Here is a 103,194-nt window from a genome sequence, read left to right as displayed (position 1 = left end):
CTGATACTGCTTCCAAGAGTGAACTAACCTTCTGTTTGGACTCTCCGTGTGTTCCTCGCCCCGGTGGACTTGGTGCCCCTCGCTGGTTTCTAGGGTTTACTGTGCTCCTTCCCAATAGGTGCTTACCTGCTGAGGGAGCACATCTGCACAGCCAGCCGACCGGGATCGGGTCTGCGGCTTCTTCTGTAAGCGACGTCCTGTGGACAGTGGAACGTGCCCTTCGAAAATGTCGCACAGGTCAGTCGGCCCAACGTGGCAGGAGGGCACGTCGGTTATTGCAAAGTCCCTTTCCTTTAGGGGCTGACATTCCTGGTTAAGATTCCATCACCGGGAGAGCTGAACCTGTAATTCAGTGGTGGTTTGCTGACATGGGACTTAGCATAAGCGACTGTTTTGGGCCTCTTGTCTGGTTTCTGATAATTCCCACTTGATGAGACTCTCAGCCTTGAGAGATGTGATCAAAATATAAGGCATTAGTGCTTCTCTCTATCACTCTGAGGTTCTTGCAGTTTTTGCCAAATCTCTGTAGCGTTTCGCAGATCATGGTGTTGGGTTCACAGTCTTTAAGCTGGCCATTCTCTGTCCCTTTTCTCCTGTTCTATCTTAAGGAGTTTGCGTGGTGCTTAGTGGCTGCAGACACACAGTTAAAGCTTTTGAGAGATTCCGCGCACCGTGGAGCTACTGTGATCGTAAGCAGGATAATGCTGAGCGCACTTATCCGGAGTGCACTTCGGAGCCCTTGTTCCCAAGACCCAAGTCAGTGAACAAAGATTTCCCTGTCGAAGGAGTCACGTAAGGGCCGCCTGGGTGGCTCATTCGGTCAAACGGCCGACTCTTGATCTCCGCTCAGGTCACGATCTCATGGTTTGTGGGTTCGAGCCCCGCATTGGGCTCTGTACTGACACGTGGAGCCTGCTTGGGATTCTCTCTCTCCCCACCCCCGCCCCCCTCTCTCTCAGAAAAAATAAAAATTTAAAAAATTTTTGTTTTGAAGGAGTCACTTAAGCCAGTTGGCTTGTACACAGACCTCATGTAGCTGGAGTGTCAACCTCCACATAAGTGTCGATCCAAGTGCAGGGAGCACAGACACCTCCTTGCTCAGCTGCCGGATAACAGACGGCTTTCCTATCATGGAGCCCATCTTTGGCGAGAGAGCTGAGGGTTTTTTGTTGTCACTGGGCAGCTAATTGCTTTAGCAGCAGATTCTTCAGTATCTTCGGAGTTCAGGAGAGGTTCCTGATCATAGCTTCATTTGCACTTAGCCCGGTGAGTAGGGGAATCTGTTGAAGGAAGTGAATTTGGAATCGATTACGCCTCCTGGAAATTCTGGTTTGAGTCTGTGGCTTGGGACTGGACAGCTGACAGCCATGAAGGCCAGTCTAATTTCCGGATCTGTAGGCTGCTCAGGTGGTTTTGTTCTAGTCAACATCTTGTGTCTGTTTCTTTGTCCGGAGCCTGGAGGCAAGGTCCCCCGGGTTTGGGGTTAACTGGAGACAGGGAGATGGAGCCTGAGGGTTAGGGAGCCTGACAGGATTGAGGGGGCTGAGCTTGTTCCAGAGAAACTGAGGCATCGGGAATCAGAGAGACATTTGTGATGGACAGAACTATAGGCTCACCAGCATCGTGGCAAATCCCACGGTTGTTTGGATGCGATTACCCGCTTGAGAGAATTTTCTGGGCCAGAGGCAAGGCAAAAAAGGCCGAAGAAAAGAATCCTAAAGACCTTCATGATGTAAGAATTGGGAAAAGGATGGCCAGAGAGGGAAGGGGGAGTAGAAGGAAACACTCTTGGCCCTGTGTCTTGGGATGATGTTGGCTCGATGTCGGCTACTTGCCTTCCTGGTCAGTTTTATCTTGAGGTCTCCAGCATTTGCACAGGACCGGATGTCAGGTGGGGCCATCTTGTGAAATAAACACCCAGGGTTCAACGCCTTGCAGTTTGGCAGCACAGAGTACCTGGCGGGGCCTGTCCACGAATCTCACTGTTACAGAAGCATCGGAGTAGAGCAACCGTTTGTAAATGACAGAAGACTTCAACGGGCCCGTGCTTAAGGAGCCGACGGGTTCACCGGAGAAGGAAGTGGAGTTACTTCTGTGGCATACGATCATTTAGGGTAATAACTGGACACTGAGAGCTTTGACAGATCTCTAGAAACTTCGGTTTTCTGGTACATCCACACACATATAACCTGAGGTTTACTGTACACACAAAACCAAAGCATTTGACGGCGCTTCCCACATATTTGAACATATTAAATTAATGAGAGACAGCCTTTGAAGTCTTCCGGGAGCCCTCTGGGATAAATCTCAAGCTAGTTTAAAGTTAAAAAGACTATTGAGAATTTTAAGAAAATGTTAAAAGATTTGAACATTTGATTAAACAGGATAACAGGTAATTATGAAATAATTGTATAACAAAAGTGGCAATAGAAGACGTTAAGGTAGGGGAGCCTGGGTGGCTCAGTCAGTGGAGCATCCGACTTTGGCTGAGGTTCGAGACCCACGTCGGATCCTGTGCTGACAGCTCAGCCTGGAGCTGTCTTTGGATTCTGTGTCTCCCTCTCTCTGCTCCTCCCCTGCTTATGCTGTCTCTCAAAAAATAAAACTTTATAATTAAAAAAGAATGTTACAGTAAATATAGAAAATTAAGGTAAATACAGGTGAACAAAAGTTAGCTTTCTCAGTATGACAAAGACTGGATTTTCTTAAGTAATCAAACACCTGATATAAGACTGTAGACAGCACAGTAAGTTATTTGGGAAAGAAAAAAAATCTTTGCTATCCAAAGGTTAAAAAAAGAACAACCACAAAACAACCTTTGCAGCAGTTGCTTAGGTTCTTAGTAGCAGACCAATAATCTAAGAAAACTTTGTCCTTTTAACGGAGAGAAAACCAAATTCTAATTTTGTACCAGTGTACTTTTGATATTAAAACTCATTTTTTAAAAAACTTTAATAAATCTATTCCAATCTTAGCCAGCTTGACCACATGTAAAATCCTGCCAAGATTCTCTTTCCACAAACCTTCTACAACTTTTTTCTATCCATTCAGATTTGGTCCTAGGTTTTCTCTTTTAATTCTGGAAAATTCAACCAATCATTTTACATTCCTTACCTATTTTCCATACACAGATGTTTCCTTCCGCCCTTATAATTTCTAAGTAGCTTTCATTACACACATTGAAAAGAACTTGGAAGCCTTAGATCTTTCGTTCCTAGTGAAAACTAAGAAGTAAGCAAATGTGGACCGTAAAGCCTGCATGCTGGGGACTGGCAAATTTATAAATACATTTTCAAAGTTGCTAAAAGCATATTCTTTCTCTTGGTAAAATTTCCAATGCAGCACAAAAACGGGTTTACTGGTAGATCCGAATGTCTTCACCTCCTCTGTAAAAGGAAGCCAAAGTGGTTAAAACCTTTGTTGAGTCAATGTTTTGGTATTTTTATCTTATTTGGAAAGTGATCTAGATACTCCATGAATATGCATTATCTGTCTCAGTATAACTTTAAGGCTTCAAGTTACCAAAAAAGATTTTGAAAACTACTTTTAAGTAGACATACCAAAAAGCACAATTGTTGTTGTAAAGTTCATTTATAAAGTTTTATCTTGCATCTATTTTAATTCACTTGCCCTTAACAATTTAGACCGGTCATTGAAATTTTCCTGCAATTAAGCAGCTAACCACCATCTTATCTTTCTTGCTGACAAAATCTGTAACAGACATAATGTGAGCCTATTTGATTTTTAAGTAACCTAAGGTAGAATAAAAGTTATATGTACACATTATATTTAATGTTAGTAACTCTAAAGACATGCCTGTTTTAGTTAAACCAACAAACTTAAACTAGCTTTTATGTACTGAAGATTATCCTAGATCACATGAACTAGAAAATCTTTTGGGTTAGTTCCTGTATTTCTGAGAGGATACTTGATTTACATAATACTTGTCTGTCTTTAAGCCAATTAAATAGGGCTCTTTACAAATTAATTTTGGCAACACCTTTTGGAGCTAAAAAAGAAATCACGTTTATAACATACATACATTGACATACATAAAGCTACAGATGCAAACAGATCTTGTAGCTTTCATTTTAAGATTTTAGCCGCAAGATAGCTAAATAATACAAAACTCACTAGTTTACAAAAGAACCAAATTTTGTTTCTGGCAGAATGGAGTAAGTTAAGGTTACCTGCTCAGATGGCTTAAGCTTTTCACTAATATCTGTGCAGAAGATGTTAAAATAGTTTTCTTTCCTGACAAGCATTACATCGGGGAGACCAGGTAGAGGACTCTTCCATCTCAAAGGCACAGAGAACGAATGCAGGTTCCGCTGAGAAGGACTTTTGTTCCCTAAGTCCACATCTTTCACAATACCTGCAGGCCTTCTGAGGTGAAGGGGGGCGGTTTTAGGGTTCATGAAAATGACAGGTGAGCTTTAGACTGTTTCAGAGCCACATTTCTAGTCTTGTGAAGGCTCAATCTGTAAGGCAAACATGTTTTTATTTATTTTTTAAAGTTTGGTTTTAGCAATCTCTACACCCAGTGTGGGGCTTGAACCCATGACGCTGAGTTTGAGCCGCTCACTCTTCTGAGCCAGGCAGGCACCAGAAGTACGGTTGTTTTGAATTCCTTAAAGAATTGGGTTGCAATCAGAATGATACCAAGAGGCTGCCCCACCCATCCAACTACATTATCTTAAAAAAAATTTGTTTTTAGAGTGGGAGTGGCGGGTGGGACGGGGTGGGGGCAGAGAGAGAGGATTCCAAGCAGGCTCCATGATCAGCCAGAGAGCCTGATTCACGGCTTGCTCCCACGACCCTGGGATGTGACCTGAGCTGAAATCAAGTGTTGGATGTTCGACTGAGCCACCCAGGTGCCCCCAACTATATTATCTTCAATTTGCCTTTTTTTTTTTTCTTTCCTTAGAGACAGAGACTACAAGTGGGGAGAGGGACAGAGGGAGACAGAATCTTAAGCAGTCTCCATGCTCAGCACGTGGGGCTTGATCCCACAACCCTGATACCATGACCTGAGCCAAAATCTAAAGCCAGACACTCAAAATGACTGAGCCACCTGGGTGCCTGCAATTTTCTCCTTTTACATCAGGGAGAAGATCTTCAATTAAGATGGAAATCAAGATTCTTACTTCCTAGTTTTAGAGCTCTGTGTCTTTGGAATGTTTTAGTAAATACTTCCACAAAGACTTCAGAATATGTTTCTTTCCTTCAGGACCTATAGTTTCAGGTTAACTTTGGGGAGAAGGCCTAAAAAAGTTCCTATCAGGCTCTGAATATCAGCTTCCAGTTTGGCCAACTTCTGGCCATTTAGCTAATTTAAAAAATTCTTTCAAATAGCTTGTCGGGCTTTAGCTGAGACAATAGATACTCCTGTCAGTATTGAACAACCCCATGGACACAAGAGGTATCCCCAAAGAAGGTGCATAAGATACTACTGTCTGATTATCCTAAAGACAGCCAGAAGAGACAATTCCCCTGAGAGTTGGCAACAGAGGTTTGGACCCTAGCCCCAAAGGGAGAGTGTAACCCACATTTTTGTCCAGCCATACTTTTGGGGTCCCCATCCTGAAAGTCGACAAGCTAAGTTCTGTGGATACAAAATGAGACAATGAGGCAACATAACTGTCCATGGGAGAGAAAGGATCGATAACCAATGGGTAGTGGAAAGCAAATTCCAAGTAACAGTTCAAAGATCTAATTTTTTTTTAATGTTTGAGAGAGAAAACACAAGCAGGGGAGGGGTGGAGAGAGGGGGTGGGGGGAAAGGACAGAACCCCAAACAGACTCTGTGCTGTCAGCATGGAGCCTGACGTGGGGCTCGATCTCATGAACTGTGAGATCGTGACCTGAGCAGAAATCGAGAGTCAGATGCTTAACCAATTGAGCCACCCAGGCGCCCCAGGAAGGTCTAATTCTTACAAATGCTTCTTGCCTGCCAGTCTGAATTTGGGAAGGAAGGGAGGGAGGGACACAGTAACATTTTACCTTCCTCTCTGGACCAGGCACCACAGAGACACAGGAGCGCTGACTACTAAGAATTCTCACAGCTCGCTGGCTTCTGCCAGTTTCCCCAGGATCCTGGCTGCAGTAAGTGCGTTGTTCCACCAGGTCTCTTCCTGCTCACCAGAAACCGTAGACGAGGAAAAATAATTTTCCTCTACTTTTAATGGTGAGCGCTTGGCTGAGACCCATTTTTCTCTAGGCATGCCATAAATGGATAAGCTTAGCTAGGTTAAAAGTTGTCCACTGTGGCCACTATGTAACTCGAGATTATCCTTGGTAAGGTAAACCTGCTTGTTCAGCCTCACAGCAGATTTTATTCATCTGAGGCCTCACACGACCCAGTCCCGCCCGCTAAATTAGACTGAGTCCGACCCCAGACCCAGTCCAGTTTCCAACTTGGACCTAGTCTGACCTTGGATACAATCCAGTTTTCAGGCTGGACCTAGTGAAATCTGGATCCATTCTGGTTAAGTCAAACCCAATCTGGGTGGGGGGGATGGGGGGGGGGGGAGAGGCTCAAAGCCTGAAAGCTCACAACGCAAAAGCTCCAAGGGCCGGAGCTAAGAAGGACTTACCCACCATCTCCAAGGCAACCAGAAAGCAGCAAGCTCAGCCATAGATGGGCACCTATGCCTGGTTCCTCACTGGTCCTGGGGGCTGATGGGTGTCTCCTTCAGATCCCACATCTGACACCAGAACGGTTACAAACTGAGGCTTGTTAAAAAATTTTGGGGGGCAAAAACTGATTTGAATCAGGCAATACCCCGTCTAGTAGACAGAAGGGAGTTTAAGGAACTGTACGAAGTGAGATTTTATAGGCTGCAGCGAGCAGGGACAAAGAAGTTGTAACGGGCCAAAAAAGCAGGTCAGTTACTGCAAAGTTGTCTTCCCAGGATGGCCTGGGTCCACTACCTTACAATTCCGTTTCTGGGAGAAGCTGAAACTTTAAGCCGAGTCTCGGTTTGGTGATGTGGGGGTTAACGTAAGAGACTCCACAGCATGCGTGTGCTGTCACCACACACCCTTGAGAGGGAATGAAGTAGCCTCTGTGAAGGCATCCTGGGCCCAGTTCCGATGGCCTCAAAACAGACCCGGGGGAGGGAGAGACGGGCTCAATTCTCTGGAGTGCCCAGCTCCCACAGGCCGGAAACTGCTGAGGATTCCAATTAGAGCAAGCAAGACCTGCCTCTTCAGGAGCATGTCTGTAGCCTCGGGATAAAAGCCGCACCGAAAATTCTACCATTTGCTGCTGTTAAGATGGTCTCGGTGACATCTGCTGTCTGCTTCCCTTAGCAGGGAGCAGCAGCACGGAAAGGAGTGGCGAGTTCTCTGGAATGAAACGTGAACTGGCAGGCGGGGCCACCCAGGCACGTCTGTCCGTCTGTCCGAGAGCAGCTCCTCGGGCGGAAGAGCCCCCTGAGGAGTGATGCCGTCTCGCTCCCGGGCCTCTGGTCTTTTGACTTAGGCTGACCTTCTGGTGAGGTTGCCCTTGAAGTGCAGATGTCCTGGTTCCGTTTTACTTTCATATCAGCAGTGACAGATATTTGAATAAGGGTGCTTTTCTCTCCTCTCCTGTATTTTTATCTTTTGTCTGGTCAGCCCACCTCAGTGCGCTAACTAGCGACGGGGCTGCTCACGCCTGAGACCCTGAGTGCTGCACAGGCCAGGGCCGTTCTTGCTTGAGGGGAACAGAGGGGCCTCGGTGTACTGAAGAAACGCAGAGAAAATGCGGGAAGTGCTGACGCTACCAAGTAGGTGGAACTGGGGAGGGAAGGACGCATTTAGGACTGACCACGTTTGGCTCTTTGCCTTCAATGTAAGATAGCGGGGAGCCCCGCCGAGCAAGCTCACGGTCTGATCACCAGGGGGCGGACTTATGTACGAAGGAGGCAGCAGATGGGAAGACGGTGGGTGAGGCGAGCGGAACAGTCTGGGGCCACTGGAGGACACAGCACCCCCCCCCCCCCCGCCCCGTCCCGCCATCCTGCACCTGGCTGACCCTCGCCGATCCCGGTCACCTGCAGGAGGGCTGGCTCTTCCCGGGCTTCAGGCTCGCCTACCAGCCGTGTCTGGTGCTGCCGTTGCAGCCACTGTGGCCGTGACACCTGCCTGATGGCACTGCCACACACATGAATGCACTGGTTGGCAACTGAGGAAACCGACTATAAGTATCAAATACTCAACCCTTTTCTTTTTAATGTTTGAAGGCGGAAGGCGGTGGGGGGGGGGGGTGGCGGGGAGGGGAAGGGCAGAGAGGGAGACAGAGATTCCCAAGCAGGCTCCATGCTCCATGCAGAGCTCGACGTGGGGCTCGATCCCACAAACCGTGAAATCACGACCTGAGCCAGAGTCGGACTTGAACCAACCGGGCCACCCAGGCGCCCCTACCAGCCATATTTAGAAGCCAGAACCAAACAAAACCGCCAGAAAAACCTCAGAATAAATGGCTGTCCAAAACAAGCCAGCTGGCGGCCTTACGATGCACACACACGGACCACACCTCACTGAGAATTTTCCCGCGAGGGGGAGGGTGGGTGTCCCGCCGAGGGGGCAAATCCCTGCTGTGGCGGCACCAGAGGTTAAATGGCAGCAGGCACGGCCTCCCTGGAACGGAGAAGAGCGAGCCAAGTGAGACTGTCTGTGCCCCGGGAGAAGCTGGCCCGCTTTCCTCCTGTCCGTGCCTGAGTAGGTAACGTTCCTGTCCTCCGATACTTTCCTTCCCAAACTCGTACCTTCCCAGGGCACTGGGCTACCGGCGAGCTCCAGGCTCCGCCATCTCTCAGGGACAGGAGCGGTGACAGTTTCCTCGGCCACCCGACGAGAACCGCTCACGGCTTCCTCACGGAACACCGACAGACACGACCCAATACGTGCATTGTATCCAGTCAATAACTGCTGGCACCGTGACACGAAGTACAGCTGGTCAGGCTGAGAGATTCAGAGGCTACACTCTGACTAGAAACTCCAAGTATTCGATCTTGCCACGTTTAGATCGGGAAAATTTGACTTAAATAAGCCTTGGAAATAAACCTGTGACAGCGGTGTAAAACGCTGCATGGAATAAAATCTGATCCCTGAACGGGACGCTCGCCGTCCGACTTTCTAAGAAAAGGATGCTTAAGGGAAACAGTTTCTGTAAGATTAAAACTAGTTTCTTCTCTATAGAAAACAGATGAAAGAATTCATTTGGCCTTGATGCAGTTCACTGCAGAAATTCCTTCACCAAAACGGATCACTGTTCGAATTTTTGTGTTCACGAACGGGCACATGTTCTCAAGGTCAACACCTCCCCTGGGTCAAAACATCCATTCGCATTCAAAGGATCACACGGCCTCAGATTTGGGGTTTCTGGTGGGAGAATCGGGCTTCTTTCCCCTACCCTACCCTCACCTAAACCACCACCTGGTTTCCTAGTGAGCAGCAGGTACGCGAACTCTCCCGGCTCGGACTCATCCAGGTCACGTAACCGTCAGGAACACCAAGAGGGAAGGGCCTGGCCTCCATCCACGCAGGGTCCCCACCCTGCTGGCCGCAGGTCCCAGTGCCGGGTGCAGCCGGGCCCCCTTCCTTCCTGGCCATCCTCCTCCAGCGACCGACCCCTCCAGGTGGCCCTGCTCTTGACCTTCTCCACCTGGTATGAGGACTTTAGAAAGGCTCAAGAGGGAATTCACAAATACAACAGAACCACAGAGTCCTGCTTACTCACATGATTTCCAGACTCACCTTCTTTTCCTCTGGTTTGAGTCAGAAGATTATTCATCGTAAAGAGGCCGCTTGCATGGTTTCAAGTTGCTGGGAGTTTCTTTTTCTCCCATCACTCATTCCTTCTGCCTCCTGGAATCTTGCACGGAAACATTACCATACAAGGAAACAATCACGTGCGTCCCAGAGCCTGAGCCGCGCTTTTTCCTATAGATGGTCACTTTCAAACCCCGCCGCCCCCTCTCGAAACTCCCTCCTTGGAGCTGTGTCTGTGAAGTATTGCTCCCTGAGGCTTCCCAAATATGCCACACCTGCCGTTTCAGACACCCGTGTTCCCCTGACGCCGGAAGAGGGCAGATTCTCGACTTGCTTCCTTGGGCGTATTCAGCTGCCAGTCTGCCAGGAAACAGATTCACCCAATGTGAAGTGGGGCGCGGACCCGACAGGCGTGGGAAGGATCAGTAACACACCGTGCACCCGACTGCCTGCCCGGCAAACTAAGAATCGCCTGGACGGACGTTCCGTGACAGGGTGCCGGCAGCTTGGGCAGCTCATAGGACATGTGCGTGGTAAATGATCTCAGGAACTCAGCACTTGCCAACTCAGCTAGAGGGTTCCAGAAAAATGAGCGGTCTGGCATCACAGAAATACCTCCAAGACCTAAGGACAAAGATCACAGCCAAAATTCCACTACGCAAATGAGTCTGGTGACCTGGGGGCCGGGTAAAGGGATGCCCTGAAAACTCACAGAAGCTCGCCCACTGATTTCTCCCAGACGAGGGGCGGGGCAGCCAAGGTCAGGTGCGGCACCATGACGCTGAGCGCCAGGCAGAGGCTGAAGAAGGGGGTGCTGCACGCTCCCAGCCTGCCTGGTGGGGGAGGCGAGGGCCGAGGACGGGACACGCGCCCGGCAATGACCAACTGTACTGGCTGAGTAATGAGCTCTAGTTTTTGAAAAATACAGTTTTCCTCTTCACCTTGTCGACCTGCCTCAAAAGTCCTAGGATCACAGAATATCTTCTAAGATTGGCCACCCCACGTTAAATACCTAGGAGGACGTGATTATTACTATTTTATTCAATTTTCTCTTATGAAATTAGTTGGAGTATTAACTGGTTTGTAGTTTTTGCCTCCTCAAGGATTTCAAAGAACTGCTGAGTCGTCAACTTTACTCATTTGCTTGGTTTTGTGCAGCCTTTGGAAGCCCACTCTTCTCCCTTAGGAGATCCTGTCAGCCGAGAGGGCGCCCTTGCTGTCCTGGGGACCCAGCCACCGCTCTCCATCACGCCCCGAAGCAGGACCAGCCACACCTCGGCCAGCCCACTGCAGGGGCTAAATACGGTTGAGAACCGAAGAGGTGACACCTGCAGCCTTTTCCTTATCTTGAATGATTATCCACACTGGGTTGCTTTCATTGTCGTCGCTGCTCAACAGTGCAGGTGGCTTCTGTACGCACTGCCATGGACGTGAGTGGAATCCCAGCGTGGCCCCGGGGCACCTGGAGACCCCCAGGGCACCTGGTGCTGTTCCTCAGCACGGCACCGGGCAGCAGCAGGAAGGCTCACGAGGAAGAACTGGCTGCTGCATTTGTCGGCTTACCCTGGGTTCAAGTTCTTTACCCCAAAACATGCTGTTACTGCCACTGCTTAAAAGAAAACGCTGCTGTTTGTGTAGAACTGCAGTTGTACACTTACAGTAGTTGTACAATTTCAGGTGTAGTTTGTGCACCGGAAAGTTTAGGGGGCCAAGTGTATGACCAGAACTTAGCATCAGGGAACAAGCACCCCACAGATTCGGCTACATCAAACGAGGCCACACCCTCCTCCGATCTCTGCTCTGCTCGCCCTCCAGGCCCCACGGACCCCTCATCACCTTCCTGTTCTCCACAGCCCGGCCCTCGGCACCCGCTTCGCATGCCACCCGCGTACTTCCTGCCTCCTCTGTCCCAGTGGAACTCGCTCACGTTTACGATCCTGGGCTGTTAACACGAGAGTGAAGGAACACAAGGCTTCTTTGTAATGATCTGTACAGAAAGCGGCCCACACGTTCCCAGATCCACGCACAAGGTTCAAGGGAGCCTGTCCTGCTTCCGCAACCCTGAGGAGTCCCTGGCAGCCGAGTCACCAAAACCAAAGCTCACCCACGCAGGCACCGCAGGGACTCGAGCCGAAGGTCTTTCAACCTGGGCCCGTCAGAGGGACGGACATTTCTACGAGGCACTTCAATGCTCTCATCGGAGCGCGAGACCACTCTGCCCCGGACGAGCGGGTTTCACTATCCTGTTCCGCGGAAACACAGAGGCTCCGAATGTTCTCCCAGAAACAGAGCTTCAGCACTAAGCGCCCGGTGCACGACGCTGTCTGCCGAGAGCAGAGCCCGGCCCTGGGTGGCAGGTGTGGATGGCAAAGAAATTACTAAACTACTTAAAAGACAAATATTTTAATCTAGTTTCCCCACTTTATACTAAATCATTGCTACAGGTCACAGATTGGATTTGCAGACACCTAGAAAACAATCGGAAGTGTATACATCTTTCTCTATAGATCTCATTAATAAATTTTATTTGGACAAGAGAACTTGTGCCACAACAGGTTAAACAGCATGATTAAAGACGGCAGCACTCCCCAGAGTGGTTACAGGCGTGTGCAGCGCGTGAAGGAAAGCCGCACCTCACAGCCGGTCGTGATCAAGGTAAAAACACCTGACACACAGCACACGTGCCAATAAACTCCTTCAGGTCATGACCAGCATGAAGAAAATCAGGACACAGATACTTGGCCAACGTTCTGTAAATGTGCACAGCAATATGCTGCATTTAAGAGTTAAAATCGGATTCTACTTTAGTGTTAGCATCAAGCCCTTAGGAGAAACCCCCGAAAAATCTCCTTTCCCATTTACACACGTCAAAAACTATTCACACTTAGGGCGGACTGGGCAGAGGGCCACAGAACCGACAGGTCCTTGCCTGCGTGGAAACAGGGCTAATACTGAAGGTCTCTTTCGCATCCCGGCTCACAGCCGCCTTCTGGCTGCCACTCCACCTATTTAAATAAAACCAGGAGAAAGCAATGCAGGTCTCTGGGAATCTCCTCCCTTCCATAAGGAAAATGCTCTGCCAATTCAAGTTTCATTCAGTCAGGAAGACGGAAGGATTTAAGGCTTCGGTGACAATTATAATCCTCTGAGAAATTATTTTCCCTTAAAGTCAAGATAAGATAATAGTGTTTACTGTACTTTCTCTTGACTCTTAAAATCCCTGGTATCAGTGTAGGCAACTTGCACCTGCAATTAAGTCTGCAAGAGAGGGAGGTCTCTCCTCCTCCCAGAGGCTGTCCCAGATCACACACGTGTGGAGCGCCTGTCAGCCTGTGGCTCCCTAGGAAGCAGGAGGACACCGAGGTTCAAGCTTTCTAGTAGGTTGAGGAAGCGGTGCTCATGGCATCTTCAGAGATTTTGGTGCTGGCGGGATGGATGCTTGCAAAATACTTGACGTCACTGTCACGATCCATCTGAAGAGCCATGATGGTTTGTTCTACGGCCTCCTGATGACAGCTGGCAGAGGTTAAGAAATATTCTGGAAATGCAAAGGGCAGATTACAAATGAAATCGGTTTTATGGACATGTCAGTTTTATCAAGTATAAGTACACTAAGTTCTCCGTCATAACCCTAACTTCTCCAAGTATAAACACAAGCCATGCTGAATTATACGCAGTAATCCAAACTGATTTGTGTGATATGAAAAGACTCCCCAAACGTAAGAGAGTTAGAAGGTTCATCTTGATTGTTTTTAGAATGGACTAAAAGGCTGAGCGGTGCTAAGCTAATATATTAAAACTTACACTTGTGACAGCTATTCATTCGCTCAGGAAAAACACCCCAAATACCAATCATACATGCAGACTGAAAGCCAGTCTTCTCTAGCCATTTCCCTATAATTGCTCCTAAAACAATTTAACTGGATTCTAAAGGAGAAAAAAGAAACACTATTCATTTACCCATATTCTTATAAACCTATTACAAACCTCCTTCTGTGCTTCATTCATGAGTTCATGCATTTAAATGATATTTATTAGGTATTTTAGGAGTAGATTACAATAAAACAAGTGACATCCTGAGCAGCTTACTAGGATTTGCAGCAAAGCAAATCCTAGGGGGCATTTGTCTTTCGTCTAATGAAGAGGAGGGGGAAACACAAACATGCCTCCTAGCTCCAAACACAGTAACAGATGTCAACTGGGGCCGACTAAAGGCGGTAATTTTTCATAATGTCTTAAGTGACTATCCAATTTTTCAAACAGTAAGTTTGCAATTATCAAATAAATGCAACTAGAGCAGAAAGGTGAAAAGTCCCTGTCCTCTAATCTATGTCCTTTCTAGGGGGAACCTCCATTAACAACTTACAAATATATTCTTTTATTAGACTCTGCCTATGAACATACAATATTCCTGCTTAGCGACTTATCTATCCATGTAGTCTACGAACCTCCTCCCTGCCACGTACGGTTTTCCTAACACAGTCACCTACCCACCCACCTTTCTCTAGTAGGGTCTGTCTTAATGTCTTTGCAAGTAGCACTCGAACGTTTGGAACCCTATCATTTGCCAAGGTTAGCAAATGTGGCATCAGATGCACAGCGAACTGGTCCATGGGAAGGCAATCATCCTCAATGACAGTCTAGGGAAGAGAAACAGCTGCTTTAGATTTGCCAAGTTAGTCTATCAAACCATAATACCAGCTAGCGTTATCTTTTAGTGACAGCTTAAGTGCTACAGATTTTAGTTACTTCCTTTCAAACCAATATTCCAGGCACCTGGGAACTCAAAACAAAAATGACAAAATTTTAAGCCCCTGCAGACACACAGCTTTTAAGTGGCTCCACGCAGACCTGGAGTGTGCAGTCACATTCATCTGCACACATGTGCCATGGGCCGTGGACCCCGAGCACCCTCTAGTGGATGGCTGTGGGATGGGCAAGGCAGACACCCAACTCCAAGGAACAGGTGATCCCGTGAAAAGCCACCTGGCAAAACTCTGTTCCGCAGGGATAAGAAACAAGGTGTTGAGAGGCCAAGAGTGAAAGAAGAAACATAGCTTTAGATAGAGAAAGGGGTCACAAATGGGTAAGTCTTCACTTACCTGGCAGACAAAGACAAAGGCTTGCCGACCAGACCACTTGGGACATCTACCAAAGTTTTCTACAAGCTCATTGATGAGGTCCACTCCAAACGTGGGTGGCGTGGCCACGTGCAGCTTCTTCACCATCTCACTGACCTAAGAGGGTGAACACACACAAGTGAGGAATGTCTTCTGTTCTAAGATCTTATTAAATAGTTAGCTGTTCTGAAATTATAAAAATTTTAACACATACCAACTTGTAGGAAATCCAACGAACAGAAGAAACTTTATCTGCACATAGATTCAGAGCAATGGGACGTAAATAGTCATAAACATCTCTGGGACTATATAATTCTAGAAGCAAAATCAGCTGTCTATAAAAATGAATTATAAAAATAAAAATATAATTACAATTTTAAAATAAATAAATGAAAACAGGTTAATCATGTAAATCATCTGTCCCACTGGACACTTGTCTGTAAGACAAGTGCATGCAAAGACTCATGATTAGTGTGGTCTCTCATGCGTAGAGTTATTTCCAGTCTCCGTGTATCTGGAAATGCATCTAAACGCTATGCGAGTTCAAGAAGTAGCTCTTGCCTTCTGAATGTAAGGGAGACAACTGCGGCATTCTGTGTCCGCAGGGACTGACACAGAGCAAAGCATTTCCTAGTAGGTTCAAATGGGACACGGAACATGTTTTTTCCACAGGTATTGTCCAGATACTGAGATACTTCCACCTATAAATCAGTTTTCTAAATAAGAAGTTCTGGCGGCATCAGGTAGCCTGGTGTGGAACTGCCAAGGCTCTGAGCAGCTTTGAAGGGAATGGCAGGCCTACGAGGGATAAGAAGTGAAGAGGTCCTCTACCTCTAGCGAGTGTTCCTATTATGTCTCGCGAGACCTGAAGACTGACAGTGTCCATGACGCTACTCTGAGTGGACGCAACAATGCCCTTCAAGAAATACCTCAGATACGAATGAGACTTTTGCCTTTCAGGTTTTATGGTTAAGATTATTTACATTTGTAGTCGGCAGGGAATAAGCTAGAGGCATGAATATACATAACGCAGCGATGACCAATGTACCTGTGTATACATACAAACATAAATCCTTAGAGACAGGGGCACACTTATCAACTCTTATTTTGTGACACTGCAATCTTTCTTGTTGGCCTCCCTTCCCTGGGCGCACACCACATGAGCCAGTCTGGCACCAGGTAAGCAAAGTGGAGAGGCCCCTCAGCAGGCAGGAAATGACTGACACATGTTGGGGGACAGGCATCAAACCCCACGCACTCCCCTCCTGGGTCCTTCTCTTTACCCAGCTCGAGCCTTAAGGCGCTGACGGAGGGGCAGCAGAGCCTGTCCACGCCTGGGTGCAGGCAGACACTGCAGCTGGGGGCAGAGGGGAAGAGCAAACTCTATTCCAGGGAAAGGGGTAGAGAACCTTCCAAGCTGAGACCCTGCACTGATAACAGGCACAAGTCTCCTTCTGCTGAGGAGGGGCAGGAGCCTCTGCCCAACACTGACCATAGACACAAGGCAGAAACTGGATGTTACAGGGAGAGGGCAGAATTCTGAGAAAGCCCAGGCACACAGGGCCTCCCCAAATAACCAAGATTCTCCCCTTTTCCAGCACGAGCCAACCACGTCCTCACAGCAGCCTACAGCCAGGGGAAGGGAAGAGACCCACCCGTTTTGCAGGGGTGCACAAGAGCTGAGGGAGGAATGCTAACACGTGAAAAGGCCCCCTGGCACCCCAGTCCCCACCCTCAGCAGAAGGCACTGGCAGGCCCCGGCGAGAAGAATCAAAGCGTATCCTGCACCGAAGGCAATCACAGCAACAACAAGCCCAAACCCAGCTTGCTCCTGAGTAGATGGACCCAACCCTCCACACTAAGGGCAGAAGAGGTGTGCCTATTTACAGTCCAAACTTGGCAAGCCAGAACTCAGTGGACTGACACCTTTAAGGCATGAGGAAAACAACAAACAACAACCCAACCTGGCAGTCCCGATTCTATATCCAGCAAAGATATCTTTTAAAAATGCAAGTGAAGTCTGGAATCTGGAACATATACAGAACTCCTACAACTTAACCCAACTTAAGATAAACCCAATTAAAAAACGGGCAACGGATCTGAATAGACATTTCTTTAGATTATATACGAATGGTCAACAAGCATATGAAAAGGTGTTAAACACCACCGGTCATTAAGGAAATACAAATTAAGATGATCATAAGACACTGCTTCACACCCACTATAATAATGTCTATAATCTTTTTAAAAAAGGCAAATACCAAGTGTTGGGGAGGGTGTGGTAAAACTAAACCCTTGTACATTACTCATAGGAATGTAAAATGGTACAGCTGTTGTGGCAAACAGTTTGGTGGCTCCTCAGCAAATGAAACGGAATTATCAAATAACCCAGCAAATCCACCACAAAATAACTGAAGATAGATAGGTGTTCACAGAAAAACTTGTATTTGAATATTACGGGCAGTACCAGTCACTTCAGCCAAAAAAGTAGAAACAACCCAAACTTGTATCAATTGAATGGATTTTAAAAAGTGGTACACAATGCAGTATTATTCAGTCACAAAAAGTAATAACGTTCTGACACCTGCTACAACATGAATGAATCTCGAAAATATTATGCTAAGTGGAGAAATCAGACACAAAAGGCCACATGTGATAAAACTCCACTTATATGAAATGTCCAGAACAGGCAAATCCATACATAATAGGTTAACAGCTGCTAGAAGTCGAGGGCAGAGAGGGATGCGGAATGACTGGGAAAGGGTATGGTGTTCCTTTGGGGAAGATGGAATGTTCCAGAACCAGAGAGTGGTAATGGTTGCATAACACTGAACCTACTACATTTCACCAATGGCAAATTTGGTTATGTGTATGTTATCACAATAACAACAACAACAATAATAATAATAATAATAAATGGTGAAACAGGCTTAAAAAAAAAGCTGAGAAAATTCACTGCTGTCAACACTTGCATTTTAAGACATATTAAAAGGAATAGAACATCAGACAGACATTTGTATCTACACAAAGTAATGAACAAATCTAGAAAAGGTAAATAGGAAGTAAGTAAACATCCCTCCAAAATATAGTCCAATAAACTGTTAGAACTTACTCAGCCAATTCAGCTCGAAAGCGCCAATTTCTACTATTATCTGTCACCAAAAACTCCTGAAGTTGATAAAGATATTCTCTTCTTTTGTCAATATGAAGAAGCTGAAGTGACAAAATGAAAATATGCACTAAAACAATATATGGGCATTACTACTTTTATCACACTGCTTGAAAACGACTACAATAAACAATATAGTTAATTCTTCTGAAGGAAAACAGATATAGTAGGTACATCTAATTGTTCTAAAACCTGTTAAGTTCATTTCTCCCTGATAATCCCATTTACCACCAAGAGTCTTAGCCTCTTTTGAAATACTTGTTCTCTGGGCCATGTGTGACCTCCTCTGAACCCTACAGCACCTTGCGCACAGCTTTATGGTAGCAATGACCCACTTTGTTCACTGGACACCCTTGTTACTGCGAACTCTTTGAAGACAATAATGTGCTCCTCCTCAGATATATGAGCCTAGTGGATGGCACCGTGATGGCACATGGTAGGTAATCTATATTTGTTGAGCGAAAAGAGTGAATTTATCCCAGTAACTGCTCTACAGGTATGGTCAAGTAGGTATATAGTCAGCAAGGGGGAAAACCATAAATGTGATACCAACAGAAGCAAACTTAACTGTACATCAAACAGGTAAGAATCACATAGAAAGAAGTACTCTGACTATACATGTTTGTGGGATATGCTCTAAGGACAAAGTGCTGAAGGAAATCTTGAATGTTACTGAATTGAGTTGATGTCAGAATTATTATTGGTGCAGTAATTCTGAAACTACTTCATGTATGTTGTAGAACTGAGCAAACGACTTAATATATTCATGTTAAGAACAGTTTTTTACCATGAGAGGAAAGAAAAAACACGAAGTGGAAAAAGGAGAGGAAATCGTATGGGACTGGAAGCTGAATGATCGAGATGAACTCAATAATTTAAACACAACAAACCAAAAAAAGCCCCCCACCTCCCCCGCCACTCCCCCAGCTCCTGTCTGTCCCCTGAAAAGTAAAGGAAATGACACTATGGGAGCAGTGTGCATATCCAGTGCCTGGGTCTTGGCTTCTAAATACCACTCTCCACTCTCTAAATACCAGGCTCCTTGGAGAAAGAGCTGACTCGGGGCTAGGGGAGAGGAAGTCCTCAGAGGTGGGCCTGGAAATAAGGATGTGCTTAAACGTGAGGGCACAGATCAAAAGGGGCACAGAAGTCAGCTTTCAGGGGTTCCTGGTAGCCAAGCTGATGTTCACAACCAAGGACAAAATGGATTACACTAAACAGGAAAAGAATTCTGAGAAAAAAAGAGAGAGAGAGAGAGAGAGGGAGAGAGAGAGGGAGGGAGGGAGAAGACAAGGGATGTAAAGAAAAAAATATCTAAAAAAAATAAAGTTAAAAAAAAATCTGGAGTTCACACACTAAAAAACCTTCCAAAAACAGGGAAGGAGAGAAGGGAAAGATTAGCTTTACATGAGAATGCCAACTGATAATGGAGAAATTATAAAAATAGAAAATCAGATTTTTACAACCAACACAGTAACCACTGATTTAGGCAAGGACCATGTATAGATGCACAGATGCAAAAGCCCTGTGTGAGAGACACGGGGGAAAAAGACTCACCCCACCAAGTAATTATTATTATTTTTAAAATTATTTTTATTTACTTTATTATCTTTTTGAGAGAACAAACAAGCATGCGAGCGAGGGACAGAGAGAGGGGGAGAGAGAAGCAAGGCTTACCTAAAGCAGGGCTTGTGTTTTACCCGACACAGGGCTCAAACTCACCCAGCGTGGGGCTCGAATTCACAAACTGTGAGATCGTGACCTGAGCCGAAGTCAGATGCTTACCCGACTGAGCCACCCAGGTGCCCCCCCCACCAAGTAATTATTAATCACAAAGCTGAAAGGTTGTTACAACAGAGGAAACGTGCTGACATAATCAAGTGACCAGAGTCAGCATCGCCAGTGATGATGTTCCTCCCAATAGGATACACAGGCAATGTGCCTGCAAAAAAACCTGTGTGACCTGAGTCTCACGGTGTATCAATACTCAGACAAATTCAAATTGAGAGCATTCTGGAAAACAACAGGTGGGCCTCTTCAAAAATGCCAATGACAATAAAGACAAAAGTCAGGGAAACCATCCTAGATTGAAGAGGGCTAAAGAGATACAACATTTAAATTCAATATGCAGGGGCACCTGGGTGGCTCAGTCAGGTACATGTCCAACTCTTGATTTTGACTCAGGCCATGATCTAATGGTTTGTGAGACTGAGCCCTGCATCTGGCTCTGCGCTGACAGTGCAAAGCCTGCTTGAGATTCTCTCTTCCCCCCTCTCTCTGCCCCCACCCCCCGCTCTTGCTCACCTGTTCTCTCAAAATAAACAAACATTTTTAAAAAAAAGTAAATTCAACATGCAATTCCTGATTGGACTCTGATATTTAGCGGGGGAAGCTATAAAGGACATTACTGGGACAAGAGAAATTTCAGTGTGATCTGTATAAAATGTAACACCACGGTATCAAAATTTTTTTAAAAGCAGGATTACAGTACTTCTGTACCTCAAAACCTCAAACTACAAGAGCCCATTTCAAGGTTAAAGTCTAAAAAACAACAGTATTCCAGGACTAACAATTTTTAAGACGATAGCTGTTCATCTGCAAGGCCAGAGATCCACACCAAAGGACTGAAGACCACTGGGAAATTTTTGGACTCCTATAATATCACAAAGCCTCCAAACTTAATGTTCATGGAATTTCTGTATGTACTTTCAATAACTGTATGTGTGTACTGTATTACTGAATTGTATGTAATTCAATAATTTGGGGGGGGGGGAAGTACAAGTGTTTGTAGTCATGATATAACACCGTTTAGAAATGAGATCTGGTGTCAATATTCTAAATTAAAAATTAAAAGAACACCAGCAAAAGTGATGAGAACAGGACTATTTCTTTTTTTAAGTCATTACATCTATCAACTCATGGCTACATTTTCTGACGCATGAACATACAGAGACTTCATCTTGGTGGGAATAGAAAATCAAAACTTTCAGTCCACAGTGGAACTTTAGTGTGTTTTTATGCAGAATAATTTAAAAGTTACCTTCAGAAAATCATGCAAATGTTTAAGGACACCTATCCTGACTTCGTCGAGGTCTTTCAAAAATCCATTGAAGATCGGAACCAGATCTGCAGCCGTCAGCTGATCTCCGAGAATAACTGCCAGCTCATGGATGGAGAAGGCTAACGTCCTACGAACCTTCCACTGCAGAGACAGAGAGGACCACGTTCACAAGCGAAGCACACAGTACTGAGTGCTTTCACTCTCAGTACATGAAGGCTAACTTAACATCGGAACGTTACCAATCTCTAACAACTAAAGCAGAATTGACGTAATGGAAGTAACAGAAGTAATAGATCCTCAGTTTGAAATGTATGCTATGTACCAAAAACTGGCTGAGAAAATTTCAAAGCCCTGCACAGTACGTATTCTCTCCTTCCATTTACGAAGGGAAAAATGATTGGAAATCACTAATGGCATAATCTCTGTAGTTCTCTGAACCCCTGATGCCCGATTTACAGATGTGTCCCATATCCATCATCCTTGCTTGACTGTTCCCCTTCTGATTCCTGTACAGCCTATCTTGGATTAAAAATTAGTAATAAAACTGGTTGTTAAGGAAGTGACAACTAAGGAAATGTAAGAACAGGAAAACGTAGGGAAAGTTACATTAAAAACATGTTTTCCTTCACATTGTTTTAATTGTAAAATGTTTACTTTGTTACTTACCTTAAAACACTCTGCTTGAGGAGAAGCTATTTACAGCAAGCTCTCTAGACCCCGTTCTTGAAATAAAATTTTGTACCCACATTCAACACATCAAGCAGATGAAGGCAGAGGTGTTCGGATGGAGCGGAGGGGACAGAGAAGGCATGAAGCCCTAGCCATCTAGGGCCTTCCTAGTCACCAGGAACCCTGAAAGGTCTGTGGACTGATGATGGAAAACCACCAGCACTCTGGAAATTGGGCCTTTGTGGCCCCTGCCCAGTTCTACTAGTGAAGAAGCGTGTGAACACAGGATAAATTCACTTCACCCGGACCCTGGCTTCCTAAACTCACAGGTCAGTGGAAGAAATGAAACTATGTTCTCTCAAGATTACTTTCATCTCCTACCTTGCTTAATCAACAGCATGATTCCTTGAAAAATGCATTAATTACTAACACATTTAAGAGAAACTCATTCATATCGCAGCATAAATCAGTCTAACCAGACTGCTTTCTTAATGACCGAGAGATTAAATTTCACTGAAGGAACAGATTTTGTGCAAGAGGGGCAAAATTTTGGTGTACAATACAGAAACCAGACCTAATGGCAGGGGAAGTTAAGTCAACAAAATCTGGGAAAAGAGCCACAAAAAATACACAGATATCCAGACAAGATGACCCGGGTCAACACTTCACATTTCGTTTTCTTTCAGAGAGGGCGGTGGTGGTAGTGTGTGGGTCTGGACAAAGTGTGCACAAGTGCACGCACAAGCACGCAGCACACACGGAACTTCTCCCACCTTTATTACTGCAACGCTCCCTGACCCAGGGCCAGAGCTCAGAAGTGCTAACACTACTCACACAGCTCTATTAAGGTCTTTAAAAAAAATCAAAGCAGCCATTTACAACACTATGTCTGGAATGAATCTATACATCAACTTCAGACAGTAACACATTTGTAAGTTAGGAACTTCGGCACGTAACTGTGATGATAATTTCCAAACGGTGGAACGTGGACCGTACAAAAAGAAACCTCTTTGGTATTACTTCTGAGCTCAGGCCCAATATCCCGTAACACCAAGTATTTGCTGTAACATGGACAGAAATTCTAGTAGGTCTTGACGGGAAAATCACCACGCCTTCCATCCACGCACATTGTGCTTATTCCTCAGCTGCCCTGCTCACCTGCATGTCTGACGCCAGTGTCTCATAGGTCTCTCTCAGGCAGTGCCAGTTCTGCCTGCCGAGCGTCAGGGCCACGCCGGGAAGGCTGTATGCACAGTGCTTAGCAATCTCCGTGTCGACCGTCTGGGCACGAGAGGGGTCCGTCATAGATAAATACTGATCTAACAGAGCCTGAGGCACAACATCCTAATGAGGAGAGAGACACCACAGTGATTCATTTTAGCAGTGTAGACATAAATCAGGCAAACATATTTTTAAATCTATTAAATTTTTTGTTTTGTTTGAGAGAGAGCGAGCATGAGTACCGGGAGAGAGGCAGAGGGAAAGAGAGAGAAAGAGAGACAGAGAGACATCTTAAGATGAGAGAGAGAGAATCTTAAGCAGGCTCCACACTTGGTGCAGAGGTCGATGTAGGACTCTATCCCACGACCCTGAGATCATGACCTGAGCCAAAATCAAGAGTCGGATGCTCAACCAACTGAGCCACCCAGGTGCCCTAAATGTATGAATTTAACATAGCATCTCAACGAACAGAGAAAAACCCAGTCCCAAAGTTTTAGGTATCTACTAACTGAAAAAAGGTAAGAAAAACATGCTAAGGGAAATACACAAATAAACAAAAGCAAACCTAGAAGAAAAATGGTTAAGATCTTAACACTGGTAACAGCCCAAAGGATGATTAGAACTGATCACTAAATTTCAAAGAAACATTAAAAGACCAGCACATCCCAAAGATTGTAATGTTTGCAAAGACTGTAAAGTTTGATGTAACCTAGTACATGTGAGAAAACAGGCATTCATGTGCACTATTACCAACATGCATTTTTATAAAAACACCACCAAAATTTCCAATTTTAGATGGGAATTGAGCAACTATCTATAAATATTTATTTTAAATTTTTTTAATGTTTATTTTTGAGAGAGAGATAGAGAGAGAGTGCAAGCAAGGGAGGGACAGACAGAGAGAGAGAGACAGAATCTAAAGCAAGCTCCAGGCTCTCAGCTATTAGCACAGAGCCTGACACGGGGCTCGAACCCACAAACAGTGAGATCATGACCAGAGCCGAAGTGGGCTTAACCGACTGAGCCACCCAAGCACCCCATCTATAAAAATTTAAAGTGTATAAACATCTAATCATCTGTATAAATGTGAGGAAAAGAAGGACGTATACACAATCTTGCTCACGTATATGTAATGCAGCTCTTGAAGAATATACAAAAGAAATGCAAAACTGGTTGCTTTGGGGGCAGCCAATGGATAGAAGAGAAAAGCTGAGAAGGAACTATCACTGACTGCCTTTGTACCTTTTGAATTTTGAACTACGTAAACTTATAAATCTTTTAAAAGTAAAATGGGGCATCTGGGTGGCTCCGTCGGTTAAGCGTGTGGTCTCGCAGTTTGTTGGTTCCAGCCCTGCATCGGGCTCTGTGCTGAAAGCTCGGAGCCTGGAACCTGCTTTGGATTCTGTGTCTCCCTCTCTCTGCCCCTCCCAAGCTCACACAACGTACTGTCTCTGTCTCCCTCTATCAAAATTAAATAAACATAAAAAAAAAAATTTAAGTAAATTAAAACAAATAAATTCATTAAAAGAATGAGTCTGTTTTAACTTGGAAACATCTCTACAGGAGTGGTTAAAAGACTGTTTCACAACGCCGTGAACACCAATTTTATTTTCAATAAACAGAAAAAGAACGTACACCATCTGACCTAGGAAATCTACAGTCCCAGAAGCAAATGCCACACATAATCACAACGAGTGCGGCACTGCTTGTAAAATCACAGGACTAAACCCGGAGGCGAGTAAGGAACCACAAAAGGCGTAAAGTCTTTGCAAGACAGAGGCCACGCTGCATGGACACTGCGCTCCCGTGGCGGGTGTGGGTGGGGGTGATGGCAAGCACATGGAAAGATCAACACATGCACGCACGCAAGGTACAAACTACCATATTCCAAATATTCCATCAACACATTTTCCCATGTTTAAAATTTCTGAAACTGGAGTGTAACTTGTCACTGATGGCACTTCATGTGGCTTTGGGACATTTTTTCATTACTGTCATCCCTGAAATTGAGCTGTATCTTATAATTCTTGGCAAATTAGGCATCATGACATACCTAGGTACAACGGCATGATTCTGTCTCCGACAGACAAAAAGGGGTGTGCATGCATGTTTCTGTACCCATGAAACGTTTATGAAGAAATATACGAGGAGCTGTGATCCGTGGTTACTCCAAAGGATGTTATCACAGGTATGAGAAGAGGAAGATTTCTGCTTGTGTTTTACTCTATTTGAATTTTCTTATCGAAAGTATGATATACTAGGTCTTATTTTTAAAAAACTTACCGTAAGAAGGACCAAATTCAGTGGGAAATGGGTTTAGAACAGGAAGGGACAAGACCCACACCACATAAAGGCTTGTCACTCACCTGTACTTTAGATCTCCTCTCCTCATCAGGGCTAAAACTGCTGTTGGTGCTCAAGTCCGAGTCGTTATGAATATAGCGAAGGGCAGAGTCCATATTCTGTTAGGAAAAAACATTTACATAAACAACCGTCCCTTCTTAAACCTTCACTTCACTTAAAACATCTTACTAAGTTACCTACCTTTCAAGACTGCCAGATGATATACATACATAAATTCTTCATGCTTTTAAAAGCTTGTAAACATACCTAAGACCTCTTAAGAACTTCCCCTAAGTCAAACTCGAATAGGTTGCTAAATGTATGAAAATGAATTCCAGAATAAGCTCATTAAAATGTAAATTTAGAAATAGTTTTGAAATGGTTCAAATATCTAAAATTAGCTTATTCATTAGATAGTATTTAGAGGGGGCTTTCGGTCAACGTTTTAAAGGCCATGGGAGGTCATACGTAGCTTTTCTTCTACTGTTTCTCTTCCTGGCTATCTCTTATTTCACAAATACACTTTTTTAACAGCGCCAATAAAACCTCCAAAACACACAAAACACCTTCTAAAATGCAGAGGTATCACAGTATTCAAATCTCCAATGCTGACAGGTGGCCAGGGTTTCATTCCGAAGCACTGGTATTATAAAAGATTTCTAACTCTACCAGATGTCACCTAACAAAAAACAAAACAGAAATCCACTGACACTCCAAGAACCCTCTCCATCCCCGGTGTGTATGTAGGCACTCTTTTCCTGAGCTTATCACTCAAGCTGCTCTGATCTGTGACCGTTGGAGTCTGGCAACCAGTGGTGTATTGCTTATCCTTTATTTATATAAACAAGGGATAAGAAATACTGATACCAAATGATGCTGGCTGGGGGAGGGGGGAAATGCAGGAGGAGATCAGGGAAGGATCACACAGAACAGCTCCAAGTACACAGCGAAGATGATGCTAGTAACAGTACCCACCCTCACACTCCAGAGTCCAGATAATGCCACTGGCCCCTCCGCAACATGGCCTCAAGTCCCGATCTTCCGCTCAGAATACTGTGTTGCTTGCTGCAGTGAAATGGTCCGAGCAGAAACAAAGCACCTCTCCAAAAAGAAAAGGGAAGAGTTAATTATTCTTGATAAAGGGCTTTGTTTCCAGTAAGACTATTTCACTGCAGTGAGCTACGTTAACACATTGAGGCTACTCAAATGGTCGTGTAGACAAGATCGGGATTTACGTCTCCAAGCACTGAACATGACACTAATGTCACAAAGACAGGTTGCGCTGACGACTACTTTTACTTTACGCCAGAGGGAGAGCTGAGGCAATCAGCCACAAACGGAACGTACTGACGCGAAAGTGACCGGCTACAACTATTCCCCAACAGAAGACTTTTCGGACTGGAACTATTCTCACTGGATAAACGCTCGACTGAGTGCGTTACCTCAACGGCATCGCTGATTAAAGGCACGGAGGCGTCGTGAGTTGTTTTACAGTTTGGCAGCTCATTCGCACCCAGCGCGTCCTGCCCATCACTCCTCTTCTCGGCGTCGCTGGCCTCCTCACGGGCGTCCAGGCTGGAAGCGCGCAGCGCGGCGGACAGCACGTCCACTTGCGCTGTGGGCGGAACAGGGAGAGGGCGTGTGAGCGGCAGAGCCGACAGTGCGCTTGCCAGTTTTTTCTCCGTTTGCATTACAGGTTATCAATGAAATGCACACTTTTGTGACACTGCCATCAGAAAGCTGAAAAAAAACTACTGTGGTAAATCATTAGTCCTTCAGGAGAAAAAGGAGAAAACTAATATGCTTTCATGAGATTAAAAATGTTTATCCACTACTGTACATTATTCTGCGTTAGTATGAAAGAGAGAAGCTATCTAGTTTTGGAGGTACCTCCAGTTTATTAAAAGGAGTCAATTTCAATGTAAGTTAACTATGTTTTGGTAGTGCAGGAATCGAACTGACAAGGCTTACTTACTAAGCTAGTTTAGCAGAAGAGCAGTCACACAAGCCCTGCCAACATAAAACAACGGTAATTACAAAGATTTTTGTTGCAATTACATTTCAACATCTCATATCTTATCCCAGTTTATTTTATTTTCCCCTACTTCCTGTTGAACATGCAATTAGTGACTTAGACATCCCAAATTGAGCACTGTCTTGCTTGCAGCAAACCAAAATGACAAATTATAGCACCGTCTACATTTCGAGTTACATTTTCTTTTATAAAAGTGATTCAAAACTGAAATAAGGTATGCTTCCTTCCCCAAAAACAAATGAGACACTTAGCAAAAAAAACAAAAAAAACCAAAAAAACAGAAAAAAAACCCCAAAAACACTGCTTAGAGTTCACTTTAAGTAACAATCCACCTGGAAGCTCAAAATATAGTAATTCATCAATTTTAACTTTGAAGTTAATTAGTACGAAGGTCAGAAAGTATGTCCCCTCTCTACTTAAAGATTATAAAAAAGCAATCAGAACTCTCTCACTAAGACAATCCGTTACTGTGCTACAGCCATCTCTGACACTCAAGCAAGCCCAAGCACATTGGGAACCCGGAAACGGAGATGCAAGAGACATACAGGATGAAGTTCTAGTCTATTAGGTCATTAGTTGCTAAATTAAGTAAGTAAACTGAAGGTGTTTAATCATAAAAAGTCACTCATGAAAAGTATGCTCATTCTTGTGAGAATTCCAGCTGTAATCTTTACTAATCCTTATCATTGGTTTAGTCCCCCTTCTGGAATCTACTAAGTTTCCAAAACAAAATCACAACAGTACTAAAATAGACTGTACAACACCTAAAAATTAAAATGTTTTGTCCCACATAAAATGCATGTGGTGTGTGTGAGAGAGAGCCCCAATGGATTTTAACTCTGCTTCCCTGGAAGTAAGTGATTAATGAAAGCCTTTCAAGGAAAATGCCTTACGTGAGTCATTTACATGGACCACATACTTCTCTTTCTCTATTTGCTCAAGACAGAGAGTGTGAACGGAGGAGGGACAGAGAGAGAGAGACACAGAATCTGAAGCAGGCTCCGGGCTCTGAGCCATCAGCCCAGAGCCTGACAAGGGGCTCGAACTCAGGAACTGCAAGATCATGACCTGAGCTGAGGTCGGACGTTTAACCCACTGAGCCACCCAGGCGCCCCTCCCTTTGTCTATTTTGATGTTTGTGCGTTCATGAAAGTTTAAATGAGTTACACTGTGACATTACCTTCCTCAAAAAATTGATACATAAAGATCAGAAAGACAGAGCCTAGTGCTGATTCCTGAGGAACCCTGATCTGCTTCAATTCTCCAACCAGAGAATGAAGCAGATTCTAATGCCTGCCTAACGCTGACCTTTTAGAAGGATCCACCGCCATGACAAATTTAAGAAAACAGAACACACACGTCCTTCATCAAGATCTGCATTTTACTTATAATACAGATGGAAACCCCAGGAACCGGGGCTGGTTTCATCGTGGACTGGTGAAAGAAACACAGACCCTAGTGACTCATGCTCAGAAACAGGGACAACCTAGAAACTTCGAATTTTACTCCCTGAAGAAGCTGGTAGAGTTAGGCCAAACTTTATAATCTCTAACTCTTCCGCATATTATACTGGTGGGTAGTCACAAATTCCTAACCATTCATTGATTTCAATCAAGAAACATTATTCTGACCACAGCTACCAAAATGGCTCAATTCTCCCACTGGGCCTAAATTGGGTAGAAATCTGTATTTTGTGAGCCTAGGCATTTTTTCCTTTTGTAGTCCATGAATCTAGCTAGAGTAAACCAAGCTGGCATCAATAAGGCTACTCAGTCAGAGTTCAATCCTGAATCAGCTCAGCAACAGAGATTTTGTAGCTGCCCTAAACAAAGACAAAAAAACCTCAAATTCCCTTGGTAAGTATTTTAGAAAAGGGGATCTCTTATACCTTCTTTGCATTTGACTATTTCCCTCTTTGGCCTTCCATGTAGGCTACGTTTCTGTTCTAGAACACAGAAAGTGTTCTTTTGCTGACTAGAAGATCTCATTCTAATCCCTGGAAACACTTGAATTTTTTGACCAAAAAACCCACAAAGAAAAAAAAATCCCTGCTTTGAAGAAGGTTAAGAGTTAAAGTAGCAAGACTGTTAAGCAAAGGTTGCCTTAAAAAAAGAAACCCTAGCCTTGTTACTGCTTCCCATGACACTGCCCGCTGGACAGCTAGCAACACAGGAAAGGAACGACTGACACAGAGGCTTGGGAACTTGGAAACCCGACTTTTGAGCATATGCCCTAAAACACTGTCTCTGGGCAGTGTGCTTCCTTACCATTCTATAGCCCAGCTGACAAAAATCTACACATGCAAAAATTACACATGAACTACTTATGTAGTAGTTCCGTAGCTGGGCAGCAGTTAGTGTCCCAATTTTGGACTAAAGTTCTCTGCCTTTCAAAAATGTGGACGTTTTCTGATAGTTTTGAAGGAAATGGCTACCCCAATGGCAGAATCAGAAACGAGAAAGCATCCAAAATTAAGGTATATCCCTTCAAAACACCCTCTGGCTATGGAAAACTAAGGCACGGTTACTGAAATTAACAGAAGTTAAACATGTCCTCAGATTTCAATAAAACTACAAATTCAAGCATTCTGTAGCCTAAGCAGAAAATGCCCAACACGGCCCACTGATACTTTACTGTAGAACATCTGACACAGGCAGTTTGTGCATCAAGTGTCTCATCCTTCTGCGCTCTCTGAGGCTGGGATTTGTGTCCGGTTTGCGGCTGCTACATATTTAGTGCTTAGGAAAGTATCTGGCACAATAGGAGTTGCTCAGTAAGTAATGTTGAGGGAACGAGTCCATGCACAGGTTATGCAAGTGTCATTATTACAGGCAGAAAGGATACCATAACAAATTTAAATTGCAGCAGGCTTAAGAGATAATTTAGAAAGAAAACTGACTAAATCACAATATAGTATTTGTGCTGAAATCTCTCAACTGCAGCCTGTAAATTTATGGTACTATTTTAAGTCAAACAGTATTAGCCATCTTTGGAAACACAAGGTCATATCCTAAAACTCGCATGTACATGTAGGTCTTTTTAAAAAGCACGCTATGCATAGCACTTTTAGCTATTTATTAAAACATTTTAATGTTTCAGTTGACATTTGTTAGTGCTACAATGGCAGAGAACTAGCAGGTACTATAATGCAGTGAGAGCCCCCAGAACAGGCCAAAAAAGCTGGGCTAGCAATCTTTTTTTCATAAAAATGGAGAATAAGATTCATTCAAAATAGCAGTTACTAAAGCCTGATCAACTGAATAAATGAATAGTAAAATCTGTAAAGCTAAAAGCTATAAATGTTTACCAAAAATTGAGTACCCTCAGCTATGAACATCCTTAGTTTGAGGTGTAATTCTCTGTGTCTCACTGCTCTTCATCTGGGGTGGGCAAGTGTGGAAGGGGTGGAGACAAACTACTAAGGGAAGATTCTGACGAAGCTTATGACAAAACAAAAGCCTCAGTAGTTGCTACATCACCAAGCTGTCATATACTGTGGAATCCTGGGTCATGGGTAAAGATCAGTGACAGAAGCCACACTGAGAAATGAGCAAAGAAAGTGGTAAGATTATTTTTCACAAAAAATAATCTACCATGAGATAAAAAATAGGATATTCTATTAGAAATATTCCATCCTCTGTTCTTGCCCTTGTTTCATTATATAGTAAAAAGGAATGATCAAAATAAATAAAAAGGAATGAACTAGTGATACATGGAATAACCAGGATAAATCTCAAAAACATGATGCTAAGCGACAGAAGTCAGACTCAAAAAAGGCTTATATTACTTGATTACATTTATGTGGCATTCCACAAGAGGCAAAATGACAGGAACAGAAAACAGGTCAGTGGTTGCTAGTGGCTGGGCAGGAAAGGACTGGCTACAGGTGCACAAAGGAATGTTCTAGGGTGATGGTAACAGTTCTGCATCTTGACAGTGGTGAGGGTCACACACAACTTTATGTGCATCTACTCTTACACAAATGTCCCTTCAGAAGGCTGGATTCTACAGATCTGAATTATATTCCAATAAACCTAACACAAAAGGTTAAAAATGAAACTGACCATCTGCCAATTAAAATAACTTTCAGGGGCACCTGGGTGGTTCAGTCGGTTAAGCATCAGACTTTGGCTTAGGTCATGATCTCACAGGCCATGGGTTCAAGCCCCACGTCTGGCTCTGTGCTGACGGCTCAGAGCCTGGAGCCTGCTTCAGATTCTGTGTCTCCCTCTCTCTCTGCCCCTCTCCTGCTCTCTCTGTCTCTCTCTCAAAAATTAACAAACACTTGGGGAGCCAGGGTGGCTCAGTCGGTTGAGTGACCAATTTCAGCTCAGGTCATGATCTCACGGTTTTTGAGTTCGAGCCTCGCGTTGGGCTCTGTGCTGACAGCTCAGAGCCTGGAACCTGCTTCGGATTCTATGTCTCCCTCTCTCTCTGCCCTTCCCCCACTTGTGCTCTGTGTCTCAGAAATAAATAAACATTAAAAAAAATAATAAACATTCAAAAAAATTTAAAAAAATAACTTTCAAATGTCAAGGATATGAATTTGTCTTTAGTCAAATCATTTTTCTCCAAGGGTAAAATTATAGAAAATCTCTGAAAATGATAAATTAAAGCCAAATGAAGATAACTATGATTTTAACCACCACGGATATAATGTTCAAAGTTTAAAGAAGCAGGTTTTGCATGTTTTAGAAGAATACTAAAGGTATCCCTTTATCTGCTTTAAAAATGGGTATTTCCTGGGGTGCCTGGGTGGCTCAGTTCAGCATCCAAATTTGGCTCAGGTCATGATCTCATGGTTCTCGTGAGTTCAAGCCTTGCATCAGGCTCTCTGCTGTCAGCACAGACCGCTTGGATCCTCTGTCCCGCTCTCTCTCTCTGCCCCTCCCCTGCTCACATGAGCTCTCTATCAAAAATAAAAATAAATGGTAAAAGAAAATGGTATTTCCCAACACTGAGCAAACCGACAGCTTAGAAATTTTAGCTTCTGAAACAAGAAAAAGGAAGAAAAGAAAACCCACAAAGTGATAGATCTGAAGATGAGTAGTTACAGGACTTTTCCAAAATTGCTTTTTGTTTGGAATACTATTTCACTGAGTGGTTACAGAAAGTCATGAGGAGGGCTTTAGTCTTCAAAGGGAAAGACAACACTTGCATCGGGTCCCAGCCCCAGTGGGCAGAACAATGGGGACTGTTCCAGCGTGCCTCATCTCCCACAGACTGCCTTAGAACATATTGCCCCTTAGAAAGAGGCCCCTCTTTATTCTAACATCAAACAACCTTTAGGGCTATTGTTCACAATGAAAGAATCTGGGTGATACACATATAACCCAATGGAAAAAAAGTCAAAAATGAGAAAAAGAAATCCAGTTGACTCTTATACATGTTTACGGCTCTTAAAACACCACGTTCCACAGGAAACATATCTCTGTCTGTTACTAGACCACAGTCCCTTCTTAAAAGGAGCACTGCATCCGCTGCTATTGTATAAAAAAGTTAATGAAACCCAGAGCAAAACAGTTAAGGCAGGGCTCCAGATTTGAAATGGTACATGTAAAGCACGGTTTGAATGACTGTGAAAATTTCAGGGCGAGTGATTTGTAAATCAACAAATCTGTATACGTATGCTACCATCAGAAACACAGGGATGAGCTTGGCTAACTGAAATTTACGAAATAATCAGATTAAGCGTATTTACCAAGACAAGAACACATGACGATGGTGAAAACAAATTCTTAAAAGGCAATTTTTCTAGGAAAAAGGGTCACCAAATGATAGTTTATGTCAGCTTTAGGGTAAAGAACTTGATGGACTCTTCCATACCTTTAACGTCTGGATCATCAATATGCGGCTCTAGATTTTCTATCATTTCTTCAAGTTCCTTTCTGGTGGCCATAGTGATATTTGAAGAACCTGGTATGGTGACTTCAGGTGTTTCTTCTGGTCTCTCTGGGCTGAGTATATTCCCAGAGCCCTGCTCAAGCTCTATATCTAGATCTATTTCAGGAAGAGGAGTCCTCCAGAAATGGAAGGAGTTGTACAATTCCTGATCTAAGAGAGCTGAATCTGGTGAGCTGGTGCCACCCTCTGGCCGTAATGTAGATTTGCAGTTAGCGGGCTTTTTATCATTCTCATTACTAGCTGCTTCCTGATGAGATTCTGAGGACAAAGTACAAAGTAAAGAGCTGTCCATTGGAACACTTATTTCACCTGGAGATTTCCTAGATGTTTCAGCATGTTCTTCCACCATGTTTTCCAGTTTGACACTGGAATTACTAATACTGGGATCTGAAGAAACATCCTCTGGCCTGATTTGTACATCCTCTGGGACTTCTTGATCTCTGATCCTTTTATTGTTTCAGTTGGGGAAAAAAGAAATGAAAGTATAAAAATAATTACTGGAAAAAACTCAATGAAAGATACTACATAAAGTATTTAAACAAGTTAAATATTAAAAATTAAAAAGATTATCCACACAAACTGTATAGTTTATGTACTGGTAATGCTTCTTTTTCCATCAGTTGTTCTGTGTTCAGAGATGTAAATATCTGTTAAGCATAAGTCTAGATATTAAAGTATTACAAGAGTTGGAAAAGATAACACTGTAGAATCCCAGGATTCTTAAATGCCATGCTAATTTCAATAATAAACTAAAGAAAAACTGTAGGAAGATAAATTCCTACAATGCATTTAAAAAATGATCTGATTCTGATTATGGTATTGCCACTGCTCCAATGACATTGAAAAGCTGAGAAATAAAACTTACTTGTTTACATAAAAAAGGAAAAAACCTCTATAATAGTGTTAGAAAAGATCCTATCTGACAAAATGTTAAAATTCACTTAAGTGTAAATAAAGGTTTTTAAATTTCTTCCACTCTTTCCAGCTCTACTTCCAAAGATTTTTTTTCAAAATAGAGTCACGACTTAATTGATAAGGACAGATGGTACAAGCTCCTAAATTCGAGTCCACTGATTATTACCATCCATTGTCTAAACTAAAGCGCTATAGTAAGTTTGAATGTTTATCCCTTATATTTTATCTGATTCAATTAAATTTAACAAACACATATTGAGCACCTACTAGGAGCCAGGAAATGAAGCCAGTGCTGAGGATCCACATGGGAATGAGATGCAGGCCTTGTCAGGGTGATTACAATTGGAGGCAGACAGGAGAAACAAACATGCAAGCCAAGTACCTGCCACACAGAGTGGTGAGCACTGTGAATGGAGCTGAAATTCAAAGGCTTAGAGGAAATGACAGGAGTGGTGTTTGGAAGAACCAGTAAATGTTTACGAGGCTAAGGGGAAGAAAACGCACTCAAGGAAGAAAAAGCATATGCAAAAGCAGGAGTGACAGAGTAAGTATTATATACTCAGAAAGCCACCAGGAGTTTCTTACAGCTAACAGAAGGGAATGACGGGTGACCAGGGTGAAAAACTTCACCAGCACCACCATGTGCCCTGCCAAACACCTATGGAATGGATCCTATGGGCTACAGGGAATAATGTAGGAATTAGGAAAACTGCATTTTACATGCGTTATTTTTGAGAGAACATTCTGGAAGTGGTGTAGAAATGGGGTGGAGGTGAGACAGAAGGCAGGGACAATGGGAAGGGCGGTGAGAGGCAATGATGACTTTGTGAATGAAGGCAAGGCTGGGGCTAGAGAAGAAGTAAACACATTCAAATGATGACAAGACCAATAAGGTATATTTACTTGTTCCATACTGGGGACAGAAAACAAAAGGGAGGAATCTGGAAACTGCCAAATTTCCGGCTAGGTGTGACAGAACAGATCCTGGTAGCACCAAATGAAAGTGGAAAATGCCAAAACAGTTTAATGAGAAAGCTAATGGGGTTCTGGTTTGGACAGGCTATGTGAGCTATCTAGGGTGCATTCCAGGTGGGGATGCCCACGGGAAACTGGTCAGACACCAGGGACAGATCTGGAGGTCACCAACTCAGAAGGATGTGTGCGGGGCTTTGAAGCGTGCAAGGCAAGAAAGATCAATGAAAACACGATGGGCACAGAGTAACAGAGTGGGGGCATTTTTCTCGTGATGCCTGAGGGAGGTGAGCAGAGATGTAGCAAGTGCAGACATGGGAGACTGGCAAAACCGATGAGAAAGCATCATCTTTGGAGAAGAAAGAACATGCGCTCAAGAACACAGGTGCACAAATTAAATGGGGAAAGAGCCACCTCTTTCTAAGGAATATGAAAGGGAAGTAAGGATGAGTGGTACAGGTCAATTTGAAGGTGAATGTGAGGAAAAAAAATTAAAGGTGCTCCCTTGAAACAGCATGTGCCTTTAAACAGACACAGTAAAACATACTAAACGGGGGCTCACCAGGACCGAGCAAACCGAAGGGGACGTTAACAGCTGTGTAATATCCCAGGTAAGTAGCCACCGAGAAATGATCAACTCCCCCCAGTTGGGCTTTATCTCATAGTAATGTTTACATTGTTTTCCAAGATATGTATTTTTAAAAACACGTGATTATTGTAAAGAAACTTCAAAAACATAGAAAAAAAATATGTAAGAAGTCATCTGAAAACATACCACACAACGACAGCATTTAAATGCTGGTGTTTCCCTTCTATTCTTAGGACTACAGTCAGTCAGGGTACACAGGGTTATAGTCAGGGTACATAGGAGAGTTGTTACACCTGTGGGAGTGCTGGGCCCCGAGATCTTGGCCCTTGTCCCCAGTGCCCGCACTGCACCCCCATAAACCTGGGTTCGGATTCCAGTTACTCCTTATTTATGCAGAAGGGATTGGCTTAGACAACCTGTAAGATTCCTTCCCTCTCCGAAACTGTTCCTGAAGCTAGTGCTGCCATGCCAAATAAATTTCTCCTACATGAGTATTTTCCAATCATGTGCTCCTTATTGGAAGACATCGTTTTACTTTTGTTTAAAGAATTTTAATGGGATAATTGGTGAAATTTGAATGGAGTCTCTAGATTACTGTATTGATGTTAACTTCTTAATTTTGGTAACTGGACTGTGGTTTTGTAGTCATGTCTGCATTTTGAGTAAACACATGCTGAAATATTTAAGAGAGGTAAAAAGAGTATCATGTCTAAAACATTTTCAAAGAACTCAGGAAAAACAGTGAAGCAAATATAGTAAAATATTCCCACTTGGAGGATCTGAAGGTATATGGGATTCTCTATGCTATTTTTGCTCTTTTTTGATATGAAAATTAAATTTTTAATAATTACAGTAACAAGACATTGCTTGGTGGGAGTGTGGACTAAAGGGGTTAAAACTTGTAAGACTTCATCTGTTATCTGATAAATTAAAAACACCTGCATTTAAAATACACAAAAAGAATACAATTAAAAGCCCATTCAGGGGCACCTGGCTGTCTCAGTTGGTGCAGCATACAACTCTTGATCTTGGGGTTGTGAATTTGAGCCCCACGTTGGGCATAGAGCCTACTTAAAAATGAATAAACTCATTAAAAAAAAAAAAGTCATTCAGTATGTAAAACTATTCCACGGGCCTGAAGTTCCTTGATTACTACTCTTACCGTGGCATTAAGATTAAATTTTAGGGGGGCCTGGGTGGCTCAGTCGGTTGAGCTTCTGACAGCTCAGGTCATGATCTCACAGTCCGTGAGTTCGAGCCCCATGTCAGGCTCTGTGCTGACAGCTCAGAGCCTGGAGCCTGCTTTGGATTCTGTGTCTCCCTCTCTCTCTGCCCCCAGCCCCCACTCACATTCTCTCTCTCTCTTAAAAATAAAATAAAAACATAAAAAAGATTAAATTTTAATATTCTTAGCCAAAATGAAGAAGAATGGCCAAGTCATTCTATTTGCCTGATGTTACCATACTAGTCTGTATTTAAAACTCCTAGTAAGGGGGTACCGAGGTGGCTCAGTCGGTTGAGCACCCGACTTCGGCTCAGGTCACGATCTCACGGTCCGTGAGTTTGAGCCCCACATCGGGCTCACTGCTGTCAGCCTGTCAGCACAGAGCCCATTCTGGATCCTCTGTCCCCCTCTCTCTGCCCCTCATCTGCTTGCGCTCTCCCAAAAAATAAGTAAATATTAAAAAAACAAAACAAACAACTCCTAGGATGGTTTTAAAGAGACAAAAAAATTCTTCCTACTATTAAATTCTGGGAAGAATGACTACATGTATGGATAACAGTTGCTTCAAATTGTCAAAAATATAAATTATCTAAACACTGAATTTTCCTAGAGCTAGGTTAACAGTCAATGCAAGATCAAGCTGCTAAATACCAAAATTCTGATGTTCTTAGTTGTCAGATTTCCAAATGCTATCATACAAGCAAACATTGTTTTGAAACCTGGGGAGACCTCTGATTCTGCAAAATGAGATAATTATCCTATCTCCTAAGAGATGTAGGTAATAAGAGCACGAGAGGGTAAGCCAGAAATTTCTGTAACAGAATCTTAATTTTCCTTTAGCGTCTACTTAAGTTTCCTATTAGAGACTCCAGGTCTACAAAAATAAGTACGTTATATTTCAAGGAGAAAATGACCTGTGGGACATCTGGTTAAAGAAGTTCTATATCCTGACATGAAAGAAAAGAACATAAACCTCTTTCTAGTACTGTGAAATAAATAAATGGAGTTTTCGCATTAGTGAAATAAATTTGTACCAACAGCAATCTCACTTTCACACAGTTGGCATTAGGCTAAAGTGACAAAAACTGGCATAAGTGGCATAGCTACGTAAAGCTTCTGAGATTAAATTATTTCCAGAGCGCCTGGGTGGCTCAGTTGGTTAAGCGTCTGACTTCGGCTCAGGTCATGATCTCACGGCTTGCGGGGCTCTCTGTTGTCAGCACAGAGCCCACTTTGGATCCTCTGTCCCTCTCTCTGCCCCTCCCCGACTCACGCTCTCTCTCGTTCAAAAACCAATAAGCATTAAAATACATTTTTTAAAGAAATTATTTCCTTACAATTCATTCAGGGTTTATTATGTGCCAACCACGTGCTAGGCTCAGTGAAAGTGTTCTTTTACATGAAAATAAAAAAACTAGATTGCCAGAGCAGATGGACTTGTAGTCTACTAGGTGATATCTGCAAATGCACAACTGAAAAGCTATGGATCAGAAATTAGAACTCTCATTCCAGTGCTAGTGTCAGCCAAGATGCAAAAGCTCTGAATTTCCCAAAAACTCAGGAAAAGATTCGTGGAGGTAGTGAGTCCAGAGACAGCAAGCATGCTGACATTCACTTTGTTACATGAGATATGGGTGGAACAGAACAGCTCTCGAACAGAAAGCAGGGAGAATCAAAAGGACATAGTGTATTCAGAGAATAATATAACACTTGATTTGACTAAGAAGAGAATGCTTATTTTACATAATTTAAAAATGCAAATTTAAACGTTTAACTCTGCTTCTGGAAGCAGCCTTTATTAATACCTTCAAAGCATTAATAGCTTGATCTAGGATGAGTGAAAGATAAATCTGGTATATAACGTCAGAGGTTTAAAATCCATTAATGGGGGCGCCTGGGTGGCGCAGTCGGTTAAGCGTCCGACTTCAGCCAGGTCATGATCTCGCGGTCCGTGAGTTCGAGCCCCGCGTCGGGCTCTGGGCTGATGGCTCAGAGCCTGGAGCCTGCTTCCGATTCTGTGTCTCCCTCTCTCTCTGCCCCTCCCCTGTTCATGCTCTGTCTCTCTCTGTCCCAAAAATAAATAAACGTTGAAAAAAAAAAAAAGCAACACTGCCTTTTTAAAGAAAAAAATAAAAAAAATAAATAAAATCCATTAATGCTTCAAAGTATTAAGTGATATTGAATGTTTCCAGAATCAGATTAAACTATATAATAAATAAACAGTAGTGGAAACAGGCTGTCAAAAACTTGCTTACTCTGTAAGACCTGAATTCCAGGAAAACTGAGAGGACCTTGAGAACAGGAACCAAGTTCCTGATTTCTATCTACAGGAGCTGGTTCATAGTAGGTGCTCAATTAATTTCTGCATAATCAACCAATCAATCCTAAATAACAAAACAAGTTTTACGACAGCTTAAAACCAAAGCCAGTATAGAATTAAGAGAGGGTAAACAAACTAATGGTTCTGACATGAGTAATACAGGGGACTACTTTTTTTGAAGTCAGGAAGTAAAACTACACAAAAGCTTTTATAGTACAACTCCCTCCTTAGCCGCAAATTCTCTTCCCTCCCCTATACCGTTAACATGATTCAATCAAGTCTAACAATATCGTGAAAACCCAATGCTACAAATAGTACTGACTTGACATTAAGACATGCTTCATTACAATGGAAGAGGAATTAATTAAGGTTTGCAGGTAAAAGATAGCTACCTTCACACAGCTCTTCCAATAATGTTCTACACCAACAGTCAGTACAACTACTGGCCATGACAGCCACACCAACTATTTTGGTCAGTAAAGTTTTATTGGAACACAGCCACGCCCATCTATTTATGCACTGTCTATGGCTGCTTTCATGCTGCAAGGGCAGAGCTGAGTGGTCGTGGCAGACATTGAAAATATTTATTTAGCCTTGGGAAAAAGGTTGCTGACCCCTGACCTATACAATTCTCTGTAAATTCATATTTTCACTTACTAAACTCTCTCCAGATTTAAAAATAAATAAAAGTTATGTAATAGTCTTTGTACAATTAGGTAGTGAACAAGGCAGTGAACACTGACTTTAAAAATGAAAAACAGATAACATCCCCCCCCCCATCATCATTTTTGTCAAACTCCTTGCAGCAGCTGTTTTTCAAAAGAACTGACAGAATTTGCTCGCTAGGAAGACAGGTTTAGAGTGATTTTCTTCCTTTACAAAAAACAGTACCTCAGGTTTGTTTGGCTATTCAGCAGGACAGTAGGAGAACGGGCAAAAAGGTAAAACAAGGCAGCAGAGAAGAAAGGAAGAACTGCCAAATCAAAACACCAAGAAAGCAAATATCACAGTATCAAGACCTACAGAAGAAAATGTCCATTAGCATCATGACAAGGGAGGGACAAGACACTATGGCAACTTAAGCATTATAGTAGGGACTGTTTCAAAACCAGGTTCTAAATTATTTCAAGTGCACACCTGTAAAGTGCATATTTCCCAGGCACCAAGTTAGGCTTGAATTTTTTCCCCTAAGTACATAATAAATTTTAAAAACTAAAACTCAAAATGTCTTAATGTAAAAAAGGTTTAAAAATAAAAAATCAGAGTTGTCCTTTGTATCTTAAAACTTAGCTGCCCTATTACATTTACAGTTGATATTCTAGTTAATAAGCACATTAATTTGGTGCTAATCATTACAATGCTTTCCCCCTCCATGAGAGATAATCATCATTCTGCAGAGTTCAAGATCCACAATTAAATTAACTGACTGAAAGGAAAAATAACAGTAAGAAATGGACTATATACTAAAACGTATTCCCAAATTAGGTTCTATCCCTTAAAAAACTACTCTTTAGGTTGTACAATCATTACTCCATCTATTCTAAATGTCAACAGATGGCTTACTAGGTAACTAACCTGTTAAATAAACTTACTGATTAAAAAGCTATCATATCTATCTCTCATTTACACTTCTCTCCATGGCCGGGGTCAAGCTCACTGCTACATGCATCTTCATCTTCTCATTTAAGACACAAATAACCAGAGGCATTTAACAAATGTATTTACAATACAGCTCTTTAAAAATATTTATCCATTTTTACAATCGAGACAAGTAGCAAAGGCTCCAAAAAGAACATTTATTATGAAAAACAGAGGAAATGAAAATCTGTTCACAGGCAATAAAGCTGGAAAATAAAGTTTAAAGAAATTATACCTATTTTTGTCTTCTACTGATGTATCTTCTGAGCTTTTGCTTTCTTCTTTAAAATACTGGCCTGAGCTAGACGGATTAGCAAAAGTAGATATGAAAGGTCCCAAAGACTGAAAAGCTGCTTGGCGAACCTAGGAGGAAAAAGAGGAGGTAAAAATAAGGGATTATTAACAATCTACTGGCCATATACTGAAGTATGGTTAAGACAGGAGTAAGGTATTCTAAAAAACTCTCCCAGATTCAGAACTATAAATCCTTCTTCAGCTAGGATTTAAGATTCTTTATAAACTATTCTGTTTTTTTACTTTCAACTTTAAAATCTGGCTTGAATATTCCAATCGTTAGAATATGAATAGGAGAGCCCATAGAGCATTTGCGTGGGACTAAAGGAGGTCCTGCAGTGTTCTCAAGGAAACCAAGATTGCCAAACAGAAAATACAGGGCAATAAAGTAAAAAAATGTGATAATCCATTTCATGTTTTCTGGTAGGAAAGACTGTAATTTGCTTACTAAAAGGAAACAAGACAGATGGGCCAAAACTACAGACTTAATCGGAAATAGATTACTATTTCACAAAAAACTGGGTACACATACTACTGTTATCCATGAATGTCTCAAGCAGGAAAACTGAAAAAAGGTTATAGAATTTTATGTATCTTATATTGTATTTCTGTATTATTTTTGCAATCAAGATCACAAAAAAAAAAAATTGGGGGAAGAGAGGATTCATGAGAGGAAGCGGAAGGATGGACACAGTCTGACAGGTCACTCTGAGGGGAGAAAAACCACAAACCAATTTCTCTAAGATCCTGCCCCTGAGGCATATCAATACCAATACCTTTTCCATGGTTTAAAATGAGGATTATGTGGGGCACCTGGGTGGCTCAGTCAGTTAAACATCAGACTTCGGCTCAGGTCATGATCTCACGGTCTGTGAGTTTGAGCCCCGCATCGGGCCCTGTGCTGAAAGCTCAGAGCCTGGAGCTTGCTTCGGACTCTGTGTCTCCCTCTCTCTCTGCCTTCCCCAGACTGCAATCTGTCTCCCTCTCAAAAATAAATAAAACATTAAAAAAAAAAGAAAAAAAACATTTAAGATAGCAAAAAGCAGCGTGTGTGTGAACTTACAGATTTTTTCCCCTTTATATGGTAAATGTTACTTCCATAAAAACATAAAAGGTAACTTTTAAGATTATTTTTGCATGAGTGTAGTCTATTCTGGATACTGTTAAAACTCTGAGCTTGTCCCAAATAGGCCTAGGATTTATATATACCTCAAATGACAGATTTAAGGAATCCTTTATTTTAATATAAACATATTCCCAAATTACCAGGAAATACTGCATGTGCAAACAATGATAAAATAAAGTTTCAAAATGAAAACTTCAAATAAGCTACATAATCTTTTCTATCAAGCTCATGTAAGACATTTTTTTAAAAAACATTAAAATAGTACTAAGGCTTAACAGTCTTTCCGTTTATGTAGAGTCTATTTGAATACGGAAAGGTCCTGAGATCTATTTCAGGTGTGACAACATAGGAGCGCCACTGACCAGTGAAATGGTTGAAATGGGGGGGAAGAAAAAGACCTCCAAAAACCCACAATTTAACACCCGAGGACACAGTCCTAGGGGCAGGCAAACAACAAAAGAAGGAATATCTACTCAAAAAAATCTGTAAATATTCAGTAAAAAAACAAAAACAAAAACAAAAAAGACTGAGAGTCTGTGGTATTTGAACCAGGGAGGTAAACCACTACTCCAAACTGTGGCAGCCAGCAACACTGGGCCCCCTCTCTTCTAGCTTCTAGCCAGAGGGATTTTGAGGTTTCTCCTCCTGCCCCAGCTACCTGATGCTGAGGCCAGGTCCTGGACAAGTACAGTGGGTGCAGGGGCTCCCTTCTTCTGAACAACGCCTATGGGTAGAATGGAAGCTCTACCTTGGATCTGGCTCAGAACACTGGGCCATGAGAATACTCAGAATACGGCCCCTGCCCCAGCTTATGGGGCCCCTCCTCCAGGATAGAGGAGCCAAGAGTACCTCTGGCTGCCCACCCCGAGGCAGCCACCACTCCCACTAAAATGCGGTCATCCCAGGGTGGCTGTGGGCATGCCCAGGGCTGCGCCTCCTGGAGGGGGAATAAGAGTCCACTAAAGCATTCCTGCCAGTCACTAAGCAAATAAGTAGGTCATCATAACAAGCCCCAGAGAGGGGTACCAGTCCCCAAATTTGCTGTGTTACCTAAAATGACCAGTTTCAAAAATAAATAAATAGAAGGCATGAAAAGGAACAAAAAAGTATGGTCCATACACTGGGGGAAAAGTTAGGGAACAGAAATTATGTGTGGGAACAGTAAGATGTTGGACTTAGAAAAAAACTTCAAAGCGACCATTATAAATTATTGACAGAACAGAATGAAAGCAGGATTAAGGAAGTAAAGCAAGGTATGAGGACAGTGTCCTATCAAATGCAGGTTCATGAAGAGAATCAGATGGAAATTCTAGAGTTGAAAAGTACAACAACTGAAATAAAAACACCACATAAATAGATCTGAACTGGTAGAAAAAAAGAATCAGTGAAGACAAGGTGCATCATTATAGATTAGGCAAGATGAAGAACAGAAAGAAGAAAATGAGGAAAAATGAACAGAATCTCAGAAAATGTGGGACATAAAGTGTACCAACATATGTACAATAGGAATACCAGAAGAGTCAGAAAAGACAGTATTTGGAGAAATGATGGCTTAAAACATCCCAAATTTATTAAAAATCAGTAACATACACATCAAAGAAGCTCAACAAAGTAGGATGAACCAATGGAGATCTATAAATACATCGTAGTAAAAATGCCAGGAGTCAAAACAAGAAGAAAATCTTGAAAGCAGCAAAAGGAAAGTGACATATCATTTACAAGGGAACCCCAATAAACACTTAATTTCCTGGCAAAAACAGGAGAGACAGACCAGAAGGCAGTGGGGACAACGTATTCAACGTGCGCAAAGAAAAACCCCGTTAGCCAAGAATCCTATACCCAACAAAGCTATCTTTCAAAAACGAAGGCAAAATAAAGATATTCCCGAATGAACAGAAATTGAGAATTTACTGCTACCATATTTACATTACGGTAAATATGAAAGGAAGCTCTTCAGGTTGAAAGCCAGTTACCCTGGATGGTAATTCAAAGAAAAAAGAATGATCTCAAATTGATAACTTAATCTTCTACCTCAAGACACTGGAAAAAGAAGAGCAAAAGCAAGCAGAAGAGAGGGTATAATAAAGATTAGAGTGGAAGTTAATGAAATAAAGGACAGAAATTTAGAGAAAATCAGTGAGGCCAAAGTTGTAAAAGGCTGAAGAAAACAGAAAAACCTTTAGCAGAAACAAAGAGACAGGACTCAAATTACTAGAGTCAAAAAGAAGGGATATTACTACTAATGTTAGAGAAATACAAAGATTATGAAGTAAATACTATGGATCATATACCAGCAAATTAGAGCACTTACATGAAACAGACGAATTCCTAGACAAACTATCAACTCTGACCCAAGAGGAAATCAACTGAGTAACTCTTTAACAAGTGAAAATAAACTTAATAGCCCTGTAACGAGCGAGTAGTAAAAAAAAAAACCCAAAATCAAAACAAAACAAAAAAACCGCACACAAAGAAAAGTTAAAACTGAGATCGCATCACTTATTTCTACTCAACATTTAAAAAAGAACACCAATTCTTCGAAAATTCTCCCAAAACATAGAAGAGGAGGGAGTACTTCCTAAACTTGTTCTATGAGGCATTACTGTGTTAACAAAACAAACAAAAGAAAACCAACAAAAAGCCATCACAAGGAAGCTACAGACCATTATCTTTTACAAAACTATGAAAACCCCTAACAAAATAGTAGCAAACTGAATCCAGCAACACAGCAAGAATTATTACACTATGACCAGGTAAGACTTACTAAAAGTCAGTTAACATCTGAAAATCAATATAGCACAACATATCAATAGAATGAACATGATTTACATCTGTACCGAAGTTCTGCCCAGTTTAATAAACAAAAGTAATACAGTAGTTTACTTATTGCCTATTCCTAAAAGTATTAACAATAACATACTCTGAATAAATTGTTTCTTAAATTATGAAATCAAAACCATGTTTTATGTAAAATGTATTATTTTCCAAAAATGATAATTAGACAAAGCCCTACCCAACGTGAAGGATCACTGATCAAATTAATAAACAGTGCTGACAATTTAGTCCGCCGGATCTCTTGACATGTTGCGCAGGAAACCGCCATGAAGCATTCAGCACAAGCCTTCCGGACTCCCCACACATTGTCAGAACAAAGCTGGAAAAACCTGGGCAGCTATGCAAGGATAGGGTTTTGTTAGGCAGACAAACCAGGTTTCAGTGGTTACTTTTATTTCATTTTCTGTTTTTAAAATATTAGATTTTCCTATAACAATTTAGAAAAACCATGTAGCATTAACACTCAGTAATTTTAAATAAATCACACCTAATTCACAACAATGTTGACTATGGAAGAGCAAACCCAACAAATAAAGGTTAAATGTTATTCAAAAGCTTGTACCTATACTGTTTTGCCTAACAGATGGCTTCAGAAGCTCTTCAAGTATGTTAACTTCTACTTTAAGCATGTATATCCCATGTACTCACCATTTAGAAATAACGACGTAGGTTTAATTTGTCACTGAAATACTTGAGAGTTGCAGTTAAATTACGGACTTGTTTGAATAAAGAAAGAACTGATTTGTTTAATAGAAAATGGGAGAGGTAAAAACAAATCAATGGTTCTTACGCATCACGTACATTCAGTTTTAACAAACCATCATCTAAACGCAATTCAAGGGCCCAGATTACAGAAATTTAAACTCTCAAGGTCATATTATCTTTCTGGTTTACATTCACGGAATTGTGTTCATAAAATGTGGGGTGAATGCATGCACTGCAAATTCACGTGTTACTCTGTACCGTATTGCTTGCTCCTTTATTTACCCCTTTATTTCTGCAATACTTACCAACATCTCCTCAGTAGCTTGCTGGCCAACCACGCTGCAAATATCTCCAAAATTGGCAGCACAGACCTGCCAACAAAAGCATCACTGACATTTCAAAATATTACAAATACACTGCTTTACAAATAATCTTCTACGTTTCACATATCAATACAGTAACCACTAAAACCACATGTTCTTAAACAAACAAAATGCCTAAAAAATACCTTTCGAACATGAAACATTCTGCAATCACAGCACATCTCACAAAACCTAGGGAGGATAAGACGCTCTGTAATGTCCTTCCCAACCATGGGAGCCATTTTGCACATTATCTAAAATGGATAAGAACAAAAGCACACTGAAAATATCTTCAAGTTAAGACTTTTCCAGTTAAGTTTGCTAACTTGTTAAAAGTATATACTTCAGGAAATATAAAATAGGATATGGCATCACACCGCAAACATCACAAAAAACATTCATCTTATTTATCCAAGTTGAAGACAGAAAAATAGATACTACCACCAATAAAATCAATCAATAATTACTAAATGCACAGTAAACCCAGAGAGAATCTGAAAAATTTCATTTTCATCTATAGTTTCAATCTTATTAATCATTTTGCCTGATAATTTAAAAGCAGAATCCTCTACATTTTCCCAGTAAGAAAATGAGTGGTAACTGTTCAACGGGAAAGATTATCCATAAGAAGAATGTGGATTTAGTATATTTGTGCTGTTAAGACTTATTTGGAGGCAGTCATTACCTTGCAAAGTACCGTTTTAACAGAAACTTGTGCATAAGAGAACTGCCTTGGTTCCAAGGAAGACAAGGACACGGTTCCAACGCACAGTTTCAGTTAACGCAGTACCAGGCAAAGTGAGAATGAACTATGTTTGAAAACCTGCCCAATGTTATTTAAATAAATCCCCCTTCCCCACTCTCCCAGTTAGTACAGAAAGAAATCTGATGGCCTATTATTATTTATCTGTTACATCTACTCCTAGCCATACAAATAGGATTAGAAGTAAATGGAATAGAGATTGCAAAGAAAGAAAACTCCATTCACACACGGCAGGACTGTCTAGCTAGAAAACCCCAAGGAATCTACAAAGAGGCCACCAGACAAATAAGTGTACTTAGGAAGTTTACAGCACTTATGTCAGAACATAAAAATCAAATGTATTTCTATAAATTAGCAACGAACTGAAAACATTTAACAGCAGTATCACTGACAACAATGTTAAGAAACACAGTTCAACAAATTACATACGTTCTGTTTACCCAAAACTACAGAACACTAATGAGATACATAAAAGACCTAAATAAATGGAGAGACCTACATGCTCACAGATTTTTAGGTGGGCAACTATCCCTAAATTGATCTACAGATTCAACACTATCCCCATCAAAATCCCAGCATCCTCAGAACTGGAGATAACATCTGAAATCTCCCAAATCCCAAAACCAGTTTTGTTTTTTGACTCCCTACTATTTCTAAGCATTTTCAAATTCTAAAGATCCAAAGTTATACTGTATCACTAATGTAGCATAATTAAATTCATCAGAAAGAATTATTCCCAAGACAGAGAACAATTATTAGGACCAGGGAATGCAAAACATGACTAAATAAACCGACCGGTAAAAGAATTCTGGGTTTCATACTACTGCTAAATACAGTCTTTTTACTACAGTTACCATGTTTCATTATTGTTAAATCCAATAAAAATAAAAGAGCAAGTTAAACTCTGAGTTCCCCAAAAACTGATTTCCTTTACTGAGGAACTTGTGAAATTAAGCAAAACAAAATAAAATAAAACCTATGTTTGGGATTTGACAGAGGTGCTGGTTGTACAACACTGTGGATGTACTAAATGCTAACTTCACTGTGTGCTTTAAAAAGCGGTTTTTGGGGGCGCCTGGGTGGCTCAGTCAGTTAAGTGTTTGACTTCGGCTCAGGTCATGATCTCACGGTTCATGAGTTTGAGCCCCATATGTCAGGCTCTGCACTGACAGCTTGGAGCCTGCGGCCTGCTTCGGATTCCATGTCTCCCCCTCCCCCCCCGCCCCTCCCCCGCTTGCACTCTGTCTCTCTCTCTCAAAAATACATTAAAAAAAATAAAAAATAGGGGCGCCTGGGTGGCTCAGTCGGTTAAGCGTCCGACTTCAGCTCAGGTCACGATCTCCCGGTCCGTGAGTTCGAGCCCCACATTGGGCTCTGGGCTGATGGCTCAGAGCCTGGAGCCTGCTTCTGATTCTGTGTCTCCCTCTCTCTCTGCCCCTCCCCCGTTCATGCTCTGTCTCTCTCTGTCCCAAAAATAAACGTTAAAAAAAATTTAAAAAAAATAAAAAATAAAAAAAATAAAAAAATGAAAAATAAAAGGCAGTTTTTTATTATGTGAATTTCATTTCAATAAAAATGGTATTACTGAAAAGTGCCTAAATTTATTATTCACTTATACAGTGTGTCTAAAATAATGGAATCAAGAAATTTCCAAAGGAAATGGGACTAGAGAGATGACCTAATTCATTCTTCTAATGATCCAGAAACACAATACAATTTTGGTATAATTTTTTTTATATCAACAAAAGTGCAATTATATTATTTTAGATTTAAACAGTAAACTCTCACTACCCAAAGAGATTTGAATTTTTAGAGGGACTTATTATACCTGACTTTGTTATGCACATAATGATTTAATCTGTGCATTTTTCTTATAATCACGATTTGTATCACATATATCATAAAACTACTCACCTGACTATTCTTTTCTGAAAGACCAGACTGTCAAGGGCAGGAGGTAAGATTTTTTTTTTTCTTCTGTGTTTACACAGTGCTCTGAAAGTGTTCAATGGCAGCAACTAGAGTTTCACAAATGTTTCTTCACCCAGTACAGGGCTGTGTTTTTGTTTTAACTACACTGATTATTTCTCCCATCTTATTTTTCCATAACAATGAACTTATAGTTACTTCTTACTCTCTTGCTGCATATCTGCTTCCTCAGAGCTCAGTGATAGAGCCCTCTAATTCACAGGTACAAAGCATAACATGGGGCCCGAAGAACACGGACCTGTTTTGTATGCCTATGTCCCTTTCTAGCCCTTTCTAATGATCTGTGGTTACTTTGATACTTAATATGTATAAACTCCATAGCACAGAATGCAGTGTAATATTTGGGCCATCATTATTTGTCAGTTTAGTGACTTATTTTTACCTAAACAGAAAAAAATGCCTTCTACTTACAGCCACAGCTTCTGTTTTCACATCATCGTTGCTATCTGGGGCAGTGAGCTCTATGAGGACAGGGCACACTTTGGTCTCCACATCAAATCGCTCAATTAACTCCTGCTCCAGCAGAGCCAGCAAAGCTGCCTGACTTGTTTTTCTTACCTATGAAAAAAATCAGCAGTGTTAACAAAGTACAGACACAACAAAACTCTATCACTTGATTTTCACAAAACGGAAAACTTTTCATTTCAAAGGGATCCGTAAGTGGCAAAACGTTGCAAATAGCTGCAAATAAAAATTGACGGCTATGTTCTCCAACTGTTGCAAACACAGAACCCCTGCAGACTGTGATATGACAAATGGTGACTCACAAATCAGCAAACTTTCTGAGGGACACCCATGAGGGTACCATGGGGGAATGCAGCAAATGACACTGTCTCTAATGCATTAATGAGACTCCCTAGATTTGCAACACTCTCAATGTATCTTGTCTAAGACAAACGGTCATCTCAAAAAATGGAATGATGAGTGGAGGAGGAAAAAAAATTTAAATGAGACCCCCTAGGGTAGGCCATTCTACATACGTCATACTACACAAATTTCCATTAAGAACACATAAATGGCACTCTTACCTGATTATTCTGATCTGCGAGATATCTAACCACAATAGGTAGTAAGTATTTGGAAAAAGCATATGGGATTGAAGGCCGGTTTTCTTGACAAAACAATGCAATGTGAGGCACCTGTTCCATCAGCTCTGCTCTCACAGTTGGCTCTATTGAAATAATAGAAATATGAGCAAACACATTCTCCCACAGTAACAAAATCTATGCATGGGCTTAAGACTAGGAAAGCTCTGGACTTCCATCCTCAGCATTCAAAGGGCTTACAAAATGTTCTCTGACTCTGGGATCCTTTTCACAACCCTAGGCAGGTCAACGCACGAGTGAAAGAAGACCCGACTCCCATCCCACACTTCTATTTTCATACAACACACTGAGTATGCAATCATTTCCTATCATGACTGAATTCATCCATCACCTACATTGTGCCACATATGCTAGGGGTTAAGTATCCAATATTCACATCAACAAAATATAGATTATCTATAAACTCAACTATTTAAGAGCCTCTTAGGACAAGCCATAAGGACTGGTTCCTAATAAATTTAATCACTGCCTGGAGAATTTATAGTTAAAATTATGACTAAAATGGTAAATGACCATTAAAGAAGACCAATACAGTTAGAGGAAAAAAAAAACAAAACAAAACCAAAAACCTGAAGAGACCCAAGTAAATAGAGCACATTTAAGTGTGACAAATACAGCATTTCAAATCTCTGGTTTCAAAAGGGAAGTGTCTAAGAGTAATGGCAGAGAATCAGCTAGTTATGTGAGGTGAGGAAAAAAGGGTGATTCCTATACTACACAGCTTAAACTCTAAGTGAATTAAAGTTCCAAACTTTATTTTTTTTTTTTTAAAGATCAAAAGCACTAAAAGACAACACTTTAAAAAAATGTTTCACCTTGAGGCAGGAAGCCCTTCAAAGGCAAAGAAAACCCCCAAACCAACCAAGAGACCAACTAATTCCATTTTATAAAGCCTTCAATACAGACAACAGGTCCCATACTCAGTTAAAAGGCAAACCAGCCTGGGAGAAAATACACACATAACAAAGTATTAATAACTATAAACCAAGAATCCACTGTTCAAATGAATACAAGAAAGAAAATAAGGATACAGACAAGTAATTCATAGAAGAAATGCAAATGACTAAGACATACATAGACATGATGGATTATCAATACAATTCACCATATTAGACTCTGTTAGAACTTTATATTATTAAAGTTACTTTAAGGTAAATATGCATGCATGGGGCCAGAGGAAATTTCTGACTTCAACAAATAGAAATTAATGAAAGTATCAGCAGAAAATGTACTAGCATTTTACAAAGCTAAGAATCTTATCAACAAACCAGTATGTGGAATTTCTATTACAGGGCTGTGCCATTTGAAGTTAGACCATAATTGAACAAAAATAGTGCTTCTGCTTTGAAAAATAAAAAATTAGTTAAAAAAAAAAAAAAAGACCTAGGCCTCTCCTTTTCCTCATTAACCCTGAATTTGCTAACTGACCTAATAGTTACATGTATTTTTGAAGTACATGAAGGACACAAGTTACAGTTTTAGTTGAGAATGAAATCAGTACGTTTTCTTTCTTCAAAGCCTTCTTAGGCAACGGACCAAAACGGAGCTGAGAAATGAACCCACTGTGAGCTGTCTGGGAGAAACTGAAGGGCTGGGGAGGGATTTCAGAGCTACTGCGATGGTTGAAGGGAGTGAAGAAGAAGGGAGTTGAGCCTAAAGTCTCTAACTTGGTGGGCTGGGCTGATCATGACATCCAAGTTAAGGACTACTGAAAAATATACAGTTGTAAAATTAATGCATATATTCCATTCTCCTAAGCAAACAAGGGGCTTAGAACCTTTAAATCTTCTGTCTGCCTTATCCTTATCAACTTTGATCTTGACTTTTTTTTTCCCTCTAAAGTGTAGATTTTTATGATTTTATATAGCAAATGCTTGGTTAGACTTACTACTAACTTACTAATTTTTTTTTACCCTCATTGGTACATCTTTCATCCAACTCTTTTCTGGTTCAATTTAAAAAATCCATAAATACAGTTACACCCCAACAACATAACAAGCTTCAGAAGTATGAAGCAGCTAGACACAAAAGAACATATTTAGTATGATTCCATATAAAGTTCAGAGAGGCAAACAGGCAAACCAACCTATATACTTAGTGGTCAAGATATTGATTTCCTTGGGGAACAAGAACAGGACAGAAATGAGGGGGTGCCCTGAAATGGTTTCTGGGACGCTAGTTCTATTTCTTGAGCTGAGTACCAATTACATGGCTTCATTTTGCTTTACTTCATGGGGCTGAAAATTTATAGTCCGTGACTTTTTGTAGTAAGTTTCATTCAATATTAAAGTAACAGAGTCCCTCCCAACAAGTGTTCCTGTTGCCCATGTTTTTCACCAAGTCAGTCCACACTGGTACATTATCGTTCTAAATCACAAAAACACAAACTCTCTAGTACGGCATACAGTATAAATCCTTACAATCCAGACCCCAACTACCTTACTGAACAGCCTCATTACTTTAAACTGTAGACTCAGTAACCTACCTGTTGGGCAAATGGGCCACTATCTTGAACTCCTTAAACCTCTAAACCGGCCTTGTCTTCTCTTCTCCTGAGTATGCTCCTTCCCTTCTTCATACTTCATCATTCTACTAAATCCAACTCAACGTCACTAACATTCTGAAGCCAGTGCTAATCCTCTCCATTATAATTTATTGTTTAGGAGTTAGCTGCATTCATCAAACTGTTAATTTGATGACAGAAATTCTTATTCACCTTAGTAACTGCTCTAGCATTTATCCTAGATTCTGGCATAGGACTGCACACTGTATTATGTTTACTGAATAAAATATATAAATGTCAATAGAGATATTTACCATGAACTTAACAACTTGAGAATATATATATCGTTTAAGTTTATTTATTGACTTTGAGAGTGAGCAAGTTGGGAAGGGGCAGAGAGACAGGGAGAGAAAGAATCCCAAGCAGGCTCCATGCTGTCAGCTCAGAGCCCGATGTGGGGCTCAAACTCACAAACTGTGAGATCATAACCTGAGCTGAAACCAAGAGCCAGACACTTAACCGACTGAGCTACCCAGGCGCCCCAAGAATATATTTTTGAAATCTAGCACCTGGGTGGCTTAGTCGGTTAAGCATCTGACTTCAGTTCAGGTCATGATCTCATAGTTTGTGAGTTTTGAACCCCGCGTCGGGCTCCGTGCTGACAGCTCATAGCCTGGAGCCTGCTTCGGATTCTGTATGCATCTCTCTGCCCCTCCCCTGCTTGCACTGTGTCCCTAAACATCAAAAAAAAAAAAAATTTTTTTTTTACATAAAGTTTACCCTTGAACAACTAGGGGGCTGAGGGACTGACGTCCTTTGTGCAGAAGATCCACATGCATCTTTTGACTCCCCAAAAACCTACTAATCGCCTCCTATTGACTGGAAGCCTTACCAATAACAAACAGTTGATTAACACATAATTTCTATATTATATGTATTGAATACTGTATTCTTACAATAAAGTTAGCTAGAGAAAAGAAAATATTAAGAAAATCATAAGGAAAATAAACTTATAGTACTGTACTCACTGAAAAAAATCTGTAAAACTGGACCTGTACACAGTTCAAACCCATGCTGTTGAAGGGTCAACTGTATATACATATATATTAATAAAAACCAGCACTATAGGTGGTAAACAGGTAAAAGAAAATAAACAAAAATTCCTCCATAAGGAATATCTATTTCTACTAAGAAGGAAAAAACCACAATGGGATGAGCCAAAATTTTAAGTCAAATTGTTATATTTCTGATCAGTTAAAATTATAAGGAAAAATTATAATTGATGAGACTCTCCTAAAACCATTCTGGCACAAGCATACACATAAGCAAGTACATACAAAGAACATCGTAATGAAAAAGATTAACTTACAAATATTTTTTCTACCCTATAGGAAAATAAAAATTACTTAATGCTTACGTAAATAGTAAAACATATTCCTACAAAACAAACTGCTCACCAAAAGACAGGCTCATCTAAAAATTAAAAAATGAGACTGCTGACATGACAAAAAGTTTGTTAGAAAGTGAAAAATAACACATTTTAATAAAGAGATAATAGGCTAAAGAAAAAAAATTATTTACTTTTGAATCTTTCTAAAATGAAAACACGCTTATGACTTAAGATTATGTTAAAATGGTAAATTGCATGTTATACATATTTCACAAGAAAAAATATTTTAAAGAAACTTAATATAACCATATTCCAAGCCTCAAATCAGGTTTACCTCTTTCTTAAGCAGACAGTTCTAGCTTTGCTTTGGAGACAAAAACCTTTAGCTTTACCATGTGTAACTGACATTTTTTTGCAAGTGAGAAAGCATACAAAAAGGAAGCATTTTATATTTGCCTCAAAAAGTTTACAGCCCACTCTGTCCCTTTTTAAAACTTATTCAAAATTATTTTTACGTTTTTAGTAATCCTACAATTAACATACATGATGCAAAACAGTATTTTTAGATTTTTCTGATGAGAAATTTCCAAAATTAAACTAAACAGAGACCAACTATAAAATGTATGAATCTTAGGAACAGGATTTTCTTGTTACTGACACAGTTGGGAATTTACTTAGGAAATCTTTTAAAGAAGTCTCATATCACACTAAGTTTTTTCAATAGTTTTTAAAAACTCAAATTTGGTAAAAGAAACCTTTCTCTGCATTAAAAATATACCTGAATCGTCAGCTAATCTGCTAATTCTTTCCAAAACAGCAATGCAATCTCTTTCATCATCACAGACTTCCCTCAACGTGTCCAGCAAACTCCGGGCCACCATTTGTCTAAGAGGAAAAGAAAATAATATAGCATTTAGTGGAATTTTAGAATTTCAAAGTGTAGAATCTATATAGTTATAAAGAAAATTTTTTATACATTTTATAACATAAATTAAGTCACTGATTTCCTAAGTGACAAATGCCACTATGGATTTTATTTTACCAAGATGAGAGAGAATAGTTACCAAAATATTTTTCATCTTTAACTGATGTAACAAATTTCTAAGGTCACTGAAAATTCTATAAAATTTCAAGCGTGATCTTCAATTATCAAACAATGGGAAAATACACACACTCTTCATTATACAGATGACCTTCACACATTTTTACTAAATGAGTTTTACACATCTATACTCAAAAATTTAAGCAAAGACTTATCAGAAAAGTCTGATACAGGTGATCTGGGGACCACCATTGGAGAAACAATGCATTAGGAAGTGTGTCCCAATCCCCTTGAACATCACCTGGCACACAGTAGGTATACAACATCACCTGCTCAAAGAAGAATATACTCCCCTCAGTAATCGCTTTACACAATCATCAAAATTATGCCTAATAGCAAAAAAGTAATGGTATTTTTTGTTTTGGCCAAAAAGCAAAGAAAGAGTGCCACACGGTTACTAGGATTAAAGAGTAAACAATTATAAAAAAAGCTGTGGCTGTGATTATTAATAAAACATGGTGACTGAGACTGCACGTTAACAATACAACTTTAAACTAAAAAACTGTATGTATTTTCCTTACTGAAATTAATGTAGGAAAACCCTCCTTCCACTTGCATAATGAAAAGAATATGCATGTACCTGTTAAATACGTTCTCACTTGCAGCATACTTGTCCAGTCTCCCCAGTGGCGTCAACATTTCATCTTGTGAGACAAAGTCCAGGGCTGAAGGTATAATAATCACATCAGACTCTGAGCTGTAGTCATCCACACCAACTATCAGAGACATCAGAAATACTCCTTATAACACTTTGAAACTAAAAAAGTATCCCTTGCCTGTCTGAAGAGCTTAAATAAAACTGCCTTTAATGTTTCTGGAGTGGTATAAAGGGTCACAAGTGACTCTTACATCAACTCGGAAGCCATGAATAACTGAAGGATGCTTCCTCTCCTTTTCCTACAGATAGGTCTAGTTGTCTCTAGAAACATAGCGGTCAGAGGCTTCAGAAACAGCATGGGGTGATAACTGAGAACTCACATGTTCAATCAGAACACTAACAACTTGTAGATAAATAAAATGTCAAACACGGATACTCTTAATTCTGTAATGCAGTCAGAGAAAAATTCCCCTTATAAACAAAGATAAGAATTACAGCAGACTTTCTCATCACAATAAAAGCCAGGAGACAGTAATCTTTAAAGTGCTAAAAGAGGAAGAAGAAAAAAAAGTCTAACTAAAACTCTATACCCAGTAAATAAGCATCTTTAAAATATCTTTGAAATTCGTATCTTTCAAATACAAAGGTACAATAGACCTTTTCAGACACACAAAAGCTGACAGACATCATCACCGGCAAACCTGCACTGTAAGAAATATTAAAGTAAGTCCTTCAAGCAAAAGAAAATTGTACCAATTGGAAATCCAGACCTACACAAAGGACTAAAGAGCGCCAGAAATGGTAAATAGGTGGGTAAATACTAAAGACTTTTCATATTTAAAAATCTCTTTGAAAGATAACTGTTTAAAGTAAAAATATGTGTTGCAAAATGAAAAGATAAAAAACATACTGTGGGGACTCTTAACTATAGAGAACAAACAATAGTTACCAGAGGGGAGGGGGGTGAGGGGATGGGGGGGATGGGTGAAATGGGTGATGGGGATTAAGAAGTGTACTTGTGGTGAGCACTGAGTAATGTACAGAATTGCTGAATCATTATATTGTACACCTGAAACTAATTTCACACTGTATGCTAACCAGAATTTAAATAAAAGTTTTTAAAAAGTACTGTGGGATTTCTAACACATATAGAAGTAAAATGTATGACTATAATAGCACAAAGGCAGGAAAGAGGCAAAGTCCACCTTCCTAACATTCTTACACTGTATATGAAGAGATATGTATTATTTGAAGTCAGACAGTAGTAAATTAAAGATGTATACTAATTATAAACTCTACAGCAACCATTAAACATCAAAAACAACCCCACCAAAAGTTATATAGCTAGTAAGCCAATAAACGCCATAAAATGGAATCATAAAAAACACTCAATCCAAAAGGAAGAAAAAGAGGATAAAATAAGAGGACAAACAGATGAGAAATAGCAAGATGAGAGATTTAAACCCAACCATGTCAATTATATCACGCTGAACACAAATAGTCTCAACAACCCAGCAGATTTTCCAAATGGATTAAAAATAACACCTAACATGGAAATAATTGCTTACATAGTGCAGGAAGTTTTATACAGGTTGTGCTGATCTACAACTCACAGCAAAGTACCTTATTTATTTTGAATCAGAAAGCTGTAAAAACTGCTCAGACGCTCTCACTTGGCCTCTGTTTTCTCCTTTCTCACACACGTCTGTTGAGCTAGCATGGCCTCAAAAGTGCCTTTATGCAGGCTCTAGAATTCTATGACTATGACCAAACTGTTTCATCAGCCTCACACTTGTCAATCTTAAAGATAAACATTAATAACATTGACTCTAGTCCTTACAAAGCCTAGAGGGGCAACCATCGAACACTGCTGTGTTTAAGACAAGCCTGGCGCACTTATCTCTGAATGCACACTCCCAGGTCACACATTCAAATACTGATTATGTAGGCTCGGAGTGCGGCCCAGGAGCACCCATTTTAATAAATATTCCTACCAACTCAAATGCAGATTATTGAACTACCGTATTTGAGAACTATATTCTCAGAGGGCAACAAAATCTATTTTCCTTCAACTTCTGTCACCACTCTATCATGGTTGACAATTGTCTACAAAAGGAGGTGTTCCACTCTGGCATAGGCAATGGTGACAAAGCTTCATTTCTATTTCCCATTACTGCTGCCTCCTGCCAATATCTGTGGAATCATTCTGGCCTGAATCGTCCTTTCTGAATTCAAGATTTCTTCATCAATTCTTGACTGGACCAATAAAGCTCTGCAAAGCATCATTATGGAGGCCACAAGGATTGGTTACCACAGTTACAGACTGCACGCTTGGATCTTACCCAGTCATCCTGCAAACACCTACCACAGGTTATACAAAAGAAAAACACAAAAATAATCAATAAAAAAAACTATTACCACGAATGAAAAAAATCCTACAGCATATACCCTGAGTGATGGTACAGTAAATAATATCCTCTGATAAAACAGACAACATAGAGTAAATGTAGCTGTACTGCTACAAGGATTCTATAGTTTGTGCAAAGTACAACACTAACTTTAAACAGAGTATGATAAATTAAAGACAAATTATAGTCCTTAGGAGTAATCTCAAAAACATGTAAGAAAGCAGCATAGCTAGAAAGCCAATAGGGGAATTAAAATGCGATACAAAAAAAATATTATTAACCCCAAAGAAAGTCAGGAAAAAAGCAACATGAAAAAAAAAAAAAAAGAAAGAAAAAAAAGAGACAAACAGAAAAAAGCAGACCCAAGGGTACCTGGGTGGTTCAGTCAGTTAAGTGTGGACTCTTGATTTGGGTTCAGGTCATGATTCAGGGTCATGAGATCAAGCCCCGCATCAGGCTCCACACTGATCACAGAGCCTACTTAAGATTTTCTTTTTCCCCCTCTCTCTCTGCCCCTACTGCACACACGTGTGCACATGGGCACGCACATGCTATCCCTAGTAGGAAAAAACTAAATTGAAAACAAAGAAAAAGAAAAAGAAAAAAGCAGACCTAAACACAACCAGACCAATAATTACATTACATATAAGTGGACTAAACATTTAAAAGCAGAGATTCCCAATTAAAAAAAAGTAACACCCAATTATGGATGTCCACCATAGACATAGCTTTAACGGCAAAATTTCAACTAAGAGATTGAAAAGAAAAGGAATTTTTATTTTTTTATTATTTATTTTGATACAGAGTACACCTGGGGGAGAGACAAAGAGAGAATCCCAAGCAGGCTCTGCACTGTCAGCACAGAGCCCAACGCAGGGCTTGAACCCACGAAATTGTGAGAACATGACCTGACCCAAAACCGAGAGCTGGATGCTTAACCAACTGAACCACCCGGGTGCCCCAAGGATTTTTTTTTTTTTTAAAGACAAAACATGAAATAGTAAGATAAGAAAGCTGGAGTGGTGATATTCTTAGACAAAATAGACAAAGACAAGGAATATTACTGTGGATGAAGAGAGACATTTCATGCCTCCATACCCCACCTGAGGGCTTTCTTTCTAGATAACTAAAGTTTACAGAAATTCACTATGACAGCAACAGCCCTTTAGGGTTTCATAGCTTTAAAAACTTAGTCTCCTCCACTGATGAAGTAAAAAAAACCCATGTCATCTTTCCATGTTATTTGAAATTTCAAATTTACCAAAAAGCATATAAAAACAATGATCACTCTGAAATGCTTCTTCAAATTATCTGACCTCCCCAAATTTCCATACTTTCTCAGCTCCCTACACCAGAGAAAGCAATGTTCCATTTTCAGCTGTTTTAAATTTAAGGAAAAGAATGTCTAAAACATAAAAGTTGGACCCATTTTTTAAGGTGATTAATTTAACCCCTACATAGTTACAGCAAAGTGGTATGAAAAGGGCAAAGGCTCTTTAAAGTAAGACAGATCTGGGTTCAAATGTCATGTTTTGCTACTTATGAACTCTCTATGTGGACTCACACAAATACCTAATTAATTTGGGTCTGCTTCCTCATCTATAAAATAACGCGACTTAAATAAAGGCCAAGACTTTTTAAGACACACATTCAAAGATAATGTGTACAAAGTATGATATGGTGTCAGGCAAATAAGGTAAACGTTCTGTCCCACCTGCATGTAGGTTTCTTTCTAGATACAGTGAGTCTCAATGTGGTTTCCATGTGTTTTTAAATGTTGTCATCCACATCAACCAGTAAGAGGGCAGCACATATACTGTTAAGTGCCAGGCACTCAACAAGAAACACAAATACAAACATTAGACAAAAAGTGTATGCATGTAGTATGCATGTATAAATATATGCAGGTATCTATATGTGTCTACATATATACACTAAGAAAAGATACATGGCGTAAGCATACAAAATATGCTGTTAACTATTATATGTTGTTCATTATTATATGTCTAATCTGCCCTGGTGAGTGAATATAAGAAGGCTTCAAAAAGTCAAGCAATTCTTGGAAGGTATACTGGACTTTGCCAAGCAGGACAGAGGGCAGGAAGAGGGCATTCTAAGCAAAGAAATCTGAAGACAATGAAGAAGTAAAGGAAAACTATTAGTACAGGTGGGACACAAGGTTTATACAGAAGTGAGGCAGGAACAGCAGAGGAATGTGGCCAATCAAAATCAACTTAGCCATCTAATTTTTAAAAAGTAACATTACTACATTTTGCAAAATCCTCTTACCTGGCTAAATAAACCACATTACCACCCTATAATTAGGAATGGCATTTAAAATTTGCTAAGGGGCGCCTGGGTGGCGCAGTCGGTTAAGCGGCCGACTTCAGCCAGGTCACGATCTCGTGGTCCGTGAGTTCGAGCCCCGCGTCAGGCTCTGGGCTGATGGCTCGGAGCCTGGAGCCTGTTTCCGATTCTGTGTCTCCCTCTCTCTCTGCCCCTCCCCCATTCATGCTCTGTCTCTCTCTGTCCCAAAAATAAATAAAAAACGTTGAAAAAAAAATTAAAAAAAAAAATTGCTAAGCAACAACTTAGTTAAATTCAACAGCAGTACACCTCCTTTGAGCAACAGACAATTCCAGGCAGCATATATACTTACTCAATTGTGCTCTACTAAGACCTTATTAAAATTATTATTAATCAAAACCATCATTTTTTTTAAACGTGCATTTATTTATTTTGAGAGAGACAGTGAGCAGGGGAGGGGCAGAGAGAGAGGATAACAGAGAATCCCAAGCAGGCTCTGCACTCTTAGTGCAGAGCCAGATGCGGGGCCTGAACTCACAAACTGTGAGATCATGACCTGAGCCGCAATCAAGAGTTGGAAGCTTAACCGACTGAGCCACCCAAGTGCCCCCAAATCATCATTTTTTAAAGTTAAGAAGCAAAGATCATGCTGTCTTTTCCAAATCAAAAGACCCTTTGCCTTCACACACCTGGAAGCCCAGGTGTCACATTATTCCTCTTCCGATTACCTGACACTCTCAGCTTTTGGAGCAGAGGAGAGAAGGAATACAGAGAAGCCCTAGTCCCCTTCAAGAGTACATTCTAATTCAGTGGAGACAATCCTGGTTGTACCTGCATGAATACCACAAGCAAACCTCCTTTCTATTCCTTGCTAACAATGCTCAGACATACTATAACTTCATGCTAATTTCAGGCTCACTCAATAAGAATTTTGAATGTGCTATTCTTAAATCTCAAATTCTCTCAGAAGATGTTTCCAGAACTACCCTCAAAAAATCAACTTCCTTTCCTCCTTTACGATCATACATGTATTTGATGAACTCTATAGCACCGTGTCAGAGGAAGCAGTACCAGCAGCCAGGAGGACAAAAGCAAGGGAGAAGTTTGAATAGTGCACCTGACAACCATTCTACTCTACAACCACATATATGCTTAAGGGCAGGAGAAAACAGGGCGCCTGGGTGGCTCAGTCAGTTAAGCGTCCCACCTCGGCTCAGGTCATGATCTCACAGCTCGTGAATCTGAGCCCTGCGCTGGGCTCTGTGCTGACAGCTCAGAGCCTAGAGCCTGCTTCGGATTCTGTGTTTGTGTCTCTGTCCCTCCCTCGGCTTGTGCTCTCTCAAAAATAAACATTAAAAATTTTCCTAAATTAAAAAAAAAAAGAGCATGAGAAGACATAAAAGTCCTTCAGCTGTCCTTGCATGCTTCTCAAAATGTAGCATCTCACTACTGCTGTCTGGATATATTTTTCCAACAACACTGCCTTTAAACACCAATGACCTCATTTAGGACTCACTACAGAAACAGTAACATTACAGTGGTGGAGGGAGAGTGAGGCCATGTATACCATACTTTATGTGCAATATAAAGGTAATTAAGCACAATTCTGACTAGGTGGGTTTTTTCCTGACACACTGATCCTAGAATTTAAGCCTGCTATTCTCTAAAATGACTCTGTCAAACTTCTTCAAGAGGTAGTTCCCTTTACAGTCTTCACCCCAAGAAAAATAATCCGTCCTATTTCTCTTTCACTCTCGTGACCCCTGTCTTAAAGATCGGCAATAACCTGACAAAATTAGAGGGCCCTTCTTAGATTTATTGTCTTACTTCTCTATAGCACTTGACAAGGCTGACTCCATATCCCAACACCCTCCTCTTAAATTCTCTTTTCTTGGGTTCTCAGGAAGTACACAATGCTGAGTATTTTTCTACCTTTCTAGACTGTTCTTGCTTGCTTCTTTCTGATTTCTTTACAGAAGGAGTTTCCTTCTAATTTTGTCCTCATATTTTACACACACGCGCGCACACACACACACACCCCTCCTCCCCTTGAAAATCTCCTTCATTACTTACAATGCAGATTACCTCCAGAGTTCTCCTGCCATGACCCCCAGATCCATATTTGCAAGTACTTCATAGAATCTCCACCTCAATGTCACATTTGTTCTGAAAATTTAACTGTCCAAACAAATCTTATAAAAACCAGCTCTTCCTCATGACTTTCTCCCCAATAACCTTGAGTTCTCAAACATGAAGTCTTCAGTTACCTTTTTAACAGTAACTTTCTGGCTTCCATTATCTAATCAGTTTCTAAGAACTATAAATTCTACTTTTACAAAGTATCCTGTATTCCCACCTCCCAGTTCCCAACACCCTAATTCAGAGGCTCTGATGCTTTTTGCTGGGAGTAAACCAGGGCATTTGAACCTCACAAAGGGACACAAAGATCTTCCTGGGAATAAATCAGACGGATGACTTTAAGGGATATTCCAGACCCCAACTTCTACGAGTACTTCTTACAAAAATATGCCTAGTGGTTTAGATCCTAAGGCTTTCCCTTTTACAATCTCCCATACTCCCACTGGACAAGGAAAGAGGTATCTCTCAACTCCAAGGCCACTGTGTTACACTGCCCCAAGGCTGGAAAAAACCTCCACTGTCAAACAAAGGGACCCACTGAGATAATGCTGAAAGTGTTAAGAGATCAACTCTCTAAAGACTGTAACAAATACTTTTACAAGTCAGCATTTTTCAATCCTTTGCTTTCAAAAAACTTGAAAGGCTGATAGATCATTAAAAACATAATTAAAAAAATTTTACCATATGAGTTGGACGAAATTAAGGAAATCAGCGACACTGTTAAAATCCTTTCCATCAACTTATTTATGTCAACAAAACTTCTCAGTGCACATAGGTCTTAAAATAAAAAATAGAAATCAATGCTAAATATTGTCTCATTCTAGCAACAAATTACATTCATTCATGAATACGTAACTTTTCAAAAGCTCCATCCATTTCATTTGCCCATTCAATAAAATTTTGTTTACCAAGTGTTTACCATAATGTGTGATTTATTTTGGCTGACCAAATGAGTATTAATGATAATAATGGAATAATAATAGCTGAAACAAAAAAAATTTTAGTTTTCTGGCCGCAGGAAATTAAAATTTTCCATTTCTCTTTGTATACATATTTTTGATGCAAGAAATGTGGTTATCAGTGAAACTTTCAAGTGTAAAAAATTATATTAGGGTAAAATTTTGTGTAAGAGATGGAAAGAGATCAAGAAAAAAAAACAAGGTAAAATTCCCAATTTTATTCTTGAAAGTGGATGGATAGTGGGTATCAAAGTGCTGTGCTATGTACATTCCATTTTTAAAAGTTTTATAATCATTACGTGTACATATTCATAACTGTTTTATTTCAAAAAATACTCAAACTTAAAAATGTATGAGATGGAATTTTTTAAATTATTTTAGGAGGTATACCGTAATTAAGTTTGAAGACCACTGCCCTCAATCGTGGACTTCGCATCCCTCACCCGAACCCGGCTTCCACGGCACAGCCACTTCCACCTTCCTCGTGCTCTACTCTACTCCATTCCCTGCACTCCCTGCCCTTCCCTTCCCCCCCAACACCCCCAACTCGCCAGAAGGCAGCGCGGCCAGGATGAACCTACAGCTCTGGGGGCTCCAGGATCTGGCCAGTCTATTTTCCTCTCCGGCACACAGCCCACGCAGGGGGCCGTTTCCGGTCGCAGGCCCCGCAGCTCTCCCGCCTCGTGTGCTTACGTTTGCCCCATTTCTGCCATTCATCCTCATCCGAGTTTAAATTCACCTACTCACGAACACCATCACGAAAGCACTTCCCAGTCTTTCTAATTAACATCTCTTCCTCCTTTGAATTCCCCAGTCTTGGGTGTCCCTGCTTTTATTCTGCCAGCAAGAGTAGTGTTGGAGCGGTTCTTTCTCCTTTGCCTTTTCCTCTGCCTGCCCCCGGCCCCAAATGTAGATAGATTCCCTGAAGGCAGAGACTGTCTCGTTAATCTTTTTATTCTCTAAAAAAGAGTCTAAGGCTTCTCCTGAATAATGTACATTCATTAATATTTGTTAGTGAAAGAGAGCCCACCGGGATACTTCAGGGGACTAGGGCACTTCATCCCGGGGCAAAGGTAGTGACAAGTTCATTAGCATATTAATGCCTCTAAGAAGTACCATGCCAGAGAACTGGTTAATTTGTGTGACTGGACTTTCACCAAACTTCATCATAACATCCTTCTGTTCACCATACAGCCTCTAATAATAGCCTTTAGAACAGAAAAAAACAGGGGCGCCTGGGTGACGGTTAAGTATCCTACTTCTTGATCTCAGCTCAGGTCATGCTCCCTCTGGCTCATGAGATTGAGCTCTGCACTGTCAGCGCTTGGGATTCTCTCTCCCTCTCTCTTTCAAAAATAAATAAAAATAAAACTTTAAGGAAAAAAAAAGAGAGGAAAGCAGATAGTGTGTCCTCCCTTCTCCCCTTCAATTTTTCCATTGATACTGCTTAGACCACAAAACTTACCAAATTTTGTTTTTCAATTCTTTACATCTTAGAAAATGAAAATGAGACACTCCCTAGAGACTTAATCATCTTTATAAGACTTGCCTTAAGGCGTGGGCTTTAAAATTAATATTTTAATAAATAACCCAATAAATAGGGAGGAAGGAGAAGCTCTTCTCTGCAAAGCAGACTGCCAGCCAGTAAATGTAAATTGATCCAAGTAAGAATCCTGGCCACATTCTTAACACTAACGGGTAAAAGTCTGTTTGGGAATAGCATATTTCCTCAGTGTCAAAGTATTCCTCTTACTAATTACAAAAGAACAGAATCTTTAAGTGAGAAATTTTGCAGACATCACCTTAATCGTAGTGGTTAAAGAATTACCACCACCAATAACAGACAGCTGACATCAGGTGCCTCTTGAGATAAAGCACTGAGAAAAAAAATCACAGTATTTCTTACATAGTATTCCTATCTTCCCCACAACCCCCCCCCCCCAAAAGCATAGCCTACATCAAATCATGAGGAAACAGATAAAACCAAATTGACTCTTCAAAAACCGCAGTATCATGAAAAATAAAGGCCTTTAAAGAGACATGACAAGGAAATGCAATGCTGGGGCCTGGACTGGCAAGACAGTTGCTATAAAGAACATTATTAAACAAGAGGTGAAATCGGAAAATGGACTACTTATTACATATGTGTATTGTACTGATGTTACATTTTCTGAATTTGATGGCTGATTATGAGAGAACGGCCTTGCTCTTCAGAGATCCAAGCTAAAGGTCCGGATTTCTACAATTTATTTTCAAAAGGTGCAAAGAAGATTAAGAACAATGTACACATTACATTGTGTGTGTATATATATCTATATATATACACACATGTATATACACACACATATGCATATGTATAAACACACACGCGCGCGCGCACACACACACACACAAACGTATAGAGAAAAATAGAGCAAGCTGGCAAAATGTTAACAATGGGTGAATGCAGGTGAAGGGTTTGAGGAATTAACTGTAACAGCTGTGCAACTTATGCATAGGTCTGACATTTTTCAAAGTAACACATTTAATTTGAAAATAAATTTCATTATTTGACTGCAAGTAAGGTTTTATGGTCATATTTAGTTTGGCCAGAAGAACCAAGGCTCACCTCAGCAAGTATATGCTAAAGGTCTGCTGTGTGATGGCACTCTGCTATAGGTAAAGAATAAAAATGTTAGAGACTCTGGACTTACCAGAACAATGCAGGGGCAGCAAAATGGCCAGTAGGTTAAACCAGCCTACAGTCTGTTTTTGTAAATAAAATTTATTGGCACACAGCTATTGCCCATTCATTTACATACTGTCTATGGTTGCTTTCACCTTATAAGAGCAGATCTGAGTAACTGCAAGAGACCATGTGGCCCACAAAATTTAAAATATTTACAGTCTGGTCCTTTACTGAAACTTTCCAACCCCTTGTAATGTAACAGACATGCACATAAGTCATTGCTTGGAGGAAAAAAATGAATTAAGACAACAAATTTGAAGGACCATATAACTTAGTCCTCGTAAATACAGCCTCAAGCAACAGGTATGCCGTTTCAAATTTGTACTTTGTGACAACATAATGTTTATCAGGTATCTTTCCTTTAAACACAAAAAGTTTACTAAATCTTTAGCAACGATCTTTATTAACAAGTCATTTTACACTGAACTTAAGAATAATTTCCTGAAGTTCATTCTATGACATTCCAAAAAGCATTTTCCTAAAGTACACATATAAATAAAACAGCAGTGTGTTTATCGACTGTCAAATTAGTTACAAAGATCATGCTTCCTAAACAGTATTTGTCAGAGAAGCAATGTGGCCTGTCGAAGCCCTTCCAAGTGCGGATCTCCCATACATTGTAGATGCGCTGTTTGTTCCCTTCAGTCAGTAAACATTTTCCTTACGGTCTTACTAACCCAATTACTTTGGTTAGTAATCCTTTTTTCCATAGGTAATCCAAATATAAAACTTGACCTAATCTAGGTCCAAATTACCACCAGTCTCTAATAGAGTCTTGAATTTGTCTGAAGTCTTGAAGTTATTTCTACCAAAAACTAACTTGATTTAAAATTTAAATGTAAATAGGGGCACCTGGGTGCCTCAGTCAGTTAGGCATCTGACTTCAGCTCAGGTCATGATGGCATGGCTCCTGAGTTGGAGCCCCGCATCGGGCTCTGTGCTGACAGCTTGGAGCCTGGAGCCTGCTTCGGATTCTGTGTCTCCCTTTCTCTCTGCCCCACCCCTGCTTGCTCTCAAAACTGAATAAACATTAAAAAAAAATTTTTTTTAAACGTACATGTAAATATGACCTATCAAATCTGACTTGGACTATAAATTCAAAGCACTATAATAAATTTAAATATAAATTCAGATTTTAAAATGGCCTCTTCAGGTGATTAGCTAGAGACAAGATGAGACACATTAGATCTCATCAACATTCTTATCAACTTTTACTCCAATGACTGACTCTCCCATACATGGGTGCTTAAAACACACACACACAAAAATGTATATTTTGTAAATTATACCATGTTCATGGCAGACAGGAGCAACTTAGGACAAAAATTATTTTACCTACCAGACACCTGGAGCATATTACTACCTTCACATCCTCTAGAACCTTTAGGAGGTTAAATGACCTACATAAGTGATAAATTAAGGAAAATCAAATTGGAAGGCAGTAAGAACACAGTAGTAAAATAAAGTAAGAAAGATTGTGTCACACAGGTTTATTAACCTAACACTTTCAAGTTAGGTGACTGAGCAAATTATTTAACCATCAGATAAGCCTCACTGGATACCACTTTTGTAACTTTGTGGTTACTACATACCTCACAGGGGAATACTATAAGCAAGGTTATAGCACAGTGACCAACATCAGTATGAAAATGGTAAGTTAAAAAAAATAAACAAGATCCAGAAATTTCTCCCACCTCCTGTTTGCAGTTAAAGAGCTATGTTAGACGATGTCTAGGAAAAGAATATCCAAACCTACCAGATCTGAACTGTATTCTAACCTCTGCCACCTTTATCTAGGAGACCCCAGGCCTAAACTTTCTATTGCTTAAGGGACAAATAATTACTCTGCCTTCTAGCTCTTGATTTCAGTAGTTCTGGGAACACTGGCTCACTAGAGGTACAGCACAGCTCAAATTTTAAAAGTTTATATGACCCTCTAAATGATAGAGTAAACCAAAATAGAAAATTCAACTTTTGTTCACCAGTATTCTTTTGCTACCGTAAAGAGTGACCCAAAAGGGTGAAATGTGCTTAGCAGGATAAAAATAAACAAGATGTTGTTTCTGTTAATTTGGTGATCAATATGAAAGTGAATTGAGTAGTCATTCAAACGTGCTTTATTGCAGTAGAACCAGCAAGGCAAATGTCTAAAAAATTTAATCATTTATACTTTCATTATTTAGCACACCTTACCATAACCTTAGAGTCCTTCTGTTCATAGATTAAAACATCACACTTCAAGTATATGCCTTGTGAAATATTTATAGTTAAAATAAAATGACACCCGGGATATCTTTAAAGCACTCTGGCTGCCTCCTCTGTGCCTCCCCCCAACAAAAGCCCAGATGTTAAAAGGGGATAAATGAAGGTTCAAGCTAAATGGTGGGTATATGATGGCTCATCGGCCATAGGTTTGAAATTTCTCATTAAAAAAAATGGCATTCACTTAAAATAAAAATCAATGTAACTCATATTAAAAAAACTAAAAAAGAATATCATAGATGCAGAAAAAGAATGTGACAAAATCCAGCATCCATTCTTAATTTCAAAATAAGTTCCCTGAGTTTACTCAGGGAAGTTTCTCAACCTGATAAAGGGCATTTGTGAAAAACTAAATGGAACATCGAAATTCAAAACTTCTCCTCAAAATATACTGTTGAGACTGATAAGACAAGACACCGACCAGAATATTTGCAAATCACATACTCGAGAAAGGACTTGTGCCTAGAATATACAATTCTTATTAAGAAAATGATCCAATAAAGGAATGGGCAAAAAATTTGAACAGATACTTTATCAAAGATATCTGATGGTAAATGAGCACATGAAAATAAAAGCATTATTAGTCATTAAGGAAATGCAAATTCAAACTACAAAAAAAAAAAAAAACCTCTGTATACACTTAATAGGATCGCTAAAATGAAGACTGGGGGCACCTGCATGGCTCAGTGGGTTGAGCGTCCAACTCCTGATTTTGGCTCAGGTCATGATCTCATAGTGGTGGGATCAAGCCCTGCACAGGGGCTCCATGCTGAGTGTGGAGCCTGCCTGGGATTCTCTCTCCCTCTCTCTCTGCCCCTCACTCACTGACACGTGCTTGATCTCTCTCAAAATAAATAGACATTAAAAATAAATAAATAAACTAAAACGAAGACTGCCCGCACCAAATGCCGGCAAGGGCGTGGAGCACCTGGAACTCTTCCACACTGCTGGTGGGAATATAAAATGGTTACCACCGCTTTGGAAAAAGTTCCTGAAAAAGGCAGCCAGCCATTCCACTTGCAGGTATATACCCAAGAGAAAGAATGTATATGTCCACACAGAGACTTGTCACAGCTTTATTTGTAACAGCCAAAAACTGGAATCAATCCAAAAGTCCATCAACCTTTTACAGATTGAGAACAGCTGAGAAAAGTGAAGGCACTTACTCAAGATGATAAGTGAATGCAAAGCAAGGGCCAGAATCTGAACACAGCAGACGTAACATTTACAAAACCAAGAGCTCTCTCCTGGGCAGAGAAGCACATACCGAGATGTATTCCAGGATTACAGCATGATAAATGCTCAACCACCACTGAAGCTGACATCAATTAGGCCAGAGACCAAGCCTGCCGTGGAGTCTGGGGGTGGGGGGTAAGGAGCTAAGAAAGCTTGACCGAACAGTTAGGAGGATCAGAGGATGGATCTGGAGAAGGGGGACCTTAGGTGACCCGCCAGATGAAAGATCTGCATAGAAGCACCCTCTTCAGAACTTACAGGGGATACAGGCCCTACAACCTTCGCAGCCCAGATTCCACAGGTGTGCCACCTATTCCTTCCAAAACATCCCGTCAGATTCATGTTCAGATACGAAGTAAACGGAAAATACCACTTTAATTCCAGTCGAGGGACTGCCCACCCTACCATGTAGCTGCTGGCAAAAATTCTTTGTCCTCAAGAGAGAAAAATCCCAAATTCCAAAATAGAAGGCAAACGGAGGAGTGAAGAGTTTAAAATATAAATTCTTTGTTTTGATGAGAGGAGGAACTGAGGCAAAAGGGCCAGAAATAATAAATCAGTGATCGAACAAATGTGGTAGACTAATGAACTTTACCTAGCTAGGGCTATCTGTGTTTCATAGGCAGAAAGAGCAAACATTTTTTTTTTTTATTGCAGCTGCAAGCCCAGGCAGCTGACATGCATATTTACAAAAGGTTTTCCTTTTTCCTTCTTAAAGAAAAAAAAATTCTATACAGAATTCTTACCCAACACATCATTAACTGATTCTATACACATGAGTGTATCACTAAAACCATTTTTAAGCATGCTTCTCTAGGATATTAATTATATTACCTCCAAATAAAGATTTCTCCTGTCCAGTCTTGTTGGTAACAATCAAAATATGTTACCAAGTCTCATGACTCACTCTTCCAAATCCCCATTTAACAACACTTCTAAATATCATGACTTTCAAGGGCACCTTCCTAGAGTTTGTTTAACTGATTCCCTGGCCACTACACAGCCCCAGTTTTTTGCTCCTTAATCCCTTAAGTGCCAAGGACTTTAAGAATCTTATCAAAACTAGTTTTCTTTTCTTTTTTTTTTTTTTTAACTTTTACTTATTATTGAGAGACAGAGACAGAGCATGAGCAGGGGAGGGGCAGAGAGAGGAGGAGACACAGAATCCCAAGCAGGCTCCAGGCTCCGAGCTGTTAGCACAGAGCCCAATGCAGGGCTGGAACTCAAGATCCACGAGATCATGACCTGAGCTGACGTCGGACACTTAACCGACTGAGCCCCCCAGGTGCCCGCAAAAACTAGTTTTCAAAAAGTAGTCGGAGGGCCCAGAGACTCTTTGAAAGAAGTACAGCCCAGGCAGTTATACCCAAGTGGTTCTGGATCCATCCTTAATTCACTCTAACCCAACAGTGCCCTCAAATCTGAAAAATACAAGTAGTGTGAAAGATTTCCAAAACTTCCTCAAACATGAACAACAGCTCCAAAAGCTCTTCAACATCATGCTAGTTACAGCTGAAAAAAAATTAACATAAAGACTAAACAAGCTAGATTACACCCAAGCTTCACTTGAATGATCTCTCTTGGTTAATTTAAACCATATGCAGATGCCAGATTAATTAATCTTCAAGGGTATCTGAAGCAAAGTTCAAACAAATTGCCTATACGACAGGCTTGGGCTGCTCAATGTTGTAAATGGGCAAATTAAGAAAAGACTACTTCATATACAATATTTAGAAGCAGGAGGCCTACCTTAAAACTCTGGCCAGTAGTTAAGGAGTTTCATTTCTTCAGAAAATAATTTAGCCTCTTTGTGCATCAGGTGACTTACTAATATCAGAATACCACAGCCTACACCTCCCAGGAGTGCTGTGAAGAATAATCTGTGCAATAAAGCTAACTCATCCAATCTGACTTAAGTCCTATCTCACCTATTTTAGAAACCTAGTAAGTTACATTTGGAAATGTAAACCAAAACTATATCTTTAGAAAAGTGACAAAAGAAACTTAAAATCTCTCTCTCTGAAAGTCTATGTGTGATTTTTGCATTGCCTGCCATTATTCAAGGAACAGAAAGGGTTTTCCCAGCCTGAAGTCACTCTGCTGAGATACCTATTCAAACGTTGAGTCACTGGCTTGCTTTCACTTTGAAATTCAAAGTATGTTTCATGACGCAGTATGGAAAGAATTACTTTTAACCTAAAACAAACTTAATTTTAATAGCACGGAATGATTTTACCTTCATGACCTTCTGCTATGTACATACAATGCACCATCTTTCACATATTAGGATTTTGTTTCTTTTTCTCTAAGGACATCAGCCAGGTCAGTCTTTGACCAACCCTTTTCTCATTCTACCCACTTTTCTATGAGCTCTGTACAGACTTTGGGGCTTAAAACAAATCAGAAGACCTGACTCTTATCAAGGGTTGGCAATGCCCACCTTTCAAGATCTAGACCCTACCCAGGTTCCCTCCAAGTCTCCAAAGCTGCAGATCACCTGTACAGTAGTATTTGCTCTCTTCTTAGTCTAGGTTCTGCATTCAGGAAAGGCAACCAAGATTCTAGAGTTTGGCCAGAAAATAATTTCTTCCCCATCACAAAGACAGACCTAGACCTAAGCTTGGCTGAAGCGGCAGGATCTGGTTCATAACTCCAGAGGCGGGCCTCCAGACCAGTATTACTTAAGACAGAAAAATCAGGCTCCTAGGATCTGTTCTAGTCGTAAGGGCAGCCCCATGCTCCATTCTCTCTAACATCTCTGGTCCTCCACCTTCCCCAGGATGTGACAAGCTTTCTCAGCTTCTCCATACTTCTCTTACCTTTGACCTAGGCATCACAGCCAGATTTCCCCCTCATTCTTTCCCCCTTCATAATAGACAGCAAGTGGTCCTTCAAACTGGCCACATGTTCAAAGATTGCTCCTAAATATTCTGGATAGAGGTATCAACTGTAAAGACCTTAGCAACTGAAAAAAAAATTATTCTAAAAAAATCTTTAATCAATTTATAAATATGCAAGTAAACTATTTATGCCTTCAGTAAACTATGTCTAATATTTTATCCTAAATTAAAACGCACTGGGAACGAAAAGAACCTTTAAAAAGTTAATTGCAAGCATTAGCAGCATCTATAAATGTATTTATTCTGTACTGTAATGTTCAGCATCAGTATTTCCTTCTCTGCTTTCTTTTAAGCTTCCCTACTCTTCACTCGTAACCACCACCACAAAATAGTCACTTAATCTACCAGGTACTGTTCTAAGTGCTTTTTCTGCATTAATATACGTAAGGTTCTAAACAAGTCTTAAGTAGGCAATACTTACTATGCCTATTTACAAATGACAAAACTTAAGCATACAGAGATTAAGTGAGTTGTAGGAGTCTGTCCAAAGTGGCAATCCCAAAACTGGAACAGAACAGTCTGGCTCTAGAGTGTTGTGTATTAACCACCGTGTTATACACTGCCTTTGAAATCTTCATTATCACATTTATATTAAAATTGCTTGTAAACCACTAGAGGGCATAGATTGTGACCATCCTTTGCAGAGCCACATCCTCAGTACCCTGAAGAAGTCCTGAGAGGCTCATGAATAAATCATTGTTGAGTTCTTCACAGGTGTGCTTTTCCCCTCTAGGCTAGGCTCCTTTATGGTCAATGAGGAAACTGACACCATGGCTCATCCTCAAAGAGTGCATGACACCTAAGTGAAAATAAAGGAATGTGCAGAAGTTGTTGCGCCACACATTCCTACCAAACACCTGCTGAAAGACAGATCTTCTCCTTAGTCTTGAACCTAATTAGGTAAATGAGAAGCCCCTGTTTGAGATAACAATCAGAGCCACCTCTCCAATCCTAACTTTGCAAGCAATCGATAGGTGCCTTAAATAACCTTATAAACTTACTAGCAGGCAGGTAGGTGGCCTAATGTAAAACACTAAGTGAAACGTAAAAGCTGTCCTTCACTACATTAGCACTGCACCCTTTAAGAGCACTTCTTACTTAAAAAACAAAAACCCAGAGTAGCAGAAGTTTGCGTTTGAGTGATTTGCGTTAAAAATAATCACTCTTTTTCGAGAACCCTTGTGAATAAATTCCTCTTACTTCACTCAAAACTCCTAGGAATTTAAAAATTAAGTTTAATTTGGCCAAGGGAAACCACATTAGACGATGCTATGGATTAACTACACAGTATTTTAAAAGAACAATTGCAGACTGCAACCATCTCTGAGTTACTTACCTAGGTATTAGCCACAGTAAATCTCAGCATCAGGCAGGCTTTCCCCTAAATACACCACAAATTCTACCAGGGTTATCATTTCAACCCAGAACAATTTCCAAATTATCTTCTGATGCTTAGAAAAGCACACACGAAATAAACAAATTCCTTTCTAAAGATCAGTTCCTTCCTGACACTATTCTGGAAACAGTGTCAAAGTTTTTCTCTTTTTTTTTTTTTTTTTTTGCTTTTTTAAACAAAAGACTCGACTCTTCTGAAACTCCCCTTCCTCAAAGAAAAGCTGAAATTGTAATATTTAGGGAGGCCTGGGTGATTCGCGAACATTTGCATTAAAGAAATACGCTCTGTTAACCTCGTATCTCCAGCTAAGGCCACACCTTCGAGCCTTCCCGTAATCCACAAATCACAGGGGGGTGTCGAGGCAATCTAAAAACTGTTAGGAGTTGTAGGGAAATTACAGGTATGTAGTCTCCACATCGGCAGAGCCGGGGCAACCAAACCGGGGCGGCGGAACGCGGACCAGGCTCCCATACGGCTGGCTGCTGAGTGATACTTGAGAGCAACTCTAAGTAAACACACCTTCCTTCTCGGAGCCTCTTCCTTCCTGCGGGGAGGCTGGGGTGGGGGTCCGCGGAGGGCCCCCACCGGGAACAAGCACACCCCAAATTCCCATCTCAAATCTGGGCCCCGCCACTTTCTCCTCCCGGAACAGACGCCGAGCGGCCCCCCGAGCCCACGGGCGCCCGGGTTGGGGGGCGGGGGGGAGATGATGCGAGGGTGGGCGGCGGGACAGAGCCCCAGCTCGGGCGTTAGACAGGGCATCCCTCGCCGCCCGCGGACCCGGCGCGCCGTTCCCTCCCCGAAGGGCAATGCTCCCTCAAGCTCGCGGCCCCGGCCGGCCCAGGGCCACGCCTCACCGAGCCCCGTCCCCGCCGGCCGGGCCCAGGCCGCCGCCGCCCGCCCTTCCTTCCCGGCCGCTCCCCGCCGGCCGCCGCCGCCGCGACAGCGAGGCGGGAGCACTCACATCCGTCCGCGTCCTCCTGCAGATCCTCCTGGAGCAGCGAGAGGTCTGAGCCGAAAGGAGAGAAGAAAGGCCCGGTCAGCGCCCCCGGGACCCGGCGCGCCGCCCCGCCGCCCGCCCTCCCGACCCCGCGGCGCCTCCCCGCGCCGGGACCCCGCGCCGGCTGTGACTACGGGCGGCGGTGGCGGCGGGCGGGAGGGCGCGGGGAGGAGGAGGCGCCGCCGCCGCCGCCGCCCGGAGGACAGGGGGCCACGTACCCGCCATCTTGTGGTCGCCCCCTCCTCCTCGGTCTCCCGGGGATCCGGGGCTACATGGAGCGGCGCGAGCCGGGGAGCCGGGGAGCGCGCGCGGGAGTGGCGGCGAGGAGGAGGGACGGGCCGGCGGGGGCGCGCGCGCGCGCGCGGGGCGGGCCGAGGGCCCGGGCCTGGGCCGCGAGCCGAGCGGCTCCCGGACGCCGGGGGCGGGCGGGCGCCGCGGGCCCCGGGCCTCGCCCCGCCTTGCCCGGCCGCTCCGCGCGGCTCCGGGGCGGCCGGCGCTCCCTCCCCCCGCCTCCCTCGCTCCTGGCCCGGCCCGGCGGCGCGCTCACACCCACGGCCAGAGGCGCCCTCACGCCGAGCGCTGCGACGGGGGCGCGCAAGCTGCCGCTGGCCCGGGACCCTGCGGCGTGTGCCCGGAACCGGGCCCGGGCGGGGCCTCCCGCGGCCCGGCCCGCTTTATTGGGTCACCGGCCTCGCCCACCGCCTCGTCGGCCTCTGCCCTTCTTCGCGGGAGCGCCGTTCGCCGCCCCGCGCCCCCTCCCCAGGGCTGCACGTACGTCGTCGGCGATCCGAGGCCCGGCTGAGGCCGAGGGTCCCACCCTCCGGGTGGAGGAAGCGCCGCCTCCCCGCGCGCAGGGGGCCCTCGCGAAGTGGCTGGTAACAAAGCCCGGGGCCCGGCTGCACTGTGGTTGAGTGACAAAGTCATCGTGGTGCAGCCCGCTTTCCCACCCAGGCGCGGTTAAGACTGAAGCACAGGTTATTGCCCCCGTGTCCTGCCCATCCTTCGCTGACAAAGCGGGAAATGCTCCAGCAGGAGCGCAGGCAGGCCTGGGTTCAGATCTCCATTCTGCCATTTAACTTAGGTGTGTAACCCGTCTGTACATGAAAGATGATGCCTGCCCCAGGATTTTTGGGATTAGTAAAAAATGTAAGGAACCCAGAGAGTACTTCCTATCTAGGAGATGCTCGATGAAGGGGGCCTATGATTAGCTTTTCTTTCTGTAGCTTAAATAATCTTGCTAGCACTTGAGGTGTATGCCTGAAATCACTATTACAAATTTTATTATTCCCGATTTTTTTTTTAATGTGTGTTAATTGATTAGCTCAAGTGCAAAGTGGAGGCTGAATCCAGGTTTTCTGACTCCGTTTCACACTGCCCTATCTTCAAGACTCTAAATCTATCTGCTACCCCACCTAAGACCTCCAAACTGGTAAGCTCCAGAAGTGGAGAGCAAAACACCCAATTGTTTAATTGATACCACACTGGCAGGTCTGGTTTCTTGGAGAGGAAATTCCCCTTGTCAGCCTGTGCCTTTCCACAACGTGGTCTTAACCAAGGACACTATGTAGTTGACGCTTAAACTCCACAGATTTGAGCTGTATGTAGAATTTTTTAAAAAATTATATTGGAAAAATTTTTGGAGATTTGCAACGATTTGAGAAAACTCAAACAGCATAGCCTAGAAATACCAGAAAAAGAAAAAGATATTATTGTTAGCATGCAGTATATAATGCATATTATATACAAGTAAACTATGTTATGGGTAAGGCTTCCAGTCAACAGTAAGCTATAAATAAGTTTGGAGGAGTCAACAGTCTTATGGAGACTTTTCAATGCAGGCCCGTGGGCATCCTATCCCATTGTATTGGTATGTAATGCCACTGAGAATCAGACTAAGGATCAGATCGATTCTCTGAAATCCATAATTCTGTGTAATAAACTGGGTTCTACAGAGCTATTCCAAAAACTTGCCTCTCAGGTATTACAAAATGGAACACATCGTGTGGTATGTATTACATTTCTAAAAGCAACAAAAATCAGACAGTCTAATTTTCTCATGTATAGAATCATTAAAACTGAAGGCCAAACTCATAACCTATTTCTTTCTTTCCCTTGCAGAATGCCCTTATGTGAGTTCAGCTGACACTAATTCTCCAAATGACAGAAATTCACAAACTACCAACAGAAACCAGTCCCCATTGACTCAGTCCATGACAGTCCTGCCCTGCTTATGGATATTTCTCTTGTTGACACTTAACCATTTTAGCAATTTCTGGATAGAGAGGAGGAGGAGAGGATTTTGCTCTTTGCACTAACTGGTGATCTTGTAACACCACAAAATCTACAGAGTGCCAGCTATACTTAGGCCACTGGGTATACAAAGATGAAGAAAGCTATCTGGACAATCTACCCAGAAGTTAGATTTATAATTCTCAGTGATGGTGATAAGATAGGGATTGTGTACCAATTGCTAGCCTGGCATATGAAAAGACAAACTCTGCCTTTGGTGGCTAGGCCTCCGTAAGCTTTATCTCACTATCCTCTGGGAAGGCAGCAAAGGAGGAGGGTCTGTGTAACGTTGGTGTTCTTCAAGAACTACGCATTTATAATCCTGCCTGCTTTACATGTTACTACGGGTCCTTTCAGGCACTATCGTCTTTAGACATTTCAGTGAAGGTTTTCTTATTCACAGTTCAGCACAAGTACATGTTTTTTACATTTGATTTTTCTCTCCTTTCTTAAAGATCAATGGTTTTTAAACCAGCATTTATAAAATTCACTCTGTTCCCTCCTTATAAAAAAAAAATGATATTTAAACAAAGAATAGCACTCATTTTTCTCTATACCCTTACCCCGGTGTCACCTATAATGCAGTCTGTGGTTTCTGGAAGCTGTATGTTGTTTAGTGGTCAGAGCACAACATAGGGTATATATAAATTCTGAATCTGTTTCGCCACTGAAATCTGTAAAATAGAGGGAATTGTCACAAGTCAATTTTATTTATTTATTTTATGTAATCTCTATACCCAACATGGGGCTAGAACTCACAACCCCGAGGTCAAGAGCCGTGTGTTCCCCTGACTGAGCCAGCCAGGCACCCCACAAGTCAATTTGTTAAAAAGTATCATCCAACTATGTGGCCACGAAGGCCTGAATTTTTCAAAGTAAGTCTTTCAAACTTCCATGAGTCTTTCAAACTCATGAAAACTTCCATGAGTTGCCAAGAAGCCTTGGAAATCGATGTATTTGGCTCTTCAAAACCAAACAAATTTCATGGGGAAAAGATTGCCAATAAAAAACCCCTATCTGGGGCGCCCGAGTGGCTCAGTCTGTTAAGCGTCCGACTTTGGCTCAGGTCATTATCTAGCAGTTGGTGAATTCGAGCCCCGCATCAGGCTCTGCGCTGACACTCAGAGCCTGGAGCCTGCTTTGGATTCTGTGTCTCCCTCTCTCTCTGTCCCTCCCCCACTCATACTCTGTCTCTCTCTCTCTCTCAAAAATAAATAAACATCTAAAAAACATTAAAAAAAAAACCTACCTGGCATTGCTTAATGCTATTCCATTTATTAATTTTTGTATTGGTAATCGAACTGTTTACTTTTTTCTTTGGAATTATCATTTCTGTGGTCATTCTTGAAGCTGAAAATAGAGAAAAGGCAGATCTATCAGTTATTGTTTTGAATAATAAAAAAATCTGTTTGAAAGTGGAAAAATACGAGAATGTGCTTTTTAAACAGATTTTTAACATTCATTTTTATTCATCTCTGTGTTTTTTGGAGCCAGGTTGGTGAGATGTCCCTCTACAGACTGCCATTCCCAAGTAAAAAGCACAAACATTTTCCACTTTCAAAAAAAATAATTGCCAGTCTCCTACCAAAAGCCTTCTTTCCGTATTTTGGTAAATTGTATGAAGGTGAATATTTGTGTAAAATTTTTCTTTTTTTTCCTTGCCTCTCCTGGCCCCCTTTAAAGCTCCATGTCAAGGTGACATTCCAAAAGGTGAAATCTTAGCCTTTCCTAGATCTTTCATAGTTTGGTTTTGTCTTTCAAAGACATTGGCTGTCTTTTTACTCACATCAGCTAAAGATGTTTTCTCAGACCATCCTAAAAAAGAAAGAAAGAATAGAGGGGAAAATAGCTACAGAACTGAGCCCCGTCCAAGTCACCCCTGTTCAGGCCATTCTTTCTCTGTTTATAAGAGTTGAAGGCTGCCCGTACAATGCGGCAGAACGTAAGCTCTGTCCCACAGTCAGCCTCTGCTGCAAGTTTCTTACCATTGGCTTGTTCTGAGCAGAATAGAGCATCCTGTTAGAACCACCACTGTAAACCAAGTATAAAGGAAAACAAACGCCCTGTTTCTTATCCACCATGTGAGGTGCTCTGCTGTTTTCCACATTAGCAGATCCAAAAGGATTCTCCACTGACAGTGCTGTAGTTATTCCAGCTGCGGTATGCTAAGGCACCCTCTACGGTTTGTTTCACAAAGTTTAACGTTAGTGTCAAAACTAAGAGGTGAAAGTGACAAGCAATAAATCCATTAAAACAGCAGTGTTAATTTTCTCTGTGCCTTTCTCTTAAAACGCAGAAAACGTTAGTTGCAATTCAAAGCAAGGGGGAAGAGCCTACCCCCATACAGTATGGGGTGCTGACGAAATGTTTATTATTTTAAATCTGGATGGATGAGTCAAGTGGAACCGGGAAGAGAACATAGGTAAACCACATATTGAAACCCAGATGAACTCCGCGATTAAACCATACCCTGATTCTAAGGTCACTTCATGGTAATGCTGCCCCGTGGTTCTAGGGTTCAGAAGAAATTGCTTCCGTTCTCATTTCACTTCTGTGTAATTCTTTGTAACCAAATTGCTTGTGTTCCTGGTCTTTGATTCCTTCATCTGATAAAAAATAAATTAAAAAATTAGCACAATGACACAATACAATTTATGCACATGATAGCTAATACATTTTTTAACTTTTGATTTTGAAATAATTACAGATTTACAGGAAGTGGCAAAGAACGTACAGGGAGGTACTATGTACCTTCCCCCCACTTCCCCCAGTGGTAATATAGTACATTTGGAAACATTTTTGAGATATACGTGTCAGGCATTATACTGAGTGCTTTTTTTTTTTTTTTCTTGAAGTTTATTTATTCATTTTGTAAGTGAGAGGCAGAGAGAGAGGGAGAATCCCAAGCAGGCTTGGTGCCAGCATAAAGCCCAACTCAGGCCTCTATCTCACGAACCATGAGATCATGACCTGAGCTGAGATCAAGAGTCAGTTGCTTAACGAACTGAGCCACCCCGGCGCCCTGATGCTGAGTGTTTTTATGTACTTCCTGATTTAATCCTTAAAACAATCTAATGAAGTAGGTATTGATATTACCATTTTTAAAGTAATAGAAACCAAAGCTCAAAGAGGTTAGGTAATTTGTCAAAAGTCAGATCACAAATGGAGCTAGAATTCAAACATTGGAATCCCCATTCTAACAGCATTTTCTATATATCATCATGCTCATGACTTTTCCATCAAAACTGTTCCTCAGCCAATTTCTCTGGCATCAGGGAAGCCTCCGTCCTTTTCCGTGTACAGTCTTGCCAACTAGGCCATCACCATTCCCTGCTGGTTTAAGCACTGAAACTAAGATCACCTTTTCACTCTTTTCTCACATAACATCCTGACCAAAGTATTAACCACTTCACAACCATATTAGCAACTTTCTAACTAGGCTTTTTCAATTTACTCTGACCAAGGATGCAAAAATTTTCTTTCTAATATTTCGCAGCATCTTCCCAGTAACTAGACTTGTTGTGGCGATCAGTTTGCAATGTGTACAAATGTCTGATCACTGTGTTGTACACCTGAAACTGATATAATATTGTATATCAATTACCTTAATTTAAAAAACTATATAGGGGCGCCTGGGTGGCTCGGTCGGTTAAGCGTCCGACTTCGGCTCTGGTCATGATCTCGCTGCCCGTGAGTTCGAGCCCCGCATCGGGCTCTGTGCTGACCGCTCAGAGCCTGGAGCCTGTTTCGGATTCTGTGTCTCCCTCTCTCTGACCCTCCCTGTTCATGCTCTGTCTCTCCCTGTCTCAAATAAATAAAACGTTAAAAAAAATTAAAAAAAATATATATAGTCTTTATACCAAATGCCCTTTGCTTCATTAGCTACCATTTACCACCATTTAACTCTACTGTTTTAAGCCAAGTTAACCTGGGTTAAGACAGTCTTGAACTCAGGTGCCAAGTCATTTCTCCTTCGAACTATGTTCTTGTTTGTTTGTTTTTTGTTTGTTTTTGTTGTTGCTGTTGGGAAGAGAGGGGGAGAGAGAGAGATTAAATCTCTTTGTGACATTTCTTCGTTTTGATTTTTCCACTTATAAAAATACATGTATAAAAATCCAAAACAATAGAAAGAAAAAATGAGAATTGCCAAAAATCTCCCAATTCAGATATTACACTACAGAACATTAGTTTTTGTTTACTACTTTTTAAAAAAATTTTGTTAATGTTTATTTTTGAGAGAGAGAGAGAGAGAGAGAGACAGAGCATGAGTGGGGAGGGGCAGAGAGAAAGGGAGACACAGAATCTGAAGCAGGCTCCAGGTTCTGAGCTGTCAGCACAGAGCCCGATGCGGGGCCCAAACCCACGGACTGTGAGATCATGACCTGAGCCGAAGTTGGACACTCAACCAACTGAGCCACCCAGGTATCCCCTTTTACCTCCTTTTTTAAGCTTTCAAGATCCTACATAAAAAATTTTAAACACCTTTATCAAGGTATAAATTACATACTATAAAATTGACCCATGAAAGCGTACAGTTCAATTGTTTTGAGAATATTCATAGAGTTGTACTACCATCACCACATCTAGTTTGAGAACTTGCCACCCTCAAAAGAAACATACCCATTAATAGTCACTCTCTATTACTCCCCCCACCTACCCCGCCCTAAGAAAGCACTAATCTATTTCTGTCTGGATGGATTTACCTGTTCTGGACGTTCTATATAAATGGATTCATAAGATATGTGGTCTTTTGTGACTGGCTTCTTTCACTGAGCATAATGTTTTCAAGTTTCATCTATGTTGTAGCATATATCGGTATTCCATCCTTTTTTATGAATGAATAATATTATAGAGATATACAATTTTATTTGTCCACTCATTAGTTGATGGACATTGGGTTATTTCTACCTTTTAGCTATTATGAGTAATGCTGCTATAAACATTTATGTACAAGTTTTTGTGTAGATTTATGATTTCAGTTCATTTGGATATATACCTAGGATTGGAATTGCTGGATCACATGATAACTTTCTCTTTAGTATCTTGAATTGCCAACTGCTGTCCAAAGCAGCCACACCATTTTATATTCTCATCAGTAATGTTTGAGAGTTCCAATTTCTCCATGTTCTCCTACATATTATGTGCCTCTTCCAAAGTAAAACTGTCATTATTGATAAATGATGTGATCGTATATGTGGAAAATATAAGAATCCACAAATAAACTATTAAGAAGTAAATTTAGCAAAGTCACTGGGCACAAGGTCTATTCTACATGTGTCAGTGCCCAATAATTATATATAGAATTTAAAATTTTAGTACCATTTACAACAGCATTTAAAAAGTCAAATCTTAGGGACACCTGGGTGGCTCAGTCAGTTAAGTGTCCCTCACTTGATTTCGGTTCAGGTAATGATCTAAAGGTTGTGAGATCAGGCTGCATACCCAGCGCAGAACCTGCTTGGGATTCCCTCCTTCTCCCTCTGTCCCTCCCCAGCTCACGCAGGCTTGCTCTCTCTCTGTCAAAAAAAAAAAAGTCAGATCTTAGAAATGAAGCTAATGAAAGAGATGCAGGACTGTTACATACAAAACTAAAAAAACATTATTAAGGGAAATCTATTAAGTTATTAAGTAAAATGTAAGGCTACATTAAGGCCATGGATTAGAAAACTCAATTTTGTAAAGATGTCAATTGCATTAGATTCAATTCATTCCCAGTCAAAATCTGAGTAGTGTGTGTGTGAGTGTGTGTGTGTGTGTGTGCGTGTGTGTGTATCAACAGTCTGATTTATAATGTCTATGTGGAAATGCAAAGGGCCAAGATGAGAATAGCCAATAATTTTGAAGGATAACAATGAAAGGAGAGAAACCTCCTTTACTGTATATCCAGACGTATATTAAAGCTACAAAAATGAAGCATGTGTAGTGTTGGGTGGACATAACAAATAGACCAATAAAATAAAGAGTCCAAACACAGCCCCACGCATGTCTGGATGCCTGATTTACGACAGCAGCAGCAATGTCGAGTAGTAAGAGAAGGACAAAAGTAACACAGTGGGGTTGTAATGGAAAGCTGATGCAGAGTCAATGGGAGGGTCATGTGGGGGCAAAAAAAAATGAAGCTTGACCCCTACCTCACTATATACACAAAAACCAATTCCAGAGGGACTGAGATACAAATATGAAAGGTAAAACAATAAAGCTTGAAAAGATCTCGAAAAAGTATCTTTTTGGCCTTGGGATAGGGGATGATTACTTAAACAGGCCCAATCACATTGGCCATGAGAGAAAAAGATAAATTGGATTCTCTTAGAAGTTCTGTTATCCATTTAAAATAAAGGAGGGGGTGGGGGTGCCTGGGTGGCTCAGTTGGTTAAGCTTCCAACTCTTGATTTCTGCCCAGGTCATGATCTCACGGTTCACGAGTACCTTGTATTGGGCTCTTCACTGATGGTGCAGAGCCTGCCTTGTGACTCTCTCTCTCTCTCTCTCTGTCCCCACCCCTGCCCCTTCAGCACTATCTCCCTCAAAATAAATAAACTTAAGGGGCGCCTGGGTGGCGCAGTCGGTTAAGCGTCCGACTTCAGCCAGGTCACGATCTCGCGGTCCGTGAGTTCGAGCCCCGCGTCAGGCTCTGGGCTGATGGCTCGGAGCCTGGAGCCTGTTTCTGATTCTGTGTCTCCCTCTCTCTCTGCCCCTCCCCCGTTCATGCTCTGTCTCTCTCTGTCCCAAAAATAAATAAAAACGGTGAAAAATAAATAAATAAATAAACTAAAAAAAAAAAAAAGAAGTTCTCTTATCCAAAGACACTATTAGGAGAGGGAAAACACATGCTATAAAGTAGAAGATAGTATAAATACAAAGATATACAAAGAAAGTAAGATAAACAAAGATTTTCAAAGAACTACACAAATCAATAAGGAAAGGACAATCAATGGGAACATGGGCAATAGATATGGATATCATAAAAGAGTATATCCACATGGCTAAGAAACATATGAAAAAGCGCTTAATATAATTTTTTTGTCAGGGAAATATAAATTAAAACCACCCACCAGAATAATGAAAAGCTTGAAAGGTAATACCAAATATTGTTGAGGATGTGGAGTCTGTTAATTTTCTATTGATGCTTTAACAAACTACCGTAAATGCAGTGACTTAAAGCAATTCGAATTTATTATCTTACAGTTCTGTGGGTCTGAGGTCTGACACAAGTCTCACTGAGCTATATCAAGGTTTCATTTAACAGGGCTGCATTCCTTTCTAGAGGCTCTAGAGGCAAATTTGTTTCCTTGCCTTTTTTAGCTTCTGGAAACTTCCGTGTTTCTTGGCTCTTGTCCCTTTACCTTCACCTTCATAGCCAGCAACATTACTGTGCATTGACCATCCCTCCATGGTCACATCCCCTCTGACTCTCTTCTTCCTCTCTCTCCCACATTTAAGGACTCATGGGATGACATTGGGCCCACCTGTATAATCCAGGATAATCCCTCTGTGTCAAGATTTTTAATTTAATCACAACTGCAAAGTCCCTTTTGCCACGTAAGGTAACGTATTCACAGGTTCTGGGAAGTAGGATGTGGACCTCTTTGCAGGCGGAGCATTATTCTGTCTACCACATAGAGCAACACAACTTTCATATGATGCCCTTGGGAATGTAAATGAGTTCAACCACTTTAGAAAATATTTGGCAATATTTACTAAAGCCAAACACAGGCAGAACCTATGATCCAACAATTCCACTCCAAAAGGTAGGTACACATTATGCACACCATTATTTGTAAAAACTTCCAAACTAGAAAAAAAAATCCAAGTGTCCTTTAACATTCAGGATGGATACTTAAAATTGTGGTCTATTCATATTGTGGAATATTATATAGCAGCAAAAATAAATGAGCAACTGTCACATATTGCAAAATGAATGACTCTCACGGGTGTAGCATTAACTGATAGAAGCCAGATGCTGAAGAATACATTCTGTATGATTCCATCTGTTTGAAATTTAAAAACAGGCAAAACTAATCTTTGGTGTCAGAAGTCAGTTTAGAGGTTAATGGGGGGGGGTGTTGCGGGGGAGGGGATGGGTGGAGATGATAGAAAGAGGACTTGAGCAGGGCTTCTGGGAGTTAGAAGCCTTCCATCTCTTAACTTGAGTGAAGGTTGCGCATGTGTGAACTCTGCGATAATTTTTCATGCTGTATCTTATGATCTGAGCATTTTTTTTCTGATTGCATGTTTTACTTTTATTTTATAAAGTTTTATTAAGCATGCAAAGTGAATATACTTAACTAAATATATACTCAATATACTTAATATGTGTGAATATGCTTAACTAATATATTACTAAGTTGTACATTTCAAAATGGTTAAGATGATAAATTTAGGGGCTGCGGGTTGGCTCAGTAGAGCATACGACCCTTGATCTTGGGGTTGTAAGTTCGAGCCCCATGCTGGGTGTAGAGATTGCTTAGAAAAAAAAATCTTAAAAAAATAATTACTAAGGAAATAAATGGTCATCTTCCAGAAAATCTGTGTGACAAAATCTAATCCAGCACTCAAAGAATTTCAAACACTGAATTTTTCTTTATCATCTTTAGGGAGAAATGAAGGGGAGGAGAAGGGGCATGGGGAGGGGAATGGCAGGGAGAGGAGGAGGAGGAAGAGGGGGCAGAGGAGGAGGAGGAAATGTTTACCTAAGTCAATTTGATTATGTGGTAATTATTTTGCTTTATCAAGCAAAGCGTCCTTCTATGAGCAAGGTAAGCTTTGCCTCTCCCCAGGCAAATTAAAGAAGCCAGTATATACCCTTTGCTTTAGTCCCACCTATCTTTTCTCTCTCATCCTTCCATTTCTTCCCTCCCCTGTTAAGTCTTTGACCCTGCTTTCCTAGGCTGCAGTTTGTGATTCTCAGTCTCCTTCCTGCACCTCTGAGCCCCTGGTGCCTAAAGCACTGGTGAAAGTCCCCAGGCCTGAACTTGAGAGAACAGGACATCGGAAGCTAATCACGGGATGGTCCCTCCATCCCCACAGTGACTCGCACACATCCAGGCAGCGTGGTGGGCAGTAGGGCCCAGGCTCCAGGATCCTGGCTCTGCCACTCCACGTCTGTGGATTTTTAACAATTGCCTCACCTCCTCCTGATTTGGGTTCCGTGTCTGTGAAATGGCCATGATAAAACAAAAGTGCCGTTCTCATGGGCCGTTGTGAGGACTGGAGGAGTTAGTGCCTGTAAAATGCAGAGACAGTGGCTGGCAGATGGTAAGCACTCAGTAAGTAAACCTAACAGAGAACTTATTAAAGAATCATCCATTCTGAGCATCCAAAATTACTGACTAAGGAGTAACGTTAGTAGATCTAGCTGAATTCCAATAAACTTGGCCTCTGATTGCTTTCTATTTTCAGCTGTCACTGCTTCAGAGCCTGGAAACGACAGCCCCCCAAAGTAATGATACTTAGGATGGACTAAGATCCCCATGCTCACAGAGCTCTCATTTCTATCTTTCAGCTGTTTTAGAAATAAATAATGCATATATTAGGGATGTAATGGCCCTTAGCTTGAGCCTTGGTGCTTGGCCCAACTCTGCTATCTAACTTCAGCTTTGCTTTCAGCCTTTGGAAGGCCAAACAACCCAGTGATTCTGGAGCGACATTTCTAGAATCCCTGAGAGGCTGCTGCTCAATGATCAAGTACACGCACAGCTTCCCAAAGCATCCAATCAGTGTGACAGTGTCGATAATCGGAATAACTGTGGTATGGATGTGTTGTTATTATCTGAAGATACTCTTTCAAATATAATTAAGCATTCTAAATATAACTTGAAGGAAAATCTCCTTATGGACTTCCCACGTTCGAATTCTGACAATCAAAAGTGCTACATAAACTTATAATTGCCAGAGTAAATGCTGCAATATTCATTAATATTGTGAAATCTTTTCTCTAAAAGAAAGTGTTTTAAAAATAAATAAAGACAGTGTTTTAGAGAGTTTATTTTATTTAAAAAAATTTTTAATGTTTATTTTATTTTTGAGGGAGAGAGAGAGAGAGAGAGACAGAGTGAGAGCGGGGGAGGGGCAGAGAGAGAGGGAGACACAGAATCCGAAGTAAGCTCCAGGCTTCTGAGCTATCAGCACAGAGCCCAACGCAGAGCTGGAACCCACAAGCCGTGACATCATGACCTGAGCCAAAGTTGGACACTTAACCAACTGAGCCACCCAGGAGCCCCTAGAGAGTTAATTTTAGAAAGAACGTTATATATTTTGGAGCCAAAATTTTTTATAAAAATTTAATTACTAACATAAGGTAATAGAAGAATGATTATATCATGATTCCAATATTTTCAGAATTGTTTGTCTCGAATCTATCACTAATCAAAATAATCTGTAACAACTGCATTTGATTTAGGTTTTAAAAACTTCTCCTTAAGACCAGAGTCTTTTTTTTTTAATTTTTTTTTAACATTTATTTATTTTTGAGACAGAGAGAGACAGAGCATGAACGGGGGAGGGTCAGAGAGAGAGGGAGACACAGAATCCGAAACAGGCTCCAGGCTCTGAGCGGTCAGCACAGAGCCTGACGCGGGGCTTGAACTCAAGGACTGCGAGATTATGACCTGAGCTGAAGTCAGACGCTTAACCGACTGAGCCACCCAGGCGCCCCAAGCCCAGAGTCTTTAAAAAAAAAAAAGTTCTGTGTGAAAATCCCTTGTATCTTCTGAGAGTGATATAAAAATCATAATGTCAACTTTGCCACCTCATTTCCACAAGGAAAAAAAAAATTCCAAAACAACATACAATAACTTCATGACAAACTATCCTTGATCCAAACAGATACACTAAAATGTGTCAACAGTCGAAAAGAAGAATTAGAGAAAAACCAGGTATCCCAAATACATTTTGTTCCTTCTAATAAACTTAAAAATAGATGCTGTTAGAACATTTAGAAGAAAACAATTCTTTATAGATTTGAGCCCGTAGAAACTAAACATTAAAATATAAAGCTTGCCAAATGTTTGCTGCGGTGTGACAACCATTTTTTGGTAATTGAAAATATAATGTTTTTATGACATTTTCCTGGGTACACAGCTCCTTTGAGAAAAGTCAGGACTGAAAACTGAATTCTGTTCTGCCACGCATAAAAGATTGACGCCATGTGTTCAATGTGCTGGTGACAGTCTAGTCTCAGGAATATGCAATGAAATGACTACAACAGTTGTCACAGATGACAACATTGACTAATTTTGTTCCTACGCTAAAGTGTCAAACTTTAAAATATTGGTTACTAAAATATTGAAGGGTAAAATTATAATCTTAATTAAATTTTTGATAACATGTCACTGATTTTTATACTTCAGAGGTTTAATCTGTGATGGTGATATTCAGCTTCTGTTTCAGCTTTGAGTGAGTTTGGAGCTCTCCCCGCTTTGGCTGAATATGGTTTTTAAGATTGGGTTATTTGGTGTTTTGCCATGATATGTATTCAGTGTGGTGGCCAAATGTAGACAATGAAGAAATATGCATATTTCCATGCATGTAATTTGACTTGCCTACAGTTTCTTTTGATTTTTCCTCACTATGTCCCAAATCAATATGGGTTGATAAGGGACACTAGCCTGTAACAAGATGAAAATATTTTCTATATATATTTAAGAACTCTAAGAAATGAGTTCCCCTGAATTACAGTAAAAATTATTTTATCTTTTTAATGGGCAAAGGACTTGAATAGAACTTTCCCCCCAAAAGATACAAATGGCCAACAAGCACATGAAGAGATGCTCATTATCACTAAGTATTAGGGAAGTACAAGCCAAAACCTCATGATATATCACTTCATACCCGTTAGAATGGTTATTATTTGAAAAAAAGAAAAAGAAAAAAGAACAAGCATTGGCAAGGATGTGGAGAAACTGGAACCCTCGGGCGTTGTTGGCGAGAATTAAAATGGCGCAGCTGCTGTGGAAAAAAGTATGGTGGTTCAACAAATTCAACATAGAATTACCATACAATCCGGCAGTACCCAAAAGCATTGAAAGCAGAGACTCAAACAGATATTTGCACACCTATTTTCATAGTAGCATTACTCACAATAGCCAAAAAGTAGAAGCAGCCCAAGTGTCCCCTGATGGAGGAATAGACAAACAAAATGTGGTACACATACACACACACACCCTCATATCCTGGCCCCACACACAATCTGGGTGGCTCAGTCAGTTAAGCGTCTGACTTTGGTTCAGATCATGATCTCATGGTTCGTGGGTTCAAGCCCCACGTCGGGCTGTGTGCTGACAGCTCGGAGCCTGGAGCCTGCTTCTGGATTCTGTGTCTCCCTGTCTCTCTACCTCTCCCCTTCTTGTGCTCTCTCTTTGTCTCTCAAAAACAAACAAAAATGTTTCAAAAAATTAAAAAAAAAAAAAAAAGGAAGGACATTCTGACACAGGCTACAACATGATGAAACTTGAGGACACTGTTGGAGGTGAAATAAACCAATCACAGAAGAACAAACGCTGTACGATTCCACTTATATGAGGGACCTAGAAGCAGAGTCAGAAAATAGAATGGTGGTGCCAGGGCCTGGGGTGGGGGAGAGGGAAATGGGGAGTTAGTATTTCATGGTAGAGACTTTCCGTTCGGGAAGATGAGAAAGTTCTGGAGATGGATAGTAGTGATGGTTGCACAACAATGTGAATCTGCTTAATGCCAGTGAGTTACATACTTTAAAATGGTATATTTCATGTGACGTATATTGCACTGAAATAAAAAGTATTTTGTATTTAAAAATGTACATGTTATACATGCTTATTTGACTACAATGGGCAGGGCAAGGACAAATTTCTCCAGAAGTAGTAAAGGGGGAAAAGAATATTGATCAAGGTGCTTTGACTTTGCAGATAAAGCATTTTCCTAGTGCACCAGTAGGAAGTGGAAAGAGGCATTTCTTTGAAAGATCTAATGTCCTCCCCCCTCCGCCCCAGCCAGTGGGCCAGGGCCCAGAATTGGGAGCCAAGCTGGGACAAATACACTACTTTACGTGGTCCAGGATCAGGAGGTCTTGGGAGGATACACTCTAGAGCTTTCAAGTCCCAGGGTGAAAAGCTGGGCACATGCCAGGCTCCCATGGGCCTCGATTGGGTCAAGGGGAGAGCGAATTAAACCCAGAACTGGATGGGAAACGGCAAAATGAGAGGTAACAAGCCCGACCACATCTGTGGTATAGGTCGACGTATTACTTGACTTTTTTCATCATCCTAGAAATGCGGAAGATACCGCTGTCAATCCTTGGAAGGCAGCTGGGGTGCTGTGAGTAAAAAGGACCTCATCAAGCATTCAAATGGTTAGGCATGTCAGACAGGTTGTTTCTTATTACCTATAGTCCTATATTCGGATGCCATTCGTCTTAGTGATGGATAGAGTCGCTGATCATTGATCCAACTGGAAAAGCATGTGGAGCACCTAACAGCTGCTAGTGCATGACTGTTACATGTACTTAGCGTGGTTAGGGAGCAGGGCTGCCCTGGAGGCTGTATGGATCCCACCGCATGAAAGCGGAGCCTGGGAAAGGCCCAGTCTCCCCTGTTCCTGGTCTTCATCCCCTCGGCTTGTCACTGGAGTCTTCCTTCCCGACTTCCCTCTGGACGGATGACCCGATGGTTAGTGTCCATGGCTTTGTAAGTCACCTCTCCAGGATGCTGCATCTTGGCTCTATGCAGGGTTCCGGACCCAGGCTCTGATGAAACACCATATGCTAATCCAGACCAGCATGCCCGGGACCCCATTTACCCTTCCAGGACAGGATTTAGCATCACTTTTCTGGTCGATTAGCACGAGCGCTCACCTTTATCTCAATTTATTCTCAGGAAGTCCTGGCTTCAGATGGAGGCAGATGTCCAAGCACTCGGCTACTACGTAAGTGTCATTCACTCATTCAGAAAAATATTCAGTGCCTTCCGTATGCCTCGGTGATAGGGTCCTATAGGAAAAACGTGTTCAAGGAGCTCACAGTATAGGGACAATAAAGAGTAAAACAATTGTAATGAAGTACATTAAGCGCTTTGATGGAAGGTGGCAGAAGGTGGGCTGGGAACAGTCGGGGTGAATTCGAAGAGCCTGGGCCAACAAACTGCTTGCTCAGAGGTCACAAGTGAAGCAGGCCCCTGCAGCGGTGCTCTGGCTTATATATTAAAGAGCAGTCAATGAGGCAATGTGGTTGCCCCCATTTTACAGAGGAGGAAAGTGAAGCTGGGAGACCCTTCGTAAGTAGCCCGAGGTCTTGTTGGCTGTACTATCCAGGTCCTCGAGTACAACTGGCATTGGTCACTCCTCCAGGAGAGCACTGCCTGGTTCATAAGGGCAGTATCACGTCTTCCTGCCTCTCCCGACAAACAAGACGTGGAAAATAACCCACCCTTTGGATTCCCCCAAGATTACAAGCTCGGAGGTCAACGGAGAGCTGTAGCTATACCAAAGTTACACGGTTTCTTCAGAGTCACATATTTTAAAATTATTTTTAATGTTTTATTTAATTTTGAGAGAGAGAGACAGAGCAGGGGAGGGGCAGAGAGAGAGGGAGACACAGAATCCGAAGCAGGCTCCAGGCTCCGAGCTGTCAGCACAGAGCCCGACGCAGGGCTCGAACTCATGAACCGTGAGATCATGACCTGAGCCGGAGTCGGACACTTTAACGGACTGAGCCATCCGGGCGCCCCTAAAGGACATTTAATAACTATGCCTGCCTGAGTGCAGAACCGCCAAGTGCCCAATAAAAGAAGCCTTTTTCCTTGCCTTTTGCGGCTTACAAAACCCCTTTATAAACTATCTCACTTGTTAATCGAAACAGTCCTGTGAGATCAAAGGCCAGGTGATCTGCCAAGTTATGGAGGGCGGGCCTGAAGCTAATTAATTAATTTAAAAGAGGTGCTTTATTTTATTTTTTTAGTATAATTTCTTGTCAAATGAGGTACTTTATTTTAGAGTAGGCTTAAACATTATAAAGTAGGTACGCAGGCAACGCTGAAGAAACAAGGAACCTCGTAATGTTGAATTTTTAATAATTGTCATTTCTTTTTATTAAAGCTTTTTAAAATTTTTTTAGAGAGCGAGAGAGAGAGCACAAGCTAGAGAGAGGGGCCGAGGGAGAGAGAAATCTTATATAGTCTCCATGTTCAGCATGAAGCCTGACACGGGGCTCAATCTCCATGACCCTGGGATTATGACCTGAGCCAAAGTCAAAAGTCCAACGTTCAGCTGAGCCACTGAGGCACCCCAAATAATTGTCATTTCCAATTTTCAATCTCTATTTAAATAGTGCACATGGCCCCATTTACGCATATACTATTTTAGCGTGATTGCCACCAACGTGCTATCACATCTGCCTTAGTCCAGAGGACTCACACAAGAATGCGTGACCAACTTTTGGAGCATATTCACTTAAATTGTATTTGTTGACTAAAGAGATGTTTATTTCAGAACATAACAGATTCCAACAAGCATGAGATTGAGAAAATTATGTAACTGACATGCTTTAGTTGACCATGAATTCAAAATTTTTAGTGTTTATTTTTGAGAGAGAGAGAGAGAGAGAGAGAGAGACAGAGCACAAGCGGGAGAGGGGCAACGAGGGAGGGAGACACAGAATCTGAAGCAGGCTCCAGGCTCTGAGCTGTCAGCACAGAGCCCAACACAGGGCTCGAACTCACGAGCTGCGAGATCATGACCTGAGCTGAAGCCAGACGCCCAATCCAATGATCCATCCAGGTGCCCTAGATGACCATGAATTCAGTTGACCCCCTTGGGTTAGGTAGTTTAGCTGTCTGCTGAGCAAGTTGCATCATCCTTATAACAGTGGTTCTCAAACTGTAATTTGCTTGGGAATACATGAGAAGGCCTTTCAAAGCAGATTCCTGTACCCTACCTCAATTTAGCAGGTCTAGGGTCAGCCTGAGAATTCCCATTTCTGACGTAGCATCCTGATCAGTGCTGCTCTCCTAGACGCCTCACTTTGAAGGCCACTGACACACCTAAAGCTTGTGGGGAAGGCATGTGCTAATCTCACAAATTTGCATTAAATAACAATTGGTTCTTTCAGATTTTCAAATTTCCTCTTCTCAAATAGAATATGTATCACACAGCCATGAAAAAGTTTCAAAAGATCAAAGGGCTGCACCTTGAGAGAGATTTTCAAAACTTCGTGTATAAGAATGTATGATTGTTTCCATAGAAGACACCTTTGTATTGAAAGGAAAGGGGGCGACAAACCAAGGCCTGTGTTCTCAATCCCTGAAGACCCTGCTGAGAAGCCCGTGGACTGGCCGCAAGAGCAGGTCAGGGTCATGTGACCAGCTCCTTCTCCTTCCCTAACTGGCAGCCATGTTTACAGCAATCCACGAAGAACGCAAAGGAGATTAAAAAGACAGCAATGAAAAGACTGAATTACACTTCTCAAAAGCATCTATATCTTTGGGAATACTGGGGTGACATCGACGATATGGTTTTGTAGAACTCTCCATTTTTACAAAATTCAAGAACAATGATATTGCTCTTTTTGGTAAAGGTTCAAGGGCAAGACTCGCTGTACCTGAATTGAATCAATCATTTGTGGCGTATGTTCTTGAGTCAAGGGAGGAGAAAACTCCCTGGAAGGTCCCCAAGGTTGCTTGTCTTGCCTTTAATTAAAGGTTTTTGTTTTGTTTTGTTTTGTTTTGTTTTGTTTTGTTTTGTTTCCCTGGGAGTCCTATAAATTGGGGAATGGGGCTGGGCTATCTGCTGTTGAAACCAAATGAGCAACCTACCCTTCTGCCCGTATGTAATAAATGCAGAAAATATGAAATGTCGGGTTGAAAGGATAGCTGGGACCTAACTTCATCTCTGCTATCTATCAGCTGTGTGATCTTTTACTCACTTATTTAGAATACGTATCATTACCAAAAGCTCCTTATCTGCCAGGTACATATGTTATACAAAGGACTTTGTTTCTGTTGTAAAATAGGGATCATGCTAACCCACCTCCCTGTTGTGGGGGGGGGGGAGGAGAACCACACCCCCAGAACCCCTGGGGACTCTGGATCTATGAGGTGTCTTCTCTCTGTCTCCTCATGATGAGCCACCCCACCAGAGCCACTCCTGGCTGATGCGTTGTCCGGTGAGTGTGGCCTCCCTCGGTGTGACTTTCCAAACTTCTGTTTTGAGGGCCAGATGAAACGCGAAGAGAAGTGCCCGGCAGCCGCTTTCTCAGCTCTAAGATACCACACACGTGAGGCCACGGTAAAGAACCTCACGCACCTAGAGCACGCCATAGGCAGTGGTAGGCACGATACATACACCTGCTTGGTCCATCTTCACACGTGCTTCGTGCAATGAAGCAGCTTGGCATTATTTTTTGCAGTCCCCACAAAGCCCCTAACAAAGTGCCTTATGCTTAGCGGGAGCTCAGCTGTTTACTGAAGTCAACTCAGCACCCTCAAATCGAATGCTTTTAAGCAGTTATTGTCAAAAGGAATTTGCAACTGTTCTTAAGAAGTACCCAGTCGGGGCGCCTGGGTGGCTCAGTCAGTTGAGAGTCTGACTTCGGCTCAGGTCATGATCCCTCGGTCCGTGAGATGGAGCCCTGCGTGGGGCTCTGTGCTGACAGCTCGGAGCCTGGAGCCTGCTTCAGATTCTGTGCCTCCCTCTCTCTCTGCCCCTCCCCCGCTTATGCTCTGTCTCTCTCTGTCAAAAATAAACATTAAAAAAATTAAAAAAAAAAAAAGTCCCCAATCATTTTCTTTCCCTGCCCCCACCTCCCCCCATATCTGAAAACAGCAACAAAAATCTCTTGAGTTAAGCCTGGAACGGACATCTTTCATCTCATGCTGCCTCCACCTTTAGAGGTTCAATTACAATTTACCTCCACAGAAAAGAAGTAGAGGCACAACTGAAAAGAAAGATGTGGAAGGCTAATCCTTAAATTCCAGAAATCGTATCTTTTCAGTAAATTCTTTTGTGATCGTGGTCAACTCAGCTGATTGGAGAGTAGCTGTAATATGCCAGATTGCAAGTTTAATCCCTATACAGGCTCCACACTACGCAGTAGCCACAGATGCTTCCTTACCCCAAGCAGCTGTTGGCCACTGAAGGGGCTGGGCCAAACTTGAGCCTGCAACTGAGTAGACCGCTGTGAATGTTTGGGAAAAGGACCCAAGTTCCTTTTCCTGGTAGATCCACAGCACTCTTCATTCTCCTTTATTTAATAAGCTGATGAGGACGTGAGTATCTTCCACTAGCCAATAGGTTGACCAGCCTTGGAGATAGTGCAGCAAAGAGATAGAAAGCCCCTTCTGATGTGAACCTATGTGAGCACTGAAACCGGCTCAAGCGTGCCCAAAGTCCCCATTAACAAGGTATTTCCTGCTTCCTTAACTTCCCCAAACAAAAAAGTCCTAAGTGGATAATTATTATGGGCAACATTTCTGTACAGAGAAATCAGGGTGATAGAGTGGAGCGGGGACATAATTAACCTGGATATAACCATGTTTTCACATCTAATTTCCAGGTTACTGGAAATACAAGAGAGAAGGGCCGGTGTAACAGCATCTTGAGAAAACAGAATTCTAGAAAGTGGGCGATGAAATAGGACAGCAGGTCACTTCAACAAGTCAATGTCAAGATTCAGAGCAGCAGGGGCGCCTGGGTGGCTCAATCGGTCAAGCACCCGACTCTTGACTTCAGCCCAGGTCATGATCTCATCACAGTTTGTGAGTTCGAGCCCCACATTGGGCTCTGTGCTGGCAGAGCAGAACCAGTTTGGGATTCTGTCTCTCTCTCTCTCTGCCCCTCCCCTGCTTGTTTTCTCTCTCCCTCTCTCTCTCACTCAAAATAAATAAAAATTACCTTAAAAGAAAAAAGATTAAAAGTAGCAGAGGAGTACTGTTCCAGATTAAAAGACAAGGTTAATTTCTTTTTAAGCAACCAAATGGAAAGCGTAATCTCAAATAGAATTTGGTTTGAATAAGTCAGCTGTCAAAGACAATTTTGATGCGGTTGGGAAAATTTGAATATTGGCTGGGTATTTGTTGATGAGAGGGGAATTAGGTTTGGAGATAATACTGCTACAGTTATGTAGGAAAAATATCCTTATTTTTCAGAGGAACATTCTAAGTGTTCAAAGATGAAATGACATGTCTATAATAGAAAACTTTTCAGGAAAAGATGAAGCAAATATGTTGGATATTTACTGTTAAATCTAGTTATTGGATAGATGATACTACATTCTTCTCTGTACTTTTTTTATTTTGAAATTTTGAAATTTCCTTATTTGTAAACCGGCGATAACAATGAGGTTGCACGAAATTGAATATGCATGTGGACGTACTTCCTAAATGGGCAAGGCACCCGCATTTTGTTCCTTCTTGTTTACACGCCTGGCTTTTTAAAGACTTGAACCCCGGATTGCATGGCAGTTCATCATCTCTCAAAGTGATGTAGGTGCTTGTATTAATCCGGGTTCTCCAGAACCAGTAGGATGTATTGAGAGACAGAGACAGACATTGACAGAAAGAGGAAGATTTAAGGAATTGGTGATTGTGGAGGCTGGCAGCCTGGAGACCCAGGGAAGGGATAATGCTGCAGTCTGAGTTTGAAGGGAGTCTGCTGGTAGAATGCCCTCCTCTCCATGGAACCTGGGTCTTTGTTCTATTAAGACCTTCATCTGATTGAATGAGGCCCACCCACGTTTTGGAAGGCAATCTGCTTTACTCAGTCTAATGATTTAAACGTTAAATCTCACCTTTAAAAAAATTCCTTCACAGCAACATCTAGAATGTTTGACCAAATATCGGGGGACTCTGGCCTAACGAGGTTGACACATAAAATTAATCATCACAGTGTTTAAAAAATTTTTTTCTCTAATTTCTTTTTGAGAGATAGAGTGAGACAGAGTGCGAGCAGGGGAGGGGCAGAGAGAGAGGGAAACACAGAATCCGATGCAGGCTCCAGGTTCTGAGCTGTCAGCACAGAGCTGGATGCAGGGATCACGACCTGAGCCAAAGTCTGACACTTAACTGATTGAGCCACCCAAGTGCCCCAACCATTACAGTGTTTAATAAAGAAGTGATTAATGAGAGAGATATCTAGTGTTTTGCTCTGTAGAATTCTGTGCAATTACAGAAAAGCAATGTGTTGTTGGTGCCGTTCTGAGTCATTCGAAGTCACAGCTTTCCAACTAGCAAGAAATATTTAGGGTTTTTTAAAAAAAAATGCGTCCAAATATAATTGGTATCTTTCCTATAACTTCCTACGTAAAATTTACCCTCAACCAAAGTATAGTAAAGCCGCCATTTTCCACAACAGGAATGTAAGACCCATGAGAATCTAGGCCTTTCTATCCCTTTACTGCTGTAGCCTTGGTGAGTAGGGCAGTGCCTGGCCGAGGTAGGGCATTCAGGAAATATTCATGAATGAATCTGTGACGATGGAACTGAACAGATATCGAAAGTACAATTAGTGAAGCGTGATTGGGATATCGCATGCGTGTAGTCTATGATAAAATTTAGCATCAGTCCACATATGGAGAAGAAATTCCGATTCAGTTTAGTTTGACACATTTTACTCCTTGCCTGGACATTTGGAGATCAGGTTTATTGAAGTAGCAATTGTAATAAAATATGAAGACCATGTGCAAATGTAGTTTGTATGGAATCTTTTGTATAGATGGAATTACATACTGAACAGTGAAATGATTTAACTTTTTCTAGTGAGAATCCTCAGTGGAGCCAGCCTTCGGGCTTACGCGTGGGCAGCTGTCTGGGGAGCAGGATGGCCTTTCCCCGAATATCTCCTGAGTTATCTCAGGACATAAAATACCTGAAGTGCCTCAAACTGGGGTGTATTCCTTTGAATCTTGAGGGACTTTTAACTTCCAGTATTCTCCACCCACACAAATACCTCACAAAGGATCTGTTAAAGCTGTTCTTTTAGTGCTTTGCCGAAGATCGACTAAATCTATCAGTCAACTCATCAATTGGGAGATGTCCCATGTTTCTTTTCCTTGGTGAGGGCTTTTTCCAATTTTGACAATTGAGAAATACCCATAACCAGTTCTGCCCTGATAATTGTAGAGGAATCAAATCCCCTGAAAGCCATAGAGTTATTACTTAGGGTTTTCCGCTCCCCTCCCCCATACATGGAGTTAGATTTACATTAGAAATAATCTTATTGTTTCCACATTCATGAAAGGGAAGAGTAACAACTGTGGAATGCTGTTGGATCTTCCTGCTGACGTGGTCTTTGTGGTTGCTAGGGTACTCACCCATATGTTTATACACTTATATAAAAATGACCTAAGAAATGAGGAAGGAGCACAAATACTTCAGGGATTTGGTGATCATTTTCACAAGCCTACTAGATTCTTCTTTCATCCGTTCTTCCCAAGTCAAAACCACATATTTAACAGAAAATATGACCGCGAAAGGTCTACAGCAATTCACAGTCGTAATGTTGGATTCTGATAGAAGATTTGCTCAAATGATACAATTATATGAGAAAATGTAATTAAAAAAAAAAAAAGACCCAGACCTGTTGGAAGAGTTTAAGGCTCCCCAATTGTCTGTTACCGTCTGTTATGAATTTATCTACTTCCAAATACCTGTCATTGAAGTTATGATACACAAGAACTTGCATTTTGACTAGAAAAACTGTTTAGTTCTTTTTCTCAGTTACAATTTTACAATAGTATATTAGTTTTAAGGTCACTCAAGATACAAATGGATTATGAGTGATAAAGTCGTATTCTCTGAGAAAAAAATTTCCATGCCTTAATTCTATTTCTTTTGGTAACAGAGACATTGGAAATGAATGGATTGCAGTGAGTGCCTTATCTTTGATACAACCAGAAGCAGAATAATAAAGCGGTCTCTGGGGCAGCTCTTAACCACACATCTCCCAGGGCTGCAGTGGAAATTAAATGCAACAAAGTATCAAAGTTCCCAACAAAATGCCTGGCATATTTTAGACACTCTCCCAGTATTACTTTCCCTTGCTTATCCTGAGGGATTTTTACATTTGTATATGAAAGATTGGAAAAGGAAAATGATGAGATAGATGGGAATTTTTATGAATCAGGCACAATTCTATCACACTATCACAGTTTTCCTGTGTTTCTATTTTAAATCAGATCAAATCTGTTAAAATGTTTTGTGTGATAGGACTGAAAACATTTCCCTCCCTCTTCTTTTTTTCTTTTAATGTTTATTTTTGAGACACACACACACACACACACACACACACACACACACACAGAATGTGAGTGGGGGAGGGGCAGAGAGAGAGGGAGACACACATCAGAAGCAGGCTCCAGGCTCCAAGCTGTCAGCACAGAGCTTGACATGGGCCTTGAACTCCGGGGCTTCGAGATCATGACCTGTGAGCCAAAGCTGGACACTCAACCAGCTGAACCACTCAGGCGCCCCTTTTCCCTCCCTCTTCTAAGAAGGCCAACCCCTTCTAAGAAAGTACAAGTTCCTTGTAGTGTTAAGATTGTGTATGTATTGCTGCCCTTTTATTAAGATAAAGAACAGATTGCATGCTACATGTTCAAGGGCACATCTAGAAAGCAAATGTGCCTATACTCAGCATGACCAACGTTATTTGCTAGGCAAAAATACAACTGTTTCCTCCTCTTAACTGGTATTCAGCTGTTTTGAGAAATGATCTATTTGAGAAGTCTAATAAATCACAGGTTTATGTAGCCATCGTAAGTCAACCAGATTTTCTTTAAAAATATAAGACAATTTTAGAGCAAAGTACCAGAGTTCCTTGTTATATATTCATACTTACACAAAGCCACAGGTATTTGAGGAAATGTCTTGTGGTTCTCTTCCCACACCGTGGCTCTGGTTCTGATGGACATGGACGTGTAAGCTCTTAAAAACCCCCTCTGTGTTCCCTAACACTTCATTTCACTAAATAAAGGGTTGAAACCTTATTGGTGAACATGGTTTTGCCTCCTGTTATAGAGACACCGAGCTCTCAAGTGTCCTCTCCTTCACAAATGACCATTGTTCCTCGCTGACCAGCCCCCAGCCTCTGCATCCAGAATTCAGGCCCAACGATGTCAGAATTGTGCTTGTGGGTAGTTACCTAGGTAATTTCAAGATACCCATCTTCCAGAATGTTGCAAAATGCAAGTTGCTAATGTGAGATTCTCTCAAATAACAGATAAAAAAGATTAGGCGAGATGCCACTGTCTCAGTTTCTGTAAAATAAAACCTAGGCACTGTCGCAGATGAGAGACAGGCACCAACATGCTGTCATTTGGGACGGCAGAAACAAGCCATTTGTGTCATGCATAAAAGAATAGTGACTCTTGTCCCTTGAAAATGTGTGATACTGTTTGGCATTCTCAACTATCTTTGCTGCTTTGCCATCTGTATTAAATTTTTTCTTTGACCTATTGCCCTCGCTTACGCATCCTTGTCTCTTTTAAACCCGGTTGATAACGGTTGTTTGCACAATTGTATCAGTTTTTTCTGCTCCAATTACATTAATAACTGAAGGCTGCAGAAGTCCGCCAGGCTTGGGCACCAAGGACAATTAAGTTGTTGGCTGTCTCTTGTGCCTCATTTGCTCCCTTCCAGTGAGAACGTAAATGCTTGGCACTAAGTGTGCTCCAGGAAATTCCAGGCTTCTGTCGAAGACCATTAGGCTGCGCCATGGGTTGCCGTGAAGTCTCAAAGTCTAGGGCAAATAATATGAATAAGCAACATTACTGCCTCCCCATCTCTTATCAGAAAGTCAAACAAGGAAGCTCAGCATTGACAATGAGCCGTAAGTGGGCTGGAGGAACTGAAGGGGCTGCTGGAAATGAAGGGGGAAGTCACCGCAGCTTGTTTCCAGTCTCCTCCTGGCTCCTAGCAGATGGCAAGTTGAACACATGCAAAGGGAGAAGGGCTTCTGGGGCTGGGCCACCACTTCTTGAGACCCTAGATCCATAGCTCTTTCCAGGCTAGGGACTCTAAGAAATATACAAAGCTGGATACTCTCAGATGTGCCAGCCCCGTCTGGAGTATGGGCACGGAGGGACAGGAGGGTGGATTGCAAAGTGTCTGGGGTAGCTTGGACTCCACGCCTGTTGCAGCGAGTGTTTACCATGATACTGCGAGGAAGCGCCCTCTCCAATGATTGGACAGTGACGAGGGAGTTGAACCTAAGGTTCAAGTAGCAAGTGCAAGCAGCTTGCCCGAGGTTGCAGACTTAGCAAAAGTGGCAAGTAAGATTCTTAACAGAAAGTGCCTGATTATGAACCTTTAACACCTTTAATTGCGAGGAGCAAGACTAGGGGAGTGGAAAGAGCCGAAGACCTTAGATGGACAGAGTGCAGACGGCGCTCCAATTCCTCCGCCATCGTCTTGCCTTCGCCCCCCTCCCTTCCCCCCCCCCCCCCCCCCCCCCCCGTTTCCTTCATTCCTCTCTGGCAAGAACAGATCTTGAGCTACCCACTCGAGCCTTCTGGGCCTGTCATCACCAAAGCCTTGCTCTGATGTGGCCAAGCCACGTGCGTGCACTTTCTCTGTGGCCCCAATTCGGTGTTGCTTGTTCTGATTCGACTTCATAGAGACTGTCCCGTGGGTGACTCACGGTAATCCCCGGATTACTGTATAATACAACAGTGAGCTGGGCAGTTGTTTATCTAGCTCTGATCTTGTTCTTAAAAATGTAAGGAATTTCTCTTCTTTAACAAGTGCCATTTCATCTCAGACCACTTTAAAACAAAACAAAGGTTCTGGTGACAGCTTACAGACCAAGTGACTCCACCCTGTGGGCAGGAACGCTGTGGGGCCCTTATCTTCACCTTATAACTACCCTTGAACCACACCTGTCCCTTGTTCAAACCCAAGTAGGAGAGGCCTCGGGCAAGGAACAGAACTCCCTGTGCCCGGTTCAGATGGTTACCAAAGCAAGAAAAGGAAATGAATTCTGCCAACTCCCCACCTTGCCTGTGGGGATAAAAACTCAGGGTACCCATTTCCCACAAGCAAAGTACCAATTCTCTGCGTGAAAAGTTTCTAAACTCAGATAAGTGTATTAGGGAAAACAAGGGCTTTTTTTTTTTTTTATTTTAGTTTTTCGATATCGGATTTTATTTCCTTTTTTTCCCTTTCAATTTCATTTTGAAAGTTAAAGAAGTTATTCTCTTATTCGCCGCAGTTCAAGGAGTTGCAGGGCAACTTTGTTCCAGAGCTGGTAGCAGAGGTATCTGTTGAAATAGAACAGATACTGTTGGTTTTGCTGATTGATTCTGGTCCCTGGTAGCTCGTGTCTCTGGAGAGTGAATGAATGCTTGATACATCAGGACCTATTTATGTTTCATTGGTGTCATTCTACATGCTCTAAAGTACCTCTGTCTGAAGGTTTATCATTCAGCTGAGCAATATTTACTAAGCTCCTACTCCGTGTAAGCTCCAGGGCTCACTACTGAGGAGCAGACAAAAAATAAAGGTCATGATTCCTTTTTTTGTTTGTTTGCTTTTAAATGTATTTATTTAGTTTGAGAGAGAGCATATGTGCACACAGAAGGGGCAGAGAGAGAACCCCAAGCAGGCTCCACACTGTCAGCACAGAGCCCGATGCTGGGCTCGACCCCATGAACTGTGAGATCATGACCTGGGCCAAAATTAAGAGTCAGATACTTAACCAACCGAGCCACCCAGGTGCTCCTGTCAGGATTCCTTCTCTTTTTTAATTAAAAAATTTTTTTTTAACATTCATTTATTTTTGAGACAGAGTGTGAGCAGGGCAGGGGCAGAGAGAGAAAGACACAGAATCCGAAGCAGGCTCCAGGCTCTGAGCTGTCAGCACAGGGCCCGACGTGGGGCTCCGGGTCACCAACCACGAGAT

The 103,194-nt window shown here is 41.6% G+C and overlaps 1 protein-coding gene and 1 long non-coding RNA gene across 11 annotated transcripts; both read right to left on the bottom strand.

The window, feature by feature from the left end:
- Positions 1 to 12,146: 12,146 nt before the first annotated feature.
- PPP4R1 (protein phosphatase 4 regulatory subunit 1) lies at positions 12,147 to 75,947 on the bottom strand. 10 transcript variants are annotated; one of them, XM_027068486.2, is made up of 21 exons: positions 75,824 to 75,947; positions 75,013 to 75,057; positions 63,249 to 63,344; positions 55,696 to 55,831; positions 54,792 to 54,898; positions 50,043 to 50,185; positions 49,426 to 49,572; positions 46,409 to 46,516; positions 46,206 to 46,271; positions 45,374 to 45,532; positions 41,176 to 41,303; positions 33,204 to 33,727; positions 26,785 to 26,957; positions 25,366 to 25,461; positions 22,937 to 23,122; positions 21,089 to 21,250; positions 17,992 to 18,092; positions 15,094 to 15,214; positions 14,862 to 14,996; positions 14,258 to 14,399; positions 12,147 to 13,297 (listed from the first exon to the last, which is right to left on the bottom strand). In XM_027068486.2, exons 3-21 carry the CDS (start codon positions 63,301 to 63,303, stop codon positions 13,134 to 13,136), a joined length of 2,853 nt encoding a protein of 950 aa, XP_026924287.1. In that variant the 5' UTR covers positions 63,304 to 63,344; positions 75,013 to 75,057; positions 75,824 to 75,947; the 3' UTR covers positions 12,147 to 13,133. The 10 variants fall into 10 exon arrangements, with proteins under 10 accessions (XP_026924287.1, XP_026924281.1, XP_026924282.1 ...); XM_027068480.2 differs by lacking the exon at positions 75,824 to 75,947 and adding an exon at positions 75,267 to 75,575; XM_027068481.2 differs by lacking the exon at positions 75,824 to 75,947 and adding an exon at positions 75,267 to 75,415 and having other exon boundaries at positions 55,696 to 55,780.
- Positions 75,948 to 76,792: 845 nt separating this feature from the next.
- On the bottom strand, positions 76,793 to 100,392 carry LOC106965559 (uncharacterized). Its single transcript, XR_008291382.1, has 6 exons — positions 100,135 to 100,392; positions 86,466 to 86,560; positions 81,266 to 81,357; positions 79,807 to 79,943; positions 78,587 to 78,687; positions 76,793 to 78,011 (listed from the first exon to the last, which is right to left on the bottom strand). It is a non-coding gene; the product is annotated as an uncharacterized LOC106965559 (long non-coding RNA).
- Between the last annotated feature and the right edge of the window lie 2,802 nt (positions 100,393 to 103,194).

This window comes from Acinonyx jubatus, chromosome D3 (assembly GCF_027475565.1).
Source record: "Acinonyx jubatus isolate Ajub_Pintada_27869175 chromosome D3, VMU_Ajub_asm_v1.0, whole genome shotgun sequence".
Taxonomy (NCBI): Eukaryota; Metazoa; Chordata; class Mammalia; order Carnivora; family Felidae; genus Acinonyx; species Acinonyx jubatus.
The sequence above is the reverse complement of the archived record's forward strand: the minus strand, read 5'-3'. Positions and strand labels throughout refer to the sequence as shown.

What these genes read in the sequence shown, in the direction of transcription:
- PPP4R1 (XM_027068480.2), bottom strand. An exon ending in AATTTCGTCCAACTCATATG is followed by an intron (nt 55,832 to 63,248) that starts GTAAAATTTTTT and finishes TGTCTCTGATAG; the next exon opens with TTGGTGTGGATGACTACAGC. An exon ending in TCAGTAGAAGACAAAAATAG is followed by an intron (nt 33,728 to 41,175) that starts GTATAATTTCTT and finishes AAACAATAAAAG; the next exon opens with GATCAGAGATCAAGAAGTCC.